Source organism: Mustela nivalis (assembly GCF_964662115.1).
Source record: "Mustela nivalis genome assembly, chromosome: 8".
Lineage (NCBI taxonomy): Eukaryota > Metazoa > Chordata > Mammalia > Carnivora > Mustelidae > Mustela > Mustela nivalis.
In genome coordinates this window covers 117,314,119-117,455,070 of record NC_139027.1, presented here as the reverse complement: position 1 = coordinate 117,455,070, position 140,952 = coordinate 117,314,119, and the positions used below count along the sequence as shown (strand labels likewise).

Sequence of the window (140,952 nt, the reverse complement as noted above, 5' to 3'; positions counted from 1 at the left end):
TTTGAGTAGGGACAAAGCTCAGAAGTGCAAGGCATCCTGGGAGAAAGATGGCAATAATCCCGCCACCTGCAGCACAATTCAGATATCCTAGGCCTACTTCTCATTGGCTCCTGGATGACCTAACCCAGGAAGAGGAATGATCTGGGGAAGAGGGTATTCGGGCCAAAGAGAATATACAGAGGGCCACTGGGACATTGGCTCATCTTAAAGAATAGGGGTTGGAAGCAGGGGGAGCCTCTTGATTAAATCCTCTCCAACTCTACTATGTTCCATCCCTAAAGATACTCAATACCTGACCAGTAATCTAACATAACTGCACTAACAAGGAGCTCCTGGCCACTCCAACCAGGGCAAGGTCTCAGCAAGCTTTTCCCTCCCTTAGCCAATATCTACCTCCCTGGGGACATCAAGGGGAGTCTACTCTCTCCCAGGGAAACCAACAGGCCCAACTTCATCAGTGCCACCAACACCCTATTTCCCTCGAAGACAGAGCTCCAGCTCGTACGGCTTCATAATGCCTCCCTTCCCCCTCCCTCCTCCTGCCCCTACAAAGCTCTCCAGACATGGGGTCACATGCTCTTAACTTTGCAATGCCTTCTGCTTGTGTTTCCCTATCTCCTCAGTCCCCAGACAAGGCAGAGTGGAAAGGTTTCCAATTTCATTCTGGAGGACCAAAGAGGAGGTTATTGGCCCAGAGGTCCCCAGGGAAGGGGTGACTTGCAGGACCCGGCTCCTCTGGTTCCCAGCCAGGACCATACAGTCCCCTCCCCAAATGCCTGGTGGAAACATTCTGTGGACATCTCTTCCCCTGTGCCCCACAGGGAAGCAGGAAGGATAGAGACACCAGCATTACCCGGACAGGGGAAACTTAACTGTTGCTATGAGGTTAGCAGCCTGGGAACCACAAGGCCTGTGGCTTCTGGAGAAAGAATACGTTCTCAATAATCCAGAGGTTGCTTTGGCTTGGAGCTGTTTCAGAAGAGTATGTGTCCTGGCTTCTGAGCTAGGTGAAATAAGAGAAAGTTGGGGGTACCTGTGGGTGCACACACACACAGGTGCATGCACAAGTATGTGTCCTGCACACGTGTGGGTGTGTGCATGTACCTAGGGAGGCATTTTGAAGAGCATCCCAGAGAAGGTAAAGCTTATTCTCAAGGAAGGGAGCAATAACGGTGGGATCTCAGACAGCAGATGTTTTCAGCCTGAAGACTCAGGATGCCTGGTGTCAGTGAGCAGAGGTGAAGACGGATTACTGTTTCAAAGGCCCAGGCCTGGGCATTCAAGTTTCTTGAGTAAGAGATAATCAGGCTGGTGAATCTCACAGGCTCCTAGGTAGCCAGTAAATGTCCCCCAAGACTAGTTGGAACCCATCTCCAATAAGGCTGGGGAAGAACAGTCTTGTTCCATCAGAGGAGAAAGCCCTTTACCTCTCCCACATAAAGCAGTACCAAGGGCCTGAGAGAGGAAGGCAAATGGGTTTCGAAGCTCCAACTTCAGGCCCCAGGGACAAACTGTCCCTCCTTCCAGCCACAGGATATTCTGCCCTAAAGGGAGTTCCAGGGAGTGAGGTAGGGCCTGTGGGTCTCTGGGGCCCTGCCCAGGGCCTGGCTGCCACACAGCAGGTGGAGGAAACATGGGTTTCATTCATTCATTCATTCATTCATTCATTCATTCAACACTGAGCATCCACCAGGTGTCTGGCACTGTTCTAGCCCTGGGCCCTCATTCTGCTTGCAATCCAGTGGGGGAGCTGGTGGGTTAGAGAAACAAGAAGCATAAAACACAGCTGGCGGAGTGGTGATTAGTGCTCTAAAGAAAAATAAAGCAGGGAATGAAAAGAGAGAATGAGGTTGAGTTGGGAGGGAGGGTGCTATTTTAATTAGGCAGTCAGCAGAGGACTCATTGAAAAAGGTAATATTTGAATAAAGCCCCTGAGGAGGTGAGCAAGTGGGCCTTGCACCTATCAAGGGGAAATGCCTCCCTGGTAGCATGTGTAAAGGCCCTGAGGTGGGAGTGTGCCTGGCAGGGCTGAGGAACAGCAAGGAAACAAGTGTGGCTGGGCTGAGCAAGAAGGCAAGGGGTGAGAAATAAGGTCAGAGAGCCACAGGGACCGGATCGTGTAGGGTTTCATGGGCCGCCGTGGGATATGGACCCACATCTAGGGGGACCTGAATATATGCAATTTAAGGGACCATCCTTTTAAAAGATCAAAATTACAAATAAAATTTGGACTCAGGGTGCCTGGGGCAAGTGAGAGGCCTGAACAGTACATCCACCTCTGGTCAGCGGGAGAATTTTGGCCTTTGCCCAGAGTTTGCCCTGCAAACATGCCACAGGAGGGTTTTGAGTAGAGGAGGGACCTGACCCAATTAAATCTGTCTGGCTGCAGAGCAAAGATGAACTGGGCCCAGAGCATGGACAGGAGCGAAATTAGAATAGTGATGTGCAGCGTGGAGCCGGTAATTGTGGCTGATGGGTGGTCAGGGGGCAGATTCCTAATGTAGAACCAAGCAGATGTGCTCCTGGGTAGGAAGGAGATGTAGGAGAAAAGGCAGATTTTAGGCCTAATACAGTTATCCCAAACTGAAGAGGGAAAGGAGTGACCTTAGTGACTGGACCTAATAAATCTCCCACTTCATAAAGTGGGATAAAGAACACAACACTCCGAGAGGTGGAGTAGCTTGCCCAAGGTCACACAGCCAGGAAATGGCAGAGCCTGGATTAAAGCCAGGTTTACCAACTCAAGCAGATATCTAGCACAGGAAACAAGTTTGGGGGGGGGGGGGACCCCAGTAGCATGTCAGGTAGGAGAGGCAGTTCCTGCAAGCAAAGCACGTTCCAGTGACCAGAGGGTCCCCTGAGACGTCACACCTACCCCCCAGAAAACCTAAAAAAGTTCTCGGCACCCTGTGCTGTGCTCTTCCCTGATTCTTTCCTAAACCTACTTCTGCCCCACTGACTGGGAGAGCTCAGCTGCAGTCTTGAGGAAATGTTTTTGGCATCTCTCAAGTTTTCTTAATTTACTGACAAGGTAATGACTGCCTCGATCCATTATACACATTTTCTAAAGGAGGTTCTGCATTAGGATGCAAAGCAGGCTTCTCTGACTTGGAGAGAACCTGAGATTCCCGGGATTCCATCTTCCAACACACTTAGCCTCTAAATACAATTCACTGCCTTTAAACTGGTAGGCACTAATGGTCCCAGATGCATCCACTCAACAGGTTTGAGTGAAACAAGCCCTCCCCCCCCTCCCCCGCGCCCCCTGCTGCCGCCATGGTAATCCACATGGCTTGGACCGACCAGTATTTGTATTATCATCACTGTAGGGACTGGAAAGGCCTCAGCCCATCATTTGGAATGTTCAGCTCAAACTGTAGTTTACCTAGAACGGCTCCTGCCGCTTTGTTGCTTGTACTCCTCCCCTGTAGTGCGGGTGGGGGAAGCAACACAACAGGGAAGCCCTGACTTGGGCATCTTCTACCCACTTGAGGCTTTGTTCTTTTCAAACCACAGCCCTTCAGCGCCAGGAAGGGAACCCGGCAGGCCACACTGAAGAGCCCTTGTCCCCTCCAGGCCTCCCCCAACCCTCTGCTCCTGGCAAAACCCGCCAGCAGGAGCAGATATCTGATCTGTCCTAGAAGCTGTGATGTTACATTGCCCAGATGTTCAGCTCACCAGAGTGAAGGCTCAGGTTACAGCTAATCGGGGCTACTCTAGCCCACAGACCCCATTCCCACCCCGACTCTCCCACTCCCAAGAGACAGTCAGGATCCAGGACTCACACGGCCAATAGAGACGGAGTATGACCTGTGTGGGGTCAGGGGACTCACAGAAATGACCGCTTCAGAGTCTTCGCACCAGGGGGGCCTAGAAGGCATGTACTCTCGAAGCCCCCTAGGGTCGTTCACATGGGGCAATGCCTCCTCCAGTCCTCAAGCACCTTGAGCTCCGCCCCCCATGGCCCACTTCTTTCCTGGTCAGTAGTTTAAAGAGTCTGGACAGAGCCTGCAAACATGCCACAGGAAAAACGGGACACACAGTGGTCATTGGGAGCTTCTAAGCCACCAGAACATGCCTGATTTCTCCTACATACACTGGGACTCACTTTACTGCTAAAGGGGAGTATCGGGAGGTTACAAATTTGGCATTAAAAAAAATTTTTTTTTTTCTGCTACCAGAATAAGGTGAGGCATGGAGACATAATATTGAGAAGGCGAGGCATGGAGACATAATATTAAGAAGGGGGAGATCCTGGAAGCCCACATCATGTCCACGGAAATACAACAAAGCCCTCCTATCGGGGGGGTTGGTGAAAACTATGCACTTGACCTTGCTAGACGTGTGCTAAGATCTGGTCACTGTAGGTAATTCAATCCCAAGATCCAAATCAGGCTGTAGCCAATTTTGGACTTGAACCCTGCCTAACCAGGGGACTTAAGAGGCTCCCCGGCAGGATCATGTGAGCTGCTGCATGTGTGACAGTGGTGGTCACTGGAGCCAGACCAGAAAATGGCACAAAGAATGGTGAGTGGCTGCTGAACACCCTCTTTCCTGTAGAGGCGGCCAGAGGCAGAGATCTACTGGGCTCCCATTCCTTGGGCAGAACTGGAGGGGCCCTGGGGATCATTAAGCCCAGCCCTCTCACTTCACAGGTGGGGGATTGAGACCTGGAGAGAGGACGGTCACCTCAGTACTGATTTCTCCTCTCGTCGGTAAGCCACCTCCCAAGAGACAGGGCTAAAAGGGGGTCCCTCCAAGGTCACCCAACAACCCACACATGGCTGATGAGGACCACAGAGATTCCGAAATTCCCCAAGGCATGGGGAACAGGAGGGGCAGCCTTTCAGATGGCTCTCAATCCTTGGAAACGCCAAGAAACCTCATCCTCCATGGGCAGTGGTTTCCAAACTTTTGTATTTTTAGCAGCAGAAGCCATCCTCCAAATAATGCAAAACCTCAAGCTGCCAACAGATGGGGGGGCGCTCTCCCACCTGCCACCTGGATCTGGCCCCAGGACTCCCCCTCCAGCACCCAAGGCCCCTCCTGCAGGGCCCTCTGTGGAGCTAAGTCTGCAACCCCAGGCTCTCAGGGGGCCTTGCAGCCCTGAAGCCAAAGCAGCCAGATAGGGTGGGCTCTTACTTAAGAGCCCTGGAGGGTGTGGCTGGTTTCTGAGACCTGGACAACCTCATTCTCCACCAGCGCCTGGCCCCCTTCCCCATTGAGCTGTCTCATGCGCAGGTTAATGGAGCCATAGGTCTTCCGGGAGCCCCTGCCAGGGACGAAGGTGGGCCGGCGGTACAGCTCCCCCTTGCACAGGGAGACCATCAGCAGCACTGACAAAAGCATGCCGCCCACAGTGAGCAGCCCCAGGCCCGCGATGATGCACTTGTCTAGGTGGGAGCCCAAGCGGGCATAGTACATCTCTAGTCGTTCCATCTCCCGCGCCGTCACTGTGTCAGGGTTGACGCGGGCCTCACGGGGGATGGCGTACGCTGTCACCACCAGGAGGATCCCACTCACCAGAAAAACCAGAGCAGAAACAAAGCCGTAATCCACTGGGCGGCTCACAGGCTCCAGACCCGGCCCCTCTTCAGAACGCAGGGATAGATCGTCCCGCTGGGATCGCTGGGATCGGGGCCGTGAGGAGCCCCCCGCTGGGGGACTGGGGGATCTACCCAGTCTGGTGTCCCTTGGGTTCTGGAAATGGGTCTCGTGCTCCTCTGAGGAAAAGCAGATGTTCTCCACACCCTCCCTGGACGCAGCCGCTGGGCCCAGAGGAGCTGGTCTCCTTGGGATCTGGGGGCCATTACTCAGTGTCTTCAGTTCCAGACCGGGGGGAGATGCCATTGGGAAGGTGGGCCCCCACTCATCCCTTGGCCCTTGGCAGCTAGAAGAGAAGAGAGAAAGGCAAATTTAACAAACCTCTACCAGGAGCCTGCTGGCGCCGGGCCTCAGGCTCGGCTGGGAGCGATGTGAGGATGGCCGGGCACAGTTCCCACCTGCGAAAGCTTGCCAGACAGACGTGGAGATGGGGACTCAGACAATGACAGAGTCATCCAATCCAGGCCAGGACCCTGCTTCATCACTGGCTGGCACATGGCTTTCGACAATCTACTTACCCTCTCTGGCCTCAGTTTCCCGGACTATTAAGTGATAGTAACACTACTCCTTCCTACTTAATGGGACCAGCGTAGCAATTGACATCATCCATTCAAAGGACTCAGAACAGTAGGTGCTCAGTAAGCTATCATTCACACAGTGAGTCTCAGGTTCAAAGCCCAGCTTCACCATTCCAACTTGGGCAAGTGATGTGACCCCTCCAGACTCAATGTTCTCATCTGTTAAATGGGAATAAGTGAAATGCCTCCCTCCTAGGGTTGATGTGGGGAGTTCATAAAATAATGTAAGGCCCCAGCCAGTTCAATTAATGAAACAAGTGTGACTACGGGTGAGGAGAGGGGCAGAGATGAGGACGATGGTATGCGGACAAAGAGAAGAAAGCCAAGGAAGTTTCTAGAAGTTGATCGCATTTGAACTGGACCTCAGAGGATGAGTGGAAATCCCCCAGCTCGGGGGCGTGGTGAAGGCATTCTAAAGAGGGGTGCCTCAGAGGGCAGCTGGCACCAGCCCTCAAAGGACTCTGGAGGCCAGACCAAGGAGCCAGGGAGTTGAGGTGTGGGCAGAGAGTGCTGATATCTGCCTAGTTTTCAGGAAGCTCTCTCTGGCTCCTTCCTACGTGGAAGACAGGACAGGAGAAGGGCGGAGATCAGGAGTCCTGGAAGGAATCTGCTGTGGTCAGGGGCGGCATGGGTGGTGGCCAAGAAGGTGAAGAGGAAGGAGCCCATTTGAGAGCCATAACTGAGGTCAAAGCCCAATGCCTTTATGGATGTAGAAGCTGGCAGGGGCCTGGATGGGGATCAAAGAAGGGAGCTGAGGGGGAGGGTAGGAGGGGGCAGTGTCCGCTCAAAGAGGAGACACCCCACCCAAGGATCCGAACACACACCCACACACACAGACAGCACATGTCCATTCCTGTCAGAGAATGCCAGCTTCAGCCAACGGACCATATTTGGCTGGCAGAAGTTTTGCTTTTTTGTTGTTTCTGGTCTGTTCACTTGTTTTTGAAGTGGTTGCCAATATATAAAAAGCAAAAGATTTTACATTTTAAACTTTGGATTCCTGGCTTCTCTCGTAAAATGGAAGACTCTGGCCCACGTAGGCTCTCATTCCCTCACAGCCGCCCTCCACTGGAGTGGACGGCCAGTGCTGCCCCAGCTCCCAGCTCCCACCTCAGGCCCCTTCCCCACCTTAGCCTTCCCTGCACACACCGACATCCTGGGGGCAGGACACGCCCAGGGCCCCAGGCACACAGACCCAAGTCCCAGTGCCCTACATACAAAGACCCCCAGGTACAGAGCAGCTCACATGCCATGGTATGTCTATACACACATACACACAAGTCAAGACATTTCTCTGCATTTCCAAACCTGACTACTATCCTGTGCCCTGTGGTTCTGTGTGTGTGCGTGCATGCGTGTGTGTGTGAGTGAGAGAGAGAATATGAGCAAATGAAGTGCAAATGAACGGAACGAATGAATGAATGAAACTCATGGAACCTCAGTGCAAGAAGGCACGTTTTTCAATCCTTCTGATCTTGCTTCCAACGTGGACTTTGCAGCAGACACCTCCTCTTAGCACACACCGGGCCTTTCATGTGAGTACAAAGCCTGTTTCCACTTACAACCCATTCCTAGCACCACGGCCCTCTTGCCTGAGTTCCAATTTAATAAACGTTTACTGAGCGCCCGCCTGACAGTAGGCACTTCAGCTCAGAGTCTCTCCTGTAACCTTTACCAGCCCCACGAGCAGGAATTACTACCTCCACTTTACAAACCGGAGCAAGCTCCCCTGGCATGCCCCCGGGGGTCAGAAGATGAACATGGTTTCCCTAAGAACTGTTCTTACAAACCTGCAGACCTGCATTCTCTGCACCCGTGGCATCATTCCTCCCTCACTGGCTCTTCCAGCCCCCACCCGTAGACTCTACTTGGTCCCACTGTTTAAGGCCACAGAGAGCAGCTTGAGGGCAGGGATGTGTCTGAATCCTGTCCAGGTCCCAGCCCCCTGGCTTGGAACACAGCCAGCCCTCAGGAATGGCTTGGCAAGTGGCCCCAGGGAAGACAATCCCTCCCCCTCCCCAGGGAAGCAGGGTATCTACTCAGAGCCAGGCTCTGCCCAGGCTGTCCCCACTTTCCAGTAAACGGAGAGGAGAGGTATGGTGTGGTGTGGTGTGGTGTGCTGGCTGGCCTTTTTTTTTTTTCCCCAGTCTTAGCACCAAAATCATTTTCCTGAGTGCCACCACAAACAGGGAGGGGCTGTGACCATTCCTGTCCACTAGGTGTCCAGATGTGCCCCCCTCCACCCAGATATTCAGCACCCATGCTAATACCTCCATATCCCAAGGAAACTAAGGGCACCCACATTCTGGGAGCAGGGCTTTCAGCTAGCAGGAATCCGAAACTTTTTCTCAGGATGCCAGAGGTAGGAAAAGGGCAGAGAAAAAAAAAAAAAAAAAAAGGCTCCCTGTCACCCGGAGTTGTGATGTCTCCCACAGAGATTCAGAGATCCCAACCAGTCCCCACCAGTCATACATGGGAATGCCCAATTACCACCCCCCCATACACACACAAGCAGAAACTGACAAAGATGCTGGTGTCCACTGCTCACCGCACACCCCTCCTTCCGCCAACAGTACCAGTACCACTCCAATCACTCCAATTTCATCTGCAGCCCAACAGAACCGAAAGACACACCCCGGATCCACATTCACACCCCCCAAAGACCTTTTCTACAGGCAACACCCAGAGACTTGGGAAGCCACGCAGTGCAACCCACAGATCCGCAGACCACACTGGGACTCACACCCAGGGAAGGGGTAGAGCTTGTTACGCACACACAGTTAACTACCCCCCCCCAGAGGGCACCCACCGAGCCCCTCCGGGAGCCCAGCACCCCACCCCCTCACCGCACACGCACTAACACGCGGGGAGACAGACGCACAGCGGCCGTGGGTGAAGCTTCACAAAACCCAATCGATACACACACGCACGAGTTGTACACAAAGCCTCGGGGCGCTCACATACGCACACGCAGGTCCACGCTGTTATACCCAAAGTTCCACGCTGAAAACCCCCGCACCCCGGCTGCCAGCCGCACCACGCGCCCGCCTGCCCGCAGCTCACACCCCCTGCTCCTGCCCTTGACCACAAACGCGGCGGGGTTGTGCCAGGCCGGACTGGGCCGGGCGGCGCCAGTAGCAGAGCGGCCAGGCGGCCCGGGGAGGCCCGGCTCCTCGGGGACCGGCGTGCGCCCGGGTCCCCTCGCTGCGTGTCCTTCGGCCGGGCCGCGAGGTCAGGCTAGCTCTCCCCTGCCGGCCATCCACGCCTGGGGCCCTCGGCCTCCTGCTGGCCCCCGCCGTTCCCGGTCCGCGTGCGTACCTGTGCCGGGCCTCCCTCCCCGTCTCCGCGCGCGGGAGACGCGGGCACCAGCGGCCCGCGGGCCAGGGCAGGGGCGAGTCCTCCCCGGGCGCCCGCCCGCCTCCCAGCACTGGCGCCCGCCCGCCGGTGTCTCCGCTGCGTCGCAGCCCGGGCGCGCGCGGGCCCGGCCGCCACTGCCTCATCCTCCCCGGCTCCCGCCCCCTCCCCGACCCGGTCCGACCCGGCCCGGAGCCGCCACCAAGGCGCACGTACCTGCTCGCGCCGCGCGGGGCTTTACGGCGGCGGCCGCTGGGGGCTCCGGGGAAGGAGGGGCAGGGGCGGGGGCCCGGGAGCTCCGAGCGCCGCCGATCGAGCTCCGCCCGCGGCGGGCGAGGGCGCCGGGAGAGTTAGCGCGGGGAGGGACCGGGAGGCGGGTAGCAGGCTGGGTGTCGGGCCCGCGGGGGATCGGGCTCCAGCCCCTCCCTGTCCCCCGAGGGCTTATCTATTTCGCCCGCGCCCAGGCTCTGGGAATTGAAGCTCTGAGCCCGCGGGGCCGGGTGCAGGGGCGGGGCGCGGGGGTGGGTGCTGAGGGAGACCCCTCCCCCGCCGTCTGCCTCCCCACCCCCCCAGCAACCTGGTTAAGCCGCCCCCGCCGTGCAAAGTCGCGACGCTCCCTCCGCCCCGACCCGCTCCTACGCGCACAGCCCCCAGGTGAGACCTGGGTCCTCTCCCAGGTCCTGAGGTCGGGACAGTCTTCCCAGGCGCGTGCGGCTCCGTGGCTCAACGGCGCCACCTGAAGGCTGAAAGGAAGCTTCTGACGAACCCCCCCTCCCTTTCCTTGCTCTTTGTGGGACAGTGAGGTGCACAGTCCAAGGTGGGCGCTCTCTTGGGGAACTGCCCATGGCTACACACACCGTAGCCCTCCAGGGCCTAGCTGCAGTGCCTTCTCCCCTGGGAAGCCGACTTCAGGGGAGTCGGCTGCGCCGGTCCTTTGACTGCACTATCGCTCTGATCTCTGAAAGTTATTTTCTCTGCGGGTCAGCCTCCCTCATCCGACTGGCCACTCCTGGAGCACAGGGCCCCTGTCTGGTCCCCTAGAACCTGTATGCGTGGATGAAAGGTGGGTAGGCGCTAGCTATTTCTTTCCTCTACAGGGCCTAGATTAAGGCGGCATGAAGAGAGGGGCCCAGAGCATGAAAGTGAAGGTGACACTCCGCCTCTGAAGGCCCAGGACAAGCCCCGAGGGAAGTTCGGTCCGGAGATCATGGAGTTTCCACGAACACTTGGAGGCCAGCTCACCTGCATGTCCTCAGCGAGGTCATCTCACCTCTGTGAGCCTCGGGGCTCACCTCTGTCAGTGGGATCATGAAAATGCAGGCTTGGGGGGCTTTCAGAAGATCAGACGGGTTCGGACACCTGGAAGGAAAGGCAGAAGAGGATGTCCTGTCCTGACTCCTTAGCAACCTCATGGGAGAGCCTGACACGTCCTGCTCCGAAGGCCTGTGCGGTCCCTGCCAAGCAGGATGCCAGAGGCCTTCCTGGAGACTGAGGGCCTGCGCCTTTGAGGCCGGGGTGGTGGAGACCTGAGAGGGACCTCAGGAATGGGGAGGCTTCAGTCTCTCCCGGCCTTCGGAGGTCTGGCCTCCTGTTCCGGACTCTGCGGGGAAGCTAGGTGTGGGGCCGGACTCCCGCGTGTCTCCCAGCACTGCCACAACCCTGGGTGGTCTCATCTGTGAAATGGACGGAGTAAGGACTCTGCTGATTGGTTGAGACCTCAGCGTAAAGCGCTCCCAGGCCCCTCCCACAGTCATGCGCAGTCCTGCCTCAGAGCTTTTGTCTTTGCTGTTGCCTGTTCCCAGAACATTCTACGGCCTGATAGCCCCAGAGCTTGCTCCCCGACTCCCTTCAAGTCCTTGGTCGGATGCCCCCGTCTCAGAGACGACCTCTCAGACCATCCTTTTAAAACCAGCACTGCCCCAGCATCCCTTACTCCTTAAGTCTGAATTTTTCTCCATAGCATTGATCAACGCCTGCCAAGAGCTTATTTGTTTGTTTTTTGTCACCTCCGCTAAAAAGTAAGTACCGGAGGCAGAAGCTTTGCCTGTTTCCCGCTCTCCTGTATCCTGCAGACTCGAAAAGAGGCCAACTCATAGAAGGTCCCTGATAAATACTTATTAAATGAGGAATGAAGCAAGTGAGCCCATATTTACTTAGAGTGCCTGTTATATACTGGTTAACTAAGGAAACTTCAGCCGTACCCTCAAGAAGCTCATATTCTACTGGGAGAAAAGGGCAAGAAAATGTAACACCTCTTCCGTCGTAAATGTCATAAAGCAAAAGCAGGCAGTGCTGTGCCAAGCCTGGGGCAGGGTGCCGACCTAGTCCCAGAGATGGGGATGGATCCCCTGCAGAAGCAAGGATTGGGCTGAGGTCCAAAGGATGAAGAGGACCAGCTAGATAAAGAGGGCAGGGAAAAGAGGCCTGCCTAGCAGAGGGTCTGGCATGCGCAAAGGCCCTGAGAGAGAAGTAGGATGGTGTGAGGCTTGGCAGAGGTGGTTGCCAAGGAGAAACATGGAAGGAGATGAGGCTGGACTGTCGTCGGCAAGCCAGGTGGTTGCAGAACTCCTAGGCCACGGAGTTTGTTCTTACCCACAGAGCAGTGGGAACCACTGATGCCGGTGAGTAAAGGGTTAACAAAACCTCTTCTGCTTTTGCAGGAGAATTTGACCTTTGGTTAACTATCTAGCTCTGTTTCCTTGGAAACAGATAAACATATGTCCACTATGTTACTAGGCAACATTGCTATGATAAAAATGACCCCTGAGGAAGAGGCTGGAATGAGCCATGTGGTAATTGATTCGAACTGGAGACGTCAGGGGTGCTTGGATGGTTCAGATGGTTAAGTGGGTAAGTGTCTGACTTCAGCTCAGGTCTAGATCTCAGGGTCCAGGGATCTAGCCCTCCGCTGGGCTCCCTGCTCAGCAAGGAGTCTGCTTGTCCCTCTCCCTCCCCTTCGGCTCCTCCCCCTTGCTTGCACTCTCTCTTTCTCTCTCAGAAATAAATAAATAAATAAATAAATAAACAACAACAACAACAACTGGAGCTATCAGTATGAACTCATCTTTAGCTTAATTTAGCTGCAGAAGATTACATACAGAAATATTCATGGCTTATGTGTGTGCACACAGGTTAGTTAGTATACACATGTACATTTCCTTCCTCTGTCAGCTCAGAGAGCCTAGACAATGATACTACATTGCAGAGAGCACACGTGGTGCCCAAACTTGGTTTCTAATACCATCCACCAACACAAGGAACCAGGAAGAAACGGGCTGATTGTGGGACTGGAGCAGGACATATAGGAGATGAGTGTGGACCAAGTTAGAGTGTAGGAAGTGAGGCGGTCCTTCAGTACACACACAACACACACACATACACACACAATGATGGGGGTGTTTCAGAGGGCATTGGGAGGGCATTGAGAGCATTCCAAAGCTGGACAATTTTGATCAAATAAATAATAATGGATTGTAGCCTAAAGTATGACAAATGAAAAAGAAGGGGGAGAAAAGATAAATCTTCCACACAGAATTCCAAATATGTAGGTACTCCATTCCCAAGGAGGGGGAACATAACTCCCCAGTTCTTAAGGGTGGGCTGAGCATAGTGCCCTTCAGGGAGGACACTGTGAGGAGGCGGTAACTTTATAAGAGAGATACGTGACAAACCTGCCTACCTCAGCCACGTGATCAAGGTCAACATCAACAGTCAGTTTATGTTGATAGTATGTACCCTTGATGTGCTATCCTGAGAATGGCACTTTACCTCTGAGGTCTTCCTCCCAAAACACACAACCTCCAGCCTAATTATGAGATAAACATGAGACAGATCCCAATTGAGGGACATTATGCAAAATGCCTGACCAGTTCTCAGGATGGTCAAGGTCATCAAAAAGAGGGCAAGTCTGAAAAACTGTCACAGCCAAGAGGAGCCTGAAGGGACGTGACAACTAAATGTAGCGTGGTATCCCCAGTGGGATCCTGGACAGAAAAAGGACATTAGGTAAATACTAAGGAACTCTGAGTAAGTGTGGACTTTAGCTAATAATAATGCATCCATTTTGGTTCATTAATTGTAACAAATGTCCTGTACCAACCTAAGATGTTAATAATAGGGGAAACTGGGTCTAGGGGAACCCTGTACTACCTTCCCAATTTTTTCTTTAAATCTAAAATTGTTCTATATAATTTTTTTTAAAACAAGGATCAAGAGATTGGTAACTACATTTTGACTGGAACGAACAGTAAATACCTGGTGGAAAATCCTACTTTGGGCTTCCTGATCAGACATGGTGACTCATGTAACTAGGCAGGTCCACCAGCACCCGCTGATGGGATCTCATTTCCTTGTACCCGTGCTTTACTGTGCTGGCAGGCAGGAAGGAACCCCAATGAGAGAAACTCCTGTTGCTAGCATTCATTGAGTGCTCTGCTAGCAAGCTAAGGTTCCTGTCCTATAACCTTCAGAGTAGGTCAACACCAAGTGTGGCTTATGGTCATCTTTTGAGTGTATATGGTTGAACCCGAGGAGACCCCCTCATGCACACTGCAGTAGGTGATACACAGGGGGATGATATGATCAGATTTCCATTTTGCAAACATTCTCTCTTTGGCTGCTCCCAGGTGCAAAGGGGAAAAGAGCAAAAACAGAGACCCTTGGGGAGGTTATTGTGGTTATGTTGGCGTGCCACAAGTCTTCAATCAGTTTCCTGCTTGTGTATCTATCTGGTGATGTCTGAGTGTGTGTGTGTGTGTGTGTGTGTGTGTGTGAGAGAGAGAGAGAGAGAGAGAGAGAGCGTGAGCGCACACTTTTCTAGAATATTAGAGCATCACTTAATCTAGAGTTTTTCAAAGAGTAATGATGCATAACGTGATTTTAGGTGTTACATAGGTACCGAGAGGCCTGGGTCACTGGGGACGGTAACAGTCTCCCACCCTCTAGAGTATGTCTATATCTGTACCTATACATGTACCCCTATATGTATATATCTATTCATTTTAATGGCTAGGTATGTATTTTAATGTGTTTTAGAAAAATATATAACTAGCCCGTGAAACCAGAGATATTATGGATACTATTGCTAAGAGTGAGAGAGAAAAAAATACGAATGTCTATAAAATTGGGGCAACATAATCTGCTGGTTTCCTCTAATATTTACACTCCCTTTCTCCTACTGGGGTGGAACCCTTGATCAGTACCTGGCACAGTGCCCTTTAAATAAGGATCCCATTTCCCAGCCTCCCTTGCAGTTAGATGTGACGAAGTGTAATGGTAAGCCCTTAGACTGTCAGAGGAGGTGGTGTGCAGGCAAAATATATTGAGTGTTCTTAAAGGAAGGGGACATGATTTCCTTCTTCTTTTGTTGTTCCAGCTGCCAGGATGCAGACCTGATGGCTGGAACTTGTGTAGCCATCTTGGTCTATGAGATGGAAGCATGTAAGGATGGAAGAGCAACAAAATTGAAGGAATCTGGATCCCAGATGACCAATGCGACTACCAGCTTAGGATAATTTCCCATACTTTTATTTGTGAGAGAAATAAACTCCTATGTTCTATAAACTACTATTACTTGGGATTTTCTGTTATTCAGAGGATCTATTCCAATCTAACACGGTCAGTTTAAAGACAAATATAAGTAAATCAAAGTAGAAGTGGGTAGGCAAAAACTGAGAAAGTAGTACAAGAGTGGCTGAAGTTTGAAAAATACAGATCCAGTCAGCCCCCCTGTGTTCCAAGTGAGAAAAATCAGGAAACAGTGTGTCCAGGAGGGTGATAAGAAAGAATAACCCAGGTAAGATTGAGGTTTTGCTGCATGAAGGAGAAGAAAAGAAGAGTGTTTCTGGGAGAGGTAATAACCCTTAAACAGAGGTGAAGTGATAGTAGCGAATTACTTGTGTGTTTATTTGACAAACATTTATATAAACCTCCCCATATGCCAGACACTCTTCTTTTTTTAAAAAAGATTCTATTTATGTATATTTATCTATTTATTTATGAGAGAGCAAGAGCAAGTGAGTGCACATGCAGGGGGAGCAGCAGGCAGAGGGAGAAGCAGGCTCCCCGCCAAGCAAGAAGCCCAATGCAGGACCCGATCCCAGGACCCTGGGATCATAACCTGAGCCGAAGGAAGATGCTCAACCAACTAAACCACCCAGGCATCCCACCAAACACTATCCTAAGTGCTTTACAAATATTAGCCCACTTAATCACCTTAACAACCTTATCATACAGGTGCTATTCTCCTCATTTTAAGCTGAGGCAACTGGGCACAGAGAAGTTAATTACTTGCTCACAATCAATATACCACAGACCTCAGACTCAAATCCAAACCTCAGGAATGCCTGGGTGGCTCAGTTGGTTAAGTGTCCAACTCTTGGTTTTGGCTCAGGTCATGATCTCAGGGTCATGATCTTAAGGTCTTGAGATTAAGTTCTGTGTCAGGCTCAAGGCTCAGCACAGAATCTGCTTGAGATTCTCTTCTCTCTCCCTGCCTACCCTTCTTGCCCCTCCACTCCCACTCTGGAACGAGCGTGCACTCTCCTCTCACACATACATACATACATACATACATACATTCATTCATTCATTCATTCTTTATTTCTTTAAAAAAAAAATCCAAACCTCAACTTGGTGCCCATAACCACTATGCTAGGTCCCATCATAATTTTCAAAGCACATGTAAAACTTCCAAGTTGTTGACATTATTCCCTTTTTTTTTTTTTTTTTTGCATTTGGAAAATTTGAGTGCCAAAGAGAAAAGAGATTGATCTCTGGCCATACTGAAGGTCAGTAGAAGTGTAAGCAGAACCAAGCGCTCTGACTTCCAGGTTGATTCAGGGATGTCAGACCTAAAGTTCCAGTGCTGATTGGCCACATGCCTAGTTGTCCCCTACCCCATTCACTTTCATCTGTCTCTGGGCATCCTGCTGAGTGCTGGTGGTATCTATCTATCTATCTATCTATGGTCCCATCCTGCCCAGCTCATCTGGTTTTCCTGGTGCTCTGATGCTCTTATGGAGTGCCTCTGATATCCCAATAACGGGGCATGGTTCGGGGATTAGAGGAAATGAATTGGTGGCCATGCATTCCTGGAGGGAGTGTCCACACCCCCGCCCCCATGCACACACATCTTCAACCAGCTCAGCCTCCATTTCCTTCCTCTCCACACAGTCTGTCAGAAGCTCCCAGCTTTGGAGAATGAAAAACCTGGATGCTGTGATTTCTCCCTAACCTGGAGAGAGAAAGAAGGGGAATCAAGACTTACGTCCCCAGGCTTTGCAAAAGCAAGCACTTCTCCCTGGCAACTCCATGAGGACAGGGTCCTTGTCTCCTCTTATCCCCGTCCCTTCTTCCCAGGCCAGCCCAGGGTCAGTGCTCTGGAGGCATGGGGTTCCCTGGATTTAAAGCACTCCCTGGGAGATGGTGGGTGCAGGAAGAAAGGAGGAGGCTTGCTGGAGCATCTCCTGTGTGCTCCCTGTCCCCGTGTTGTACTTCACAGGGCTTGTCTCCCCTGCATCAATGACAGCTTCGTCACTTGGAGCTCATCCACTAGGGGAGGAAACAGGAGCTCGGATCAGGCAGGCATCTCACCTCAGAGTCACACCCAAGGTCAGCTGGGTCCAGGATATTCTTCCCACTGCCCCTTTCTGCTTCACTAGAGTCTCCACCGCCTCACTGGGGGCAGGGGCTATGCTCATCATGTCCTAGGATGTAGGACTGTGTACTGGATACTGGCCGTGGGACAGTGTGCGTAGGACACCTGCATACCATGGGGCTAGTGTGCTGTATAAAGGACACTCACACACAGCACAGATGGGCTCAGAAAGAGGTGCCCGGGACTCCTGTGTATGGTGCACATGAGGAGAAGGACGTGTTGTAGGTTCGGTTCCCCCCCGAGAAGTAGACATGAGACAAGAATGTGAGGGCAAGTGGCTTTTCTGGAAGGTGGACCCGGAAAGCACAGTAGAGAAGTGGGAAAATGAGACTGAGAAGGGAAGGCCTCCCATACACTGCCAGTACATCAGTGGGCATGTGACTGCTACGGGCACCTGGGCCCCATCCTGAAGGATTCCTGAGAGCCGAGGGAAGGGAGGTATTCACCCATAGACCCCTGTTTGTCATTGGTGAGGGATGCTCCTGTGCCCCCAGCCTGTCCTTTGCATGGGTTGAGCATGTTTCCTAAGTAGAGAGTCAGATGTGCTTTGCAGGAGGAGGCCTGGATGTATATGGCGAAGGTAGGTGTTGAGGGGCTATGGATAGGGGAGGGACATTGGCTCAGGACCTACAGGTACAGACATAGATACAGGGCAGGGGAGCAGACAAGTGATTGGATTACTGGCCTTGTAGGTCTGGGCTGAAGTGGGGGCTGCTGGAAGGGATAAGTAGCCATAGGAAGAGAGGTGGTGTTGGGCTCCCCACGCTGGCTGGACTCCATCCTTAGCCCCCACCCCCCACCCCTGTTGGTGTGTTAGCATGTGCTTTCTTGGTGGGAGACTGGGAGGGCTCAAGGCTCTCAGAATGCAGAGACATCTCTCTGCCCACCTTCCATCTTGTTCATATTTTGAGAAGTGGGGGTGAGGGCAAAAGGTGCCCAGGGTACAAGGAGGGATATCACCAAAGGCTGAGTAGGACCCTAGACTAGGAGTCAGACATGGAGGCAAAATGAGATAACATCTCTGACCCCACTTGCCCCATCCATGTGCCTCAGGGCAGGTCACCTACCATTCTTGCCTCTTGGGTGAGCATCACAGACATCCTGTCCCTGCTATGGACTTTACAGAACTGCTGTGAGGAACAGATCAGGTCATGAACAAGAAAACATGTGAAAGAAAATAAAATATATGGGGAAGGGGGTGGATTATGGAAAGGGCCTGAGCAGGGGAAATCAAGGAGCCCAGCTTCTGCAGCTGGCTCTGCTGCTATTTTTTTAGGAGCTGGAACCCTGTAGTAAAGACCCATAACAATAGTGTTTTCAAAAAACAACTTATTTCTCCTTCATGTTAATGTATACTTGGCATGTAGCTTCACCAATCTCAGGAGACCCAGGTTCCTTCTATCTTGTTGTTCTGCCTTCTTACCACTTATGTTCCAAGATGGCTGCCCCACCTCCAGCCCTTCAGTCTACGTTCCAGTCAACAGAAGGAGGACAAGAGGAGGGGGCAGGAAGCCTCCTCCTTCCTTTTAAAGGCACAAACCAGAAATTGCACACCTCACTTCCATTCATATCCCATTGGCCAGGAATTGCATGGCCACACCTACTTGCGAGGGAGCCTGCAAATGTAGTCTTTTGCCATGTGTGAAAGGGAGAAGGGATATTGAGGGACACCTGCAATTTTTACTATAGTTGCTGACTTGTGGGGGCAATTTACATGTCCAGTGGAGCCATAGTTTCCTTGTTTGCAAATTCATTCATAACATAATACAATATAATATTGTTTTGTGTATTATTTTATATGTATCATATAATATATTTTGGCATATATATTATATAATATGATCTATTATGTATATTATATATTATATATCATGTGTATTATGTATCAAATATCTATTGTATATTATATAATATATAATCAATTACATAATATATATCAATTATATATTATATTGCATATATGTGTCATGCTTGTAGTGTGAAGAATGATTTTTGAACCACTTGATCGCTAATGGATCCTCTCACTAGCTGGACCACTGACCCCAGAGGTCTGGTGTGAGGTCTGTCTTGCTCACCACTAGGTACCTGCAGCATCCAGGGCAAAGTCTAGGACACGGAAGCCGTATTATTAGCAGCCCATGGATGATGAATGGGTGGCCATTCTGGCTTTTGTATTTGGTGAGGACATTTCTCCTCACTCAAGGGTTTAAGTTTTTCCCTTTATAGGCCTCCTGGATCCAGCACCCTTTGTCCCTGTGTGTCAACCCTTGCTGAGCCTGCGAAGTAAACTGTGCTGTGAGCCAGGATCTTGAAAGTGGGATTAAAAATAAATGAAAGTGCATCAAAACAAGTTAACCACAAGAAATGGCTTTCCAGGGTAATTGGGCATCCGTGCTAGAGGCGAAGGACAGAGTGTCAGACTCTAACTGCCAAATGGTCTTATCAACACCACTACTGTGTCAGGCAGAGAACCCACTGGGCCCGGCTTAAGACCTTCCATGACCCTCCACTCCTGGGAGACATGGAGCAAGACTGTCCCCATCAGGGACAGGTCAGGGAGAACAGGTTCGAGTTCCAGCCCTGCTGCTCACCTGCTGGGTGGATCCTAGGAAAATCCACAATGTTTTGAGCCTCAGTCCCCTCAAAGGTTAATAGTAGAAGCTACCTATTATCAACTATCAAGCATGGAAAACAAGGGTACCTACCTCACAGCACCCTTAGCATCTCCATAATTTTTTCACAGCGTGCCAAGCTCAAAGAAATACCAGAGGCTTGTTTATTAAGCAGCTAGGTTCAAACAACTTAATTAATAGTAGTTCGGCCAGTAACTGGCAGATGTCATTGTATCTCCCTCAGAACTGTAAAATATCTTGCGGTGTCTCTGTGAGTTTTCTGCAGTGTCTCAGGGTGCTGGGGCACATGGTTTGGGAACTGCAGCCATACGGTTTTGAGGACAAAACAGAGTTATGCATGTCAGGGGCTTAGCCTGATGCCTGGTCTAGAGTAGATCAAAGAATGCTGGTGGTCCTAAATCATCCTTCAACTGTCATTCTGAAATGACCATCTCTCTTGTTCTTTCTCTGTCTCCCAGCAATGCCATAGCAATTTTTTTCTGCCTCGGGCTCCTGCCATCTCCTCATTTCTGCTTGCCACCTTCCCCCGGGTCCCTCCATGCCCAGGGCCCCTCCTCACCTACCTTCCTTCCTGGTCTAGAATTGGGGCTCCCACTTCTCCACTCCTCCCTGACTCCACATGCTTGGCAGGATCTCTTTGCAGGTGGAGTGTGGGTCCCTGCCCTTTCACTTTGGGCTGCGCCATGTGATTCTCTGTCCAGTGGTGCACACCAAAGCGACAGTGTGGCATCTTGAGTCTAGACCTTAAGTGTTGCATGATTCCACCTGCTCTCTTATCCTTTGTCACTGCCAAGAGAAAAGCATGCTCAGTGATTCCAGGGGGAGCAGGGGCCCACAGAGAAGGCTCAGAGCTGCTGATCTGCAGACCATCTCAGTCAAGCGCAAAAAGAAGTACTTGCTGTTTGAAGGTATGGAGTTTTGGAGAGCTTTGTCACACAGTGTTCTGTGACAGTCTGACCTCCTCATCTGTTGGCAAATTCCCCTTCTCTGAGAGGAGATCTGATTGAGTCATTTGGTCACCACCCAGGACACAGGTCCTTTCACACTGTTTCATACCCACAAACTGTCCTGTCAGATGGTTGCCTCAGGCTGGGACACCACCTCTGACCCAGACAATTGTCCTATAATTACAGGATCATGTGACACACAGCCTGGTGACTTGACTGCAAGGAATGGTTTCTGGCCCCTCTGGTTAGGAGGCATATGCAGGTGGCAGATGAGAGTTTCTTGGACCCTCTCTGATTCTAAAGAGTGACCCTGGAACCAGGAGAAATTGCACACAAAATTTTCTCTGCATGTGGCAGAATCCGTCCCTGGCTGTAAACCCCCCAGGGGCTCAAGAAATGTGACATTTCTTACAACTCAGTTTGGTAACTATTTTGAGTCTCATCCTACCTAAGATGGAAAGGATGAGGCCCAAGTTCACATAGAAAGGTTGGTAGAGCTGGAGTTAGATCCCAGGTGTCCTGGCTTCCTGTAGGGACCCCTTTTCCTGCTTGGTGGATCACAGACTTGCCAAGAGCCCCAGCTCCCATCTCCAAGCTGGTGGCTGTGCCTCCTCATTCCACTGAGTGCTTGCTGGGGAGAATTCTGTACAGCACTTTCCTCCCACCGAGTACTAGTCTGCCTCCCTAGGTCCTGTACCCACTGCCCTAGCTCTGGGACTACTCTAAAGGTATGCTCTTTTTTTCTTTAATTTATAAACATTTGTTTTCATTTTTACTTCTGTGAATTCTGTTTAGTTCTTTTTTGAATCTGCCTTTTTAGTAAACTTTTCTCTTCTGTTTTTTAATTCTTTCTTTTATGAACTAAATTCTTTCCAAAGCACTTTGTTGTTATCTTCATCTGAAGTTGTTGGGAAAAGAGGGGCCTAACCCTGCTGTTGATGGTGTCTGCTGACTCTCACTTACGGTACATGATTCCCTTGTAATTCTGAATTCTGAATGCCTCTGTAGACGAGCTTTGTCTCTGGACCACTTGTGCAGCCTAGGTTGAGGGCAGGTCCCTCCAAAATGGGTTGAGTTGGTTTTACTGGTCCCCTCAGCTCTCTGTCTGGGATTACCGTGTTAATTCTTAGTTTGGGGTTCCTAGCTCATGTAGATAGAATAAATTATCTTAAACCCTATGTGGGAATAGATCCTATTTATTTCCATCATAATATTAATTTGATTATTGTTTGTTTGTTTCCATCCACTCCAATGTCCTCCAGGAAAGCGGGACCTGTGTCTCTCTGATTTGGGGCCATATCCGTGCCTAGAGCAGAACTTGGCACCTAATAGATACTGTATAACGGTTTATTGAAAGAGACAACTCAAATAATACCCGCTTCATAGTATGTTATGAAGAATAAATGGTGTGTCCGTTGGCCTGTGTTTGCCCAATTAAAAATGAGGTTTTATTGTCTCACAAAACAGGCAGATGCTCTTGATTCTGTGACTCAGTTGTTCTAATGTCTCTGCAGGGTTTTTTTGGCCCTTGTCTTGGGGTTGCAAGATGATTACTGTAGCTCCAGGCATCATGTTCACATTCCAGGCTGAGGGAAGGAGAAGGAAATTAGAGTATAGGAAGAGCTTCATTGACGTTTTTCCTTTTCTCAGGAAGGTGGGTTTCCCTGAAGTCTAACAACTAATTTCTGCTTTGTTCTCCTTGTCTAGAAATGGGTCGCAAGGACACCCCAGAAATTAGGGGACCTGGAAAGTGACTCTATGGTGAGGTGAGGAAGGAGGGAGGGGATTAGGGACACAGATGCGGTATCTGCCCCAAATGGGGTCCCGTATAGGTAAAGCACTGGAAGAAAACTAAGTCTTCAGAAAGGGACACCTATTCTTATAATTGTTAATTCACCATTAACATTTATATTATTACTATATTAATTTTATTATTAATATACTAATCTTATTATTAATATTATCATTGAAAGCTTTGCAATCACTATGATCCTGTTGGCAGCAGACTTTGGACTCTGGAGCCGCTGGGCACTGAGGTGCCCATACCCCAATGGTCTCCCTCCCTCTCTCCTTATTCTGTTCAAAGCACTGAAGCCCTTTAAAAAAAAAAAAAAACAAAAAAAAACACATTTTTCCACCGTAAGCCACATCCTGCTCTCGTTAACTCCATCCTCAGTGACTTAGCCAGACCCCGCTCCCTCCCGGAAGCAGGTAGGAGGCCGTATAAATCAAAGGTCCCTTGGGCCCATCAGCAGGTCAACGTCAACAGTTCCTCCAAGGACACTGAGATGAAAACAGAAGAGCCAACCGCAAGTCTTGGGCAGACCCTGGAGTGGCTGAGAAAGGAGTTGGTAAGGCTTTGCATTTCTTTTTACCTGATCGCTCCACCCCGTATCTTCCCAGGTTCCTTGGGACCCTCCCTTTTCGGACGCCCCGGCTGGGGCAGAGGCTGCAGCGAGGGTGTAGGTCCTGCGGCCCCCACCCTGCCACCCCGGGGATACCAGCCATAAGGCGCACAATGGCCGTCTCGGGGGCTGGGATAAGTAGGTCGTGGCCTACATAGGAGGCGGCTCTGGGTGCAGTAGCAGCCAGACTGGCCTTGGAATCACACCACGTCCTGGGAGTGCGCCCAGCTCTGCTGCTGTGTGGCCTCTGCCAGTGACCTTACCTCTGTGAGCCTCAGTTTCCTTACCATACAATGGGGATGACAGCAGGACCAACACTGCAGACATTATTTTACTAGTATGGGAAGGAGGCAGGTGTAATTCACTTCGTGTTCGCTTGGGTATCACCACCATTGCCCAGGACGACATGGAGCACACCCACTGTCCTAGCCCAGACCCTCTAGAAAGCAGATGCCCACACAAGGATTGGGGTACTAATGATTTATTTGGAGGGGCAGCCCAGATGGTGAGAGGGGAGGAAACAGGGAGTGACAGCAAAAGGTGGTGCCATGTGAGGCCACGTACCATGCCACTAAGCAGGCCACCACTTTGCAAGGGGCCTCGAGAGACCCGGCGCTCTTTCAGCAGCTGGTTTTCCTGGCCACAGGCTTCTCTGCAGGGATGGAAGGGGAGCTTCACCCTGGGGAGAGGGAAGAAGAGGAACTCTGCCTGCCCAGATCACTCCTGTCTTCTGTTCCCTGTGGTAGAGACCCACCCCATAGGCCTTAACTTTCCTGAATTTCTGGGTTATGTTACTTGGTCCCTTGGGGACTGCTCAAGAAGCCTAGCCTTAAGCCCCTCTTTGTACCATTTTCTCCAAGTCCAAAAATAGAGGGATGCCCCCCAAAGTGCATGGGGATAGCAGCCAAAAGAGAAAGAAGTGGTTCAGGGAACCTCAAAAAACACCCAGGGTTTGGATCCCAATAGGCCAGCCTCTCAGTCAGGGGAGAGACCCATGGGATTATCCAAAGACAACCTTTCTCGGTTGCCAGGTGACCCAGCTGGGACCCAGTCCTATCCTCACCCTAGTGGGTAGGGCTGACCCAGTAGGGCTTCTCATGGGACCAGGGGACTCCCGCAGCAGGAGGGACAGCTTCTCACAGTCCACAGGGATCCAGAGGCTGGACAGGGGTGTCCCTCATGCTCCCCTAAACAATGGGCTCCCACGCTGAGTCTGCTTGGTGCCTGAACCCAAAGGGCCAATATCCACCTGATAAGGTCTCTCTCTCTCTCACCACATGAAGAGGGAAAACAAGGCAGGGCTGGGGGAAGCCCACATAGGGCATAGGCTCCCAGGCTCAAGCACCTCCCTCCACATGATGCCAAGAGATGGGAGTCTTGAGTTTCCACTTATGGATGCCAGCTTGGACACTGCCCAGAAGAGCCCGTTTTATCCTCGATCACATGGGGTTTACTTGACTCCATAAGGGCACCTAAGCCCAGCCAAGAGGCTCCATTTGAATAACAGGGAAGGATCAATATTGGGCAGTGACTTTATGCAGGAGAAGGGACAAATCGGTAACACTGAACTACCATGGACCAAAATCCGATGTTCTCCCCTCCCTTATAAGATGGGGATCATGGAAGCCCAAAGACCTGGTGGGATCTAAAAGAGGGGAGAGAACTGCCACCATCTTGTGACAAGACAAACCAGTCTGATGGACTCAGTGGCACTCATTCAGAGGCAGGAAAGAACTTTCAGTACAGAACTTGAGCAAACTGAGCCAGAGCTCTCTCGCCCCGTGAGATGGGACACCGTGCCTCCTGGGGAAGCCAGTTTGCTCAGGGTTCACGGCCTTCAACTCCAAGGGCATGGAGTCTCCCACGTCCCTTACCACTGCTTCCCCGCTGGGTGCATTCTCACGAGCCTAGACCCAGAGCTGGCATTAAAGGTTGAAAGATAAAAATGTGTGGGAGGAAAACCCTAGAAGTGAGAAAACACAGACTTAATGTTTTCCCAAGAATTTGGGAAGGGGTGGCCCTGCTACCACACTCATTGCAGCCTGGGGAGCCCCCAGCATTCTCGGGAGGTGGTTCTCCCTCCTTCCATCTACTCTGTTGGATGGCCAGCTTCTGCTGGCGTGTAGGAAATGGCCTTTATCTTCACACCTGTGAAGTAATTAGTTTGTCATGAAAATAAAACGCTATTCTAGTGGGAAAATAATGTTAATAATTACCTCTGGAAAAACAGGCAGACAGAAGGGACACTGTTCCCAGAGGAGCCCCTGAGAAGCAGACTGAGTTGCTGGAGGGAGTGGGATGAGGTGGGGGAAACTTCCTCACAGGCCCTTTTGTAGCTTCTCAATATTGGATCATGTGTGAGAATTACTTAGTTGGAAAAAAAAAAAAAAAGATTTAACATCATATGATGTGAGTTATATCGACCAGTGTGGACAGAAGGACACATTTTTAGTGTTTACTTAATGCACTTAAAAAGAACAATGGTAAACTCTTTATGATAGAAAACTGCTGGATTCTCCTATCTGCTTCTGCATGCCATCAGATACCACAATACACATCATGTAGCTTCTGGAAAATTCCACTGAGGGCTCGTAAAAGTATAAAAGGGCAGAGAATATCTTAGTATTGTAATGAAAGTCGTTTTGACCTCCCTGGACCCCTAAATCTTTCTGGGATCCAAGGGTTCCCTGGGCCTTATGTTGAGGCTCACATAACATATTAACATACATTAATAATTTACAAAGGGCTCCTGCCTGCCAGTAGGGTGCACTCCACTTTATTTTAATATGAAGTCACTTTCACCTTATTCCTATAAAGCGATTTGTTTGTTGCAGTGAGAACTAAAGCATACAGTGAGGGTGTAAATAAGAATAACATTTGATGATGATGATGATGCTGAAAATGATCACAGGGCTTGTAGTTGAGCATCTCATATTTTAAAGATTTATTTATTTGAGAGAGAGTGTGTGAGTATGGGGGCAGAGGGAGAGGGAAGGAGAGAGAGAATCTCAAGCAGACTGCATGCTGAGCACAGAGCAGGATACAGGGCTCAATCCCATGACCCTAAGATCATGACCTGAACCCAAATCAAGAGTCTGAGTCCCAGCATACTGAGCCACCCAGGCGCCTGGAGCATCTCATATTTTAAAGCATAGACTGGCTCATTCAGTCCTCCTAAGAGCCTTGAAAGGTAAGTAGTTTGCTTTCCACTTTGCAGATAAAGAAACTGAGGCTTGGGTGGACACGCCTTCTGTGAGGCTGTGGGTCTGTCTCCAATGAGACAGTGATGGGAATAAGCTTTCTGGGAAACGCCCAGCCCCCTCCCGCTGATTCTCTCTCCTAGGCCGAGATGCAAGTTCAAGACCAGAGACTCCTGCTCACACTGAGGCATCTTCACAGTGTCCTGGAGGAGCTGCGCACTGAGAGTGCCCACTGGGAGGACTCCAGGTCCAGTGGAGGGACGTCCCCCGTCAGAGCTCGAGCAGGCTCTGAAGCCAGGGGTCATCCTCCCATCTCCACCAAGAGGCTCTCCCAGCTCCTCCAAGGGGTGGAGAGCAGACGAAACTCCCTCCCTTAACTGGCCGGGCCTGACCCCCCGGCTTGAACCTTCCCACCACTTGTCCAAACTTCGTGATGTTGCTGGGGGAGAGCACTGCAGTGGGAGTCAGGGAGCCAGGGCTCTGGGTTCTTCTCTGCGGTAATCCACGGTGTATTCCTAAACCTGTCACTCAACTCTTCTGTTGCTCCTCCGGGTTTTTGGTGAGGCACAAATAAGGTATCAGATGTTGACTTGCTTCTCAAACACTGCCCTCTGGCCAGCACCGGGACAGCGATCCCCTCAAGGTGATCATTAGAACAAAGAAAGAACGCAGTGTGTGCCCAGGATGTTTCCTGTTACTATGGTGAAAAACAGACCCCCGCCCCATTAGAGTGACTCCGCAATTGTTTTCTGTCTTCCCAGGAGGCCTCCCCTTTCCTCTGTCTGAAAGCCACAGACCCCATTACCAATCTGGCCCTACAGATGGGCATGTGACCAGGCCTGGCCAATAATAACTCGCGATCACCCTAACAACATGATTGGCCCAACCGGGGACCATGCGACTCAACAGAGCCAATCACAGCCCTTCTCTGGGATCCTTCTCTGGGATCCTGCTCTGTATGTTCTTGCCACTGGAGTTGCAAGGGCCACACGCACTTGCCGGGTGAAGAAGACCTGAGCGCAGTAGCAAGGAAAGAGAGGTGGAGGGAGGGCCGTGGAGAGCTGGGCAGAGAAGAAGGTGCTGGTTTCAGGCCCTAGTTCTGTGAGTTACTTCTGTATTCTTTCCAGTGACAGAAACCAGTATGTCCCACGACCGCCGTCCTCCGCCACACACACATTAGGTTTTGCTTAAGCCGACTTGAGAGGGGTTTCCCTCCTGTGCAACTGAAAGAATCGGGAGGAACACAATCCGGATGTTCAAAGATGCAAAGAGAAATGCTGAAGAAAAGGGCATTTTGCTCACTCAGGATTGACAGCAACAACTCTGCGACCGCAGACCCAGTCTGTTCTCAGTTGTGTGAGATGCTAGCCTCATCACTTTGACAGACTCTATCTGCCTAAGAGAGACTTTAAGTAAGACAGCCGAAAATTTAAAAAGCCTCATGTTAAGATGGTCCAGTTATTGGTAGGACTTTTGTTTTTGGAAAATCCACTTGCACGTTGTTAGAATATCATTTTTATGGCTTTGAAAAATTAAACCCATTGTATACAGGGGCAAAGAGGGGGGAAGAGTGTTATATGTACAATGTTTATAGTCAGATTAACCTGGGATTTTAATACAATATTTGATAATATAAAAAATATTTGTCCATCAATAGCTGAGTGGATAGACAGAATATGGTATATACATGAAATGGAATGCCGGTTGTTGAAAAGGAAGGAAATTCTGACATGTGCTACAACATGAGTGACCCTTGAAGACATGATGCTAAGTGCCAGGAGCCAGTCACAGAAGGACATTGTACGATTCCATTTATATGAGGCACCTGGAGTAGTCAAATCCATAGAAACAGAGAGTAGAAGCATGGTGGCCAGGAGCTCAGGGAGGGGACAATGGGGGGAGTTGGTGTCTAAAGGTAACATTGACCTTATGCTACGTTTTATCACAGCTAAAAATAAATACTTAAAAAAAAATACCTGTTCTGTGATGCTGGGACTGGGACCCCAAAAACCACATTTCTGTGTTAACCAGCTGCTCTGGGTTAGACTTTGTGAGTCTTTGCCAACAAGTAGGGTGAGGCTAGAGGGACACCGCAGGGCTAGAGCAGAGAGAAAGAACTTGCTTTTTCATCTCAGTTCTTGGCTGCTGCTGTGGGCCCCAGGTCCTGGGAGCACCAGCCAGGAGGGCTTCTTCTCACAGCAGCTCTTCCCTTCTCAAGGTTCTAGATCCCAGCCCCGAAGGGCCCTTCTTCCAAAGCCAGAGACACCAGCTCCAGATGGTCTGAGCCTCCATCCTTAAAGCCTGGTTTTTGCTACATCTGGACCTTCTCGGGTGGGCGAGACATGAGCCCCAATTGAGGAGAGTGCCCTTCTCAGATATCTGAAGTTTACTTCCCACGGCTCCTCCACTGTTTCTAAGTGTTAATAATTTCAGTTGCTTTTCTTTTTATCCTCAGCCCTGGCGCTACCTTCATTCTATCTTCGAGTTCTTTTTATAACCCTTCAGTCACCTAGTTAACAACTTTATACCTAGTTAGGATTTTTTTTAAATTTTTATTTTATTTTATTTTATTTTATTTTATTTTATTTTATTTTATTTTATTGAGAGTGAGCGCACATATGAGCAAGAGCGGAGCTGTGTGTGGTGGGGTTGGGGGGAATGCAGACAATCTCAAGCAGACCCCTCTGAGTGTGGAGCTCGACACAGGGCTCAATCTCATCACCTTGAGATTGTGACCTGAGCCAAAACCAAGAGTTGGATGCTTAACCGACTGAGCCACCTAGGCACCCCAACAATTCTTTACGTTAAATTTTCTCCCTTAAATAACTGAAGTGGCTTCTGTCTCCTGCCTGTTTCTGACTGACACAGCTCTGGATAGTCCTACCAGTGTTGTTGGAATCACTAATGTCTATGTCCCTTGGTGCACAGGAACACGAGTTTCTCTAGGGCATGTAACGGAGGGTTGAACTGGAGGTAGTTGAATGCTTAAGTTTACAAGAAACCTGTTGTCCAGAGTGGGACACTCCCACTCTCAAAAGCAGTGTCTCAGAGTCCCTGTTGCTCCACATTCTCACCAACACTTGGCGTTATCAATCTTCATTGTTGCCAAGAGAGTGGGTGTAAAATGGTATCACAGTGTGATCTTAACGTGAATGCTTCTGATTATAAACGTGGTTGTCACCCTGAATTCTCATTCCAGCTCCACCATTTATTTACCTTATTTTTGTTAAGATTTTATTGATTTATTTTTGAGAGAGAGCAACAGAGAGTGAGCACAAGCAGGGGGAGTGGCAGGCAGAGGAAGAGGCTCCCCATTGAGCAAGGAGTCCCATTAAAGACTTGATCCCAGAACCCCAAGATCATGACCTGAGCAAAAGGCAGACGCTTCACTGATTGAGCCACCAAGGCATCCCGATTTATTTTTTTCAATTAGTCCCTCAAACTCTCTGAGCCTCAGTTATCTCATTTGGGGGGGGGGGCTAATATCTGCCTCCTGAGATGATTGTACAAATTAAATGAAAAATGCATAGAAATCACTTGACCCAGCACTTGGCATTGGAAAGGCTAATAAATGGTAACTTGTCGTTACTGTTGTGAAATTATGTACTGATTTGCGAAACTGTGACTATTACAGACAGACAAGCTTGTTAGCAGCCATCGTGGAGTGAGATATCTGCCCGGCCATGTAAAGCAAAGGATACTGGTCTGCCATGCCCAAGCCCAATGTCAGCTACCAGCACCCACCACCCCTCCCAGCTTCCCACAGCTGGGCCCCCAGACCAAAAGCCCCTGCCAAGTGTCCCTCTACCAATCTAGGAAGATAGACCTGGGACCCCTGAGCCTGTCTCCTCTGCTAGGGTATTTGTTGTTCTCCAAGAACCCATATCTGGAACCAAGGTTCAGCTCCTGATGCTCAGTCAGAGCAAACTCAGCCCAAGCTTAGTGGGGCATGGAGGCTTGGAGTGGAAGTGGCACCTTCAGCATGGGTTCTTAGAGGGCTGGGCTGGAAATCATGTATGTTCAGAACAGACCAAGCAGAGGGAGCTTGGGACCATGGTTTCAGAAAGGGAAATCCAGTATTTTCTCTGCTAAAGCAGCAGAACAAGACTATACACCCAAGCCTCACATCCAAGAGTGAGGAGGGGATGGGACAGAGATGTGAAAAAAAAAAAAAAAAAAAAAGACAAGGTTGGAAGCTAAAAAATGAGGAGCAAAAGGAAGAACCATTCAGGATGTGATAGCCAGGGCAGGTTAGGACAGACGGCTCAGGACTTCCACCATGACTGATGAGAAATGATCAGAGGCTCACATTTTGTGTAGTGCCAGCTTCCAGTCCTGGGCTTGGTGTGACACCATGCAGGGCCCTGTGTTCTCGTGGGCCACAGACTGTCCCCAAGCTTAAAACAATGACAATCATTTTACTATTGCAAAAAACCCGTCCTTATTATAGTAGATCATATTGCCCACATTTCTGGAGATTGGCGGGGCTTGGCTGGTGGCCCTTGCCGCAGGTCCCCCAGGTGGATACAGTCAGATGGTGGCTGTCCCTTATTCGTGTGCCTGGCAGTGGCTACTGGCTGTTGCCGGGGACCTCACATGCGGCTGCCAGCTGGAACATCTACATGGGCCGCCTCCACGTGGCCTCACAGAGTGGTGGCTGGTGCCAGGAGCAAGCATCCAAGCAGTCAGGAGGTAGCTCTATGGCCTTTATGACACAGCTTCAGAAGTCACACCGTGTGTCACCACTCTGCATTCCTTGCAGAAGTCAGACACTAAGACTAGCTCATATTCAAGAGGAAGAGAATTCAACTCCGCCTCTTGAGTGGAGGGCATAAAGAGTTGGCAGTCATGATTTAAAACCAGCACACCAGAAGGGCCAGAGATCTTTCTAGAGGAGCATGGACTGCAAGGACCAGGCACTGAGGCGGGGCTTGCGGTAAAGACAGGCAGCATGATAGGAGAGGGAGAACGTCCTTACCGTCCAGGAGCAAAAACTCTTGGCAGTGGAGGATATACCTGGGTCTACAAGAGTTCACTCTGTTGTCCCCAGTTTTCCAGTGCCACAACGTGGTACTGACAGGTGGGCTCAGCTCTGCTGCTATGATAGACCCTGGCATCTCAGTGTCCACTTCTTGCTCACACCACGTGTGCAGGCAGGTTGGGGAATGTGCTCTGGCTCAGGGACCCAGCCACCATCCAGGATGTCAAGGGATGTCACAGCAGGTGAGATACACCTGGAGAGTCAGTCACTGGCTCTTTGACGCATCAGCCAAGAAGGGATAGATGTCCCTTCTGCCCACAGCCCAGTGGCTAGACTTGGTCATGTGGTCTGTCCCAGCAAAAGGCTGGGACTGGTAGGGAGTGGATGGGGATCGCCCCCTCGCCCCTCCACCCCAGACACACGTCCATTCTCTCTCCACAGATCAGCTGTCCACCCTGTCAGAGCCAGTCCTCATTGGTCTCTCATCAGAAGCTCCTTGGGCACGGGTTCGAAATGCTGACACCTGGGTGCCGTCCTGGCCTGCTGAGTCTGAGCTGCTGAGTGGGGGCCTGGGGACGGAGTCTGCATGCCCCTACCTGCTGCTCCACCACCCAGCGCAAGTCTGAGAACCAAGGCTATATCCTGGTTCTACCTTGTGCCTTCCGCTTCCCGTGACTATGCCTCCTGGGATTTACTTTCTGGTCTTCCTTCTGCATCATTTCAGTCTCCACTGTGACGGCAAAAAGATTTGCCCTCCTGCTACATCTCTACATCAAAGTCCTTACAGAGGGAATCTGATGGATCTGCTCAAATTTTGACACCTGGACATATTGTAGTTTGTTAGTGTAGGGTAGGTTTATTCTTCCCTACCCACCTTTCTCATTCATCATCTGTACACAGTGATATGATGTAGGGATTAAGAGTGAGGGCTTTGATACCAGGCTGCCTGGCTTTGAATCCCAGGTCTGCTACTTACTAGGTCTGTGACTTTAAGCAAATCACTTTTCTTGCCTCAGTTTACTCCTCGATCAAGTGGGGATAATAACATTTACCTGATGGGATACTGAGCAAATGAAATGCATTAACATGACCTTGGCACATAAATTTCAGCTATTATAATTAATAACAGCTACCATTTGGAGCAGCCGGGTGGCTCCATCAGTTAAGCGTCCAACTCTTCATTTCAGCTCAGGTCATGATCTCTGGGTCGTGAGATTAAGCCCCACCCCAAGCTCTGTGCTGGGCATCAAGCCTGCTTGAGATTTCTCTCTCTCCCTAGGCCTCTCTCCCTGCCCCATGTACACACACACTCTCTTTCATAATTAAATAAACCTTAAAAAAAATAACAGCTACCATTTTTAAATGAGTCTGGAGCCTGGAGCCTCACTGCTTCTGTTCAAATCCCAGTCACTAATTATGTGCCCTTGGTCAAGTTGTTAGACTCTCTGTACCTCAGTTTCACCATCTGTAGAATGGGAATAATAGTATTTCCTACTTCCTGAGGTTGTAGTGAGGAACAAATGAGTTGATAAAATCGAACTTTTACCATGGTGCCTGCCATCTAATAAGGGCTGTGTACATGCCACGTAAGCTACTCATTTCCATTGGTATTCACTCCCCCTAATACTGAAATACTATAAAGATCTTATTGCACTCAACCCACTTGATGGCTTGGCAAGAGTGATATTACATCTCCATTTTATGGATGAAGGAACTGAGGTTTAGTGGAGCTAAATTGACCAGGACAACACAATGAGTCAAGGTCAGCATGTCTAGGCGGATGTATCTCTTGCCCGAGCAGAGCTTTTATGCATGGGGTGACGGGCTCTTCTGATCAACAGTTGAGGGAGGGCTGCCCTAGGAGAGAGGAGACAGAAACATCAGGCTCAGGTACTCCATCTTCCTGCCCCTGGACAAGAGGGACTGTGTGTGGGAGGGGAACTCAGACACCTAGGACAACCCCTGTGGAATCACCATGGTTAGGAAGCTGACCCAGAATCTGGTGTCCTCAGCCAGGTACCTGCTCTGTGTCCCCGGCATCTCTTGAGCCCCAGATCTTAGGTGGAGTCCTGCCCTTCCCCTGCCTGTCCTGCCTCAGACCCGCAGGCCCCAGTGCTGCTCCTGTGTCACTGAGCCCTTCAGGGTCAGTGGGCCAGAATCAAGGTGTCAACCAGACCTCTATTCCCTCCAGACACCCTAGAAAAGAGTGTGTTCCTGGCCTCTCTTAGCTTCTGCTGGCCACCAGCCCTCCTGATGACCTGCTTGAAGCCACATCACTCCCATCTCTGCTCTGTCTTCCCGTGGTCCTCTCCTCTGTGTGAGAACTCTCCCTCTGCCTTCCTCTGACAGGAGGATATATGAGTGCCTCTAGAGCCCACCAGAATAATCCAGGATAATCTTATCTCAAGATCCTTAACTCTATCACATCTCTGAAGACATATATCTCCCACCCCCCGCTTCTTTTATCCATGTAAAGTAACATTCACAAATGCCAGGGATGAAGGTGTGAGCGTCACTTTTCAGCTACCACTGTAGGTGATCAACGAAAGTGAATTTCCCTCCTATCCCTTCTGGAAATCATGTTCTGGCCAATATGTAGGGCTAAGAAGAACTCTGTATGGCTGGGGAGTGCCTTGGGCCCTGTCAGAAGGAGGACACATGCTTACTATCTACTATGCACCGACACCAAAACATATCACCTGGCTAGGGACCGCATATTAATATTCCCATTTGACAGAGGAGAAAACGGAGGCTCTGTGAGATAATGGAAAATATTTATTGATCTGTGCCCCTGGTTCCTGGTAGAGAGCTTCTCAGCCCCTTGTAATCTCTTAAGGGATAAGAGCTCTAGGAGCATCTCTTATTCCAATATTTGTCTTTGACCCCATCCCTGACACAGAGCATCTAAAATCCCTTGTAAATTCGAATGTGATAAGAGCACTAGAGGCATCTTTGGCTCTAATGAGGCGACTCTGGTCGGCTCCTGGGTGACTGGCTCCTGGATGGGGGCCAGTCACCAAAAAGACAAAGCCATGAATACAAAGCTTGGAATTTTCAGTGCCCCACTCCCATCCTCCAGAGGGGACGGGGACTGGAAATGGAGCTTATAATTGATAGTGCCTATGTAAGGAAGCCTCCATGAAATCCCAATATTAGGGGGTTGAGGGAACTTCGAGATCGGTGAACACATCCATGCACCAGAGTGTGACATACTCCGGTGCCACAGGAACAGAAGCTTCTGTGCTGGGGACCCTCCCAGACCTCATCCTATGTATCTCTTCCTCTGGCTCATCATCTGCATCCTTTAATTAGCTGGTAAAGGTAAGTGAGCATTTCCTGACTTCTGTGAGCCATTCTTTGAAATTAACTGAACCAAGGAGGGGATCATGAGATTCTCCAAACTGTAGCCAAACCAGACACAAGTTCTAAGGATATCTGAAATGGGGAGGAGAAGTCTGTGGGTCTGAGCCCTTCAGCGGTGGGATATCCAGGTAGATAGTGTCAAAACTGAGTTAAATTCTAGGGCATCCAACTGGTATCACAGAGAATCGCTGGGAGCTGGAGGGAGATGGGTGGGCGGAGAACCACAGCTTTCGTGACCATAAATGCCAGAAGTGTTCTATGTATAAATAAAGGAGAAACATATAGGAGGTGTGGAGAACTGAGGTTTCCCCCACTCAGGAGGAAAATATCAGGTTTTTCTACCAAGGACCAAAGAGCAATAACCAAGGAAGCAAATGCAGGACAGTCGAGAGCAAATTAAACCAGCGGTTCAAAGTTTGATTTTTGACACGTTTTGCACTCCTTCCCAGACCCGCAGACTGGGGTAACTACTCTGTGCACGGGCGCCACCTGGTGTCCATACAGAGTAATTCCTCCAGAACCTGCCTGTTCTGGGGTGTAGGACTGGTTTCTTCAATACTTGCTTTCCTGGTGTGGGACATCTTACTGGTAGCACCACGGAGGATGAAGTTTTCTGGTCCTCGAGCTCTGGGTTTGAATTTCAGCTCTGCCACGGACTGAGTGACCATGGGCAAGTAATCTCTCCTCTGATCCCCCATTTAACCTTAACTCTAAAATGAAAATGACACCTCTCCAAGCTGTGGAGAGGATCTTGAGAAAGTGCTTTGTAAACTGGGAATAATTGGAGGCAATGGAAATAAGCGTTATCTGCAGTTGAATAGGACTGGATTCAGTTTTTAAAATTTGAATTGTGCACTTGCTGTAAGCCAGGCAATATTCTGGATGTGGGAATGTAGTAATGAATCAAACAGACAAAATGTACATTTTCACGTACCTAACATTCTAGCATTCCAGTTTCTGAGTCATTCATTCATCTACAGATATTTTTCTGATATTACTATGTGTAAGGCACTTTTCTAAGCGGTGGGCGCAGAGGGAATCCAATATGGCCAAGGACAGGAAGCAAGGGGAAGCATGTTGAACAGGGACAGGACCAGGTTTTGTGGAGGCCTGAAGCTTTTAAAATCTAGGGTATTCTTTTCTTAAAGAAACAGAATACAAGTCCTAAATACAGAACTAGGCTAGAAAGGGAATATTTAAAAGAAGAAATAACAAATTACAGCTTATAAAATTGACCACTATCACAAACATCATACATTTTAGAGACATTGAATATTATTTTTAATAATCAGCTCCATCGTATAGTTCTATAATAATTTTTCTCTGCATTTTTTGCTGTGTATTCTTTGATTATTTAGTCATAAAACAATGATTTTGTTGTCTTTCTAGAAAAGGAAGATAATTAGGCCTTTACGAGATTAAATTTTTTGTGGCTAGTTTAAGCAATTTTCTTTAAGTTGTAAAGCTTAATGCCATGTAAAGTTTTCAGAATATTGTCAAATTTGGGAAAACTTCTAAATTTCTTTTATGTCTGAGCTGTGAGTCTTATGCACAGTAGGGACCATTGGTAAGTACTCTTGAGTTGACACCACCTTGACCAGATGGTCAGAATCAACCCCCAAAAGATGAACTTTTTATCCTGTCAGTATTTCATGTCAAATAAGGGAGAAATTTTATTTTATTTTTTTAAAAATTTTATTTATTTCACAGAGAGAGAAAGCACAAGTAGGCAGAGCAGCAGGCGGAGAGAAAGGGGGGAAGTAGTCTCCCCGCAGAGCAGAGAGCCCCGATGCGGGACTCGATCCCAGGACCCTGAGATCATGACCCAAGCCAAAGGCAGAGGCTTAACCCACTGAGCCACCCAGGTGCCCCACGAGGGAGAAATTTTAATCTTTTCCCAATGAATTTTCTAATTCACTCCTTTAAATTAACTAGACTATTAATAATCCAGGTCTATGTTTTACTTTGATTTGAAATGTACCCATTCCTCTTAACGAATCATTACTTTTGCTATGATCTGCAGGCCATTTTATCAGTAAGCACCAGACATTGCTAGGGCAGAAGCGCTAAGAAAGACATGACACAGTGCGATGAGGTCATGAAACATCTGACTTCCCACACAGATGTACTAACTGTTTGTAATCCTGCCACAAGTTTGCCGCATGGCCTTATAAACCCAGGAGTCCTATATTTCTAGTTTGTGCAATTCCTATTAGAAAGGAGGAAAAAACATATAGTGCATTTTTAATTGCCTATACTGCCTGCCCAGTATATTTCTGACGGGCAAGGACGTCTGCTTTAACTAGGCTTTGCTCAGAACCAAATCCTCTGCTTATAGTTTAATATGTCTGATGACTGTGAGCATTATTCATAGACTAGCTTCTGGCTCTGTATGTTTCAAATCTTATTTTCCACCCACGATGTACTTACTCTTGATGCTGGGCCCCAAATATGACGTATGGCTTGCACCTTTGTGTCACAGTACGGGATGAGTCAACAGTGGCCAGTAGGAGTACTCCTGGAAGATTTCCCACACTGAGATGGATGGCAGTGACCTTACTATAGAGGAAAACAACTGTGAACCATATAAATGGATCCCTCTTGTCTTGGTCTTTTGGGGCTGCTGCTATAAGACTACCACTGACACTTCTAGAGGCTGGGAAGTCCAAGATTCGGGTGCTAACACATTCCACGTCTGGTGAGACCCTGCTTCCTGGTTCGCAGACACCTCTTCTCTTTGTGTCCCCACTTAGTGGAAGGGGTGAAAGAACTTGGCAGGGTCTCTTTTATAAGGACACTAATCTCATTCATGAGGACTCCACCCTCATGGCTTCATCACCTCCCAAAGCCCCACCACCTAATACCATCACATCCGGGGTTAGGAATTCAGCATATGAATTTTGGGGGGACGCAACCATTCAGTCCAAAACATCTATGAGCCAAAATTAAATGTATGCCTAACTCAACTCTGCCTTAGCTGTGTGAAAATTAATAACAGGGAACCTCACTAAAATGGAGTGGGGAATTTTTGGCAGGGGAAGCTCTCACACCCCACTACTCAAGTCAGTTACAGTCCCAGCAGGAAGAGCCAGACTTGACCTTGGACATGGATACTACTCTACTCTTCCAGGTGGAGGAAGAGACATATTCCTTATCCCTCCAGTGACAGCTCAGCCAATAAAAAGCCACCATATCTCAAACTCCCAGTTTAGGTCATAACAGCCTTTCCAACTTACCCCCTTTCTCCTTAAAAAAGCATGCCCCTCAGTTGTTCCCAGGACATGCCTACAGTTCTTCCGCTGCTTATTCATTCTTTGGCGGGTAAAATAACTGGCTGTTTATATTTTTAAGGTTAACAGCTACATCCATCAGGTACCCTACTGCTACCGCTACCAAGGTGCTGGGATGGGTGGAAAGCTGGTGGTGGAAGGAGACATCAACCTTAAAAGGATTGCAGTTAAATATCTTACTTCTGCAATGTTTACAAAAACATACACCCAGATGAACACATTGCTATGTTTTATCCAGGGCCCTAGAGGGACCCATGCAAGCACAAGGGCCCTAAACCTGAAAATTGACTATTGTCAAGATAAAACCACCTGCATGAAATGGAGAGAGAATAATAAGGGGAAAACTATGCAGGACCCTGCAGTTTTTAGGAGGGAGTTTGGATTTTATTCTAAGAGCAGCAGGAAAGCATAGAGGGCTTTAAGGGAGGAAGACAGGGTATAATGTGATTTGATTTATATTGTTCAAAGCCTGCTCTGGCTTCAGTGTGGACAGTGGGCTTAAGGGAGGCAAGTAACATGAGGGACACTGCTGAGGAGGCTGGGGGACCTTCTCCAGGAGGGAGTGGCTTAGATGAGGGTGGGCTGGGTAGAGGTGGTGAGAAGTGGTAGTGTGAAGGTGAGGGGTGGGCTTGCTGATGGACTGACATTAAGTAGAGGTGAGGTGGGCACCAAGGTTGTCTCCCAGATATTCTTTTGAATGGTTGCTGTGACACCACCGAGGTAGGAAAATGGGAGCTAGACTTGAGTTAGAATCCTGTCTCTACCATTCCCAGCTCTGTGATCCAGGACAGGTCACATCTCGTCTTTGGGTCATCTCCTTATTGCAGAATGGGGAAAACTAGCAGCTACCTTGTGAGGTTGAAGAGTACTGAAAACCACAGGGGCGCCTGGGTGGCTCAGTTGGGTGGGGGGTCTGCCTTCGGCTCAGGTCATGATCCCAGGACACTGGGATCGAGCCCTGCAACAGGCTCCCTGTTCCTAATGAAGAGTCTGCTTCTCCTTCTGACACTCCCCCTGTTTCTGCTCTCTCTTTCTCTCTGTCAAATAAATAAATCAAATTTTTAAAAAAATAGGGGCACCCTGGTGGCTCAGGTTATGATCTACAGGTCCTGGGATCAATCCCTGCATTGGGCTCCCTGCTCAGTAGGGATCCTGCTTCCTTGTCTCCCTCTGCCTTTCTTTCTGCTTGTACTCGCTCTGTCTCTCTCTCAAATAAATAAATAAATAAATAAAATCTTTAAAAAAATAAAATAAAAAGGAAAACCCAGGCCCCAAATTATATCACTTAGGCTGAGTGCCTAAATTGGGACTAAATGAGCCAAGTGCAGTTTCAACCTCTCCAGGAAATGTAGTCTTAACTGGTCAGTCAGGAATTTTCTGATGGGTACACTTGAGGCTGCCTCAGGAACCCTCTCCATCCCACCACAAAAGATGAGTTAATCTGCAGTAAGATCCCTTGCCCTTGCCTCTAAGTGAAAGCAATCTTGCCTGAAACAAACCTTGTCTTTTACTGACTCTCATGCCGCACTGCTCTTCCATAAAAACCTACTTTGTACTTTTCCTACTTCCTATATGGGGTGCTGCCTGATTCATGAATCGTTTAATAAAGCCAATTAGACTTTTTTTTTTTTTTTAGTGTACTTGGTTGCATAAGTGTTATTTAACATGAGTAAATGAGACAATCTATCAGGAGGAGCCTGGGACGTTATCAATAACCTATATATTGGATGCCCTTGTTTTTCCAGGGTTTATTAGTATTTACTATGAATCTCAAGGGAGGAAACCAGCCTTGGATCCTTATTCTGTGGAATGATTTTTATTAGGTTCTAGGAATTGTCTTTGGCTATTGAAAGCTGTGATGTTCCCAGGCAGGAAAATAAATGTTGTCCCTAAAGGGTGGGTCAATGTGATTGATTTTTTTAATAATGACAGTAATAATAGCTGATGTTTCTTGAGCATTTATTATTGCCGGGTTCTTGACATGCTTCGTCTCATTTATCTTTGACAATACCTACGGCGCAGGTACTTTTACTAGCATCACTTCCACTTCACAGATGAGAAAACCTGAGGTTTAAGTGATTAAATAATTTCTCCAGGGACCTCTCAGTGGAAGAGAGCAGGGTCCATCCTAGGGATCCAGAGCCCAGGCGTGGTCACACCGCCTTTCACAATTGTTCTGTAGGGCCCGCCCCCTCGAGCTCGCGTCATCCCTTCTTTAATTTAGCGCCCCGCCCCGCCCCCGCCGCCCCGCTTAAGGGGATCCCAGGTTAGAGCTCTGACAGCTCAAACACCACGAAGGAGACTCCCAGCCAGCTCCCCGCCCTGCCCTACTGCCCCGCCCCTCTCTCCGCCCCATATCTGCCACCCCGCCCCGCCCCTCGCCCTCCCATCCCTGGTCAAGTGCCCCGCCCCGTCCCTTGCAGTCCCGCCCCGTCCCTTGCAGTCCCGCCCCGTCCCTTGCAGCCCCGCCCATCGCACAGCCGCGCAGCCCTGACGCCTGGCAGCGCTGGGAGCGAGGCGCTTCTGACTCGACGCCCGGACCCCGGCGACTCGTCCTCCAGCCCCTGCTCGGGCACGCCTCTCCTCACACCCGGCGCCGAAAGTAGGGCGCAGCCTGAGGGACTGGGCGGGAGCCGGGGACTGAAGGCGAGCTAAGTGATGGGGGCGGCGGCCACCCACATCCCCACACGCGCCCCGCCAGCTCCTCAGAGGCGCGAGACCGGCGGACCGCGCTTGAGGGAGGATCGCAGCCGCCCTCAGCTGGAGGCTCAGAGCTCAGCCTCTCAGGCTGGAGGCGCGACCCGCCGCTCCTAGCCCTTGCAGAGAGGAACGGGCGCCTGTGGGCACCTCTCTGGCCTCAGTTTCCCTCTCTGAACAGGCGGCCTTGAAGTCTGAGGAGTCGTTTGTGGAGGAAGCCCTTGGCGTCCTTGCCCTTGGCGCTCGCTGTCTTTCCCTCACAGCCGCGGACCCCCCCTCCCCCACCCCGCCTCCTGCGCCTTGCCTCTTCGTCGCCCCTCACCCAGTTTTGCCCCCCTGAAGGAACCCTCCCGCTCTCCCCACGCCTCTGCCCCAGAGCGGCCCGCCCGCTTGGCTGTGCGCCCCTCGCTCCCCCTCGCCGGCGGCCTCCCTCTTCCTCCTCCTCCCTCCCCCAAACCCCCTCCTTGCCCGGGACCCTCTCCCAGCAGCGGCCCCTCCTTGGCTCCCGGTTCCCCGATTCTCGTCAGCTCCGCTTTGCTCGAAGGCAGTCCAATCTAGAAACACCCCGAGGGCTGTGCGGGGTGACGGGTGTTGGGGGCGGGGCGGGGAGGGTGGACATTCTCGGGACATTCTGTGTCTCCGGAAAATTAAATCATAGGGTTGTTTTTCCTTAAAATACATCAATAACCGTATACCTGGGAGTAATTTTGTGAGATAAATTGGAATTTATTGTAAGATACCAAACACAGAACGGAAAAGAAGAAAGTGGAACCAGGGCAGGCGCAGGCCATAATCATTAAAATCGCCTGCTCGCTCTCTGGGGAATGTGGTTTGGTAGATTGCCCAAGTTTTAATTTCAGGCACAGTGATTTGATTTTTGAGGTGGAAATGGGTATTGATCTAAGTTCACCTAAATTTTGAATTCTCTGACTGATTTTGTTTTTGTGTTCATTTGGCTTTTCTCTTTTGATCAGAACTTTAAGTAGAAAAGAAGCAAAAAAGCTTTTATGGTGGCAGCTGAAAATTGCTTATCTGTGAGCAATAACCTGATTCTTCTCTAGAAGTCAAAGTATTATAATATCCCTTTGCTTAAAGTGGGGCCTTATAATATACTTGAGGATAGTACAGTGGGTAGAAATGCGCATAAATTGTTTTTGTTCTGACTTAAGGTTTTTTTTTTTTTTTTTTTTTTCACCATTCTTGTTTGGGAACATTTAAATTTGATTCTTGTTTCCTTTCTTGCTTTGTGATTCTCTTCCTGTAGTTTCTTGTTTTCTTCATTTTTCCAGTTTATAATCCTCTAGAGTTCCATTATTTTAACTTCAAAGGTTAATACATTGTTGAATAAACCAGAGCATCTTGCAGAAAACAAAGAAATTCAAACCTGGTTATAAGTCAAGGATCCAACATTTCTCAAATTCCTAAGTTTTAGAAAAGATGTGATATGTGTTCACTTTTCTTAGTTTTGTCCACCTTTTCCTGTTGCTTTTTTCCCTATTTCCATCGATTTTTCCCAAGCGTTCTCCTCTTTTTATTTGACTATATTAAAAAGAAAACTCAAATCCTTTGCAGGATAAATCACAGTAGGATGTAAAAAACAAAGTAGGATGTAAGAAGCCATAAAAGATCAGAATACATTTAAACCGGGTGTGGTTCACAATCCAACAGAGCTCTTGTTAGTTTCTAATTTCACATTTTAAATAACAGTTTCTTTTTAAAAAAAAATATGAATTTGAATTATGCCTTGAATTGCAAGATAATCTGTTATTTTATAGAATTAATAAGTGTTTTTGCTATAAAGTAGCAAATGTTTTTGTAATCAACATTTAAATATCTTTTAATGTTCCTTCTAGTTTGTTAAATACAGCTAAGGAATAGAGGCAACATGTTCTACACACATGTGCTTATGAGTAAGCGAGGGCCATTGGCCAAAATCTGGCTTGCTGCTCACTGGGAGAAGAAACTCACAAAGGCTCATGTATTTGAATGTAATCTAGAGATAACCATTGAAAAAATTCTTTCACCTAAGGTATGTTATTGGTTAAAATTATAGATTAAAATTATAAACAAAATTTATTTATAAATAAAATTAAAATTATAAAACTTCCAAGGAAATTTACTTCTGAAATGGTCTTCATTCTTTTAATTCGTATAACATTTATTACCTGAGCTTAAACATACGTCAGTTTCTGTTGGTAAATACTATTTCATATGTTTATCATGAACAGATTGGACCCTGAAGTAGAGAGGTCATGTTTTATACATGTTTTGCAATCCTTCCTTATATCCTTAACAAAATACCATGTAAGTCATAGGAACCAAGTAAGTACTACTTAGAAAAATAGTGAACAGATGAATACACAGAATAGAAAAAAAATTGAGTATAACTCAAAATATATATGAAAATACTTCATTATTAAGACACTATAATAAGATATTACAATTTGCATTAAAGTATTGTTTTTGTATGTTTTTAGGTTAAGTTTTTCTGCTTCAAAGATGGATGAATGATAATTAGAAAACCTTCCATGTATCAGGCACTGGGCTAGGCTTTATGTTCATTAGATTATTTAATCTTCACAGTAACTCTATGAAATGGGCTTCGTTTAGCCTCAGTGAAGTGTGGTAGTTAAGGGGATGAACTTTTGAGTTAGTCAAATTTAAGTTTAATTCCTACTCCATTAGTAGTTGTGTTGCTTTGGACATGCTACTTAACATTTCTGAGTCTGTTTTTTTTTCCTTTGGTAAAAAGAGGGTGTTGTTAAAATTAAATAATATATGAAGAGCTCTTAAGAAAATGCCTGGCACAAAATAAATGTATAATAAGTTGTGGCCATTATTAATAAACTGAAGTTCAAGAAGTTTGAATGACAACCTCAGTAACTGAGCTAAGACTTGAACTCGAGTCTGCCTGACTGCAGAGTTTATATTATTCCCATGAAACCAATAATAACACATTTCACTTAAATGGTACCTAAGATTATCTTCATTGAGTAAGAACAAAAGTTCACCATTTTACAAGATGAAGTAAAAGTAATTCACTTTAAATAAGAATAAGTAAAATTTCTCCTTTTTAAAGAGAAGAAATTCTATGATTTTGTAATTTTCAAATAGGGTTTATGAGTCTAGTTCTTAACATTCTAATACTTTAAAAATTATTGAAAGGTGAAAATTGCACTTCGAACTTCAGGACACCTTCTTTTGGGAGTTGTGCGAATCTATAATAGGAAGGCAAAATATCTTTTGGCAGATTGCAGTGAAGCATTGCTTAAAATGAAGATGACATTTCGCCCAGGTATACTTGCAATGTTGATTTGTCTCACTTTCTTGGTTCCCCTTGGCATTTTTATTTGGGGTGGGCTATTTTAATTGGTGGTGCTCTATAATTCCAGGGTGTATAATGAATATAAACTTTCTTTTCAATGATTCTAAGTTTCCATGGTTAAGGACAAATTATATTCTTTCCCTTGCTCTTTTCCTGTATTTTCAGGTAAAGGTTATACTTTCAAAAACTTGTAATTTTCCTGCATATTTACATAAAAAATATATGTAAAGCTACCACAATTATGTAAGAAATTCTGAGATCAGTTTTAACGGGTTGCTTAGTTTGCTGTATCTGTTTCTGCCTCTGTGAGATGAAGTGTAATTGACAAAAGCCAGATATTATAATTGTCATTATTTTCAGAATTCTTAGGACTCTAAGCAGCATGCTATTATGAAATATTATAGAAAATCTCTAGACATTCAAAAGTCTTAGAGGTTTACATGCATCATAAATATAATGCCTTTAAACTTAAAGACATTCATCATTTCTATCTCATATTATGGTTATTTAGGTACAGGCCTTGCCTCTTACACTAGTTTGCAAGCTCCTTGAAGGTCACATCTCTGTCATGTTAATTTTCTGAATCTCTTATAGTACTTGTTTCAGTGCCTTGAACATACTATTCCCTCAATTAATATTTGTTGAATTGGGGCTGACAGGGTTTTTATTTCTTTATTTAAAATATTTGTAGAATCTCTACATAAGTTTATACTCAATCAAATATGGTTCATTTGTTTATTATTTCATTTATATAATCCACAGGTATTTATTGATCCCATATTTTGTGCCAAACACTATTTTAGGTTCTGGGATGCAAGGGCAAACAAGGCAAACAAGGTGCCTTTCAGTTTGGTGAGGAAATCAAATAATGAAAAAGTTTTTTAAAATTATCACAATAATTATAGATTGCAATTGCACTATGCAGGAATGTAAGTAGAGTATTACAACAAAAAATAACAGAAAACTTTACTTGAGTTAGGCTGATTGGGGAAAGCCTTTCAGAGAAGATTGAATTTAAGGTCAAACTTCAAGAATGAGAAGAAGTACCCTGCCATGTTAAAAAGTCCCTGAGGGAATAGCATTCTCGGGCAGAGGGAACTGGGAGAGCAAAGGTCTGGAGGAACAAAAAGGCCAGTATGGTTGGAGTCTAGTGAATGAGGAAAAGATGATGCTGGTAGATTTGTAGGGATTAGATTAGAAATTTGGATTTTATTTAAATGCACTGGGGAAGTCACTAAATCATTTTAAGCACAAGAGTGAACTGATCTGATTGCTTTTTAAATATTTTTAATATCACTCTGGCTGTTCATAGAGAATGGACTAAAGAAGGTCAGGAGTTGGGATTTTCTACTTATATAACATTATTGCTCATTGAATGTAGTTTTTGATTCTTTTCAGGACTGGTTGACCTTCCAAAAGAGAATTTTGAAGCTGCTTACAATGCTATTACACTGCCGGAAGAATTTCATGATTTTGACACCCAGAATCTGAAGTAAATTTTTAAAATTTATTTTCCTTCAATTTGATTTTCTTGATATTTTGTTGTTTTCACCTTCATATTTCATGAACACAAGTGAAATCTAGGTAACAACTGAAACACATGCAGTTGACATAACTTAAATTCGGTGTGAAATTTTGAAACACAGTGCCAAAAATATATCATTATATTTGCTGAAAGTAGTTCACACTATTGACAGTATGTTCATCCACTCATTCAGTAAATATTTATTGGGTGCCTTCCATATGCCAGGCACTGATCTAAGCACAAAGGAGATAGCAGTAAACAATAGTTCCTGTCTGCAAGAATCTTACATTTTAGGCAAACAATAAACAGATAAGTACACAATATGCCAGGAAATGATCAGCAATATGAGAAGAAATAGAAAATAAAGTAAATAAATGAGGATGGTCAGGAAAGGCTTTTTTTTCTTTTCTTTCTTTTCTTTTTTTTTTTTTTTTTAAGGGTTAGACCTGAAACCTGAAGGAGGTGTAAGAACAAATCATTCAGTAACTTGGGGAAGAAGGTTCCAGGTAGAGCAAGTGGGAAGGCCCTAAGGCAGAACACATTGGACATTTTCAGGGAACAGCAGGGAAACAAGTGAGACCGGAGTGCTATAAATGAGCATTTGAGTGGTAGGAGATGAGGTCAGAGAGGTAGCAGAGGGTGCAAATGATGTAGGGTGTTGTAAGCTGCATTAAAGACTTTTATTTTACTCTGATAGGAAAAATAGGAGGGTTTTGAATAGGAGAGTGACTGGATCTGACTTGATTTCAACATGCTTCCTCAGACTACTTACTGTAAGGGGGAAAGGGAGGAAGCAAAGAGCCTATGAGAAGATTATTTCAGTAAAAAGTCCAGATGATCTCTCCAACCCAACACCTAGCCTGGGTCCCCTCCCCTTAGGGGCTGCAAGGGGAACTCCACCCCAGCTCTTACCAGGAACTGCTGGGGGAAAGCCCAGAGCTGAGAGGGTCTCCCTGCCCACACCAGACCATATCCCCACCCTCCACTGATCTGAAAGTGAAAGCCCAGGGGACATGGGGTGAAGGAGGGCATTGGTGGTTGAAAAGAGTTAGTGCCTTGGGTGGGGGATCCCAGAACTCATGACTGGGATGGACAGGAAGGGGACATGACAGCCCTGCCCTGTTTGTGGGAGCCTGAGGGCCTAATTGAGGACATGTGTCCCCACCAGCAGCCCACAGATGTGGGATCAGGATGCCTGGCCTCTGTGTCCTTGAAGAAAACTTCCTGTGGCCTTTGTCTTGTTCTTCCTTAATAAATGGTACTACCCCAGCCAAAAAAAAAAAAAAAAACACAACGAAAAACCAAGTCCAAGGGAGAAATGACAGTGTCCATGATCACTTCACTCTCAGTCTTCATGTTATCAAGGTGGTGACAGTCAAATTATGAATATATTTTGAAGACAAAGCCAACAGGATTTCCTGAAAAATTGGATATGGCTTTAAGGGAAAGAGAGATCATATGATTTGGGCACGAGAATGGAGTTAACCACCTAATGAAATGAGGATAACTAGGGAATGGCAGGTTTAAGAGGGGCAGGGTAAAGGCTAACTTAGGCTTTAGACATAAATTTTGAGATGATTGTTGCACACCCAAGGACAGTAGGCAGGTAGTTAAATATCTGGGTCTGAAATTCAGGAAAGAGGTCTAGATTGGGATATATAAATTTGGAAATTGTGAACATATTGTTGGAACTTCATCCGTGAGTCATAAAAGACCCACAGGGAATGTGTGTAATTTTTTAAAAAGAGAGAGATCTGAGAACAGAGCGTTGGGTCAGTCCTAGTAGCTAATAGTCTGATGAGGAAGAACTATTAAAGGAGATGGAAAAAGAGCAGCCAGTGAGATACAGAAAAAATCAGAAGTAAGTAGGTCGAGAGAGACTGTTCCATGAGGAAGTGAACATCTGTTTCAAATGCGGTTGGTTAGGATAAGTAAGATAAGGACTGAGAATCGACTCCTGGATTTGGCAACCTGGAGATCATTTGTATATATGCATGTATAATAAACTAGTGTTTGTAAATAATACTATTGAGAAAATAAAAGTGGTTTTATGATAAAACCTGTTTTTTGTTTTAGGAGTTTGGGGTTTTTTCAGGATATTGCAAAGTCCTTGGGTTCTATTCCCATGTTTTTGTCAATCTTCTGTTTCTCCATAGTGCTATTGATGTTTCAGAACACTTTGCTCAGAACCAAAGCAGACCAGAGGAAATCACACTTAGAGAAGATTATGGTAATGACCTACTTTTTCAAGCTGGAAGCTTTGGTGAGAATATTTGAGAAATTAAAATCATAAGCTTTAACCACTTGTACTTGCAGTTTTGTACCGAAACAATGTCAATAGAAAGAGCTATCCTTACACCATTAGGAATATCTTTAGAATGAATCTCTTGTTATGTAAACACAACTCTCAGTAAGTTTGCCTTTACCTTTGTCAATGCCAGGACTCAGTCTTAGGCTGTAAACTTCCCTTCTTACTGAACAATCATTTTTGAATACTAAATATATGTAGGCGCTATTATAGGCACAGGCACTGCAAAGTTTGCAGAGGCATTTCCTGAAGGAGCTCCCGGGTGGGTTAGAGATATGCAAATAAGCATTTGCTGTGGTAACATATACATAAGGTTTTACATGTGTGCTGCATATAGCATGACTTCAAAATATAATTCCTCCAGTATATGATGATATCAATTCTTAAAAAAAAACAAACAGATTTTAACATGGCTTGGGACTAAGGAGGAAATACCAGATGCCAAATACATACTCATGATTGTGAAACAGAAGATGTTGAGTGTATTCTAGAATTGAGGCCATATAGTATTTGTTCTTTTTATGGCACTTACCTCTGTCTTATACCATGATATTATGTATATCCTGTGTTAATCTGAAAACCCCAAGATGATAAGATCTGTGTCATATTCATCTTTGACTCACTTATAGTACCTGAAGCTCTGAGCATAGATAGATAGCCTAAATCTGTGTTTGGTGGGGATGGGTGGTCAAGGCAGTAATGCTTGAGCTACATCTCTAACCTCTGCTTCTTATCCTAACTCTCCCTCCATAACTCTTGCGACCCATAGCTGTGTTCTTAAATGATTTGGTGCAGGACAAGTTTTATAATTTTTGTTAATTTTTGGTCTATCATGGAATGATATTTTTTTTATTAATTTTTTATTTTTTATAAACATATATTTTTATCCCCAGGGGTACAGGTCTGTGAATCACCAGGTTTACACACTTCACAGCACTCAACAAAGCACATACCCTCCCCAATGTCCATAATCCCACCCCCTTCTCCCAAACCCCTCCCCCCAGCAACCCTCAGTTTGTATTGTGAGATTAAGAGTCACTTATGGTTTGTCTCCCTCCCAATCCCATCTTGTTTCATTTATTCTTCTCCTACCCACTTAAGCCCCCATGTTGCATCACCACTTCCTCATATCAGGGAGATCATATGATAGTTGTCTTTCTCTGCTTGACTTATTTCGCTAATGGATCTTTTACTATCTGTAACCCCAAGACTTAGAATGTAATACATTGGCAAAAAGCTAATCATATTTCCTACTGCCCAAGACACTCTTTACACATTTCCCTGTAAATACTCTGGAAAACAGCATGGAGGTTCCTCAAAATGTTGAAAATAGAACTGCCCTATGACCCAGCAATTGCACTATTGGGTATTTACCCTAAAGATACAAACGTAGTGATCCAAAGGGGCACGTGCACCCGAATGTTTATAGCAGCAATGTCCACAATAGCCAAACTATGGAAAGAACCTAGATGTCCATCAACAGATGAATGGATCAAGAAGATGTGGTATATATACACAATGGAATACTATGCAGCCATCAAAAGAAATGAAATCTTGCCATTTGCGACAATATGGATGGAACTAGAGCGTATCAAAAATTGAAGCATATATTTTTATTTTTAAACTTTTAATTTTTCTAGTAATCAATTTTTAAATATTTTATAAAAATATCATTCCATGGAAAACATGGAATGATATTTTTATAAAATATTTAAAAATAAAAATATATGCTTCAATTTTTGTTATTAAATTCAACATATACAAAACTACTCTGTAAAATTGCTCTAAGATGTTCTAAACTTTACCTTTAATTTGTGTATTTACTCTATCATGGACGAGGACCAACTCACAAACCATACTTTGAGGTGCATGGATCTTTTACTATCTGTAACCCCAAGACTTAGAATGTAATACATTGGCAAAAAGCTAATCATATTTCCTACTGCCCAAGACACTCTTTACACATTTCCCTGTAAATGCTACTACTCTTCTTTAGGACTGAAACTTTAGGATCACCTTTTTTCTTCAAGATTTTATTTATTTGAGAGAGAGAGATAGAGAGCTGGGGGATAGAGAACTGGATAGAGAGAGTGGGAGGGAGAGGGAGGAGGAAAGAATCTCAGACAGACATGTCTGAGAAGAATGTCAGACAGACATGAAGACAACCCTGAGATCATGACCAAAACCAAAAGTCAGATGTTTAACTGAAGGAGCCACCCAGATACCCCACTAGGATCACTTTTAACTACACTTTCTGTAAGCTTCATACCAGTGTTGATTTACAACAATAAAAAATTGGAAATGCCTCTTAGGTCTTCTTTCTATTTCCCTAGTCACCCTAGTTTACCAGTAATGGGATACTTGCATGGCTCAGATGATGAAGTATCCAACTCTTGATCTCAGCTCAGGTTGATCTCAGGTTGTGAGTTCAAGTCCCACATTGGGTTCCATGCTAGGTGTGGAGTCTACTTTAAAAAAAATGTATATATACACATATATATACGTGTGTGTGTGTATATATATTACTTAGAATGTATTACATTACATACACACACGTGTGTGTGTGTGTGTGTTTATATATATATATATATATATATATATATATATATATATATATCATAAATACTAAAGGCCTGGAGTGCTATAATACCCTCCTACATATCTCCCAGTCTCTTCCCACATTTTATATATCTCTGCAAAAACAATTGTCCTTAAATTGATTTTTTTTAAATATCACATTCCTCTACTTAAGTATCTTGGATTCCTATGACTTACTTTAGACACCCCTGCCTATCCTCAAGGCCCTCCACAAGTATATCATCTTCTTTGTTTTATCAACTTTGTTTTACTCTCACTACAGTTTTTGCTCTAAATGTCTTACCAGTCAACAAATACAATTTAACTGTTCTCAGTCTGTGTCTCCCACAATTCAAAAAAGGGGAAGAACATGTTCTTAGTATACCAATAGATCCAAGTTTGAATCAGCTTTCTCTCTTGCCCTGCTGTGTGATATTAGGCAAATCATTTAGCTTCTTTGAGTCTGACTACCCTTTTTGTAAACTGAGATACTGCTAACAACATCAGAGAGTTACTTCCCTTATTCTCTCCTTCAGCTCTTTTCACCAATAAATGATTTTTCTCTCTTCCAAAAACTAGCTCAAACCTAATGTTTTCTGAGAAATGTTTAATATTAATCCATACTATTCTGAACTACAATATAAGATTAAAAGCAATGATTATTTTTAAAAAAATTTTTTTAGTAATCTTAGTATTGTGATGCTCAATGCTCAGAATACAATGTCTGTTGATAAATTTTATTATCTTATTGATCAAAGCTGGCTTTTCTTTTGGGAACTTTCAAGCTGCTTCTGGAAGATGTGAACATATTTTAGGTTTTTTGGGTGGGGGAAGGTTGTTTGTTTTTTTAAGTCAGTCTTCTATTGAACAAATCTTTAATCCAGTGCAATGAAGGCTCCCTTTTTCAAGTTTTCCTTTCCAGGAGATGTGCGCCTATAGAGAAATCTTAATATAAATGATTCTTCATTATTTTCTTTACTAATACTAACATGGTTGTTAAAGAGAGGGAAGAGAAGACCAGCTCTGTCTGACCACTGGTTTCAGACTCCTGGACCTAGAGATTCAAACCCAAGAAAGGGAAAGAATATACATGTGCTGACAGCCGATCTGGAAGCAAGTCAGGGAGTTCACTTTAACTGCTGCTGTCAGTGTCTTAGGAGTTGCTCTCATAAGTTGCCATTTTGCAATATATTTTACCAGTGAAATTCTAACACTGATACTGTCACTGTCTCTGCTAGGTTCAGATCCTGGCTTTGTCATTTATTGGGGTATGACTGTGTGCAAATTATAAAACCTTTCTATGGACGTGTTTCCTTGTCTGTACAATAAGGATTATAATAGTATTTTCTGTTACATAATATAATGCGCATAATAAGCACTCAGTTAATGTTAGCTGACTGTGTTTTTTCTTTTTAAGTGCTGTATGTCCAACACCTAGCAGATTGCTTAATACCCAGTCATTCAATAGGTATTTATTGAATGAATGTTAGAAGCCCATTCTTTAATATTTTATCTACTTTTCCATTCCGGAGAAGACAGACATGCCTCTTATTTTCCAAACTTCCATTATGGATAAACAACACAAGAAACTGAAATAATATGATATAATGCTTGATCAAGCAGACATGACCTTTCTAATGCAGAAGACATTATTCCACTACCAATAATAACCCTCTGGGAAATTATTAAATTGAATTACAACTAAAAACCCTATCCTAATGTTTTTTCGGAAGAAATGCTAGACTAAAAATCCAGTCTCCACTGATTAACTGAGTGACATTAGTTGAACAATTCAAATACGTTTTTAAGCTCTTATTGTTCTTATCTGTAAAATGGGAGGGGCTATACAAGAAGATATCTGAATTTCCATCTAACCCTAAAACTTTATGTTTCTATGGCCAACTCAGTATTAATGATATATATTCATTTAGGGGAAGAATCTGAAATTCTCAGAAGACATAGCTTCTTTGATGACAACATATTGCTGAATTCCAGTGGTCCTCTAGTTGAACATAGTTCTGGAAGCCTTGCTGGAGAAAAGTCTCTATTCTATGACAGTGGAGATGGATTTGGAGATGAAGGGGCTGCAGGAGAGATGATTGGTATGCTGTCTGATTATATAGAAATCAAATATTTATTTCAATAATACTAGAATGTGTTAATCTGTTTATTAGATCAAACTAAAATTTCAGGTATGTCCCTGTGTCATATAAATCAATATATTTTTTACACAAGTTTTTAAAAATCTATGGTGTATTTAAACATTTAGGCTAGGTCTAAGTGAATAGCCATCTATTTAAACACATTTTTCATTTAGGTTATAAAATACTATTTGTTTTTATTTTTACAAATTCTTAATTTTTAAAGGGGAAGGAGTAGATTTAATATAATCCTCACAAAATATATTAGATCATATATTAGAAAACATTATTTTCCTTAACAGAAATTGTGAAACAGCTAAAGGATCTGTCTGACATTTTATATTATAATTGTATATTTATATCATGATGTTTTTATAAAATAATCATAGAAATAGGGTAGACAAAAACTGGGAAATCTAAATACACATGTTCTAAAGATATTGATGGTTAAGTAACAAATCTTTTTAAAATTCTCTAGTTTGCTTTAAAAGGCTGGTTATAGCAAACTTTCTGAAATTTTAAAATTATGAAAATACATGGTTTTACCTTAAATCTCTACTAAAGAATTTTGAAGGCTTTTACTTCTTGATTTGAAATCTAAAGATGGTTATGTAATAAGGTTACTATCTTGGTATTAGTTTAGTAAATATCTCCTGAAATTAAACATCTACTTAATAAAGGAAAGGAAATGATAAATATATAATTTAACATTATCCTGTTTGAAATACAAGAGTCTGTGTAACCATTCAAATCTACTTAAGTAGGGTTGTACCTTATCATTCTTGTATACAATAGTGTCAGTAAATGTTTAGTGAACAAATGACAGATTCAACTCTGTATGACAAAAGTATTTATTGTTTTTCAAGACAATCTACTGCAAGATGATCAGAATATCCTGTTAGAAGACATGCATTTGAGCAGAGAAATTTCTCTGCCTCCTGAGCCTTCTGATACTATAGTGGGTATGATGAAATTATCCTTTCTGTAGAAAGTGAACAGATACTAATATTCAGATTAAGCCCTATAACTGCACAGTTTAAGTAGCAATATAGTATAATGAAACATAGTAAAGAATGTTATCCCTCAAACTCTCCTCAGAGTCTGACCCTGGACAATATGAAATAGGAAACTAGGTTCCGAGAAAGTTACAGTGAAAGTATTTAGCCAGAATTGGGTTTATTTGGTATGAGAGCACATTTAAACACTGCCCCAGACCACGTAATCTCTGTGTCTCTTCAACTCCATTAAGTACATGATTCTAAAAACCAGATTTGGTTCCAGTTAACAATATAAGTATTCAATTATCATTATCTTTTGCTTTTATTCTCATATAAGCATCTAAGTTATAACATAACCATTATTTTTTTAACAATTCCTTTTATGGTGGAATTATTAGTGGAACCAGATAATCCAGAGTATATATGTCTACCTGAAAATGGAAAAATGGATGACACATTATCAAATGAAGAACAAGGATTTACCCTTGACCCAATTGATGCTTCAGGTCAGACTAAATCATGTTTTTGTTTTTTGTTTTTAAAATTTTTTTTAAAGATTTATTTATCTGAGGGGGAGGGGCAGAAGGAGAGGGAGAGGAGAATCCACAACTAGACTCCCCACTGAGTGTGGAGCCCAACACAGGGCTCGTTTTCATGACCCTGAGATCATGACCTGAGCAAAAATCAAGAGAGTTGGCTGTTTAACTGACTAAGCCACCCAGGCTTAGTTTTTATTTTTGATACACTATTATATTATTTACTGTGAGATAATCTGTGAAATATTATTGGAAGGAGTGAAACCAGTAATAACATTTGCAATATGATAGGGAAAGGGTATGGAGGAAATTTGAGGTGATCCTTTCATTATAGTCAATTGTGGTCAAGCCATATAACCAGTGTGGAAAACAGGAAAATCTAAAACTGAGTTCAATGCCAGTAGTTACTGAACCATTACTTTCTGTTGGGCACAGAAATGAAGAAGACATAGTACTGCTTTTAAGAAGCTTACAATCTGATTGAGAAGATAGATAAACATGCAAATAAATGGAAAATAAGACAAAATAAAAGGATCAAAAGAGAAGCCTATGAGCTCTAAAATTTAACCTCATGCATGTTTTAAGGAATAAAAGATAAATATGAATTGAATATAACTTGACCTTATAAGGACATCATAGTTTCAAGTAGTATAATTGATATGAATTTCAGTTATAAATTCAGGCATGCAAGGGATAAAGGATTCAAGCTTTTTTCTCTACTTTATACAACTCTGAGTTTTTATCTCCCTGGGTTGGTAAAAATTTCAATCTGTACATTTCCCCTATGTGGCCTAAGCTATGTAGTATCAAAATGTGGGAGAGGGGTGTGACAGGTAGAAAGGAAACTTTGGTCATCAGTCAAAACAGTTTGTGGTACCCACTGTCCCAGCCTATGTAACCTCTGGGGTCATCACACAGCAGCCCTTCTGGGATCTCGCCACATTCCCAGGATTTTACTAAGGCACATTAGCAGGCAGGTTACTGTTCCATTTGGCTCCATCTGATCTCAGATCTTCTTCCTTTCTGGGAAATCTCATCTTCCCTTTTTGCATCTTTACTAAGGAAAAGCTTGACTCCTGCTTTCTAACTGGTAAAATTATCTAAAAGGAGTGCAATCCCATGGACCTAGCTACTGACTTGGAATTTCTGTATGAATTTCAATGGAGGAGGGAAAAATATACTGGACAGATACAAATTAATGTTTCAAAATATCCTCTTATATAGATATTTTAGGGAACTTCAAGATTGAGCTACTTCCCTGATTATATCCTCTGCTCTGCATTTCCTCATTTGTCTGCCTGCTAGGTCAACAGAGTCCCTCCTAAGCACTTTGAACAAACACTTTACAAAATGCATCCACTGTTGGCTGCTCACATATTCTAGCTGTGCAAAAACCTTGTGAAGCATAATTTATTAGAAGAGAGAAAGGGATTTTCTTCCCATGGCAACTCTGTAGGTTCCATTGTGGTAGACGTTTCTTAGATATGCAGCGCCTAGAATATCACTTTACAAAGCTGTACAACCAATCACATTTGTGCCTTTTTCTTATATTTAGACATTGCTGAGAAGAGAAAAGGCAAAAAGAGAAAATTGCTCATAGATCCAATCAAGGAGATCAGTAGCAAAATTATGCATAAACAGCTTACTTCCTTTACGGACACACTCATGGTTTTGGAACTTGCACCTCCTACCCAAAGACTGATGATGTGGAAGAAGAAGGGAGGAGTGGACACACTTCTGTCAACTGCTGCCCAGGATTTGACTCATGCTGCACTGAAAATGGTAACAGTTTGCATCTTTTTATGTAGGTACAGTGTTTGGTTATAAATAAGTAAATCCGTATTTACATTCATGTATACAACAGAATATAAACTTACAAAAAATACCTCCTTTTGAGTTCATTTGCTTGATGTGTGTGTGCATGAATTGTAGTTTTCACTTTTTGGCACATGTGCTTGTATTTTATTGAATCGTTTTACTTGTAGAAAAACAAGAAATAAAAATGTATATTTTTACAGTTGTTTACAAAATGCTTTCTGTCCTCTGGCTTTAAACTTGGAAGAAAATTGATACAGAAGGAATCAGTAAGGGAAGAAGTGGAAAGCAAAAACATAATAGGTGAGACATCCTAACTGTTGGTGTTGAGGGGAATGTTGTAGAAACAAAAATGTCATTTTTGCATTTCAAGTGAAAATGGGATCCAGTTCCATATTCCCAAGAATAAATGCTGTCTCTAGAAGAGTATTTCAGCTTAAAGAAATTGTTACATCAGCATTGCCTACAGGTTAATTTTCATTCAACAAACTACATTAAAAAGATGAGGTATATATATTATGCGGATTCTTCGTAATCTCTCTCCTCCTCCCTACCTCCTTAATCTCACTCCTCCCTATCTCCCTATTCCTAATCTCACTCCTCCCTATCTCCCCCATCCCTAATCCTAAACCTTCAACAGATAAAACTATTTTATCTAGGAGGATAATGTTTCACTTTAAGACAAGGAACATGATAAGTCACCTAGTGATAAGAATAGCATTTAAAGAATACAATTAACCTGAGACATAGACACTTCCATCCACTTAGAGGATACATGGAGTATTAAAAGTTACTGATTGTTATTGTGACAATTATAAAGGAATAATAAAACCAGTTTTGGCAGTGAGCGAATCTCTGCTTCCTGATCACTTGTCCTGAAGACATTAAAATCTACTGAACCAGGCACCTGGGTGGCTCAGTGGGTTAAGCCTCTGCCTTCAGCTCAGGTCATGATCTGAGGGTCCAGGGATCGAACCCCCGCATCGGGCTCTCTGCTCAGCAGGGAGCCTGCTTCCCCCTCTTTCTCTGCCTGCCTCTCTGCCTACTTGTGATCTCTGTCTGTCAAATAAATACATAAAATCTTTTTTAAAAAATCTACTGAACCATACACCAAGATGGACTTGAACTCTCCATGTTATCTTGTGAATGCATGTGTTGAAGTGAGTGTGGAGGAGACAGTTGGTGGAGGATGGGGAGTGGAGGTGATGAGAACCAGACAAGGGGGAAGAGAAGATAAATATGTGATACTTGGGAAACTATAAGAAAGTTTGTACATCCTTTGCTTAAATTCTCAGATTCCAAGTTTTCTGTCAGAAGATTTCTTTTGTAACAACCATACTCCAATTTAAGTTTGAAAGATATTTTGGTGAAATCTTCTTTACTTCCTTAATAATTCAGAGACCTCTGTGATGAAAGAACTAAATTCCCACCAAGACTTAAATCAATCCAAAATGTGGAAGGATGTGATTGATGGATCTAACTGTAGCTCTCATGAGGATATCAATAAAAATACTAGTTCTGAGGTAAGTTAATCAAAGAAAATTATAAAAATATTATTTTTCTGACACAGAGTGAAGGAACCTTGAAACTCTGATAAGTCTTCTTGCATTATAGTTTATATTCCGTATTATCTTATTCTGTAATTTGTTTAGTAAGTGGCAGTACTATGTAAAGCATGATTTTCACCTACAGAACAGTATTTTCTAGAAGTTTCGGATAGTAAATTACAAGATAAGTAGTTTCATACTGAAGCATTTTGCATGATACATCAAATGAGTGAGTGTACTTGAATCCAGTTATATCCCAAGAATCCTACTGGGCCCCACATTCAATATATCATGGAATTTTTTAGGACTCTTGAAAGTACACCTGTGGTTTTTTCCTGATCATAAATTCACTCTTCTCATGTCTAAGACATAGTCTTAGAACTATATTTATCTTGGTCTTGAATCCAAAAGACTATCTAAAAATCCATGACCAAGCAAAATTTTTTAAAAAAATTTTTTGAAGAAATAATTTCTATTCAAAAAACATAGTCCTTTAAAAGCATCATTGGATGGGGCGCCTGGGTGGCTCAGTGGGTTAAAGCCTCTGCCTTTGGTTCAGGTCATGATCCCGGGATCCTGGGATTGAGCCCTGCATCAGGTTCTCTGATCAGGAGGGAACCTGCTTCCCCCTCTCTCTCTGCCTGTCTCTCTGCCTACTTGTGATCTCTGTCTGTCAAATAAATAAATAAATAAATCCTTAAAAAAAAAAGGCATCATTGGAAACAGTGTGCTTTAAAATATATTCCCCATTGTCACCTTAATGGTTATACAAATGTAAATATTATAACTAAACCATATAAAAATAAACTAGTGCTCCTCTGGCTTGTTCCTTCATCACTGTATTTTGATAGCCACTCAGGGAATTCAAAGTCAATCCACACTGGAACTGAATGGCCTTGGAAGGAAAAACAATTTCATAATGCATTAAAACAATGTATTTTACTGAATATTTGATAGTATACTAGATACTGAGATATTGGGTTGCCAGTACTACTGTCTTCCTTATTTTGGGCTCAAGCATTTCTTAGAATGCATCTACTGAAACTTATGATCAGGCAAGCTTGTTTAGTTCACAGTTTTTTAATACATTAACAAAATAGATTTTCCCAAGTGCTTGAAGTAAAGAGATTGATACATGAGTTCTCTTGACCCTCTTAACTGTTTAACTCTATACTTAAATGCTTTAATTTTCAATTCCATTCTTATGGTGCTTCCAAAAATGGTGAACAGATATGAAATATAATCAGGAATGGGAAATATTGACAAGACAGAAAAATAGTGATTCTGATTCATCACTTTCAATTCTTCCTAAACCATTTTTTATGTAAAATAACTACAAAATGGAGAGTACCTAAAATATAGAATATTCATAGAAATTAGAAGAGAAAAGTCTCCACAAACATGTAGATTAAAGAATAAAATGCAACTCCTTACATTCACTAAAAATTTTAAGAGATAAAGTGAAAAATCAAATACCCTTTGTTGTAGTAGGTTCCTAACTTGAAGACTGTTAAAGATGAAAAAGGGGCCCATGACTTCTATAACAATGAAAAAAGGATATGATAAGGAATGGAGGATTTCTGGCTTTCTTTTTTTCCTTCTTCCTTTATGCCTTTGCTCCCCTTCCAGAAGACACTGTTTTTCTTCCCTTTTGCCAGTGACAGCTCCAGCTGTGGTGGCAACAATCTTGCCATGGCCCTAGGTAGGGATATTAATATCCCTTCCTCCATTTTCAGCCCTCTGTTTATAGTTCTTCCTCCACCACCTGGTATTGGCATGAGGATAGGGGTAGGAGCTGGAGCTAGACAAAATGCTTCAAAGGAAAATGGTCTCAGCCACACAGCTATGAAGGTGTTTGATATGAGGTCAGCAGTGGTGAAGGAAGTAGGAGTGGAAAGGATGGGCAGCAAAGAGGGCAAGGATGTGCCAATTCTTCATTTGTGGAGGCATACGGAAAACAGGGCAGCCTATCTGGGATATTTCAGAAATAATATTTTGTGAGTGCAGGTAGTATTTTAAATCAGTTTTAGAAATGAGCCTTCATGTGATTAAAGCATTTAACAAAATAAAATTGTTCCTGCGATTACTACTACTGTGATGACTTACCTATTTTTCCCTAATTTGCTTTAGCAGGATATTGTTGAAATGGTATCTTTAGCTGCTGAGGAATCCTCTTTAATGAATGCCATCTTAGCACAAGAAAATGAGACTTGTACAGTGGCGTTGGTAAATATATGCATAGTCTTGAGAATGTTCTTACAAACTTTGTTCCTGGGGTGCTTGGGTGGCTCAGACAGTTAAGTGTCTGCTTTCAGCTAAGGTCATAATCCCAGGGTCCTGGATGGAGCCCTGCAGTGGGCTCCCTGCTTAGCAGGAAACCTGCTTCTCCCTCTTCTTCTGCCTGCTGCTCCCCTTGCTTGTGCACACACTCTCTGTCTAATGAATAAATAAAATCAAAAACAAAAAACTTTGTTCCTAAATAGTTACCACCTTACTTACCTAAAAATTGGTTTTAGAGCTGTCATGTTACTTTCTAGAATTATTAAATTAGTGATCTCAACAAAAAGGTATATAAGTAGTTTGATAAGACATACTCAGAATTGCTTTGACCTTTTTTCTTTCTTTAACTTATTTTGAAATTTCAAATAATTTTAAAGAAAATTGTGAAATTTTTATGTTATCAAAAGTAGTCATAGGTTAAAAATATTGTGAATCACTGTTTTAATGTATAACATCTTTAAAGAAGCAGAGCTATAATAGAGGTACATCCTAGGGTGTTTGAAATTTTACTTTATTTATAAATTAAAAAAAAAAGAAACAAAAACAAAACACGACATTTTTCCCCCAAAACATTATGTGGCTCAAGGCCTATATCAGACCACTAAAAAGAAAGTGGTCCTGCTGAAGGGCCACAATTTAATAGCAAAGCCAGAAGTAATATCTGACTCACCTGCCTCCATACATATCATGTTCTTATTTCTCCAGTCTTTGTACCACAGTGCTGCAGGCATTTTTAGGATTGTAATGAATTTTAGCTAAAGTTTCTTATCGAATAATATCAAAATAGCTATTAATGCCAGATGGTAAGTTTGTTCTTAAATAAATAATCTTTATACTGAGTTCCAAGACTACTAGATTGCTTTTTCAAATGTGAAAAATAGACTGGATTCTGTAGATAATCTAAGACAGAACAGATACCTGAACACCTTAGAGCCAGAAGTGGGGTGATTCATTTTCGCCTTTCTCTTTGCTCCAGTAGACACAGGTTGTTTTCCTACATGGCCAAGCAAACCACAACTCAGTACAAGTTCAGCTGCTTTAATAATCCACTGGGCTTTCCACACAATGGATTCAGCAGTAGGGTGTCCGAATAGATCAAGTAGACAGGCTTCAACAAAGCGCATAGACTATTTTTTCTGAGCATTTTCCTGCTTAGTTTAGTTGTGCAGTTATAGTTGAAGCTGTGGTCTCATGGATCTTGAACAAAGACTTGGGCCATTGCTTTTTTATATTTGAAAAACAGCATTTGTATACTTAACAATATAATAAGTACCAGTAATTGGGTGAACTGATTTATCCCAGGGCAGACCAGAAAGGAATAAGAGTAAATTGTAGCTGAGGGGATTTGGAAAACTCTTCAGAATAAAGTGACCATACTTTCGGGTCATTCCCTTTGGAATGTTAAAACGAATGCTATACAGGCAGGACCAGGAAGCCAGTATAACTGGTAGGAATGAGGACTCCGCAGTCAGTCCCCTTAGCTTCAAGAATATGCTGGAACTCTCTGAAATCATTTTGGAGTCTGTGAAATTGAAAACAGACAGGAAGTGTCTGGGCTCCAAAGGTACACGTGAAGTGACACTTGACAGTGTACCTGTGATAAGGATGATGGCAGGGTCAGAGCTAGCCTCAGAAAAATTATAAACTAGGTCAGTTCTGTGCCACCTTCCCCCCCGCCACACACAACCTCCCACCCCCTGCACTTTGTAGACTTGCTCTTTTGTCAGATTCATCAGCACCTTTCCTATGCCCAGTTCTGTTCTTAGCTCATAAAGTGTTAGTTGATAAGAACTTAGAATGAGTTCCTGTGAAGGGTTTTCAGCTTGAAGATTTTTAAATATTGAGAGTCTCTGAAGATGGCTAAATTTTAAAGACTGAAAAGAATGAACCTATTCAGAGAATATGACAGGAAGTGTGTTGATCTTTTTTGGATAAGTTACCCTTGAAGTCAAAAAGGTTCTAATCCAATTGTACACAGATGGCTAAACATCATGTATTAATTAGAGCTTCTATATCACCAGCTAAGTTCAGATAAAGGCCTTTACAAGGCAGTTTTTCTATAGATTTATGTTTATTCCTGTCAACTCAGTTCAAATTGACTAGAGCTGGGATAGTCCTAACCAAAAGTCACTGCTTATTTTACTTTTGAGAGTAAAGACATAATGCGTTTGGATGCATTTCTAATAAAGACTGCAGAATCTCCTCTTCTGGAGACCCTCATTGCCTAGGTAACATTGATATAATCCTGCAAAGGATCGATATATATTTTTATGTTTCCTAGTCTCTCTATTATCAGACTGTAAGTTCTTTTTTTAGCAGGTCCCAGTGTTATAGTTGGGGTTCTTGTAGCAGCTAACACTATGCTTGGCAAATAGTAAACATTTAGTAAGATTTGTTTAAATGAAATATTTTATCAATCATTCAAACAGGAATCATCAGAGAATGAATATAATACTGAGACAGAGAGATGGAGTCGAAGAATTCTTCAGATCTTAAATAGTTTGAGGGTAAGATGGTAGGGTTTGTCAATCCTACTTTTGTTTTTAAAAATAAAATGCTGACATCAATCTTCTAGATGTTAATAAAAATGAAATAGTCTTCGTTATTTTTTTGTTGAGACCAAATTCCACTAGAATGAAATCAGTTTGAGCAGTATACCCAGGGCTCACTGTAGGAGTTTGCTTTCAGTGCCTGCATATTCTAATCAACTTCTTACCTATACTCATGCTCCTAGAAATCCAGTGTATGTCCCATTCTTGTGGTTAGTAGGCTATCAACTAATTCTCTATATGGAATTAAGTTTATAACAGTTTAAGAATAAAGCAGATTATTTTGAAATTTAACTTATATTTTGGGACACCTGGGTGGCTCAGTCGGTTAAGTATCTGACTTGATTTTGGCTCAGGTCATGATCTTAGGGGCATGAGATGGAGCCCTGAGTCAGGTTCTGTGTTGGGCATGGAGCCTGCTTGAAATTCTCTCTCTCCATCTACCCCTCCCACCTCCTTCCCTGCTCTCACTCTCAAAAATAATTTACATATTTTTATCAATATAATACATGTATATAATTTTTGAAGTTCAGTAGTTCTATGCTATAAGGCTAATAAGGAAACACAGGAATTTTTTGTTTTATCTTCCTTATTCCTAAGTCCTTCTCACCAAAGGCAACTATATTAAGCTGTTTCTTTTAGTATTTATATCTATACTTCTAATTTCATGTTCTTACTATTTTATCTGTTGACTTCTTTCAATATAGAAAGAAAATTTAGTTTAGTTATATAGCTTTCTCACCACAGTCTGTTTTTAGCACAGTATTCAGTGTCTACAGTGTTACAATTGTAATAGTTATGATGTAGGTTTAATTTTGACAAAGAGCCAAAGTATCAATGGTTTCAAAAGGTAAAGTATAATCTGGTATAGTCCCTACTCTCAAAAGGTTGTCAGAGACCCAGGTTACCTTTATCTCATTTTCTTTATTCTCAGAATTAAAAAATGGCTAAGTACCTACCACATCTGCATTCTGGTCAGCAGCAAAATTTCCTTTAAAGGTACAACCAGAAATTGTGTGTATCACTTTTCACATTTCATTGCCCAGAACTTAGTCACCTTGCCACATCTAGCTGGGAAATGTGGTCCTTATCTGGCAATCTTGGGCCCAGCTAATTTTTCTATTGCTATGAAAGAAGACAAGAATGAATATTAAGGGACAATCAGTAGTCACTGCTACAAAGACTGTGTAAAAATTAGTGTAATTACATTTCTTCTGAACTTCATAGTGGGTTTTTTGGAGTTAATCATTGCCTCATTTTTCCCATTTGCTTAGTGTCTATATAATCATCCTTAATTCTTTTCCCAAACTCTCTGACAATATAATGAAACCTCTTTTAGTATGCTCAAATATGTCAATTGATTGACCAGTTCCAGTATGTTTTATTGAAGATATTCCTCCCAGAATTCATCATCTTCTTATTCTCATTGGACTAGCTGCTCTCTAGGTCTTTTCCATTGTTTTTGTCTTGGGACATTCCTTTATCATAACATGGGAATTCCTTTGTCTTTTTCCCATATTAGTTTCTCTATTTCTCAATGCTTTGATCTTCCTTTACTGAATTTTTTGGTAGTTAACATCTTTTCATAATTTTCTGAGATAAGGAGTACATAGGAGAGAGACACCTTATGTACAAGTCTGAAAATTTATTTATTTTACCTTTAACTTGATTAGGTGTCTCTGAACAGAGTTTGAAAATAATATCTTTCAGATGTTGAAGGCTTTGTAACATATCTAGGTTTCTTGTGTTGTTCCTGAAAATTTAGATGCTGCTTGGTTGGCAATCCTTTGTAGGTGACCTTTATTTTCTGTCTGGAAACTTCTAAGTCTTTTCTTTGCACCTACTGGTGTGAAATTTCATGATGATGTGTTTTGATATGGGTCTTTTTTCATTTATTGTGCTGAGCAGGTAATGGGTTCTTTATTCTGGAAGCTCATGTCCTTGAATTTTAGGAAATTTTATAGTATTTCTTAGATTTCCTCCTTGCTGTTCATCTATTCTATCTTTCTGGATTGCCTACAGGTCAGATGTTGGATCCCCTGAATTCCCCCTTAATTTTTAAAAAAATCTTTTATTTCTTATATTAATTCCCTTTGTCTTTTTTTTTCTACTCTCTAGAAAATGTCTTCAACTTTATCTTCCAGTTTTTATTGAATTATATTTCTACTTTCACCTCTTTTGTTTTCCAAAGTTTTTTCTTAGTTATTAATTATTCTTTTAGTATTTAGCATTCTAATCTTCTCATTTATTTATTTATTTTTAATAGCTTTGTTGAAGTATTCTTAACATACAATAAACCACACCTATTTAAATTATACAGTAGATAAGTTTCAATATCATGTATATACCTGTGAAACCATCACTACAATCAAAAGAGCGAACATATGTATCTACAACCTCCCCAAATTTTCCTTGTGCTTCTTGATAATCCTTTGTCCCGTCTCTCCCACTGGTCCCCCTCCCTCCTCCTCATCATGTTTTATGGATACAGAGTCTTCTCTTTCATTGGTTATAGTTTTCTTCTGGTCCCTACATTGTCTCTGTTTGCTTTGTGATTCTCTTAAATGTTAGTAATGCTCTTGAATGTTAGAAATTAAGCTCAAATGTCTGGTAGACCTTTGATTATCTGTTCTTATTTGAAAGTGAGACAGCAAAGGGATGTCTAGGTGGCAAAGTTGGTTGAGCACCCAACTTTCAGTTTGGGCTGAGGTCATGACCTCAGTGTTGTGAGATCAATCCCTACCTCTGCTTTGTGCTCAGTGAGAAGTTTGCTTGAGATTCTCTCTCCCTCTCTCTCTCTGCCTTCCCTGCTTGTGCTTTCTCTCTAAAATAAATAAATAAACATATTTTTAAAAAGAGCAGACAGCAGATATCAGATTGGAAGTTATATAAGCAAGGGTGACACTTGTAGACTTGTGGTCTTAACAGTGAGATAATTGGGCTGTGCCTCCCCCCGCCACACACACATTTGCATACATACAGGTGCCATTATCTGTCGTTTCCCTAATCCCCTGGCACCCATGGTCAGTTTTCCCAGCTAAATCTTCAAATCTACTGCCTAGGGAATGAAAAGCATGATGCCAGTGATTCAGGACCCAAGACGGGGAAGGGGAAACCTTGACTGTCTCATTGTTTAGCTTGTAGAATTTCACTTAACTCCCAGCTTGTGGTATGACAATTCTCCACTATCCACATTGCTTGGTGTCCCAACTCTGGAGCCTCAGTCATTAGAATCTCTGGAAAGGCAACTTCCTGCCTCATGGCAGGGTATTGGAGTTGTGATCTCCTGGTTCAGTGAACTGGTAGAGTGCACCTGAGGGTCTGACTGCTCCCAAGAAGACTTCTGAGGAATTCTTATCTCTATCTTCCAACATACTGTTGCCTGCAATTCCTGAGCTTTTCCAAGGTTCTATAGCTCACACTAACTAGCTTTCTGCTGGTTTTCCTTCCTGCTGGTACTTAGATTTTAACTTTCTCTATTCTACTAAGTCAGTCAGTCTTGCACTTTGTCTTTATCCCCTTCCTTTGTCATCTTGTCTTCTTTAACCTTCATTTTAGAGGGCTTTCTGGAGGGAACAGAAAAATAAGCATGAGTGCTCAGTCTTGCATATTGGGGTGTTTTTCAAAAAGATTCTTGAAATTGAAAAGCGTGTCCCTCTTCTCTTCCAGGGGAAAAAGCCAGTCAATCCACATCTTGTCTCCTCAAGAGGGAATAAGTGAATGTTTGGCATATGCCACCTCTGAAAGGCTGCTGATACTGTCCTTTTCTTGTCCTTTTGTTTAGATAAAGTATGATAAAGTATTTAATTTATTAGTTTGTTAAGTGTTGTGGACTAGCAAAAAAACCTGTATATTGTATTTCTAAAAATACTTCACAGCTATCAAAGGCATATGAAGCTCAAGCCATACTGGCTAGTATTCATCACAGTATTTCTCACCAAAAAAACTATACTGTACTATAGACAGTCCTGTACTATACTGTTCCATTCTAGAACTCTGACTCCAGGTACTAGTCTTCATAAAAGGTGTTGTCTTTATCCATAATTACTTTACTGTATCTCAGTTTTTTCTAGTAGGTTCATAGGTGCCCTGTGGTGAATCCAACATCTTTTTAATCTGTGCCAGGAAACTGGGAGATATTTATATAGTTATATTCCTCTGCCACTAAGATATAAATATAATTTTACATTTATCACCATAGTTGTTTATAGTGACCCCCATCTCCTAGTACCTTTAAAGAGAAGAAGCCTGATAGGGCTGATAATTTTCATTGTATTTGAAGCCTCCCAAAGTCCTGTGGCTTGTTTTCTGCCTGCGAGTCTAAACTCTAACTTCACTTTTCACAAAGCCACTTATGTTAACATCAAATTTTTAAAAGGCCTAACATTTGTATAACACATCAGAAATTTGTATAACACTTTAAGAGTTCTTTTCATACATTTTCTCAATGAACCAAGCTTATACTCAATGACCAATAATGTTTTCTAAGTTTACTAGTGAGTCTTTTGCATTTTTTCCATTTTAGGACTTTATACTTACTTATCAAAAATATTAATATTTTATTCATTATGCATCCACAGCCTGCTGTACTTTTAATGATGTTGCTTGTCTTTTCTTTCTTCTTTTCTAATTATTTTCCCAGGAATCCAACAAGATGGGAATGCAGTACTTTAGTCTGATGAAACTCTGCAGAAATAGTGACCGAAAACAAGCTGCTGCCAAATTTTATAGCTTTCTTGTCCTAAAAAAACAGCAGGCTATTGAGCTGAGCCAGAGTACTCCCTATGCAGATATTATAGCTACAGTGGGACCAATGTTCCATAAAATGTGAAGGAAATCCAGAACATGCAGATTTATGTAATCATTGGAATTTCTGTGTAGATCATTCAGTTTAATGCAGAAGCTGTCTGGAAGTAGCTTATAGTCTGATCCATTTCATATACAGGCTGACTCCTATTTCCCCTTTGTAAATTCAGAATCATCATAGCCAAAATTGGAAACCTCTGTGCTTACAGAAATATTTAATTGTAGCTGAGTAATATTTTTAACTAAGCTAACTTGAATTTATAGTATTTACCATTTCCCTGACTTGAATGTTGCATTTAGAATACATTTTTAAAATACTATGTGCCTTCAAGAAACATTTAAGGATAGGATATTTTTTTAAAGCCATTTTACATTGGATCATTTACATAAATTGTATAGGAGGAATTAATAATTAATACTCCCTTACTTCCCTGCAGACGATAATTTATTTGATTCTAATGCAGACCATCCTTGATTTGACCTAACACTGTGGTTTTTAATCTAATGTCTTAATTTAAAGGTTCTAAAATTCATCTTTGTTTTAAATTATCTGAGTGTATTTTAGTCTATTTATAGGTTATTTAGCATTTTTATTTATTATTTAATGATTATTATAACTACCATTCATGTATCAACAAAACTAAATCTTCTTCTTACATTAAAAAATTAGCGGACACTAATTCAGCATGTTGTCTAAAACTACAATTCAAGTAAAGGTCATTAAAATAAATGTTCTTTTACTTGGTGTTTACTGAGCATTTTTTACTTTAAAACCATTGTTTTTCTTTTTTTCTTAGTTGAAGTTTCAGTTAGGAAATTTTCATATAATGCTCTGTGAACCCCATAGTATACTACAAAGTAAAACCAATAGTATTCTCTTCAATCCCCTTGTAAATCTGGAATTATGCTGCAAATGGAATTCTAAATGTCCTCTTTGAACATATTAATTATATAAGATTGAAATGTCAAAATTGTCTTTTTTAAAATGTCTTTTATTTTTTGAAAGATACATGATTTACAGTCACCCCAAAAAAGTCTTTTTTTTTTTTAATTAACATACAGGAAAACTGACTTTTTCATTTTGACACACAGTTCTGTGAATTTTAACCCATGTCTAGATTCCTGTGACCACCACTACATTTGGGATACCAACAGTAATATGACCCAAAAACTCCCTTGTGCTATCATTTTATAATCATTCCCTTCCCCATCCTAAGTCCTGGCAACTACTCTTCTACATGACTATAGTTTTGTCTTTTTAAGAATGTCATATATGTGGAATCAAATAATATGTAACCTTTTTGAGACTGGCTTCTTTCACTCAGTATGCCTTTGAGATTTGTCCACTTGGCTGCACTTACCAGTGGTTTGATACTATTAATTGCTGAATAGTATTCTGTTGTCTGGATATACCACAGTTTATTTATTCATTTACCCTCTGGAGGACACTTGAAGCTGTACCCAGTTTTAGACAATTATAAATGGAGCTGCTAAATACACTCGTGCACAGTTTCTCTAGGGCAAATATCTAGGAGTGGGATTACTGGCTCAAATGGTAAGTGCATGTTTAACTCTATAAAGAAATTATCGGTTCATTTTCCAGAGTAGAAGTACCTTTTTGCACTCACATTAGAAGTATGAGAGTTACAACTGACCTTTTGTTACTTTTTATTTTGAGATAATTATAGGATTCCATGGCATTGTAAAAAATAACACAGAAAGATTCTGTATACCCTTTACCCAGTTCCCCCAGTGGTGACATTTTGCATAATTATAGTACAATATCATGGGAAATTGACCTTGATACGGTCTATTCACCTTATTCATATTTCACCAGTTTTATATGCACTCATTTGTATGTGTTTAGTTCTATGCAATTTTACTACATATGTAGCTCATGTGACCACCACCACAGTCAAAAGACAGAAGAGCTTCATTATGAGGATCCTTTGTCATACCTTTTTGAAGCCAGAACTGCTTCCCTCTGTACCCTTCTCCCTAGTTCCTGACAACCATGAATCTGTTTTCCATCTCTACAATTTTGTCATTCATGCAATTGACTTTTGCAGATTAATTTGTATTCTGTGACCTTGCTAAACTTAAAAATTAGTTCCAGGAGGGTTTTTTGGTTTCTGTGTTTTTTCGTTTTTGTTTTTGTTTGGTAGATTCCTTGGGATTTTCTATATAGATAATCATGTTGTCTACAAAGAAGGACAGTTTTATTTCTTCCTTGTCAGTCTGTTCCCAATGTGAGAAGGAAAACATTCACCTTCACCATTCTGTATGATATTAGCTATAATGGTTTGGGGAGAGGGATAATTTTTGTCAGGTTGAGGATATTCCTTTTATTTTTAGTTTGCTGAGAGTTGGGTATGTGTGTGTGTGTGTGTGTGTGTGTGTGTGTGTGTGTGTGTGTGAATGGATGTTAATTTTGCCAAACACTTTCTGAATTGATTGTTTCATGAGTTTTTTCTTTACACTGAATATGGTGGATTTCACCAATTGATTTTTGAATATTTTAATCAGTTTAGCATATCCAGGATAAACTCTACTTGGCTAAGATGCATTTCCAGGATAAACTCTACTTGATCTCCAGATTCAGTTTGCTAATTTATTTTAACAGATTTATTGAGACATAATTTACTTACCTTAAAATTCACCCCCTTTAAAGTGATCACTTCATGTTTTTAGTATATTCACATTGTTATGCAACTATTCCCATAATCTAATTTTAGACTGTTTCATCGCTCAAAAAGAAACCCCATACTTAGTACAATCACTCCTCACTCCCTCTTTCCCCACAGCTCCAGGCAACTGCTAATGCACCTTTTGACTCTCACAGAGTATATGTCTTGTGTCTGATTGTTTTCAAGGTTTATCCACGTTGTAGAATGTACCTGTACTTCATTCTGTTTAGTGGCTAAATTATTACTCCATTATATGGATATACATTCTGTTTATCCATTCACCAGTTGGTAGACATGTGGTTGTTCCCACTTTTTTACTATTATGAACAATGTGGCTGTGAACACGAGTATTTAAGTTTTTGTATATTCATGTTTTCATCTTGCTTGGATTTATACCTAGGAGTGGAATTGCGGGGTCATATGATAACTCCATGTTTAACTTTTTGAGGAACTGTCAAGCTGTCTTTCAAAGTAGATGTGCCATTTTACCTTTCTGTCAGCAATGTATCAGAGTTCCAATTTGTCAGTGCTTATTATTGTTCCTTTTAAAAATTATAGCTATCTTAGTGAATGTGAAATATCTCATAGTTTTGATTTGCATTTTCCCAATAACTAAAGATGTTGAACATATTTTCATATGGATTTGGTGTTTTGTTTTTGTTTAGGATTTTTGCCTATATACTCATGAAGGATATTAGTTCATAAGGGTATTTGTCTTTTCTTACTTATTTTCTTCTGGTTTTGGTGTCAGGATAATACTGGCTTCATAAAATAACTTGGAAAGGGTTTCCTCCTCTTATTTTTCTGGAAGAGACTACAGAGAATTTGTTTTATTTCTTATTTAAATGTTTGGTAGAATTCACACATGAAACAATCTGGATCTGAGAATTTATATTTGGGAAGGTCTTAAACTACGAATTCCATTTTTTAAAATAGCTGTAGGCCTATTCAGTTATCTTTTTCATTTTGAGTGACTTTTGGTAGTTTTCGAGGAATTGTTCCATTTCATCTAAATTAGTGATTATGTGTGTAGAGTTGTTTGGAGTATTCCCTTATTATCCTTTTAATGTCTGCAAGGTCGATGGTAATAATACCTCTTTCATTCCAGATATTGTTAATCTGTGTCTTCTTTTTCTTTTCAGTCATACTAGAGACTTATTAAATTTATTGGTCTTTTCAAAGAACCAGCTTTTGGTTTCATTGATTTCCTCACTTTTTTTCTTTTTTCAGTTTCATTAATTTTTGCTCTGATATTTAATATTTCTTTCCTTTGGCCTGTTTTGAGTTTGTTTTGCTAAAATGGAAGTTTACTTGATTTGAGACCTTTCTTCTTTTCTAATTCAAACTCTTAATGTTATGTATTTCTCTTCAAGTACTGCTTCAGCTGCATTGCCCATATGTTGATATGTTGTATTTTCATTTTTGTTCAGTTCAAAATATTTTCTAATTTCTTTCTTTTTTTTAAAGATTTTATTTATTTATTTGACAGAGAGAGAGCACAAGTAGACAGAGAGACAGGCAGAGAGAGAGAGAGAGAGGAAATCAGGCTCTCCACTCAGCAGAGAGCCCGATGCGGGACTCGATCCCAGGACCCTGAGATCATGACCTGAGCCAAAGGCAGCGGCTTAACCCACTGAGCCACCCAGGCGCCCCATTTCTTTTTTTTTTTTTAAAGATTTTACTTATTTATTAAAAAAAAACATTTTACTTATTTATTAGAGAGAGACAAAAAGAACATGACTCAGGGGAGAGGCAGAGAGAGGGAGAAGCAGACTCCTCACTGAGGAGGGAACCTGATGCAGGGCTTGATGCCAGGACCCCCAGAATCAGAACCTGAGCCAAAGGCAGGTACTAAACCAACTGAGCTACTCAGGCATGCCTATCTTCTGATTTCTTTTGAGACTTCCTTTTTGACCTGTAGATTATTTAGAAGGATATTATTTAATTTTCAAGGGAGATTTTCCTGTTATCTTTCTGTAATTCATTTCTAGTTTAAATCATGGTCAAAGAACATACTTTAAATGAGTTAGATTCTTTTAAATTTGTTAAGGTTTGTTTTTGTTTTATGACCCAGTATTGGCAGATGTTCTATGGCACTTGAAAAGCATATATTCTGCAGTTGTTAGGTGAAGTGTTCTGTCAGTGTCGATTGGACCTAGTTGATTGACAGTGCTCTTCATTTCTCCTTATCCTTGCTTGTTTTCTGTCTACTCATTCTACTGATTACTGAGAAAAGAGAATTCATCTCTAAAGCTGTAATTGTGAATCTGTATTTCTCCTTTTAGTTCTGATGGCTTTTGCCTCATGTATTTTGAAGCTCTTTTATTAGGTGCATACACATTTACAATTATATCTTCCTGGTAAGTGACCCTTTTATTTTTGTATAATGATTCTCTTTAACCATGGTAATTTTCTTTGCTCCGAAGTCTACTTTTTCTCATCTTAAACCACTCCAGCTTTCATGATTGCATGGTATGTGTTTTTCTATGTCTTACTTTTAAACTACCTATATCATTATATTTAAAGTTAGTTTTTATAGACAGCATCTATTTAAGTCATTTTTTATCCATTCTGATTATCTCTTTTTAATTGATGTATCTAAACCATTTAGTTTGGGGGCGCCTGGGTGACTCAGTCATTAAGTATCTGCCTTTGGTTCAGGTCATGATTGCAGGGTCCTGGGATCAAGCACTGCATTGGGCTCCCTCCTTAGCAGAAGGCTTGCTTCTCCCTCTCCCACTCCCCCAGCTTGTGTTCCCTCTCTTGCTGTGTCTCTCTCTGTCAAATAAAATCTTTAAAAAAAAATAAACCATTTATTTTTAATATAAATATTGGTATGTTTGGACATCGATCTGCCTTTTAATATGTGTTTACTATTTGTTCTCCCCATTTTTTGTTTCTCTGTTCCCCCTTTCTTGCCTTATTTTAAAATATTTGAACATATTTTTAGAATTCCATTTAATTTACCTGTTTTTTTTTAACTATATCTTTTGTTATAGGTATTTTTAAGGATCCCTGAGAATTACAGTATATACACTTAACTTTTCACACCCTACTTAGAATCAGTATTTTACCACTTTAACTGGAATCTAGAAACCTTACATCATAAAAGTTTCCTTTACACTTCCTCCTTTATATTGTAATTGTCTTATCTATATATATTGAAACCCCATCAGACTGTGTTATGATTTCTGCTTTCAACTGTCAAACTTACTTCAAAGAATTCAAGAAACGAAAAAGTTTCTTAAATTTACCCAGATATTTACCATTTTTATTGTTCTTTCCTTCCTTTTATTTCATGTTTCCTTATATCATCTCCCTTCTGTCTGAAGAATTTTCTTCAGCAGTTCCTTCAGAGCAGGTCTGCTGACAATGAATTCTTTTAGTTTTTCTTTATCTGAGAATATCTTTATATACCTTTATTCCTGAAGGATAATTTTGCTGCATATGGAATCCTGGTTGTCTGATCTTTTCTTTCAGTGATTTAAAAATTTTGTTCCATTTTTTCTTGCCATCTATGGTTTTGGTCGAGAAATCCAGTTATTCAAATCACTCTTCCTGTTTAATTAATGCATACTTTTTCTCTGATTGCTTTCAAGATTTTTTTCTTAAGTTTTCACTAGTAACTGAAAATTATTATCATTTTTAAATTATTATTATTTGGTTCCTTTCTTTGGGGTTCATCAGAAAGCTGGAGTGTGGATATTTATTTACTCTTCTCTTTTGTTGGCTTCTTCCCACACTTGCACCTGCATCTGGAGCCAAATGATGGGAAGACATAAGGAGACAAAAAATCAGAGGCTCACCCTCTCTCAGGACCACAGTTACTCTGATTGGAGAAGTCTCTCCTTCTCTCAGAGTTTGAGACATGTGGGTCCCTGTTGTCCTAGCCACCACTGCAGGATCACCTGGGGGCTGGGTCATGAGACAATGGAGAAAAGTTTAAAGAAGGAAAATTATTTCCCCCCACTCACACTGAACAGAAGAGGGTCTCCTTTTCCTGAACTTCAGGTCAGAACTAGAGAGCTGCTTTGGGAGCTTTCTCTGTGTTGATTCTCCAAGTCCAGATTTGGGTTGCCTTGAGACTAGGCCAGGAGATTCCAGAGGAAACAAAAATGGTAAGTTTGCTAGTCACTAAGCCAGAAAATTCTGGCCTTCTTCCCCAATTTGCCTGCTAGTATTTTCTCTTCAGACTCCTCATATAGCTGCTATTTGTTCAGGTTTTACTGCTGCATTCAGTTTATTCTGTTTATCCAGGGTAGGAATCAAAATTGCTTTTGAAATAAAGCAAATTTGAGTATCTCATAATTAGTATAAAACAAAACTACTAATTTTTTTAAAGATTTTATTTATTTATTTCAGAGAGAGAGCTTGAGTGTGCACTCATGAGTGGCAGGGAGGGACAGAGGGAGAAGCAGACTATCTGCAGGGGAGAGGGCGGCTGATCCCAGAAGCTTGAGATCATGAACTGAGCCAAAGGCAGCCACTTAACAAACTGAGGTACCCCCAAATTACTAACTTCTTTAGAATAATTTGATTTATGCTTAAAATCCACATTTGTTGTAATTTACATTTTAACTAAATACTGGTTCTCTTCATCACATGCCTTATAATGCTGAGGAGAGAATTCTTTACTAGCTAACACCATCACAGATGGAAGTAATATGGGTGCAGGTGCTCTCTTGATTGGGGGAAGTTGTTTGTGGAGATTTCTGGGAAATGTAGTCTTCTAAATACCAAGCCTAATTAATTAATTAATTAATTAAACCAAATCCAAAAACTCATGGGGACAGACAAAATTTATTTTAGTGAGGATCTTAGAAATTATCTCCTGATAAGAAAACAAATTGTATGGTTTCCTTTGGTTTTGCTTCGAGTGCAAAGAAGTCACACAATTTAAGTGGGCCTTATGGCAGATAGAACATATTATTGATTAACTTGCTAATACAGCATTAGGTTGTTTTTGCTTTTGTTTTTTGACAGCAGACCTTATTTCACATGGCTTTTTCAGCTACAATTTCCTATTCCTGCTACAATTGCCCTGCCATGTTATTCCACAAGGCATACTGTAATGATGGCCATCTGAAAGGAAAATTCAACTTAATAGACTAGAAGAAAGAATATAATCAACACCAAAAAAATTTATAGACATAAGTTTCAGAATTATAGGCATTGTTACAGAGTGGTAGATTATCACAAATTCCAGCCACAGAAAAAGATTTAACTTTGACAAATAACAGTAAATTTAAAGTAAAAATTTCCCCCCTGTACTTTATAAATACTGTTCTCGCCGGGCCAGTACTGCAGAATCATGATACAAAGAGGGCAAAATCACTTTACAAATTCTCTCTCAGCTTAGGTGGAAGGCAGAGGGTAACAAGTTCGTCCCAAGAGTAGACAGACTTGACCTAAGAGTCTTAGGAGACAAGGATGGCATCTGGCCTAGTTTGTATGGAAGACTGGGCCTGGCACAAGGTGTGCTTGCTCTCTCATTCACTTAGTATTTACTGAGCGCCTGGTAAGTGTCAAGTACTACTCTAGGCACTGCGAGGATAGCAAGGGAAAGTACAAAGTTCCTTCCCTCATAGAACGTACATTCTAGTAAAGGTGACAATGACAGACAAATAGTATTTACACAACATGTCAGCTGGAAATACAAAAAAACTAGGGCAAAAGGAGTAAGTAGGGGAGGAGGAAATTACTATGTTATGTAGGGTGGTCAGGGAAGGCCTCCCTGAGACAGTGACATTGGAGCCGAGATCTGGAAAAGCAAGGCATGGTTTTGCGGCAAGGAATGACTAACCTGGAAGGTGCTTCAGAAGAGCCCCTTTCTGCTGCTCCCCACTTCTTACACACGGAGCAGATAAGAAACAAGTTCAGAGAGCTAGTTAACTTACCTAAGGTTGCATGGCTCGAAGTGGAAGGGCTAGGGAGAGAAGCCACTTTTCTGGGCTCTTTGGTCCCCTTATCTCCCCTGCATTAGCAGATGGAAGACAGAGGGAAAAGGTGTATAATGAACACTTAATCCAGGTTATGATGATCTCTCTGTGTTTTCAAAGATTAACCATCTCAATACTTCAAAGACAAACATTTTCATTTTCAGATATTTAAGATTCTTGCCTTCATTTTCCTTAGTAGTCCAAATGCTGTTCACATTTAATAAGTGACCCCGGTACTCAGAAGCGAAAAGTGTTCCTCACGGAATTCAGATGACATAACTATTTAACATAAAACGTCAGCGTGCCAGGAAGTGAGATTGGTATCATCGACCCAGGTTTCAGATGAGAAAGCTGAGGCCCAGGGAGGTGAAGGGACTGGCCCGGGATCCCACCACCTGTCCATGGACACTGCGCTTTCCTCAGTGCCCCACTGCCCAGCTCTGAGCACAGGGTGGCGTGTAGGTGCGAGAGGACCCCACCCCATGCGTGCTCGCGCCCAGGCTCCCACGCCCTCTGGAGCAAGATGCCAACTATCTCTTTAAGAAGGAAAGTGAAGACGGGCCGCTTACGCAGCTACCATCGAGCCGCCCACTGGCTGGTCCCTTCCATCCACCTCACCCTCCCTTTCCCTCCCTCCCGGCAGCCCCAGCCCTGGCGAGCCGCCTCCAGCAGGGGCTCCGGAGAGCAGGTCGGCGGCCTGGGCAGGGCAGCCGAAGCCATGGAAGCCTCCGCAGGTGATGACAGGGACCCCGGGGACCTCCGGGCCCACCGCCCAGCTGCGCCCACTGCAGCGGCGAGTGCCGAGAGCGGGTGGGGGGAGGGGAGGAGCGGGCCGCGCCGGGAAGCAGACGGGACCAAGCGCCCGGCAGGCAAGCAACCTGCCCCCAGGCTTCTTGGCTGCTGCGGCCCAGCTGGCAGCTGCGGGGGGCTCGGCCGCCCGGTGTCCCCGCCCGCGTTCACCCGCCCCTGTCTGTGTGTTTTCCCCCGCCGCCGCAGGTTGCTGAACCGGGCCAGACAGCCGCAGCCGCGACTGCAGAGGCGCTGCGCCAAGCGGGGCCGGAGCGGTGCGAGCCGGCGGGCTGCGGAACGCCAGCGGACTCAGGTGAGGAGGCCGAAGCCGCGCCGAGAGGGGACCCTGCGCTGCACCCGGCCGGCGGGCGGGGGCCGCTGGGGACTGCCCGCTGCGGTAGAATCCCTCAGAGGGCACCGGCCGAGGAGGGGTTAACCGTGACTCATTCCTACCCTCCCTTCATTCCCCCCCACCCCCAAACCGTGAAAATCACTAATTACTGGATGCTGATTACTGCGGGGAAGATGCCCAAGGTGGGCGATTAGGAGAGGTTTGGGGACCACCCTGTTCCTAAATGTCTTCCTCGTATGGCGTTTAGCAAATATTTAAGCCCCTTTCCCTTTTTGAGGTAAAGCAAGGGTACCTAGGGGTGGAAGAAGGATGGAAGAAGGGTGGAACCCCCCCCTCCCAACCCAAGGTCAAGTGCCAGTGACTGCTTCTTTACCACATTCCCCCCTGCGAAGGGGCAGGGCTCTGCAGTAGATCTGGAAAACATACCCATGACCCCTACAGAGGGAGGTCTGAGCCCCAGTCTCCAGGAGCTCCTGCAGGATAGGATGCTTTCTCCCTCCGCTCCTCAGCAGAACACCTACTAGCCTGGGAAGCCCCATGTTCCCTTCCTCAACCCTGCAGACTGAGGAGAGGCCTGGTCACAAGGCTGCCTGTTTCCTCTGCCCATCTGGAGGTGTGGGATGGACTGGAGGAACTCCTCGGGGGGAAAAGGTGGTCTCTGCAGGCACGGTGGTGTAAAGGAGGTGCCAGAGAGTGGGGTTTGAGTCCCTTAGGCTGCTAGTAGGCCCCCAGTAGCCATCTTAAAATCCTTTAGGCGTGGGTGTCTGTCTGTTCATCTGTTAAATGCAGGAGTTGGATTCAATGGTCTGTATAGTTATGACATGTCATTCAAGTAGCTCTTACATGTCAGGGGGACCCCTCGAAAGCAACCCAGAATTTAAGTCTGGGCTTATGAAATAATTGGGGTTTCCTCAGTTGGCCTTTTTCAACTCTGGACTTCTCTAGTGAAACATGACCTTGTGAGCCTCGTGAAACAGGAGGCACTAGGCAGTCCTAGAGTGGCATCCCTACTCCATTGCTGGGGTGACCTTCGTGGGGTTGCTTTCCATCCCCAAGCTTCAATTTCCTCATCTGTAAATCTGGGAAGAGGCAGCCCTCAGAGGGCTGAGTGATGATTAAATGAGAAATGTCAGGAAGCACCTAAAACAGTGCCTGTGCCTGGCACATAGTAGGTGTTCAAGGGTCACAGGACTTGAGAGACAGACTCGGGGAAGACAAGAGGGGCGGCTGCTTTTAGCCTCTTCTCCCTGCCCCCCACCCCACAGATCTCTTCCACGGCCCTGTGGATGGCATCCCTGCCAGGGGATAATGAATGCTGGAGTATGTTGGGCTGAGGGCCTAGGAAGCATCCAGGAGATACCAACATTTCCACTGCAAGGGCTGTGACATCATTCTAGCAAATGATGGTCCCAAGGAGGCATATACAGCCCAGCACTGGGTTTGGGAAATCTTGGCATCCGAGGGCAAAGTCCCTAAGGGAAGAGAAACATCAGAATCTTGTGTGTTGGCAGGGGTCAGGGACTGGGGCCTCCTGATCCCATAGGGAGCCCGCTGTTGCTCCCTTGCCCTCCCTGGAATCTCTCACTAGAATCTCCCTGAGACTGGCAGTTGAGTGTTTGGTGTCTGTATTTCCTATTCTTTATCTTCCCTCCTGCTGTCCTTCCAGCCCAGCACTCACCCTTTCTTGCTCCAATGTATTCCACAGATACACTCTGCCTCTTGACAGCATGATAGAGAAGCCTCCCCATAGGCTGGGGCAGGGCATATTGCTGCTGCATCATTTGGGCCAAATGAAGTTGTGTCCCCACCTGCCCTAAATCCCCATTAGATTGTGAGTGCCTCCTGACGGATGCCCTGTCTTCTTCCTATCTATGTCTCCAACCTCTAGCCCCTGGCTAGGCACAAAGTAGGTGCTCAGTATATGTTGAATGAGTTTGAGGAAGTTATGTCCCTAAGCCCACTAGGTTAGGGAGAAACTGCAGGAATAGGTTGTAGGAAAAGCACTCTTAAGCCCAGGGCACTGTGCAGGTTGCTAGTGGCCATTAATCACTAGTACTAATAGTGTCGTTAGTGTTAATGCCAGTAGCCAGTGGTTGGTTCATCTTCTCCCCGAGGCAGGCTGGAAGGGGCTCAGTGAGTCTGGGAGAGGGGTGACGTTGGCAAACAGATGGTGCCTGCTGGTTTAAGAGAGTGTGAAGGGAAGAGGGTTGGGAAGAACGTGATTCCAGCCCGTCGCTGTGCTTGTGGGTATTGGGAGGGGGGCAGATGAAGAGAATCAAGTGGGCCAAAGTGCACACACAGTAGAAAATCCGGAGACCTAGGCCCCAGGTCCCACTCCACCCCTGCCTCAGTGTGTGACCTTGGGCCAGTCAGGACCTCTGGGTCCTGATGACAAGTCCAGATGACAGGACTGGACGACTTGATCCTTAAAGCCCCTTCTGATCTGATGTTTTGTCATGTGCATTTTGTTAAATGAAAATGGGACAAGTATTATTACTCTTAGTATCATCTGTGGACTATCAGGCCATGACTTACCTTGGGTGGTCCTTGTCACACATTATACCTGTTTGGAAGTTGGGGAGCCCGAGGCTGAGAGAGACTTACTCGGCTGTGGCGGTACAGATAGGAAGGACAGCATGTTACATGACACCAGTCTGTCTGACCAGGAAGCGCATGCTTTTCCAAAGGTTTCACTCCCCAACCCCATGCAGACTTTGTTGTCATCGCCGTGAATTGTGTGTGCTCTTGTGCACGTGCCTTGGGGTTTGGAGAAGGGAAAGCAGTGAAGGGATCGTGACCGGAGATCAGGTGCTTCCCCAAAGTGATGACTTCAGGGAACTTGCTGGGTTGAAGAGTGTGTATGTCAGGGTGGGAAGCCTTCCTTTCACCATGAGCCCTGCTTTGCTGGTGGGTGGTGGGTGCCCTTTCACTGCTGGGCCTGAACAATAGTCACGAGAGACGCACAGTGTAAGTGCTCCCAATGGGTTGTGCTCTGTTTAATTTATTTCTACGACAATCCCGGTATGACTTTGACCCATTTCACCAGAGACAAAGCCAGGGTGGAGAGAGGAAGAGCCCCGCCCAGAGTCAACAGCTGATGAGCTGGGGGCATACCATACTGGGAGTCAGAGTGGTGGTCTCTAGTCTGGTCCCTGGTGTTAACTGAGTAACTTTGTGTAAGCCGGTCTCCCTCTGAAAGCTGGCATTTCCATCCTGCAGATGGACAGAGACCTAACTGCCACCTTGTCCCAGAAAAGGGGTGGGGGTTCCTTGTCTACGCTGGTCAGCATTTGCTTATTATTTCTTAGCCAGACCCTGGGCTAAGTGCTTGGGATACAGGAAAGTAAGAGGTGACCCCTCGAGGGGCGCCTGGGTGGCTCAGTGGGTTAAAACCTCTGCCTTCAGTTCAGGTCATGATCCCAGGGTTCTGGGATCGAGCCCCACATCGGGCTCTCTGCTCGGCAGGGAGTCTGCTTCCCCCTCTCTCTCTGCCTGCCTCTCTGTCTACTTGTGATCTCTATCAAAAAATAAAAATAAAATCTAAAAAAAAAAAAAAAAAAAAAGAGGTAACCCCTCGCTTCAAGAAACTGATACCTGAGCAGGAGACAAACATCTAAACATGCAGGTCTGATAAACCATCTAGGAGCCGTGATGCATACTGATTAAGGTGTGTAATGGCAGGTCAAAGAGGGGTGAAGACCTTTCTTATTCCGAGGGCCAGGAGGGCTCAAAAGACATGGTACCATTGTCACGTCCTTGTTTTCAGAGTTGAGTTTATGAATCAGCATCATCCTCGTTATCCACCCAGCTTAGGACATTTCCAGACTGTTCTAAAGATTTGTTGGCTTTTGACTCCAGCCACACAAAAAGTGGCCATGGAGTCTGAGGGACCATTCAAGCTCACCCTGGCACAGCTCTAGTGGAATAATCCATTTGTCCCAGGAGTCCGAGAACCTTTCCTGTCTTTAGAGGCTTCTGGAGGCAAGGCTCTCGAAATTCCTCTTGGCAAGCCTGTCTAGTGCTAGATTGCTAAACCAGTAGGCTCGGGGACTTCTTCATCTCTCTTCCCAGTGTGCCACCTGTCTGGAGTACCTGACACCTGGAGAGGTGAAGGCATTTACCCAAAATTACGCAGCAAGGCTGGAATCTTAACTCTGGCCTAATTGGGATTGTATTCCTGAGCCATATGGGGTCTTTCTGCATCCAGGTCACCAGGGGCTGGAGGGCCATTTCTTCACTGGATGGGCAGCTCATGCTGAGGGAAGGCTTGATGCCAGTGATACGGAGCTGGAGCAGAGGGCCTACAGAGAAGAGGAGGCCCATGTCCCTCAGGCTGCTCTGCCCACCCAAATGGACACATACTCATGCAGGATTTGTTTCATGCTCAGCAGTGTCCTCTGAACCAAGGTGCTGAGCCAACCAGAAGGGAGTGTCTGGGAAGCAGCCTAGGGAAGTGGAAAGAGCCAGCACCCAGGCATCAGGAGCCGTAGGTCCTCATCTCCGCTCTACTCTGCCCTCAACTCCCTGGATGACCTGGCCTTGGCTTTTTCACACCCACAAACCAACAGGCAGAGGCGGAGGTGTCTGAGGGTCCTTCAAGTGCTGACTGGCCAGCTCTTTCTTCTGTTCTATAAGCTCTTCAGGGGAACGAGTGTAGGTAGGATACAGGTAACCGTAACTAGAGGAGGAATGAGAGAAATATAACAAGAGGCACGAGCAAAGGCTCTGTGGGTTTGCTGGAGGGAGGGGGCTTGGGGAAGGCTCGCTTCAAAAGCCACCACTTCAAAGGCAGGGTGAGGTGAAGATAGAGATGGTTTAGGACTGGTGGGTTGTTGAGGGTTTTTTGTAGTTGTTGTTTTTTTAGGTTTTTTTTTTGAACCAGGAGAAAGAGGAAAAGCGTGCTGTCATTCTGGAACTGGAAGGCTATACAGGAGAGCAGTGCTTCTCAGACTTAGATTTCAAAGATCAGTACATTTGGGAATCTGGCCTAGCTTTGCCAACTTTGTATTTTGCCAGATGGACATTCAAATGACACTTAAACAGATTTCTGTTTACTACCATTGCCGTACAGTGAGAGAAAGAGCATTTTAACACCTCTACCCCCAAAGCAAGAAGACTATATAATATCAGTTAGAAAAAAAAAAAAAAAGGTACTCCAAATTAAATGCATTTTGCTTCATTAAAAACTCTGCTGTCCACATTTTGCTCTGTGCATCACAGACGTCTTCTTGTGTTCAGGAGTCACGCTGCTCTCTTTCCTATTCTGTGAAATGGGGACATGAGGCTGTCTACCTCCCAAGGTCATCAGGAGGTCTAGATGCCATCTAGATGCCAGAATAAAACATGGAGAGCAAGGAACCTCAAGTTCCGTTGTCTTGACAGAGGCAGAACGGGGCTCCAGGCTGGTCAAGGACTGTCGCCCCCTGCCAAGCACTTGCTGGCAAGAGCTGGCCTCCTCCATCTCTCTCGCCATGCCAGTGTACTGGTCCTGTGTTCTGAGGATCCTCTGACTTACAAGAACAGGGATGTTTGTGACATCTTTTGTTTCTAAAATGTGGCCAACCAGGCAACATTTGTCTATTAAAATGTGTCTGTGGCCGGCCCTCCATGGGCATCCTCCCGTGTGAATTCTAGATACAAGCCCCTAGGGCTCCATAGTTGCCCAGCGAGAGTGAGGGCAGGGAAAGGTGATGAGGTTGGAACCGCAGACCTGGGCCAGGATGCCTGGCATCCACAAGGCTGAATGACTCTGGTACTTTGTGAGATCTCCTTCTTCTGGGCCCACGGCTTCCAAGGGTCTCCCTGTGCCCTTCCCAGCAACACTGTCAGGATTGTGTCTCCCAGGACTGAGGCCTCCAGACACCTCGTTGCCCCTCTTGAGGCTGGTGCTGGCCAGGCCTCCCTGCCACAGGGGCTCTGGAAGCTGGGTCGGCATCTTCCAAAGAGGGGGTTTGGCTGGCGGCTTGTGAGGCCTGGCACAGAAGCCACCCTTGAGAGACAGGCGTGAGGAGCTTGGTGCGGGAGATGGGGGGCAGGTCCCGTTCTTTGGAAGCCACGGTGGCCCTGCTGCCGAGGTCTGCTGCTGTCTGCTTGGATCGTGCTGAGGGCCGGCCCACGAGTGCCCTCTGCATGTACAGCCCAGCCACGTGGCCAGCACAGAGAGAAAGCTGGCCTTTGCTGGGGTGCAAAGCCTAGAGCAGAGAAGGACCTCAGATGGGGTGAAGGGAACCTGGCTAGTGTGTCTGAAGCATGCGGCTCAGGGTCGAGGCCAAATTCTGGGGCAGCCGCACCATGGCTGGCAGAAGGAACTTCATCTCCGAAGCCCCAGGGCCCAGCTCGAGCCACACACACATGGGGGGTGGGGCGGGAGTCCTGGAAAAGTTATGAGCAAATGATAAGTAACTGGGTGTCCCTTTTGGCCAGAATCCTGGGTTGAGAGACCCTTAGAGGCCACATGGCAGTTTTGTACTCAGTGTCTGTATGTGTGCGTCTGGGCGCACGCGTGCGTGTGTGCCTGGCTTCCTGAGAAACACTACTCTTTGCTGGGGTTGCTTCTCCTTCTCTTTCCCCCACCCCTTCCCCTCTTTCTCCTTCTCCCAGCTTTATGGAAATGTAGTCAACAGGCAACAAGCTGCCCATATTTAAAGTGTATGGTTTGGTAAGCTTTGACACGGTGTGGATCGTCACCACAGTTAAGATAATGAACAAACCCATCATCTCCGAAAGTTTCCTCTTGCCCCTTTGTGTAAGTCCTCCCTCTCACACCTCCCCCATCCCCAGACAGCCACTGATGTGCTCTCTATTGCTGGCCATGACTGTGCATTTCCTAGAATTTTATATAAAATGGAATCCTGCAGTGTGTGCGTTTTTGGTTGTTTTTTGGGGGGTCTGGCTTCTTTCACTTAGCATAATTATTTTGGGATTCATGCGATTTTCAATATATTCCTTTTTATTGCTGAGTAGTATTCCATTGTGTGGATGAAGAAAAAACAGTTTATCCTTTCCGTTGCTGATGGATGGACAGTTGGGTCTCTTCCCAGTTTTTTTCTATCACAAATGCAGCTGCTGTGTGCGAGTGTGTATGTCTTTGTGTAGATAATACTTTCCCGTCCTCTTGGGCAAAACCTCCCAAGGATCTCCAGAATGGCCGTACCATTCTATAATCTCATCTTCAGACCCGCCGCCTCGCCAGCCCTCAGTGTGGTCCGTCTTCTCCCTGTTAACCATTCCGATAGGTGTGCAGTGGGATCTCTTTATGGCTTTAATTGGCATTTTCCTAATGACACATGCTGTTAAACATCTTCGTGTGCTTATTTGCCATCCATATAGCTTCTTTGAAATTTCAGTTCTAACATTTTGCCCACTTTTAATATTTAATCATTTGGTTGTTTGTCTTCTTCTTACTGAGCCGTGAGACTTCTTTATACATTCTGGATGCAAGTTCTTTGTCAAATATGTGTCTGTTGCCCTAGCAGGCCCAGTGGGAGTTACAGATTCAATGTGCACATGTGGGTGAGAGAGAAAGAGACAGAGACAGAGAGAAAGTTTCTGAGGGAGACTGGCTTCCTAAGGGACTCCTGCTTCTGGATTCATATCTTCTCTGCCACATGCAGAATCCAGAAGGACAGCTCCTAGAGTTCTTAAAGGTCACACATCACAACAGCTTCTGGGTCCCTGAGATCCCATGGGGTGGGGCATCAGAGTCCACACAGACCTCTGATCTCGAGAGGAAGGGGTACCTTGTGCCTTTTGTTCCTTGACCCTAGTCAAGTCAGGGAACTTTCCTGAGCCACCCTCACCTGGTCTGTAAGGTGGGCACAGCTCACCTTATGAGTGACAGGCCTGGAGCTCTCTATCTAGTCGTCCAGCTCCAAGGACATGGAATATGTGTGGGCGTGACCTATGGCCACCAAGCAGCCTTTGGGAGGCAGAGGAGGGAGAGCTGTGTATCCACTAAGGAAGGTCTGCTGGCTCCGCCCTGGGCCGAGTCTAGGGCTGTGCTGGCTGGAACAGCCCTGGGCAGCCTTTCCTGCTTTGCTCTGGGCTGGGCCGTGTCTTCTTGAAGGCCTCATCACCTCTTCTGCCAGGGCCTCCCACCACTAGCCATGAGCACGCCTGCTGCTTACACCAGATGCCTGTGTGTGTGTGTGTGTGCGCGCGTGCGCGCTCATGCACAGGCTTAGAAACCCTCAGAAGGTGGAAGACTGTGGTCCGCAGGCGAGCCTGTGTGCAAACAGCCTACCTTCTGTGGTGTAAGAAGTGCTCTGCAGGGAGCGTGACCAAGGGGCTCCCCAAGAGCAGGGGGGATCTCCAGCTTCTGTGAAGCTACACGCAGGCATCCCTGCTCGAGATGAGCCTGGAAGATGAGGAGGATGAGGAGAGCTTGGAAGGGCTTTCTGGGCAGAGGGCACTGCATCGGCAAAAGTATGAGTTCACAGGGTGGGCTCAGATGTGATGAGAAGCAGGCTGGCGAGGAAGGCAGTTGCCAACTTAGCACAGTGGTAAGTTGCCAACTTACCCACTCCATTGGGTAGAAAGTGTTTTCTCTATTTTACAGATGGGGAGACTGAGGTACCAAGAGGTCAAGGGAGCTGTGCCCTGAGGCTCATGAGTCAGTCATTGGCAGAGCTGAGGGTCCCAGCTGCTGACACTGTGTCAGGCTATGTCCCAGGAGAGGTGGCCCCTCTCTGGGCTGCTTTCCCAGTACACGGTGAGCTTGTGGGGTTCTTAGGACTCCCGGATCATTCTGTTAGGTTGCCTGACTTCTGTCAGCAGGTGTCTGCTAGGCCTTGAATCAGAACCCACCATGTCCCTGACTCCTAGGGAAATCCGAGCCGCGGGAAGTATGAGGCCCACTCCTCTTCGGGTCTTTGTGGGCTAAGAGACCTGTGGTCACGTTCTCGAGCCCAGGCTGGGTGCTGCGGCTCACTGGTACTGCCGAGGCTGCTCTGCGGGCTTTTGTGGGTCAGTTGTGCAGTCGCCACCCCTGACCCACACTAGGGTCCTGTGACCAGAGGGAGAGTGAACACTGGGCAAGTGGTGAGTAGTGTCTGCCCGCCTCCCCTGCCAAACCTACCCAGACACCTGGGCTCCACCACGTTTCTCCCCGTGCCCTCATTCCCCACTGTCCCTCTCTTCTGTGCCCTCAGGAGCCTTCATCCTCAGTTTCTCGGGAAGTCATCTTTGCTGCTCTCATTCCCTCTCCTCTGCTCCCCTTTAGGGTCTCCTGGTGCCCCTCCCCCTCCCTCTCCAGCCCGTCCCCAGCACAGCTGGGACAGCATCAGCTTTTATAAGATGAACCCAACCTTGTCATTCCTCTGCCCAGAACTCCTAGGCTCCAAAGGCCCTCCGCCTGTGCCCAGCCTCCCCCTCCACTCCCCTGTGCCGCTGCCCCTGAGCTGTCCTCCTTCTCTGTCTCCTGCTGGCCCCACCCCCGCCCCCCTCACCGGCATCTGGAATGCAGCTCTGCACCCATCCTTCAGAGCCCCCGCTCACTGCTCACAGGTCCCTCTCCTGAGTTCTGCAAAGGGACTCGCCCCCTCCCTCCAGTCATAGCCCCTCACTGGCAGGAACTGTGAAGTGGGAGTCCTGGGCCATTAGGGAGCACTCAGCACACAGCAGAGGCTGGGTGAACGTGGACTGAAGCCACCCGACACAGCTGCCACATGGGGAAGAAGCGCTGTCGTCAGCAGAGAGGAGAGGCTCCGGGGGACTGATTTCAGTCCTGCTTGGAGCCAGGCCGCTCCTGAACTTGTTGCCTCCTGAAGTTTCCCCCTTGCCCCATGTGGGTGAAGATACTTGGCCCAAAGTTGAAGAAACCCTGAAAGATCATCGCAGATAATTCCTGTGGGAGCTTGAACTTCTTGCCTTTTAAGAGGCAGAGCTGAGCGCCAGTGGTTTCGTCAAGTAGGAAACACAGCTGATGTGCATGTGCGACGAGGGAGAGAATCATCTGGTCACTCAGGCCTTTCGGAAAGCAGTTTGGCAGCATACTTGGTGAGGCTGTAAACCCACCCCCGGGGATCTATCCTGAGGAAGTAGGTCTGCATAGAGGAAAACAATTATGCACAAAGGTCTGTATGGTAGCATTGGGTTTTTTTTGGCTAGTGACAAAGTCTAAACAGTCAACAAGGGAGGTCGTTAACTTAGCCACGATGGGCCCATGAAATGGAAAACTGCGCAGCCCATAAAATACCTTATATAGGGGCGCCTGGCTGGCTCAGTCGGTGGAATGTGTGGCTCTTGATCTCAGGGTTGTAAGTTCAAGCCCCACGTTGGGTATGGAGGTTACTTTAAAAAAAAATCTTTAGGAAAAATATTTTTTATAAAGAACATGCCATGACATAGGCAATTCTTAAACCACGTTAAATTTTTAAAAGCTATAAAGGTGCATATATACCATGCTTATAACGACGTAAAAATAATTTCCCACCTCCCCTCAAAACCATGTTTTTCTGTGCTTAGAAAAAAACTGGAGGAAATGGCAATGAAATTAAACAGGAGTTTATCTTTGAGTAGCAAAACTGGAAGGTTTTTTTTTTTAATTGTGCTACTTTTATAACTATAATAAATACCTTCACAAATATAACTATATTTAACCTTTTAAAATTATCCAGCGGGAGCTAAGGGAGTCCCTTTCAATTCCATGAACTTCTTGGAATGAATCATTCACTTGTCTCCAGGTCCTTGGTTTATAAAATAAGAGAAAGAAACTAGTGTTCACTGGGCCGTTACCTAATTAAATTCTGCCAACGGATATCCCATTTTTCAGATGAGGAAGGTAAAGCTCACAGTGGATTCTCTGCTAAGAACTAGGTTTTGCCCCAGGACTAAGCCCCTGCTGGGTATGCCAGCACCCCCTACCCTCCCTTATGATTCTGAAGATCTTTGCCTTCGAGGTGGGGGCGGGGAGGTGGGGAATGGGACAGGACAAGTGAGAGGGACACCTGAGAGCACTGTGTCAACAAAGCCTGTGCAGGAGTTTATTTTACAGGGTGGGGAAGGTCAGCTGGCCAGCAGGTGGGGAGAAGCGCCTTCTCCTGACAGCAGGCAGAGCAGGTGTTCTCTGCTTTTTAACTCTCTGGCCCCAGCAGCCTCTAGCTGAACGAAATCTCCCCCTCAGTCCACGTTCCCATTCTTCGGGTTCCCAGCCTCCTTGTGCCTCTCAGCGCCCGGGATGCAAAGCTTCAGGCCTAGGGTTCGAGTCCTGGCTCCACCACTGATTGACCTGGGGCCTTGGACACACCCCCCACCCCCCACTTACCTATAAAGAGAGATTGGACTAGACCAGAGGTTCCAAAGTCCAATGCCAGGCAGCTAGCACAAGCAAAACAACCCAGGTGTGAGAGCAAGAGCACAGATAAGAACACTAGCCAAAAAGAACCGCCTCCCAGCCTCAGTGGGTCAGAGCCATGCAGGAATGCAGACAAGAGAGACAAGCCAGAAATCTAGATTTTTAAAAAATACAAAATGTCTCAATTTATTAATGTCAACTCAGATGAAAACGCATACATATGCAGGCCGAGGGAAAGCGGTCTACAGGCATGATGATATGGCCTGTTGGGCTACCCATCTCCGGCACCTTCTGGCTTTGGCTCTCTGGTTCCTGGACTCCTAGTCTACCAACGGAGAGGGGGCTAGGCAGAAGGAGGCCCACCCCTGTCAGAGGAGGAAGGCCAGTCTGCTAGGAAGAGGTGGACCTAAGGGGCTCTCCTGGGCCCTAGGCTGATACATGGGCTTTAAAAGGCTCGGCCCTGCTGCCTGCCTGAAACTGCCCCTGCTGTGGCTTGTGGGCTGGGTACAGAACTTGGCAGTTGTCCTACACAGCCTGGCTTCATCATCGTGACCATGATGAACCTCACATGCCCACAAGGAAGTTGGCCCTGTACGTGACCATGATGCCCTTGGAGGGGACCTGGCAGGGGCTAACGGGAATGTTGGGTACCTGGAGCTGAGCATACTCAGAGTGGGAGTACGTGTGCACACTGTGTGTACACACAGCTGGGCCCGGGTGTGCCGACCTGTGTCTTGGAGAGCTGGACTTAGTGTAGTCCATCCTTGTTCTTTGCTCTGGTATGTTCTGCGAAGCCGCTGCAGACCTGGAGCTAGTGACCACGGAACCCCCACTGCAGAGGAAGAACACAGGGCTGGCGAGCCTCTGCTCACACCGTTTCCGTCGACGGATCCATACATTGCCTTGTTTTAGGGTGTTTCTGTCTAAAGACAACTCTTTAATATAAACTGTTGATGTCATCCACGTGGAACTCATACAGACAGCTCGGTAATTTCTACTGAACGATGTCACCTGACATACGGATTTTCACTGGAAGGCACATCACAGCTTCTCGTATGTGGAAACGCTAGCCCCCGAGCTATGCTGCGGGTCGTTTTATGCGGCAAACTCACCAACAAAAAGCACAAAAATGTAAAAAAAACAACAACAACAACAAAAAAAGTGGCACCAATTAAGGCTGTAAAAAGGACCTGTTTGCAGTATTAGAAGTGAAGCAAGGTCACTCCCATCCCATCTGGGAACGTACACATCAGGAGCTCACATTCTTCACCCGACGTGTGCGTCCCCCAGAACCTCAGGTATTGGTCTGGGGGATACAGATAATTTTTACCGAGTAGGTGAATTCGCAAATACAGAATCTGCAGATAATGAGGCTCCCTTAGAATCGTGTATCCTTCATCCTTCTCTGGGGGCTGCCACCAGGATTAGGAGTTGTTGGCACAACTAATTGGGCTTTCTGGTGCGGAGATGTAATTTGGAGGGGGAGCTGCACTGGTCCTGGGCACCTCCCTCCCAGCACTGCCACCTCATACCTATCAGTGGGTCCCCTGAGTCTGAGCTTCCTTGGTGGTAAAATGGAGAGGACACTCCCTAAGCTGTAGGGGGATGTAAGTGTGAATTGTGAGCATAAATGTGGAGCCCCCAGGACTCCCCGGAGGGCCTGGCTGGGTGCTGAGTGACGGCTTTCATCCTTTCCCCTCAGGTGTGGTTATTAAGGGTTTTGCCCTCCAGTCCCTGCTACATCCTGACGATTCAGGTAACTTCCGGCTCATGGTCGAGCAGGAAAGACAAGCCCCCTTTGTACACCACGTGTACAAAGAAATATAATATAATATAATATAATATAATATAATATAATACAATATAATACAATATAATAATATTAACCCAGGGCCATGGAGCTTCCCCCCCACCCCGTTCTGATTTGCTAAGAAGCCTGCACATACTTGGATGATGACATCAACCCACTTATTCAGCAACTATTTATTGAGGGCCTCCGATGTTCCAGGCGCTGAGAATTATATAAAGAACAAAATGCATAGACTTCCTTACCTTCCTGGAGCTTATATTCTGGGAATAAAGTAACATAGAACTCTCTGTCGCTAAGAACTATGGAAAAAATGCATGAGCAGAAAGAAGTGCTGGGGAGGAAGGATTGTATTTTATTCGAACAAAGTGATCGAGGCAGGTTCACTAAGAAGGTGGCCTTGGAGTAAAGACCCGCAGGGGGAGAGAGAATACACAGGCAGAGATTGGGGAGAAACTTCCAGGCAGAGAGAACAGCCTGTGCAAAGGCCCTGAGAAGGAGTGTGGCTGGGGCAGCGTGCATGAGGGGAGCAGGAGGTGAAGGTCAGAGGGAGGAGGGGGAAGACTGCAGGGCTCAGCATGAGCCAGAGTGAGGACTTTGGCTTCTATTCCAACATGGGCCACTAGGAAAGGTTTTGGGCAGGGGAGCGGCAGGACCAGAGTCATACTACAAAAGGCCCTCTGGTACTGATGGGTGCATCCCCCAGAGGGAGCTGCTGGCTTGGGCCAGAGAGAGAGCAGGGAGGCCTCACATCCAGAGCAGGAGCTCATATTTTGGACATGTTCATTATTAAGACCGTTCATTATTAGATCAAAGCGGCGATGTCCTGAAATTCTGCAGTTTGGTAGACAAGGGTTGGTTTGTGACTTTTTTTTTCTTTATGCACTGGACTAAGTGTCTACAAATGATTCTGTGGTCAGGGACCCCTGAGATACTAGCTATTATAATATTTCAGATTAGATTCTGGACTGGGGTGAAGATGTAATGTGTCTGAATAACACCAGAATTAAGACTAGATCCAGGCTGGTAAATAATGACTCCTGTTTGTGGAATGCTGTGTACGCTGGGCTCCTGCTAGCCATGTCGTGGCCCTCTCACTGACCATGCGCAACAACTGGAAGTAGCCCCATTTTACTAAAGAAACTGAGGCTCAGAGAAGTTAAGTCCTACTGTCCCAGAGATGGTGATGGAGTTTGGAATTCAAATCCAGCTTTATTGGAGGCCAAAGTCATGGTTCCTGCCTTTTAGACTAAGCCTCTTAACCTTTAACCATTCAAAGGACTTTCAAAGTCGAACAGATGGTCACAGAATCTCCCTTTTAAGCATTTTTTTTTTTAAAGATTTTATTTCTTTGACAGAGAGAAACACAGCAAGAGAGGGAACACAAGCAGGGGAAGTGGGAGAAGGAGAAGCAGGCTTCCTGCCAAGCAGGGAGCCCGATGCAGGGCTCGAACTGAGGACCCTGGGATCATGACCTGAGCCAAAGGCAGAAGCTTTACCCACTGAGCCACCCAGGTACCCCCTTTTAAGGCATTTTTAACTGCTTGTTTTCAGAAAATGAAGGGGTGGGGCAGCTCCTCCAGAGAGGGAAGACTCATTGAGAGAAGTGTTTATAATTACCCACCCTCCGTTAGCAAGTGTGAGCCATACCCGGCCCCTCCCAAAGGCCCCCCACCTGAGCGACCATGAAAGAATTGGGCCTGACATGAGCAATGCCCACTGGAAATCAGCCAGACAGGGATCATCTGCTGAGGATGGCAGGGAAGCTAGCTGCTGGAAAGGAAAGGGGGCCTGGGAGGAGAGAGGATGCATGCTAACATGGCGGGGTGTGGCTCCTGGGCTCAAACAGGACCAGTTGGGCCAGACTAGTGTCCCCCTCCTTGGGCCAATAGGACTAGTGTCCCCCTGCGCAGCCCCCAGGAGCTTCACGGAGATGGATGAGACTTGGCTCCCAGCAGGAGCGGCACGCCCAGGATGGCTGGTGGGGTGGGAATCAGCTGGCCCACCTTGGTCTCGTGTCCCCTCTCCCACAGGTCACACTGTGGCCTTGGACAAATCTGTGGTTTTCTGCTTAGGAAAGAGTGGCAGTTGGACTAAATTGTGAAGCAATGCTGGGGAGAGTGAGAGAGGGAGGGAGGGAGAGCCAGAGACAGCTGGGGTTGATGTGGTTCCCAGGAAGATGGACACCGTGTGATCTCAAAGCGGGAGGGGCTGTCCATGGAAAGGGGCTGTGATCCCAAGCAGAGGAGATGACAGGCCCACATTCCTTCGGTCCTGTGTCCCATATGTGTTTATGTGTCCTTCAGCCTCCCATCAGTGGAGCACCGTGACACACAGGGTGCCCCGGGTAGGCTCTGAGGGCTTGTCCCTCCTTGAACTTGCAGGTTTCCCAATGGGCAGTCCTTCCCCACTGCAAATCCCATGCAGAGGTGTCTCTTGTAGTATTCATTTCAAGATCTTTATGTCTCCTGAAGAACTGGTCTGCTTCTTGCTCTTCTTTAACCATGAGAACGAGAAGACTGGGCATAATTTCTTGTTTTGCATTGGTGGCCAGGAAGCTCAGAGCTGCTTCTGAACCTCGTCCACAGTGCGTTGTCATCAGGCTATGTCACTCCCTTCTGCCCTCCCCGGTTTTGGTGTTTGTTTTACCATGTGCTATTGTGAGCTGCCCTGAACTGAGTGGGACGTACGTGGTCTTACCTCTTACCCTTCCATGACTTCTTTATGCAGAAAGCTACCCTTCATTCTTATTTTCTAGAACTTCTGCCTGGATTCAAATGAGGGCAAGGGCTGGGGGTTCTCTCGCTGCACAATGATAGGTCGTGACAAAGTCTACCCCGGATCCCTCCCATTCTGGACTTCTGAGAGCAAGTTCACCCTGTTGGTACTTGGGGGTAAATGTGGGAGTGGGGAGGGGGCCAGGCGAAGACCTGGGCCAGCAGGACAGTCCCTAGACATGGAGGCTTCGCCATCTTCCCCTTCCTCTGGCGCTTTAGAGCTGGAGTTTCGGGAGGTGGGGTTGGGGAGAGGAGCCAGGCTCAGGCTTGACAGCTCTATCAGCCAGGAAGCCCAGAAGAGCATATGCTACAGCCAAGGTCGCTGAGGGCCTCCATCTGCCAGAGTCACTTGCCAAGTGGCCACCAAGTTAGGCCAGCACCAGAGCCCCTTGGCTCCCCTACCCCCCCACCCCGTGCGTGTCTGCAGACAGGCAGCCCTTGAGCAGCTGGGGGGTCGGGGACAGAAACTGGTGTGCCCCTGCTGCCTCCTGCCCACATGGGAGCCCACCCCAGGGTGGCTGGCCTGGGAGAGGGCGCCAGGAATTCCAGAGTCGCTCCTGAGGTGGTGGTAGAACAAAGACTGTCTGAAGAGGGGAAAAGAGAGATCTCCCTTTGGGAGGCTGTAGTAGGAAAAGCCAGAAAAGCTCCATCCCCCCATGGCCTAGGATGTCCCCAGCCCTCCATCTGTCTGTCCATCCACTCCCTGGGCTGGGTCCTAGACAGAAGGGTGGGGTCAGAAGGGTGACTCCCACCAAATGCACCATGGCTGAGATTCAAGGTCACCAAGAGGGACCAGACAAGGTGGCCGGAAGTAGCTGAGGGCCCCTCAGTGGAGGAGGGCTCATTCAGCAGCCTGGCAAAGGGGCAGGCTGTCAGGGCTGCTGGGAGGGAAGAAAGGTGGTCTTCACATGAGGGCTTCTCCTTTACCCACAGTCAGGGTTCTGGGGGGTGCCAGGAGAGACACTGGTTACGGGGAGAGGCACATGAGAAATTTCTTTTTTAATGCTGTTCCTTCCTCTGCTTACCTCCTGTTCTGGTGGTGTCCAAGCTTGCAGAAGCACCTCACACTCCCTCTCCTCCACAGGGTCTCAGAGTCTTCTGGGAAAGCATATTTCTCCTCTCTTGTGCAGCATAATTATATGTGTCCTAGTTGCGTTGTATTATGAGACCTTCTGATGCGGTAGAAATGCAGGTGCCGACGGCCTATAAATCCAAGGTGTGACCTTGGACAGTCTTGCTACCTCTGAGGCTTCGGGTTTCCCACACGTCAGACAGACTGGTGTCCACCCGGCCTCCCTGCATGGGGGACAAGCAAGAATCAGATGGGCTGGTGGCGGCACTAAACTTCCAAAGGGCTGGACTCTGCCTCCTGTCTCCTCTGGGCTGACCCAGAGTCAGGAGCTCCAGGAAAGGGCCCGGGGCCAGCCCACTGATGTCAGGCAAAGGGCCGTGGGCTGCTTCTAGTTCCCACCCCATGGCATCTGGCTGAGTCACTGTATGCGAGTTCCCCTTTTTTTGGACCAGGCCTGTCTGTTCATTTAACATATATACACACATAATGTAGGTTTAAAAAATGTGTTTTTTTATTGTGATAAAAATTCATACACCATAAAATCCACCCTTTTAAAATGTACGGTTCAGACAATAAAATATTACTCAGACATCAAAAAAGAGAAATCTTGCCATTTGCAATGACCTGGATAGAACTAGAGGATATTATGCGAAGTGAAATAAGTCAATCAGAGAAAGACGATGATCGTATGATCTCACTCATTTGTGGAATCGAAGAAACCAAACAGAGGATCATAGTGGAAGGGAGGGAAAAGTAAAATAACATGATAGCAGAGAGGGAGACAAACCATAAGAGACTCTTAACTCTAGGGAGCAAACCGGGGGTTGCTGGAGGGGAGATCGGTAGGGGGATGGGGTAACTGGGTGACCGGCATTAAGGCGGGCAGGTGACGTAATGAGCACAAGGTATTATAAGCAACTGATGAATCACTAGATTCTCTGAAACTAATACACTATATGTTAATTAATTGAATATAAATTAATTTGAAAAGGAACACCTCCAAAAAATGTACAATTCAGGGGGGTTTTATATATTCACAGAGTTGTGATCCGTCACTACGATCTAGTTCCAGGACATTTTCATCTTCCCCAAAAGAGCCTCCCACTATCTGTCAGGCCCTCTTTCTCCTTCTCCCAGCCCTTGGCAACCACTGATTCACTTCGGGTCTCCGCGGATTTGCCTGCTAGGGACATTTCATATCCATGGTTTCAGACAATGTGTGGCCTGTTGTGTCTGGCTTGTTTCATTTGGCATATTTCACAGCTCACCCATGTTGTGGCAGGTGTCCGTCCTGCCATTCGCCGTATGTACCATGTTCAGTTCATCCAGTCACTGGACACTGGCGGACTCCTGGGTTGGTTTCCTCCTTTCGGTCACTGTGAATAGTGCTGCTATTCCTAAACCAGTTGGTGTGTGAGTTCCTGTTTTCTGTTCTTCGGGGCATCTACCTACCAGGGAAATTGTTAGGTTCTGTGGTAACTCTACAGTTAATGTTTTGGGGAAATGCCCCCCCCACACCAATTTTCCCACGGCTGCCCTGCATTCCCACCAGCAGGGCACAAGAGCTCTAGCTTCTCCCCTCCCGCCCCCATGCTGGTTATAGTCCTTCTTTTCGGTGATAGCATCCATCCTTCTAGACGTGAACTGGCTCCCTGTGGAAAATACACAGTACGTAGATTTTAAACTGTGAAACATTGTTAGCTAGAGCAGCAGTCTGCAGACCTTGCACGTGTAGAGCAGATGCTGGGAGTGGGGGGAATTGCTGCAGGTGAAGCAGGGAAGGAGGCCTGAGCCCACCCCACACACCCCAGAGGCAAATTCTCCCGATGGTTTGCAAACCACGGGGCTTGATGCATGCCAAGGTCTGTAATCCAAGTCTAATCCCTGAAGGACACTGTGGAGTGGCCATCGCAGCCCTCAGCGCCGTCCCTCTGGCCTTCGGTAGTGGCCAGGTCGTGGGTCTGTCTGTCCAGCTGCCATGCTGGGGTGGCCACAGTGAGAAGGAGCCCAGAGGCTCCCATCTCCAGGTCCAGTGCCAAGAGCAGCTGGCGCAGGGCACAGGCAGCGAGCTGGGGAAATGCCACCGCTGCCCACTTCCCAAGTTCAGGGAGAAAGGTCCTCAGTTTCTCTGAGGGTGTGGACAACCGCAGGGGCTGGTGAGGTCCTCGGCCGTGGAGAGCCCTGGTATACACTAATCCTCCGAGGCAGACACAGAGCATGGCTGCTGGCACAGACCCGGGCCAGACTTCCACCTCCTGCTTCTCCTGGCTTTGGCATTCGAGGAGCACCAGGCGCTCTGCTGTTTGACGGGAGGAATGTTCCGCCTTCTCGTGTTGTCTTGGCAGAGAGAGGACCCCTCCCAAGTTCTGTTCTGTCGATTGCAAGGCTCTGCTTTCCGCAGCTGTCAGAGGCTTGAGTCATGAGACACAGGCTGTTCTGTTCCCTTGGATTTCAGGATAGCTTTCTTCTTCTATTGATGGCTGAGTCTTTGCAAAAAAAAAAAAAAAAAAAAATCATTTCTAGTATGTACAGGGACTTTCAATTAGCTAGAATACGAGATTAATGCAAGTGCCTGGTTTCTCGTCCATGACATTGAGTAAAAGGCCAATGTCTCTTTGAAGAGTGCAGCTTTCTCAGGTTGCAGGGGTGGAAGCTGAAACCCAGGAGCCTTAGTAATGGAAAGAGAAAAAAGCATTCATTGAAAGTCCATCATTTCCTTAACAGCCCAGAATCAGAGAAGGCTGGACCCAGAAGTGTCCTAGAGACCATCTAATCCAACTCTTGGCCTCCCAGATGTGCCTGCTTAAACCACTGTGTTACTAAGAGTTGTGTGTTGATTGTGTTTGTTTTTATGAACTCCCCAGAGGGCGCTGTTCCCTGAGATTCCCCCCAGGGCATGCATGCTGAGTGACCGTGAGTGAGGGCAGAAGTCCAGGGGCGAGGACAGCGAGGCACAGCCTTGCAGAAAGCACGTGATGTGTGCATGAGCACAGGGCAGGGAGCAGGCTGCAGGCTGGACTGACAGCCTGGGCAGAGCTGCAGGAGAGACTGATGGATACTTCCCAGAGGGTCGCTGAGAACACAGGGCAGGGGTATAGAGAAGCGGGCCTTAAATGCCAGAATGAAGAGTAGTGCCCAATTTTTACACAATCGGGGCCCCTGATGCACTTCAAGATTCCATGGCCTTATCTCTGTTGCTTCTGCTGCCGCCCTGACCATGGCTCTTCTCACTTCTCACCTGGGAGGGCTCGATAACCCACCTGGTCTCCCTGCCTATGTTCTGCCCAGCCACATTCCATAAAGGCCCCCACCTCAGGGACCTTCTAAACTTCAAGTCCGATCACATCCCTCCCCCTTCCAAGGCCCTTCCTTGGCTTCCTGTTGCCCACGATCCTGGCTTAGGTGGCTCTGTGTGGCCTGGCACTGCCTCATCCTGCAGCCCCACCCTCACTGTGCCTCTGACCTCACCAGGCGCCCTGGTTTCCTCGGCTGCCATGCCATTGAACAACTCACTGCCTCTGCCCAGCCTTCTCCTTCCCTTCCATTTGCTTTCTCTGACTGACGAACTCATATTCATCCCTCAAGACCCAGTGTAAATTTCTTTTTGGAGACGCTTTCTCTGACCCTTGAGAGGCCACGTAATGCCTTGACTGTGTTTCTGTGTTGAAGCTGACATTGTGATGCAACGATCAACTTCCAAGATGCGGGCGAGTCCCACTTTTGAGTGTGTACAGTGCTGGGCCAAGCCCCAGCTACAGTAGGCCACGAGGTGCCTTCTGTCACAGATGAGGAAGCTGAGATGCAGAGAAGGGGTATGACTTGCCCAAGGCAGGCACCTAGGGGACGGAGCTGGGATTTGAGCCCAGATCTGTTTGGCTCTATTTCTGCATCCTTTTGTCTCCTGTTCCCTGGATCCCGCTGTGTCCCTTGGACCCCCACTGTAGGCCTTTGGGGACCTGCTGGGTGGGTGTTGTCATGGTGCAGGCAGGATGGGGAAGTGGAGGAGGTTGGAGGGAAGGCCTGCCTTTACTCTGGTGTTGAAAGGATGAAAGAGACTCTCAACTCAGCCCCCGCAGTGAGGGGTTCCCTCGCACCTTCCCTTCCGAGCAGCCGGCTCTGGCTGCCTGGGCGCAGGGCTGGGGGACTCTGGGAGCAGGCAGGCGGCACGGGCGACACATGCACCATGGCAACCTGCCTCCTCTCTGGGGCCCGGAAGGGGAGGAGGGAGGACTGGAGAAAGCACACCACCTTCTGAGTAGGATCCTGGAGAGGCGGCTCCCTTTGGGCCTGGGTGGCTTCTGCCCTCCCACAAGGGAGCCCGCCTACAAGGTCCCATCTCAGCAGGGGAAATGCCACTTCCGCCTCTGTCCCAGAGGAATGGCCGGCTCTGGGCTCCCCAGAGACCACTGGGTCCATCCAGGTACAAACGCTGTCCCCTTCCCAGCACCCCTGGCCAGGGAGGAAAGAAGAGGGAGCGCAAGAGGAGGGAGGTGAGGTAGGAGCAGGGACAGCTGAGACAAAGCCCTCATTGTACTGAGGCCAACTCAGCTCCAAAGCAAACCAGGCATGTGGCCTGCCTCCCTGGACAGAGGCCTGGGCCTCCACCTGGAGTTTCTGAGCTCCGTAGCAACCCTGGCCCAAGCTGGCTTGGAAGAGTGAGGCCTGTCCTCCGACCCGAGTCTTGCCTTTGCCAGGAAGTCCTCCTGAAGGCACTGCCCCCTCAGTGCATCATCCCAAAATCAAGAAGGGAAGGGGTGAGGCTCCAGGGAAGCCAGGCTGCCCGGGATTAGAAGCCAGGGTCTGTCTGGCCATGCAGGTGAGCCATGTCGGGCCCAAATCTGATAACACATCACCCCTCTGGCCCCGTAGGCTGTGCCTTGATGGTCTTCCTGACAAGTGTGGGGAGCACTAAGGTCCCATGGTTCCTTCTCGGGGGGCTGGCCCGACGGTGCCAGGAGGCCTTGTCCACGTGACCAGGGCACGATGGGTGGGACACCTCCCTGAGCTGGGACGAGCAGCTCAGGTCACAGGCCTGCGCCGGGCACCCGACACCTCTGGGTAGACAATGCTGCCTGTGTCTGGGCCCTCCAGGGGAACAGGCTCCGTTCTGTGTCACAGCCAGGAAACAGGCCACCTGAGCGGTGTCTTTGTCCCCTTAGGAGGCAGCCCCGCCACGGGACAGGCCGAACGGACTCCCCAGAGGCCCTGATGTGAGAAGGGGTGATGCCCGGCCAGGGGACTCCGGAGTCTGACTCCGGCTCAGTCTGAGCCTCTGCAGCTGGTGCCGGCCTGCCCCCTGTTGGCTCTGCCCCACGCTGGGAGTGTGAGCGGGGTGCATCCCTCCCTCTTGGAGGCTCAGCTTCCTCATCTGTACGGGGACTAATCACAGCGCTTCCTCATAGGGTTTTTGGGAGGAGCCCATGGCGCACTGTACGTAATGAGCTTGGCCTGGGGTCTGCGCGCAGTGGGGCTCGGTGAACGCTTCTCTCCAGCATGGGGGAAGGTCGGGGCACGGTGTCCTTGGCCATGTATCCAGTAACCCAGGCTCCTGTCCTTAGTCCCTGCTCTGAGCATGGAAGGAGGGAACAGGGCTGTCTGGAGCCAGCACAGGACTTGGGGTGGCCCAGAGTCCAGGTCCCTCCACCTCGGGCTCCCGGAGCTCTGCGATGACGCCCAGTGCAGGACTCCTTCCTACAATAGCCAGCGCCCAAGAGGGGGCTTCCCACTTCCTTAAACCCCTGTAGGGCTGCCCTTGGGGCCTAAGCCTTTGCCCACTTGTCAAGAGAGCCAAGGATGGGTCTCTGCAGGCCTGGTTGCTTCCTACTTGTTCCTGCCCACCAAGAACCAGCCCCCTGCCCCCAGGAGGGCTTCTGTAACCATTTGCCCTCTTCCTCATCTGCTTCGAGCTTGTGCTCTATCCTGACGCATGCCAGTGAGCATGCATGTTTGCATGGAGGGGTACAGCATGCCCATGTGCCCCACACATGTGGGGGGGGTGGGCAGTTGCACGTCCCACTGCATGGGCAGGCCCCAAGCATGCTCCCGGAGATGTGTGCAGCCTGTCTCGGAATGGCAGGGATGTGGTACCTTTTCACATTCGTGTGTGTCCATATGTCTTTCTACACGTGTGCCGGTCTGTTGGTCTGTCTTGTCTCCCCTATAGACAGGAAGCCCTAAGCCACACGCCAGCGGGCACTCTGGGAAGGTGACGTCGAGACTAGCCCAGCCTAACTTGGGGTTCCTGGTCCTGCTCCAGGAGTGCTCCGGCCTTCAGCCCCCGCCGAGGAGGGAGGATTGTCCAGCACGGGGTGGGGTCCGAGTCAGGGATCGGGTGGCCTGGCTGGTAGCGTTGAGGACGCAGTGCTGCGCTGGTGGTCAGGTGGCCCTGCCCCGATGCCCGTGTGACCTTGGGCAAGGCCTTCAAGCTTGCTGTCCACGCTCAGTCATCTGGAGAACTCAGGGTTGGATCTATGATTTCTGGCTGCTCCCGAAGCCCTGACGACCGAGACTTTCAGTCAGGGCGCAGGAGTGTGGTAACATCGCTGGTGAAGGCCGCCGTGGCTAGCGCCTGGCCCACCAGGCCCTCACTCAGTCCTGGGGTGTCCTGCTGAAGGGTAAGAGGAGGAGCCATGCCAGGCAGCGGCCCCAGCGAGAGGATGACGTGGCCTGGTCCGGCCCTCCCCGCGGCACCCCCAACGCGCCCTCTCTCCTCAGCCCCGGGGACACCGCCTCCCCCGCCCCTCACCCGGACCCGCAGCCTCATGGCCATGTCCCTGCCGGGCAGTAGACGGGCCTCTGCTGGATCCCGCAGGTGAGTTTCCCCTTGGCTTTGGAGGGTGGGAGGAGGGAGGGTCTCTGCCTACCCCCCACTGCCACCAGCTTACAGTATGTCGCTGAGCAAGTCATCTCCCCAGTTTTCCCAGCCTTAGAGCAGGCTTGCTAACACTCACCTCCCCCAGGAGCTGTTGAAGGGCTCAAGTGACACAATAGGTATAAAGTTCTCTGACGTGTGCAACCCCTGGGTCCCTCCACCTCAGTATTGCTGTTGAGCTTCCCAGTGACCAGAGGGGCCTCGTGCTGTCCTCCACCCTGTCCCGCTTGGCCTTCCTTTTGGCCTGTGTGTGCCCCTCGTCCAGTCCCTACCCCTGCATGGCCCATGAACCCCTGCAGGGCTCTCCCTGGGGCTCAGGGGACCCTGGAAGTTGAGAACCCCTAGCGAGGGCAATTGGGACCCCACTTTTGGCCCTGCCCAGCCTCCATTACTGTCCTGGGGAGTCAGGAGGAGCGGCCTCCACCTGGTTTTCCATCTTGATTTGCGCTGTCTGTTCTGTCACCCATGTCTGTGCGTCCCCCTCTCTCCTGTGCTTCTCTCCCTCCCCGGCCTGTGACCCCGCAGCGGGGGCCCTTTGGGCCGCAGCGGCCTGGCGGTGTTTGCCCAGTGCCCGCAGCTGCCCGCCAGCCAGAACGAGCACCTGCCTCTTCTTCCTGCCTCCAGGCGCACCTCTCCCCCCGTGAGCGTGCGGGACGCCTACGGCACCTCCTCTCTCAGCAGCAGCAGCAACTCAGGCTCCTACAAGGGCAGCGACAGTAGCCCCACGCCCAGGTAAGCCCCCTTGCCCTCATGCCTGGCCAGCTGTGCCCCTGCACATGTGCCCCATGTGGCTGGGCAGGCACTGGCTGACTCCAGCATTCACAGGCCTCCAGCAGCTCTTTTCCCCAGAGTCTCATTTCCTGCCCGAGAAAAAGAAGGGGAACTACCGTCTGTATGCTTTGGGACTCCCTGTCCTGAAGACTGGGGCTTACACGAGCCAGGGGTGATGTTCCCAGAACCAGGGCCCAGCAGCAGGCAGCTCCCTAAAGTGTCGGGGACCCCATCCCATCTTCCTGCTTCACCATCCTTGGGGTACAGCTTTTGTCCTCACCCTCACCAGAGGCTCCTACACCCCTAGGCATCAGATCAGCATCGGGGCCAGGAAGGAAGAAGGTAGAAAGTTCATGTTTTCTGAAAGTTCATGTTTTGGATAGTATCCACACCTTGTCGGCTGGCACTGGGGGATGGCACTGGCTGTGGTTGCCGGCCAGGTGGCATGGGGGCCACCAGCATTGTCCCTGGCACCCTACCTCTGTGCATAGAATTGGGGTGCTCCTGGGGGAAAGGCAAGAATGGAGAGGGGCAGGCCACTCGGGTGGGGGCCACCTGCATGGCAGCAGGGATGCAGCTGGCTTGGGAGGCTGAGTGTAGTAGGATGTGGCATAGGCTATGTTGTGCACTCAGGAATGGCAGAATGGGGGCGCCTGGGTGGCTCAGTGGGTTAAGCCGCTGTCTTTGGCTCGGGTCATGATCTCAGGGTCCTGGGATTGGGTCCCGAAGCGTGCTCTCTGCTCAGCAGGGAGTCTGCTTCCCTCTCTCTCTCTCTGCCTGCCTCTCTGCCTACTTGTGATCTCTGTCTGTCAAATAAACAAATAAAATCTTTAAAAAAAAAAAAAAAAAAAAAAAAAGGAATGGCAGAATGGAACCAGAAAAGCAGGCTGGGGAGGCAGGTAAAGTAATGCTAAGCGTTCCATCCTGATCCCCCAGCGGAGCCCGGAGCTCAGGGAGCGCAGACTGGGCGTTCACATTTCCTGTCCCTGAACGTGCATTCCCTTACCTCTCAAGTGGGGCTAACATCCCGCAGTCTTCGTTGCATCAATGTCTGCAGGTGGCCCATAAAGGGGAGCAGCCACCATGAGGATTTGGGTCCCACGTGGTGGGAATTGAGACTCAGATTGCGCCGAGGCAGCCATTCTCAGAGTTTTCCACCTTGATGCATGTAATGGGTGATGCACGTGTGCAGGACCCATGCCCCAGCCTCCTGGCCAGGACCCCACCCCAAGCACAAGGAGCGTGAACGCAATGATGTGCTCACGTTTTGGATAGTATCCAGTTGGCAACTTGAACACTTTCTCATTAGCAGCAGATTTTTGCAGTGCCCGTCGTAACTGCAGTGCACGGGGATGATCCCAGCCCTGAGGCTGTGCACCGCCCCATGGGAGGGTCTTCTTGCCCATGTGGACAGTGGTGGCTATGGGCGAGCAGGGGGACCTTGGCTGTGGCCTCAGTGCACACAGGCACCCTGAGGTGGGAACAGCGGACACCTACGGGTTACAGTATCCTCTTCTTCTCCGTTATTTATTTATTTATTTATTTATTTTTTAAAGTTCAATTTCTCTTTCCAATATGATAAGATTTTATTTATTTATTTGACAGAGAGCACAAGGAGACAGAGGCTGGCAGAGAGAGAGAGGAGGAAGCAGGCTCCCTGCTGAGCAGAGAGCCGGATGTGGGGCTGGATCCCAGGACCCTGGGATCATGCCCTGAGCCAAAGGCAGAGGCTTTAACCCACAGAGCCATCCAGTCACCCCCTTCTTGGTTATTTATATATATTTTCTGCAAAGATAGAGCTAATGACTAAAAATGTATGAGCCTGAAATACTATATTAGAAAAAAACACTTGGCAAATGGGAAGAGTGAAAAGTGCTTCTTCTCCAATTCTCAACTGTCCTAGTTTAACTCGTGTGCCCGGGGTCTGGGCAGGAGCCCCTTCCCATTCATCGCCGCTCTGCGCCCTCTAGCCCAAGTCCTGGCACTGTGCCCCGCAGAGGGGACGTCCCCAGCTCCAACCCATGACACGTGCCCCTTGTCATGCCAAAAACAGACCGGCATGTGATAGGACTTGAGTCATACCCAGGGAGGACAAGGTGAGTCAGCAGGAGAGAATCGTTCCCGTTTCTCTGTACCTCTAGCCACGTGTTCTCGCTAGTGGCGGACAGTCTGCGCTACTTTTTCTCAGTAAACGTTAGATGGCTCCCCCAGAACCTTCCAAACTGCTTCTGGTGTGGCCGCTTCAGCAAACCTGGGCCCATCTTCTTCTGTGGATGTCACTGCCCCTCCCTAAACCTGGTGTCCCTGCCCCCTGAAGGAGCAGCGTGGGATGGCCGCGGGACTCTGCCAGGCTGCCTGACAGCCTGCACCGGGCTGTTAGCCACGGTCCAAGGAGGTTTCCCAGAGCAAGCAGCAGGCCAGAGGCTGTGGGTGGAGGCAGCTGGGCCACGGGTTGTTGGGACTGGGTGCTATCCTTCATGGGCACAAGGTCTGGCCTTCCCTCCTCCTCCACTGGGTGGGAATTCCTCCACTTTGCAGTGCTGAGGCCAGGGAGTGCTGAACACACACACACACACACACACACGTCTGTGCCACCCAGGCTGGGCGGCCTGTGCCCCTGGCTTGCTACCACCTCAGGGCACAGCTGTGAGCAAGTAGCTAGCTGCCCAGAACGTGGGTGTTCACACATGTGGAAGGAGGTGGGGGGTGGAAAGCATCTGCATGTGTGTGACCCCATGTGTGGCTGCTGAGTTAGTCCCTGTGAGTGTCCCTGAGGGTGGCCGCAGGGTGGTGGGAGGCACGGGTGTGCAAACACAGAGGTGGGTGTGCAGGCATGCGTGGACCGGGGTCATCGTACTCAGCTATGCACACCGAGTACATGCATGTGCATAGTTGTGCAAGCCCATGTGTACATGAGGACAGCAAGGAGGGCACCAGGGCATGGGTTTGGAGATGGTTGTGCTTGCTCCTAGTCCCCCCTCGGGGTCCTGCAGGCCCAGCGGTGAAGGCTCTCAGCTCTGGGGGTGCGTCCTTCTACCCTGGGGTGAGTCCTTACCACCCCCACACAGGCCCTGGGAGAATTACGTGGGGGGGGGTGCACCCCTGCCAGCCTCTGGCCCCCACCTCGTTCTCTGGGTTCAGAGACCACACACTGGAGTTCTGGGATTACCCCGTAGGACTGAGATGGCAGCATCAGCAGAGCACCCCACATGGTGCCAGGCCATGCACCTGCTCCGTCCTGTGTCCTCACCCCTGACTAGGAGAGCCCCGGGCTCTCTTTTGGGGTCTTCATTCAGAAGAGCTTTAACAAATCCTACCTTCAGAAGACCTGCGTGTTCTCACAGCCACACGGGCCACTGGGGGAGACCTAGCCCGGAGCTATCTGGTGGTCATGGGACCAGGACAGTGAGGGCATCCTCCCCCCTCTCCGCTGACACGCGTCCCCTTGCAGGCGCTCCATGAAGTACATGCTGTGCAGCGACAACCATGGTGTCAAGCCGCCCACCCCGGAGCAGTACCTGACACCCCTGCAGCAGAAGGAGGTGTGCATCCGGCACCTGAAGGCACGGCTGAAGGACACCCAGGACCGGCTGCAGGACCGGTGAGCCGTTGGCCAGGGGCAGCCCTGGAGACACGCTGCCCTCACCACATGGAGAGGGCGCAGGGCCCCAGGGCACTTCTGGGAGGAAGGAGTGGCTGAGGGTTTTCCAGCACCCGCCTGCCCTTTCCCTTCCAGCAAAGCCCTGTAGGAGCCCCTTTCTGGAGCCCCCAGCCATCCCCCTCCTCCCCTCGGCTGCTCTCCCGGCCAGCTTCCTGGTCCTCCCCACACCCATGGAGGTGCTCTCCCAATCTAAGCCTGGCAGCCCCTTTGGGCCACTTCTTAGTCCCTGGCTCCTTTCCACCTGGGGAGCAGGGAGCGCAGGGCATATTCCTGGCTTACCTTCTCTGCCAGGGAGAAACAGCCCTTGGGCCCCCTTGGCTTCTGCTCAGGGGGTCACCGGGGGCTCTGGACCCACCCGTTCAGGCCCCGGAGTTCTTTCTGGCTCATCTGCTTACGGAGGATAGGAGATCATGAGAAACCTTTCTCGCGCTCCTACTCAGCCCAGGGGTCCCCGGGAGCCCCCATGGTGCCCTCTGAGCTCAATCTCCAGACCTGAGGGCCAATCCGGACCCTCTCGGCTGCTACCGTCCTGGGCCACCGGCTTCACTGGCTTCACCTTTACCATTGCAGCTTCAGCGCCGCCCTCTGACTCTCCGTCATCTTCATCATCCCCTCTGGACGGTGTCTGTTTGAACACACAGCTGACTCTGGGCCACACCAGGATCTGGGGGCAGGGCAGGCCAACATAACCATGGCTTCTTCCCTCTTTTCTCTTTTTGTAAAACTGCTGTTTTAGGGACATGTCATTCACGTCCGGAACAGGCCCCCTCTCTCAGGTGTACCATTCAGCGATGTTTAGTGTAGGCTCAGAATCGTGCAACCCTCACTGGGATCCAGTCCCAGAACATTCTCATCACCCCGCGCTGTTCCTGGTTAGCAGTCATGGCCCAGGCCACTGGTAGCCTCTCGTCCCTCTGTCTTTATGGATTCATCTGTTCTGGACATCGCATATAAAGGAGTGAGTGCATCTTCCATGACCAGAGCTCTGCCTGAGAGCTGATGCGGTTTGGATCTGCTGTGGTTTTGTATTACAGGAACTTACAGGTGGCATTCTGTGGCCTCCTTCTCTGTCGAGTTGGGATTTCTATTTTTATTTCCCATCGTCTTCTCGGTGGTGGCCTGGGTCTGCCTGGCCGCTTGCACTCCTCTGCTCAGGAAGCAGACAACCCATCTCCTGGCTTCCTTTCTAGGGTTGGCCCAGCGGCTTGGGCAGCCCATCTGCCCTGTGTGGTTTGGGCACGATGCCCTGGCGTGGACATGCCTCCACCTCAAATCCCTGGCCACTCTCTGCCTGTTAGTCCTGCGGGGACCTGTGGCAGCCCTTTGCCGCACACGCTACCCATGTTCACTTTGATACCCATCCCTGCAGTAACCCTGCCTTCTCTGTAAAGAAGCATCTATGCCCTGTGCTTTTGTTTGCTGTGTTCCCACTTCCTGAGATGGCCTTGCCCCCGTCTTGCTTCCTTGGCAAACTCATCCTTCAAGGCTTAGTTCAAATGCAATGTCCTGGACAGGGTACGGATGGCAGAGCTCCCTGGCTGGGGTCCCACCAGCTCCAAGGAGAGAGGGGAAGGGCCCCACCCCACTGAGCATGCCCCATCCCTTCCCTCAAGCTCGCTTTCCCTCCTGGCACTCGGCGTTAGTGTAGTGGGTTTCCCTACAATGAACTCCAATAAGGGTCTCCCATGTCTGGTGGTCCGTCTGCCATTTCCACTCTGAGCAGCTCTGGTTCACTGGCTGCCATCACAGGTCTGTGTCCTGCTGGGCGCTCCCGTCCGCCCCTTTCCAGATAATTCCATTGCTGACCTTTCTGGCCACCGCAGCGCCTCAGCCCAGACCCCTCGACATAGCACAGCACACGCTTCCTGGTCTCATTTCCTGATCTGACTCTCCTGACTCTGCTAAGCGCATGGTGCTTAATCGGGCGTGGTCCCTCTGCTGGGCTCATCACCCTCAGAGTGATGGTCACACCCTCTGTGGATTGCATTCCCGTGAACGTGGGACACATGGGCCATATTGGTGCAGGGGTGGATGTGTCCCCCCGCCCCCCAACCCTGCAGGATCTGCCGGCTCGGGAGTGGCTTTACTCTACCCTCACGGCCTTCACTGTATCCTGCCCTGTCTCGTGCTGCCTTTTCCACCAAACTTGAACAGGAAGGGCTTCTAACTCGCCTCCCTCCCCTGCACCCCACATTCAGCTGTGACTTGGGGTGCCTTGTCTGGTTTGCCAGCTGCTGGCCTCTTCTCTCAGGAGTGGCCTCTGCCTTCTTGTCCATCTTTCTGGCCCATCCCCCTCACAGTAGACACAAAGCAGAGATGACCAGTATGGATAAAAGCCACCTGTGGTCACCGTTTTCCTCTGTCGCACCCACCACGTTTCGTCCCCGGAACTGAGGGGAGGTATGAGGCCGGGCCCCCCACCCCCGCACACACACACACAGTGGCAGTAAGTTCTATCAGTAAAGCAGGGCAGCCTGCTGCATCTCCCCCAGGGGGCGAGGGGGGTGACTCTGGTCAGGACCCCCCGTGGATAGTCCTCACTACTGGCTTTCATAGGAGGCCATGTCCCTTCCCACGGAGGAGAAATTTTTTGTTTCGTTCTTACTGTCTTATGTTAAGATTTTTTAAATGGGTGTGTTTGGTTTCTATAGCAGTAGGCATCTGTTTATATGCTGGGCATCTTTCTTGTCTAATCTCTCCTGTAGGTAATGGATTTAAGTGGGGGCAGTCATCTGCATTTTGGCCTCCAGGGCTGGGGATGCAGAGGGGCCTGGACATTCCTTCCTCCCCACCCCGACCCCGGGTGGCCCTTGGCCACCTCCCACCCCTCTGGAGCGAGAAGGAGGCACTGAGTCAGGCCTTCTGTGTCTAACTCTGGGCCGGGAGGCACAGGCCCTCTGTCCTTGGTGACAGCTCTTTCCTGCTTGTCCTTGGCGGCAGTGACAGGCCAGGCAGTGAGCATGTGTGTCCTCTCCGCTCCCAGGGACACGGAGATTGATGACCTGAAGACGCAGCTGTCGCGCATGCAGGAGGACTGGATCGAGGAGGAGTGCCACCGTGTGGAGGCGCAGCTGGCCCTGAAGGAGGCGCGCAAGGAGATCAAGCAGCTCAAGCAGGTCATCGACACCGTCAAGAACAACCTGATCGACAAGGACAAGGGGCTGCAGAAGTACTTCGTGGACATCAACATTCAGAACAAGAAGCTGGAGACGCTGCTGCACAGCATGGAAGTGGCCCAGAACGGCACGGCCAAGGACGACGGCGCTGGGGAGTCGGCCGGCGGGTCCCCCGCCCGCTCCCTCACCCGCAGCTCCACCTACACCAAGCTGAGTGACCCTGCTGTCTGCGGTGACCGGCCCCCCGGCGACCACCCTGGGGCCTCTGCAGAGGATGGGGCTGACAGCGGCTTCGCGGGGACCGAGGACACACTGAGCCGGACGGACGCGCTGGAGGCCAGCAGCCTGCTGTCATCCGGGGTGGACTGCGGCCCCGAGGAGGGCTCGTTGCACAGCAGCTTCGGCCTGGGCCCCCGCTTCCCCGCCAGCAACACCTACGAGAAGCTTCTGTGTGGCCTGGAGGCCGGCGTGCAGGTCAGCTGCATGCAGGAGCGCGCCATCCAGACGGACTTCGTGCAGTACCAGCCAGACCTGGACGCCATCCTGGAGAAAGTGACCCAGGCCCAGGTCTGCGGAGCAGTCCCTGAATCAGGGGACAGGGGCCCAGAGCTGGAGCCCCAACCCCCAGGGCCCAAAGACTGCAACTCTGCCGTGGTGGTGACGGTGGGGGACGAGCTAGAGGCCCCGGAGCCCATCACCCGGGGGCCGAGCCCACACCGGCCCGGTGCCAACCCCAGCCCAGGCCCATCGGTGAGTGTGGCATGCCCCGTGGAAGAGGAGGAGGAGGCGGCTGCTGAGAAGGAACCCAAGAGCTACTGGAGCCGCCACTACATCGTGGATCTGCTGGCCGTGGTAGTACCGGCCGTGCCCACGGTGGCCTGGCTGTGCCGCTCCCAGCGCCGCCAGGGCCAGCCCATTTACAACATCAGCTCCCTGCTGCGGGGCTGCTGCACTGTGGCCTTGCACTCCATCCGCAGGATCAGCTGCCGCTCGCTGGGCCAGCAGGGTCCAAGCCAGGCGGCCGGCAGCTCCCAGCTGTGAGCGTGTGCGGCCCTGGCCAGCGGCTCTGACGGCCTGACCAACGATCGTAGGGGTGCCGCTCTCCTCCTGCTCACGCCCCGGGGGCCTCAGCTGCTTGATTTAGTTTTGGGTAGGGGATGTGAACAGTGTCAGGGCTGGGAGTCAGGGTTGGGGGAAGGCACCCCAAACTGTGATAGGAGACAAGGGAAGAAAGACCAAAGGCAGAGAGGCACACGGAAGGGACACGTTGCAGAGAGAGGAGGTGGGGAGGTCCCCCAACCCAGCCCTTCCACCTGGACCTTCACACAGGGCCGCCCGCCCCTGCCCAGAAGTCTCCGGGGTGTCGATGTGGGGAGGCTGGGCCTGAGGTGCCCAGGGGAGCCTCCCCACCCCCACCCCGGGTCCCATCCCATTGCTGCCCATCCAAGCCTCCTCCCCAGCCACCCCCTGCCCTCAGTCCAGCCTTCTGGGCCAGTATTACCTCCTTCTGTGGAGGCAGCTGCTGCCCAGAGTACACGCTACCTGCCCAGGACTCTCAGCAGGGTCTGCAACCCCTGGGCCCCAGCTGCAGTTCTAGCATCTTCCAGCTGCTCCCCGCTCTGGGATTCGGAAGTGTAGTCGGGCCACAGGCATGGGCCGGTGGAAAGACGGTGATGGGCAAGAGGTGGCAGAGCGCAGTGTGGCTTCTGTGTCTGTCTGTCCGAGCCCTTCCCCAGGCTCTGTTTCCCTCTCCATGCTCCTGGCTGTGTCAGATCGTTCTTCCTGTGAGAGCTGAGCCAGACAGGCTAGTGCTGGGGCTGGAGCCTCTGCCGGCCCGAGAGGAGGAGGCAGGGGCTGGCAGTTCAGGGGCACTCCTCCAGCCTTCTGAGACAAGGTCCTACAGTCTGGCAGGTGGGCTGGACTCGGCAATCCTCCGCTGGTTTGAGAAGCCAGAGGCCATGATGGCCCCTGAAGCTCAACCTGAGTTTCACTGGGGGCCTCAGGCCCAGCTTACACTTTGCACTATGTTCACTTTGGGGCTTGGCTCTCATGCGCCCCAGCATCTCCACTGAGGGGCTGCTTGCATTCTAGTGAGGGCTCCTAAACTTAGACCTAGCTGCCTCTGGAGAAAAGCCAGCATGATGGACGGCAGGACGGGATATGGAAGCCATGATGTCTGTCCAGGCCAAAGCAGGGCACCCGGGTCATCTCCCAGGCAAGGACGGAGCAGGGCAGGCCGGAGCCCTGCGGCCTCCCTGCTCACAGCCTGAGGCCACTTGGCCTGGGAAGCTTCACTGTCCCCCCTCCTTCCCTGTCCCCCAGCAAAGCTGCTGACCTTTTGGGTCCCCCAGCAAAGCTGCTGACCTTTTGGGTCCCCCAGCAAAGCTGCTGACCTTTTACCACCACTATTATTTGACAAAGTGAACCCGCTCCTTCTCCCCTGTGGGGCCTATACCCGTCTGGTGGCCCCTCCCACTCTTCAGAGATTAGGCCCCACGTGGGGGGCGGGGGGCGCTGGCGGGACCCTGTATCTTACTCATTCCTCTGGCCCTGAGACCACTCTGGTTCTCTGCCAAGGTTGCTCACCCGTCTCCGCTGCTCCCACAGCCACCGCCTGAGTTGGGGGCTCTGCCTTTCTTCTCTGCACCCTCCAATCAAAGGGGGGGCCCTGCATGCACTGGGAGTGGGCAGCCAGCTCAGCCATGGGGCCGGCAGCCCCCTCTGCCACACGCTTTGTGCCTCCAAAGCCTCCTTCCCCTGGCTGGGGCCTCAGACCTCCTGTCCTTTGCAGAGCACCACCACCCCAGCCGAAGCGCACCTGAAGTCCTGGGGCCTGGCTGGGGCTGCCCCACAGACGCTGGGGTTGTGCCATGGAGGGGCCGTGGACACACCCAATCTAAAGCCAAGCCGGGCCTGGCCGTGGACCCTGCCTCTCGTGCTGTGCACTCACGGAGCTGCGTAGCATCTCCTTAGAAATAGTCCAAGCTTTGCCGAGAAAATAAATGTCTGACTATATTTGACAACATGAAATCTATATATTTTTCACACTGGAATTCAGTCAAGCCACATAGCCCCTCTGCTCCTGTCTGTGTCTTGCTCTCTGTGGCCTTCCTGTCGTGTCTCGTGTTTCAGTGGTCGGGGCCGTAGTCCACTGGGTCCCACCGGAGGTCCCAGTGAAGGGCCGCGCCAGAAGTGAGTGGCGCCGCCGCTCAGGGTTGCGGAGCCCTCGCCCACAACGTCAAGGCTCTTCTCTCTTGGGGCCCTCAACGGGCATTTCTTTCTCGTGTCAGTGGAGGCAGTGGCTCTGCACCCAGCCCCAGGATGGACCCCGAGAGCATGCCGGCTGGCGGCCCTGGTCCAGCCCTCCATGTGCCCATGCGTGTGCTCAGTGTCTGCATCTATGCAAAGGGGGCAGGGCGGCGCCCGAGGCTCAGAGCAAACGGGGAAGCACAGTGGCCTGCTGGCTCGGGCTCCCGGCCCCAGCACCGCGCGGCACTGAGTGTGGGGCAGGAGTGCAAGGCCAAGGCCGGGGGACTGCCCCCCTCCAGTGCTCCTCCTCCAAAGCTCCCCTTTTTCCTTCTTGCTTCATATCTCCTCCTGCTGAGCTCTGGCCTTGCCCTCCTGCCCTCGGCTCCTGGAGCAGAAATCTTCGGGGGGCGGGGGGCCTCCCTCCACCGTCTGGCCTTGGGCTGGGGCTGATTCCCTCCCACAGGACATTTCCCCAGGAAGCACCTGCTGAACTGCTGGTCCCTTGGAGCCCAGGGGGCCGGAAGTGGCTTCTGCTCAGTCATAGGGCCTGGGTCTGGGCCTTCCTGCTGCTCCTCTGGCTCTGGGCTCAGGCAGGAATCAAAGCATGGGCTAGGACTCTGCACACAGAGCTGGCCTCCTGCGGAGTTTATTCTGAGCATCTCCCAAGGGGAGAACTTAGCTTTTCACTGACCAGGCTTCCCAGGCACTGTTAGCAATGGGGCGTCTGACAGCGCCTGGGGAGGAGCAGCCCCGCCGATGTTCTGGGGCCTACCAGAGGCCTGAGCCCGGGGAACTCCTGACCCCCTTCTCTAGCCCAGGGGGACAGTACCAACAAGTCACAGCACACTCCCCCATTCAGCCATCCCCTCGATGGAGAAGTCGGGGGGTATGGGAAAGGGGGAGGTGGCGAGGGTCTTCATTTTGTCTCCTTTGTCCTGTTCAGACAGAGTTGTACCTGCAGCAGACAGCTCTGAATTAAAGCATGAAAACACAGCAAGCCCCTTGGCCTGTTTTCTTTACACGGTGTTTCCCTGCCCGCACCCCCGAGGAGGGATGCAAGGGGCTCAAACCATCCCGACCAAGTTGGGAGGCACAGTGGACACACAGGGAAGGGCTGAGGGGAAAGAGCTCCCTTCTGAGGTGGAGGGAACCAGAGAGCCGCGTGCTGGCTCAGCACCGCCGTGTGCCTATCGCAGCATGGGACGGTCACTCCCGTCCTGGGTCCCACAAAGGATCTAGGATCTAGAAGGTCCTCCCCTGTACCCCCCCAACCCCCCGGCAAGGGTCAGCCTTGCTGGGCCTTCCAGTGCACCGCAGGCCCTCCTGCACCCCTGAAGTGGGCCTCCTGTCCACCCCACAGATGTGGAAGGAGGCCAACATGGCTCCCCCTCTCCAGTCACTGCCACCTCAGGACTGGCCAAATCTCTGCTCTCAGAGACCACTTTTCACCTCTGCTTAGAAGAAAACCAGGCCTGGCATGTCATGGGACCAAGGATTCTGGAATTTTCAATTACTTGTGAAGAGGGCTTGTATTTAAAATCCCATCTATTCAAAAGCAGTGGTACTATGTACAGTTTGTGACACACAGCAAGCCAAGAGGAAAAAAAAAAAAGTAACAAAGAATGAAGTTGTGTTCTCTCAAAATGTGAAACTGTTTTGCTGGTAGAGGCAGCAAAAATCTTACAAGGGACCCAGTGGCAACTTTAACAAGCGTTTGGCCAGCCTGCCTACGTGCCCCGCATTTCAACCGGCACAGGGAGTCACTGCCTATGGGACCTTGTGCAGCTCCCAGCCGGAGGCCCTGAGGGGGCCTGTGCCTCAGTGGCTGCCCACCCGGAAGGTGCCCCCTCAGGACAGCCCTGGCGTGGCAGCCGGCCTCCCCCGGCATCTAGGACTCGCCCTTTCCTGCAGGAGGGTGGGAGGCTAGGACGGCTGAGCTTCTCTCTCCTGGCTTCAGACGGCGGGGATCGAGTGGTCCATGGTGTGGTGCAGCAGGGTGGGGGACAACCTAGATACAGCAACAGGGACAGTCGCCAAAACCGGCAGGAGGTGCCCCTCCTCCCAGCCAGCCAGGGCATCCCCCACAGGGCCTTCATTTCCATTTCTAAGACACTTAGGGCTCACACTGGGAGCCATAGCCACCAGGAAGGGAGGACACTGAGCCCAGTGTGCGCTCTCCTGGCTTTGTTGGGGGGAGGTGGGGGGGGGGTGAGGGGGAAAGCAGGAGGGGGACAGCCTTACTTTTTGACCATGTGCTCGTAGATCACGGTGGGGATGACGGTCAAGGTGACAACATTCCCGGCCATGGCCAGAATCTCTGTGACCTCTTTGTCCTGGAGAGGAGGTGAGTGACCAGTCACCCTGCAGCCAGGGGTGACTCTGAGGCCCCTCTGCAGTGCAGGGGGGTGACCCTGAGGCCCCTCTGCAGTGGGGGGGGGGCAGGAGGGGGGTCAGCAAGGCCCTAGCTAAAGGACCCTGCTGCCATCAGGTGAGGGTCCCAGGCAAACACCAGGCGAAGACTTGTTTGAGCAAGAATGTAAGGCCCCGGACCAGGTCTCTGGGGTAAAGATGAGTACGCTCCCCACCCCCAAAGGCCAGTGTGTGGGAGTCAGTCACACACAGGCTCTGATCCCAAAGCACAAGAAAATTACCCTTCCGTGGGGGCCGTCAGGTGCATGACCCAGCCACTGGGCTCCTGTTGGCCGGCCAGCCGAGCAGACCCTTCACGGGCCTTCATCTTATACCTTGTTGCCCAGTAACACAAGGAAGGTCTGTGGATGCCATTCAGACCATGGAGAGAACAAGAAAGGACAAAGCTCTAAAAGTGGGCCAAGTGGACCAAACTCTGAAGCATGGCCACAGAAGAGCTTCCAGCCCTTCCTCAGAGACAGAGCGACTGATCACAGACATCTAACTTGGTCACGCGCTCAGCCATTGTGGGATGAGAGGCGAGGATGTGCTAGTGGGACTAGTGACAGCCACAGGGTGGAAACGGATCTGCTTTCAGGAGACAAAACCATTTCAAAAAGCACAGCTACATGGAGCCATCCAGGAAAGGGAGAACCCGAGTCTTCAGAGCCTCTGAGCACCATGGTTTGCCAGGGTAACTGGCAAGTTCCTCACGAAGCCGCGAGCCTTTAGGGAGGAAGGGTCTGCCACACATGGTAGTGGAGACTGTCCAGCACAGGAAGCAGAGATGGGACAGGAATGGCTTGGTGACGGCCCTTGAGAGGGTGGGGTACTGGCTTAGATCCATGCCACCTGCAGAGCGGGAGGCCACTGCCCAGGCCGCTTCAGCCAGGGGAGACCCACAGTTCGGAAGGCAGGAGGGGACAGCATCCTCCCTCTCCGTCACAGCCGCGATGGAGGACCACTCACGGTCTGGGTGGCAGCAAGTCAGCAAGTCAGCAGACTTGTTCACTTGTTCAGGAACAAAAAGCCACATGACTCAGCATCCCCGGTCCCTGAAGGTGCCCACCCCTCGGGCAGCATCCACTAGACCCTGGACCCCTTGCTCCTTCTTGCTTTTTAAAGATAAAACTCACCACACACACACCCCCTCCAAAGATGAACAGAGGCCAGAAGTGTGTTTCTGAGCAGCAATTTTCCCAAATCTTCTTATTACGGGGAATGTGAGCCAGTATCACGGGAGAGGGAGGAGGGAGGAAGGAGGTATCTGCGCAGCCAGCAGCCCCTTCCCCAGGCGCCCCGTCCTAGCAGCACTCCCCCTCACCCCCACCCCACCGCTCCTCTGACCCCACAGATCCTCTGGCTGCCAGGCAATAGCTTGTATTTACTGAGCACTTCCCATGGGCTTGGCCCTGTGCTCAGAGCTCTACCTCCCTCATCTCAGAGAACCCTCTCAGCAACTGGAGGAGGAGGGCCTAGGGCTTAGAGAGGGACAGCAGCCCGCCGCAGGCACGAACCTGCCCTCCGTGCAGCCAGCTCTCAGCCCCTGCAGCTCCCGCCAGCCTACCTTCAGCCCGACGACGTTCTGCCCGTTCACCTCACACACGGCGTGGTTGGTGAGGAGCCCGTTGTGGGCCGCAGAACTCCCTTTGACCACAGAGACCACCTTTCCCTTCTTGAGGACAAAGCCAATGTGGCCCACGCTGTCCTTGTGCATGGTGACCGTCCGCTGGAAGGGCCTGGTGGGGAGAGACAGTGAGCTGGGCCAGGACGTGGCTGGAGGCAGAGAGGGAGGCTGGGGGCCTGGCTACCCACCTGTCCCGAACGACCATGATGATTTTCTCGGCCGACGCCCTCTTCAGCACCCGGTGGGCTCTATCCGTGCTCCACCCGGCACAGTCACGCCCGTCAACCTGCAGGATCTGATCCCCGAAGCGCAGCCCCACAAGAGACGCAGGGCTGTGGGCCTTCACCAGCTGCACAAAGAGCCCCTGGAGGAGGAAGGACCCTGACGTCAGCTGCGCAGCCCACTCTGAACCCAGGTCCCTCCTGCCGCTGTTCTCCTGATGGTCTAGGAGCTACAGCTCTGTGCAGACAGGACAGGGGTTACCCCATTTGCCTGGGGAGGAAACGCTCCAGGCCACATAGCCAGGGAGCAGCTGAGTCAGGCTCTCAACACTAGCTGGCGGCTACATCCCCAGCCCCTGGACTGCCTAGCTTCTTATGATGGCATTAGCACCCCTGGCTTCCCCTGTCTACAGACAGCTGCCTGGAACCCAGAACCCTCTGGAGCAGTAGGAACCCAGAGGGGGTAGGTGGAGGGTCCCTGCTGCTAAAACCCAGCACCAGCCCTGAGGCCTTGGGGGACAGAGGTGGAGAGGAGGAAACTGAGCCCAAGGTTTGGTAGGCCTCAGCTCCCCTGCCTGCTCTGCACCTTCCTTACTGTGGACAAGGCCCACTTTACCCCCTCCCAGACTGTGGTGGATGCGTGGGGGGGATGCCCCCACCTCTCCTGCCCAGCCCCCAGCCTTACCTGGTCAATGGCCTTCAGCCGCAGCCCTGTCTTGCCATGCTCGTCCTTGCACAGGTGGATCTCACGTACCCCAGGCTTGATCTCCGCACGCCGTGTGCCAAGGCTGTTCCCAGATAGTGGTGCCACCAGCTGGCCTGGTGAGGGGCCAGAGCTCACTGTCTGCAGACAACAGGGTGGGGTCAGGTGGCCTCTGGGGCCTCATCAGGATGGAAAAAGAAGAATGTAGTCCCTGGGCCCTATCCCATCCCCAAACTAACCTCTTCTCTGCAGGGGCTGCTAGGGGACATGGCTCCATGAAGCCACTAGGGGGCATCAAAGTCTGTGCCCCTGAAAATCGGCAGGAAAATGAGGACAGAGGATGGGTATACAGAAAAGGGACCCTCATTTTGCAAGGCACACTGGGATCAGGAGAAGACCATTTTAAAATCCAACTAAAAATACAACAAAAATTTTCAGCAAACGAGGAGCAATCGGGGGAAAAAGGACTTGATTTTTGCCTTGAAAAAAAAATGTTAGCAAGAAGTATAAAAATAATGCTTTCCCCCGGACTAAAGCCCAGAACAAGTCAGGATATCACTCTCACCACTACTATTAAATACAGTACTGGAATAACTAGCCAGAGCAATATGGCATGAAAAGGAAATAAAAGGCGTACGGATTGGAAAAGAAATATTTGCAGATGATGTGATAATTCCGAGGAATCTATAAACTCCTAAAACTAATAAGCGAGTTCAGCAAGGTCACAGGACACAAGATCAACACACAAAAACCAACTACACTTTTTATACATGAACAGCATGCACATGGAAACTGAAATTAAAAGTACACTACCAACTATAATCACTCAAAAATAAAAAATAGAAGTAAGTCTAAAAACCCATATGTAGGAATTGTATACTGAAAACAAAAACCAAAAAATGACTGATAAAAGATATCAAAGAAGATCTAAATAAATGAAAAGGTATTTTCTATTCATGGATTAGAAAAACATAGGGAAGCCCTCAATTGTCCTCAAACTGATATAAAGATTAAAGGTAGGGGTGCCTGGGTGGCTCCATGGGTTAAGCCTCTGCCTTCAGCTCAGGTCATGATCTCAGGGTCCTGGGATGGAGCCCCACGTCAGGCTCCCTGCTCAGCAGGGAACCTGCTTTCCCCTCTCCCTCTGCCTGCCTCTCTGCCACTTGTGATCGCTGTCTGTCAAATAAATAAATAAAATCTTCAAAAAATAATAAAAAATAAAATAAAATAAAAGATTAAATGTAATTTCTATCAAAATCTTCACAAGATTTTTGCAGATGTAGGAAAGGTTAATCTAAACTTTATATGAAAAGACAAAGAAACTAGACTAACTAAAGCTATTTTTTGACAAAAGAATAAAGCAGGAGGAATCATTCCACCAAATTTAAAGACTTATTATTTAGCTACAGTTTAGTAACAGTGGCGAGACAGACACATGGATCAATGGAATAGGACAAAGACTCCAAAAGTAGCCTCACAAAAGTAGGGCCAACTGCTTTTTAATAGAAGTGCCAGAGCAGTTCGATGGAAAAGAAATAGTCTTTTTGACTAAGGGCATGGGAGCAGTTGAACATCCACAGATAAAAATATGAAACTTGACCTAAGCTTCACCCTATACAAAAATTAACTCAAACTTCATCACAAATTTTTTTTCAAATTTTATTTATTTACTTGACAGAGCAAGAGAGAGAGCAGAAGCAGGGGGAGCAGCAGGCAGAAGGAGAAGCAAGTTCCCCACTGAGCAGGGAGCCCAATGCGGGACTCAATCCCAGAACCCTGGGATCACGACCTGAGCCAAAGGCAGATGCTTAACTGAGCCACCCAGGTGCCCCTCATCATAAATGTACATGTAAAACCTGGGGTGCCTGCATGGCTCAGTCAGTTAAACATGTGACTCAGTTTTGACTCCGGTCATGATCTCAGGGTCCTGGAATCAAGACTTGCAATGGGGTTGGCTGGAGATTCTCTCCCTCTCCCTCTGTTCTCCCCCTGCTTGCTCTGTCTCTCTCTAAAACAAATAAAATCTTTCAAAAAATGTAAAACATAGAACTATAATGGTTTTAGATGAAGATAAGGGAGAAAATCTTCAGTATCTGGTGCTTGGTGTAAATGTCTTTAGACAGGACAGCAAAGCCCCATCCACAAAAGAAAAAGATCCATGAATTGAACCTCATCACAACTAAAAATTTTGCTCACACTTGGGAGAAAATTTTTACAAGCAACCTATCTAAGGACTCTAGAATAAAGAACTCTAAAAACTTGATTTAAGGGGCTCTGGGTGGCTCAGTCATTAAGCATCTGCCTTCAGCTCAGGTTATGATCCCAGGGTCCTGGGATCAAGTCCCGCATCAGGCTCCCTGCTCAACGGGAAGCCTGCTTCTCCTTCTCTAGTTCCCCCTGCTTGTATTCCCTCTCTCTGTCATAAATAAATAAAATCTTAAAAAAAAAAAAACTTGACTTAAAAAAAAATATCCATTGAGAAGATGAACAAAATGTATGAAGAGCATTTTACTGAGGAGAATTTACAGCTGGCAAATAGCACATGACAAGACACTGAGCATCACCAGCCACTGGGGAAATGCAGACTCAGCCCGTGAAGACACGTCACTCCACACCCATCACAATGGCAAACATTAAAGAGAAGCTGGCAAGGATGGGGAGGAACTGGAGCTGCAGGTGTCGCCGGCAGGAAAATAACATGGTAGAGCCACTCTTAAAAGAGTTTGCCAGTATCTTTTTAAAATTCAAAATATGCATTTCTCTTACAACCTAGCAACTGCACTCTTGGACATTTATCCCGGAGAAATGAAAACTTACGTCTGTACAAAAAAACTGTACACAAATACCCATAATAACTCAGTTTGTAATAGCCCCAAACTGGAAACAACTAAAATGACCCTCAATGGGTTAAACAGAACTCTGCACATCCATACCATGGACTATTAATAACACAATGGGATGAGCCAGGGGAGGGGGCGGGAGGTGGGGAGAACAGGTGAGGGGGACTAAGCACACACGTGCCTCGACGAGCTCCGGGTGATGTATGCAAGTGCGGATCACTGCCCTGTACTGAACTAACATAACACTGTAGTTAACTATACTGCAATTAAAATAAAATGAAACAAAAATAAACAAATAACAAATAAATATAGAAAATGGGATGAGCTACTAATATAGTGAACAACCTGGAAAAAATTCAAGGGCATTATGCTGAGTGGAGAAAGCCCATCTGAAAACACTATATGATCCCAGGAAGGTAACATTCGGAAACACAAGAGTGGAGGCAGAAGACAGGCTAGTGGTGGCCAGGGGGTTAGGGAAGGTGAGGGGAAGAAGGTGCACATGATCACGAGGGACCAGCCAGAGGGAGACCTCTGTGGTGACGAAATTATCCGTGCCTTGGTTGCACTGGTACCTATGTGGGTCTATGTCTGCAGGTGACAAAGTGACACAGAACTACAGACACTCACTGGACCAATGCAAAATGCCCGCTTTCCTTATCCTACAGTTACGCCACCACTTCCCCATTAGCCCTGGGAAAGCTGGGTGAGGGCAGTCTTCTGCACTCTTCTCTGTACTATCTTTGTGACTTCCCATGAATCTGATTATTTAAAAATAAAAAGTTAAGCATAACATTTTTAATTATAAAAATGAATTCATCTGTCATGTTTTTATCAATATTTAGGTGAAAGGCACTCACGTCCTCATTATTGGAACAAGGAAGGATTCGGTCAAAGGCTTCCGAGTGAGGTATATACCACATGACTTTCTTGGCTTCTTGTCTGTATTTCACAGCATGACTATGGTGGGGGGGATCACTGTGGAGCAGCACTCCAGGGCCCCACACGTCCCTATCCTGGTTGACTTTCTCCTGTGAGCCCCTCATTGGCCCACGGCTGAGGCAGTTCTCACTTCATAAGACCATTGGTGGCTGGGTTCTGCCACCAATGTCCCACGTGGGGACAGGATGGCCAACCAGCCCACTGACCAACGGCCCAAGGAGATGCTGGAGGCAGGGGGTTTGAGTGGGGATGGGGGCTCTAAACAAACATCTTTTCAGGAGGGAACATTTCTTTCACTCCCCTGAGCTCTGGAGAGCTGGAGTCAAGCAAGCACAGTCATTTCACCCGGCGATCAGAGCTGGGTGGCAAGTTGCTCCCTGCCTCAGCTCTGCCGTCCATGCAACAGTTGTCAAGGCATGGGCAGCTCCTTCATTTGAAGTCTCCAAGCTTAGGTTGGGTTTAACGCCTTCCCTTTGCATCCAGCTGCCTAAAGCCAGAGGCCAAAGAGCAGGCAGGGGTCCTCTGTGCCCAAGTCTGCAGGAAACCCCAGCCCTTTTAATGATGGCTCAAAATGAAAAGTGTCGGGCGCCTGGGTGGCTCAGTGGGTTAAGCCGCTGCCTTCGGCTCAGGTCATGATCTCAGGGTCCTGGGATCGAGTCCCGCATCGGGCTCTCTGCTCAGCAGGGAGCCTGCTTCCTCCTCTCTCTCTCTGCCTGCCTCTCTGCCTACTTGTGATCTCTCTCTGTCAAATAAATAAATAAATAAATAATCTTTAAAAAAAAAAAAAATGAAAAGTGCCATCAAGAAACAGCCCAGACATGCTGGGGAAGAGGAGAGTCCAGTCTGTTCATATGGCAACACCAAGAGGGAGGGAGAGTTGGCACATTCTGTGCCCACATTAGGCAAGAGACAAATACCTACGGTAGCACCTTCTGGAATCTGAAGCAGGTTCTGCTGGACTTCTTGGCTGGAGAGGGAAAGACCCATGTAATTTTCCAATTCTGCCAGGCTTGGGTACAAAACTGACAGGAAGGGAATGGAAGGGAGAGGAAAGGTGTTATTCAGGGGTGTGACCTTGGCCACACCTGCCTGGCTCCCATGTGCTCACTCATCTGTATCAGGAAACAGGGCCTGGGGGTGTTGTTTACTCCTGAGAATGCAAGGGAACCCTTGGTGGTGACGGGGGTTCTCTCTTCAGAAGGGCTGAGGGGCAGGGTTCTCCCCAGAAGCAGCCTGGGACACAGAATCCCTCCTGTGCCGCTGTGGTGTTCAACGCCACAGACTATTTGGCACCAGGGAGACATCTGACACCAAGCCCAGGGCCGGTGCTGGGGTCATGAGGCCCTGGCTCCTAGGAAATCCAGGGGCTGGGGGGCTGCAGGGGCTGTAGGAGGCCGGTGTCTGACCCCAGGGCGGCTCCCAGGAGACTGCATGGCAAGGAGGGGAAGAGTGGGTCTGAGGTCAAGTTAGCTGCCACAGGACCTGAATCCAGACTGCCACCAGCAACTCGAGGGACCACAAACATCTTTGGTTTCCTCACTTGGCCTCAGAAGGTAGCTCCAAAGGGGACTTAGTGCTCTTACTCAGCCACAGTTTTCTCAGGCTCCCTCTCAAAGTGTTCTGCTGAGGGTAAAATGTTCAGGAAGCCCACAGCACAGGGGCAGGCAAGAGACTGCTTGGAAGTAGCCACAAGAGGTCACTGTCGGTCAGGAGCACCCCACCCCCGCTGGCTCACTCACCTGAAGACTGGGAGACTGGCAGTGCAGGCATCCTGGATGCAGCTCTGGCCTGGGCCTGGGGAGAGGTGGGAAGCGCTGGTCATCTGTGTCCAGGACCCCCAGAACTCTTGGAGCCCGGGGCTCCCTGAGGCTGGGAGTCAGGGCCTTAGTTATGCTGGCAGCCTAAGGTGGGGTATCCATGAAACTTGGGGGTGTAAATGTGGTCTCTGTACATGTCCACGTTTCTGGGGAAGGTTCTCCCCATAGCCTACAACCCACCAAATGTCATGACCCACTTACTACCTGAGGCAGCCAGAGCACTGAGGCCTACCTCCCAGTGAAATTCTCGATCAAAAAGTCCCAAATTCTCAAAACCCACACAGGTGGATGGAAGGAAGAAGGAGCTTCTGGGGATGAGCAGGCCAAAAGCCATCCCCATCGGACTTACTCTGGAAGCCTGTCTACAGTGGAGTCTACCTGAACTGGGATGGAGGAAGCGCTAGGAAGCACAAAAGGCCTGTCTGCAGCTGTTTGGGCTTCTCCATTCCTGCTCTAACTCCACTGCCTTAGCCTCTGGACGTCTGTCCACCAGCAGGTCCTGCAGAAGTGACCTGCATGGCCAGGGACCCAGCACCCAGCACCTTCCAAGACAAGCCTCCCTTACCTATCCTGGGGCAATCACAAAGTCCCCACGAGGGGACCTAGGCTCACACATGCCTAGTGGCTTACCTGAATAGCTTGGTCCATCTTCAGGTCCTCCAGAGATGGGTACAGGGTGGACATGGCGCCTCCTTGGAACACCTACAGGGCACAGAGGGTGAGGAGCGGTGAGGGGTGGGAGGAAGTGCGGATGTCTGCCTCCCCCCACCATGTGTGCCACTCAGGATTCTCGGGATGAGAAATAAATCAGGAAGGTATCTTCTGCATTTTGGAGATGGGGGAGTGGAGTTTGAACCCAAGTCTGATTTATCCCCAAGCCCACCCTTGCAAAATTCCATCCCATCTGTTCAGCTGATTCTGGGCTTTAGACCATGGACCCAGGGGACCACCCAGGACATGCTGGCTGGGAGGAGCAGGGCTAGGGATCAAGTCCTTCCCTGCCATGTTTCAAAGGCCAGATGGAGGGATGCCTGGGTGGCTCAGCTGATTAAGTATCTGCCTTTGGCTCAGATCATGATCCCAGGGTCCTGGGACTGAGTCCCTCATCAGGCTCCCTGCTCAGCCATGAGGGGTGGGGGGAGGGGTGCTGCTTCTCCCTCTGCCTGCTGCTCCCCGTACTTGTGCTCTCTCTCAAATAAGTAAAGTCCTTAAAAAAAATTTTTTTTCGAAGTTCAAACAGGCTTAAAAGTTCTGGTCACTCAAGACCCAAATCCAGCAGGTTCATAGTGAGCACCTGCTGCATACCTCGCCTTTGTTAGGGGTGTGTCCAGCATCAGCCCCCAACTACACAGAAGTCAGTCCGGTGTTAAGTAGGTGGGGTCTTCATTACAACAGAGAGGCAGCAGGACATTTAGAACCCCTCCCCCAGCTCCCACACCCCTGCTCACTTCTGGGTATTTGAGCTCCTACTGTATACCGCCCATTTCTAGCCTTGATCTTAGCCTAGGCTTCCCCTCTTCTTGCAAAGCTCTGATCTTGTCAAATTCCTTGTCTTAGGTTTTGCATGTAGTCCACTAATTTGAAAGTATGAAGTATTCTGCAAGGTCAAATAAAACCTGTCTGCATCTGGCCTGTGAGCCACCAGTTCCAATCTCTGGAGGAATCAGAAGTCTGTGCAGGCCACCTTAGGGAAAGTGAGCTAGACACCGAGAGCAGAGGGGAGCCCCTGGGGACTCTAAGGGTGGGTGAGACATTGCAGGCTCCTGCAGAAGGGCTTACTGGCTGCCATCTGGAGAACGAGAGGAGGCAAGACCCTTTGGAGGATGTTGTAGTGCCTGGGGAGGGGTGGGAAGATGATGGAGGTCTGCATACAGCGTGGCAGCTAGGGGTGAGATGTGAGTGAGGAGGAACTTGATAGCAAGTTAGAAGGAATGGTGTACATGGGTAGAGGGGTGGTATCAAGGCAGCAGGTGCAGAGGAAAGAGAAGGAACAATGATGGATAAGGATGACCTTAGCCCCTGTGGGCCACTCAGGGGGGATACCCAGAGGATCTGGACCAGAGCAGGGCTGGAGTCCCATCTCCCCTGGTGCAGTCCGGTCAGTTCCCTGTGGCCACCCTAGGGACCCCTTTCTTGTGTACACCTGCTCTGATGTCTTTCCACCTTCCCAGGATGGAAACAAGGACCAGAGGTCCCAAATGCATTTCATTCACCTCTCAGTCTTGTTTTTTTGGGTTTTCCCAAATTTGAATTAGTGCCAGTATTTTAAAGCCTGCTAATAAAAAAAAATTCTTCACTTCTAACTTGTATTGAAAAAAAAAAAAGTCAAATTATTTGGCAGTGCAAGAGCAGGAATCATGCACAGCGACAACCCAGTCCAGGCTGAGCTGCAGCCAGTCTCTTAGATGGGGCTGCCTGTGCTTTCCTGGTTCCCAAAGTACCTGGCCAGAAATTTACATCACCTGCTTGGCTCCCGGAAGCAGGCAGCTCCAGATCCTTGTCCTAGTCTGGTCTTTACTGCAGAAATGATCACCTCAAGAGGGCAGAGGTTGTCCCAGAGGGAGAGGGAGACTGGCTCTGACTTCCTTTAGACCAGCAGGGAGAGTAAACCTCTTTCTTTGCCTCCGAATTTCCCCACTGTGCACACATTCTGGGAGAATTTGTTACGAGGATGATGTATGAGGAGTATATGTGAAAATGAGAGGTCAGCTCTGCCCCGCTTTTTCTACCACTGAAGCAGCACAGCAGTTGTATTTTTAGTGGCTACCCTCTAGGAGAACAAAACCAGAGATCCACTTCCTAGAAATCACTCCCAGGCCAGGACCACACAACACTTTCTCTGTATCTGGGATCTTCACCACCTTCACCTTCTGTGAGTCTCCACTCAGTTTCGGGCTCTGGGCAGCATTAGGAAATAGGCATTCCCCTGCCTTTTAACATTTATGATTTAGTGGGGAATGGCTCCCAGTTAACAAATATGCTTAGTGCCTCGTTCAATCATCCATCTGTGCACTCACGTCATTTGAGTATCTACTGTGCACCAAGGACTAGTCACCTGGGTCATCTGCTTCTGGCACACCACCCCTCCCTGTGGGGTACTCTTTGAAGGTTTAGCTCAAATGCTATTTCTTGGGTTGCCTTTTTCAGGCTGTGGGACGCCCCCCTGCTAGTTGGTCGGGTCTTCTTGTGTTCCTAACCCTGACTTGTGCTTTCTACTGTCGAGCTATTTATCATATCACATTATTGACATCTGGGTATTTTGTCATACCAGATCCCTCACCTCACAGGGGCAGGCAGGGGCTGTGTCACCACATTCTACGCCTCCTCACAATGGCAAACATGCATGGTGACAAAAAAGTTATTTGAGTAAAACAGTAATTTTCCAAGAACAGACTAGAAATTTCTGTGGGCATTTTTGGGTATCACGAGACTGAGGGGACATCAGTAACATTTAGGAAAGAGCAAACAGAGATCTGGACTTCCTGGAACGTGCAGAGCAGTCACTGCAACAAACTATCCTCCCAAACCTTTATGTGGGCATAAAGCCTGCTTGTACCGTTTCATATACAACTACAGTACTTCCTAGTTTTAATATGCCGTATGTTATCCAGACATGCAAATACCAGGTTAACCAAGGGAGGTTATGCTTTGTTTTGTTCGCCATTTTGGGAAATCAGTGTCAACACTTCTCACCAGAATACGCCCACGTGTGCCTGACTGTCATATTAATTCCACACCTGTACACAAACACTTATCCTTTGACTGGAGACGTCAAATACAAACTGTGGCAGAGTTCAGTTGAATGCTGTCTTCTCTTAAATCCAAACATACTCCTTTTGAGTTAGGTACAAACACGATCTGGTATAATCCTGTTTCGGCTTTTGCAAAGTTAAGAGCGTGTCCTCCTACTATAAATTACTTTCATTGCTCGTGTTCATAATAACGATTCGGCATCAGGCTGGTTCACCCACCGGGAACCACCATTCAGGACAAACCCGCTTTCTCCCTGCCAGCCTCAATCTTCTCGCTTTACGCAAGCAGGCACCAAGTCCATGCATGGGGAGCTAAGGAAAGCCCCACGAGTCGCTAGAGCCTGTTCTTCACCCCAGGCCTCAGTTTCCAAATCCGTCGCACTGCTGAAACTCTCCAAACTTCTCCCACTCTGACACACCCTCAGCTCCTAAACCGGGCGGAAGCGACGTCTACCAGTTGCTCGGGGCTACGACGCCTGCGCAGAGTCCCCACTGGGGCGCTAGGACGCGCAGCGGCATCTAGAACGCATGCGTCCTACCCACCCAGGCCAGCGCGCCGCTACGGGTGGCTCCCAGGTTGCCCCGCGGCAGCGGGATGAAAAATGGCGACTTCCTCGCCCGCTGGGTTGGTTACTGGATTGCTAGAATCCCCCCGGCCTCTCGCGTTCTCCAGGTGGCCGTGGCTGGCGCCGGCACCCACACACACACAAAAAAGGGTCAGGTAAAGCAGCAGAGTAAGGGATGGGAAGGATCGATCGGGCCCCTTGTCCCCTCTTTACCCGACTGGAGGCCGCGCGCAGCTTTAAAGGAGCGAGTGTCCCCCCACGTCCCTGACTACAGAGGACCATTTACGGCTTCCAGAGGAGGGAGGGTGCAGGTGATCCGTTCCCTGATGGCTGATAAGATTCAGTTTCTAAGGCAGCTGTGGGAGGAAAGGAGAGCATAGACATGTCTGCTCTTCCCGCAGCCTGTTGCTGGAATAGAAGCCCCCTCACCCGCTAAGGCTTAAGCGCTTTCAGTTCCCGAGTAATTTCCCGCCCGTTGGGACATCACTGACCCTCCCACCAGGTATTTTTGCTTGGCCCCGACTTCTGACCAGGTGCTTAGCTGCAAGTGCCCCGCCCCCACTCTACGCAGGTTCACCCCGGGATCCCACCCAGAGTAGCTGAGTGATTGAGCCCTGCCACCCAGAGTAGGGGTTTTGTGCTTGGCCAGGCAGATCACTTCCCACATTAGAATCAGACCCACTGCTCTTATAAGGAATTCAGGCAGTTTGGCTTAGGGGGTGCAGGCTAAAGCAAAAGGCAACAAAAGGCTTAGGCAACCAGAAAAGGCTTTTGTAGGAGGGAAGGAGGAGGGTTCAAGGGAGTGGGTGCGGAATGTGCTACTGCAGGGATAGGGAGGCCCAGACCCAAGGGTCCAGCTGCCCTCCAGATCTTTACTACCTCCCAGGTTATTCAAACTGAGCTCATTTTTTTCCTAGCATTGCTGCCCCTCTTCATCTGTCCTACCAAGTCCACCTCCTGGTCTGAGCCAGAAATCTGGGAGTTAACCTCAGCTCCTGCTCTTGAAGCCCTACGGAGCTCTTGTTCTCAGGATAAATCTCTAAAACTTCAACTTGGCATTCATATGCCCATGACCTGACTCCTACTACCATCTGGAGTCACACCTCCTCACTTTTCCACACTTCATCCTGCATTTCATTCATTCCAGCCTGCCTGCTGACACTAGAACTCACACTCCTAGTTCATGCCTCCCTGCCTTTTCAGGTTCCTGTCCCTCTGTCTTGAATGCCATTCACGCCTTCTCCTTCCCCTTTGTTCATCTGGTGAACTCCTGTTCCTTCAGTTCTAAGCTTTCCCCCCAAATCCCCACACCCCCACACACGGAATTAATCAAACCTCCCTTCTCTAGACCCCAGAACCGCATATTCACCTATTCATCATTCATTCTGCTAATGTTTACTAAGCACCTCTGTGAGCAAGGTCTTCTACATTCTCTGGGATTGGATTTCCTCTGTGCTGTTTTTGTTTGCCTGTTTCCCTCCCCAGTACTGAGTCCAGTGTCTGGCACACGGCAGGAGTCCAGTTACTCTTTCTTAAAGGAATGGGAAAGCAAGACACAGAGGGAAGAGAAAGCCCCCAAAAAAGTCCTTTGAAGAGAAACTCTGGGCCTAGAAAGGAGGGGGGAAAAAACCCGCTGCTCTAATGAGGTGGATTAAAAGGCTTTTTCCTACAGTCTGACAATGAAAGAGTTCCTCAGCTCAGTGCTGGCTTCCTGCAATTAATTGGCTCCTGTGAAAGGAAAGTAACCCATCTCTCTCAAAGGAATTTTCCTTTCCCTGCACTTTACAGAATTTCCAACTCTGAACTTCTGTATTTTTTGATAACAGCAGTAATACCACCCACAACAATCCAGCAGTCGGGTCCTCGGAGATCAGCAGGGCTGAAAAGGGTCGTCCGCTCCCACCTTTGGGTTTTGGAATGAGAACACTCTCTTGGAACACCTTGTTCTAAATAGCTGAAACTATGGGACTCCTACTTGTTCCTGTGGACAACTCATCCATCCTTCAGAAGACAGTGTGTGGGGGAGGGAAGCGTGGGTTAGAGTGTCAGAGGAACAGCTCCTGGAAGGCCAGATTAGCCCAGGGATGTGGTGAGTTAGAAAGGAAGAGGCTGTTGCTAGGCAACCAGCATGTACCCCCCCCCTCCTCCTCAGGGCTGTACTGCCTGCTGGAGGAAAGCTGTGAACATCTTCGGGGGATGCAGATGCTCCCCAGTACAGGGCCCTAAGAGGCAAAGCAGGAGCAAGACCTGGGAGGCAGGCAGGACTGGGTTCAGGCTGCTGCCTCTAATTTGTGAGAGCAAGCATGGACGAGTCCCTTGGGGTGTCATATCTCCCTTTGTGAGAGTACTTGTATCACAGTTATCGTGAAGATTTAAAGATCCTTAAAAAGAGAGAAGATAAATACAGAAGGCACTTAGCACAGTATCAAGCACATAAAGGGTGTGCAGTCATCGTTAGCTGTTCATTCAGGACATTTACTGAACACCTAAGTCCCTGTGCTGTTCTAGGTACTGAGGCAGTGAGCAAGAGGAAAATCCGTCTTTGAGGGTTTCTTTCTAGCTGGACAGGGAAGTGTGTCACACTTGTCACAAGTCACAGAGAGAAAGATAAAGCAAGATGGAGGGTAGGGTGTCCAGATGTCCGCAAGGGCCTCACTGTGGGTGGGGAGTGACAAGGGACTTATGTAAAAGCCTAGAGGGGTAGGGCAGAGCATCAAAGCTGAGGGCATGGCCACTGCGGTGGCCCTGAGTTGGGGGTCCCTCTTGTTCAGAGACCATCTGGCTGGTGAGACTGGAGTCTTGTTCAGAGGGGGGGCCAGTGGTGAGGAAGTAGGAGAGGATGGGAGTGGGCCAGGTCTCCAGGGGGCTGTGGCCAGCATTTGGCATTTACTCTGCTGAGAGGGGAGCCCCTGGAGAACATTGAGCCACAGAGTGACCTGTTCCAACTTACATTTTAACAGGGCCACTTTGGCTAATATTGGAAGAACAGACCAGCAGGGCAAGGGTGGACACAGGGAGCCCCAGGGAGTATTGATGGTGGTGTGAGAATTGTTATTAGTTTGGAAATCAAGGCTGTAAAACAAAGAAAAACTCTAAAAACAAACAGTTGTTTCCGTCAGTTCCAACTGCCCTGTGCAACGACCCAGTGCGTCTCCCCCGCGCACAGCTGCCTCGTCTGAAGCACCATTTCCTGAGGCCCCGTGGTGTGCGGAGCACAGACTGTCCCCCTTACTTCCATTAGTTTGTCCAGTGCCCCTGAATGTGTGGGGATGTGTCCAGTGTCCACACAAGGAAACCATTCCGAGTGAGGCCAAGCCACTGGCCCCATTCCCCAGCAGATTTCTTCTCGCCTACTTAGGGTAGTGGGTAGAAACCGTTGCAGGTGGAGACATAAGTAACAGAAATTGAGGAATATACTCTCCGCTCCCTGTGGAAGTCCACTCTGCCTGGCCTTCCAAAGGCCCCCCCCCTTCGATAAGCAGGATGTGGGCCGCATGTCTCGAGCCCTATCACAGGAGGTCCCAAGGAGCCTGCAGCCCCCATAATATCTGGATAAAGATCACTCAGCCCTCAAACCTGACCCAGGGCAGGCATCAAGAGAAGGAGACCTCTGTCCACACTGTTCCCCCAGAGGGAGGCACCTTGAAAGAAAACTGCCTGGGAGCCTCCAGAGGGATCAGGACCAGCCAATGGGCGTAAGAACAAACCTCACAGACCTCAGTCGTAGTCAGTACGGGCCCCAGCTCTTACCTGCCACCTGGGTGCTGCCTGGCGTCCTTTGTCAGCCACTGCCAAGAGTCTGTTCCCCTCCCTGGGAGCGGGTGCCCTTGTCCCAGCCAGGTTCCTGCTCTGGGAAGGGTGGTGCCCGCCCCCCAGTCAGCTGACTAACCCGGATGGACCTAGGTAAAGGCCCTGTGCGTGTATAAACAAAGCAAGTCACCGGGCCCAGAGGAGGGTTCGGGCCTTAGTCAAGATGTGGAGGTGGGGGTAGGGGCCCGCTGCCACTGGTGGGAGGGGTAGGAACCAAGACTTCTTGACCTTGAGGAAGTCCGATTTGGATTGGACATCAGTCCCGCTGAACGTGAGGACAGTTTGAGGGGGCATCCAGGGCCTTAAAAAAATGGCCATAACTTGTGACCCAGCATTCCCCCATTTTTTTAATATGGAATGCCTTACGAATTCACATGTCATCTTTGTGCAGCGGCATTCTCCTGGTAATTTATTCCAGTAAACAAGTAGGCATTGAGGTCCTGGAACCCATCACCGTGTTGCTTATAATAAGGAAATCTAGAAAGCACAAGCCCCAAGTCACTGGGGTCTGGCTAAACAAATCCTTATTTGTGGAAGATCACAAAGCTATTTGTGTCATTTAAGGAAAAACCGTGAGGAAAGGTTCCCAAGACGGTGAGCAAGATACTGAAAAGTCAGTATTGTGATTCTGCTCTTCTGTTTGGTTTTCATCTCTTGAAAAGTGGATATGTGTTGCAACCAGTTTGGGAGGATGTATACTGAAGTGTTGGAAGTCTGGGGGCACCTGGTGGCTTAGTCAGCTAAGTGTCCAACTTGCTTTCTGCCCAGGTTGTCATCTCAGGGTCATAGATCGAGCCCCCACGTTGGTTTCCACGCCTGGCATGGAGCCTCCTTAAGATTCTCCCTCTGCCTTGCCCTGCCTCAAAAAAATAAAATAAAATAAAATGCTGAAATTTTGGATGTGTGTTCCAAGGTAGTGGGGGGCGAGTTGGGTTGGGTTTGAAGTTAGTTTTTGCTTTTAGTGCTTATAATTTTTTCTAAGGGGGGAGCAAATTAAGCTTGTTTTTAAAAGGAGTTTAGATTGGTTTTCTCCAGGAAGAGGAATAAGGGGCTGTGTTCTGGGTCAGGAGAAGATTTGGTTATAGTACACTTTTTGATACGTCTTAAATTTTGAAGAATTTGAATGTATTACCTACCTCCCCAAATAAATAAAAGTAAACAAAAAAGGGAGAAGAATTTAGTTTAGGTCCTGGTGAGCTTGGTTGGACAGGGGTGTCTGTCCCTCTTGGTGCCTGGGGAGGAACTGGGGACCTGTGTGCTGGGCAGTCCCTGTGGAGTGACACAGGGCACCGACACAGGATACCCACCCAGGGCGGGGTGAGTATCGGGACTGCTCACCGGCCAGGCAGGTCCGAGTCACAATCCCCGTGACAAGCCTGGGCAGAGTTGCACCAGCCCGGGGCATCCCAGCCTGTGTGGGGGCCCAGCTGGTGTGCAGCACCACAGAGGAGACACCGCCAGCCTCCCAGGAGCTTACAGCCAGGAATCCTACCCAGAAAAGCTCACAGGAACAACAGCAAGGAAGGCAGTGGCCACTAATCATGCTTTAAAGCCCTCATCTCAACGTCCCATAGCCTCTCTGCTAAGTAGGCGAGAGAGGCAAAGGACTGCTCAAGTTACACAGCTGGAAAGTGGCTCCCAGGCCATGTTTTCTCCTCGGTGAGACAAATGCCACTGGAAATTGAGGCATAGATACACCTGAGGGCTGAGCCATATGGGCCCGAAGGAGGAGGTAAGCCATGGGTGATGGACCCATCTTAGGCCAAGTCTTCAAGGCCCAAGAAAACTAGAAAATAATGATGCCAGTGGAATCACACGAGTCCCCCCACCCCCAATACACAATCTGCACACACTTCAGTTTACTCCAGTCATGGTCTGAAAGGGCCTTGGAGAGGAGATGGAGAAGGAAGCGGACCCAGAAGGGTGAGGGACTTGCCTGTGGTCACATGGTAGGTGAGCCCAGAGCCGGGGCTCAAACTGGGCCCCAAACCACGCCCCCCCCCACACACAGGCAGGGGTTTCTTTCCACTCTGTGGTGTTCCAGCACGTCCCGTCTCTCACTCTTACCCTGCTTCCCGACCACCCAGGTGGAGCTTTGTGGGCATGCCCCTGCTCATAGTCTTCAGGGGCTCCCTTTGGAAGGGTCAGGACTAAGCTCTGTCCCCATCACTGCCTTTTCAGTCCGAGTCTCCACCCTTACCTCACGCCCGCATCACCTTTCCATCCCCGTGCCTGCCTGTTACTTCTGGAATGCCTCCCTTGTCCCCACCAGACCCCTGAGCTCCTTTTCCAGGAAGGCCCCCCGTCATCCCCATCCATCTGGCCTCCCCAGCCTCTGACCTCCAGATTGGACTGTCCTGCGTGGGTCAGGCTGCCAATTAGACCTGAAGCTCCATGAGGACAGGGCCTAGTTATGAGATCAACAGCAGCTGTTTTCAAAATAAAAACTGAAACTTATGCTTCAACTGGGTTATGTATCTGCTGCATTCCATATTCGTATGAACAACCTTCAGAAGTCTTAAGACACCGATGTCCACTAGGCCGTGCACACACACAAACTCCCTAGGAGCACTCTGGGGGCGCTGTGTGATCAGCCACTACCACCCTTGCTACTGAGCCCACAGGTGGTCCAGGTCCTCTCACAGTAATGTCACCGACGTCTACTGCCACCTGGATTTGGCCCTTGGGGGGACACCTCTGTGCCATCTGGAATGGGAATTCCCTGAGGTTAAGATCTTGGCTGTGGGGTCCTTGTCGCTAGGGCCTAGCACCATGGCTGGCCCACACTAGGCTCTCTTAAGTGTTTGCTGAATGAATGAATGCCCTCCTGGCACACTGATCAGTTACGAAAGCACAGGCTCACTCTTATTTAAAAGGTGGGCTGCTTGGGGCACCCAAGATGGATAAGCATCTGCCTTCTGCTCAGATCACAGGGCCCTGGGTTCAAGACCTATGTGGGGCTCCCTGCTCAGTGGGGAGCCTGCTTCTCCCTCTCCCACTTCCCCCACTTGTGTGCTCTCTAAGTAAATAAAATCTTAAAAAAGAAAGAAAGATGGGCCCCTCTGGGGCTTCAGATCCGAGGCCCAGTTCTGTGACATAGCACCCGTTGTCCACCTCTCTGAGCTTCCATTTCCACATCTACAGTGGGAGTCGTGGTACCAGCTTTGCAGGCTGGTCCTGCGGGTGAGTGGAATGAAGCATGGGCAGAGCCTGAGATGCCACTCACACGCAACAAATGCCAGTTTCTGACTTCCTCGTGCGGTCAGTCTGGCTGCAAGTTATAGAAACACAAGTCATCTGGTTCAAGTGGAAACACAAGCACTCTTTCTGGAAGAAGGGGGGACAGTTGCCAGGCAGAGAGAAGCACCAGCTGTGTGCTCAGACTCAGCGTGGACCCCAGGGCCATGGCTGCACTGGTACTGTCACTGTGTGAGGACAGCGGGCTATTCAAGTGTCCTCTGCGTGCTGCGCATGGGACATAACCCAATCTCATAGTCTTCCCAGCGGGCCCTAGGTTTAGAGCATGGAGCACCTTGCCCAAGGCCACACAGTCTGAGTGGTAAGGCCAGGCCTTGGCCACGAACTGAATAAAGCTGCCTGGGCTCAGAGTCATTCCCATCCCTGAGCAGCTGAGTCAGAGACCTTCCAGGTGGTGGCCCCAGCCCTTGTGAGTCACAGGTCTGGGGGTCTGAAGCCCCGCACTCCCTCCCACTCCCCACTTAGTCCCACCCAATACTTGAGCCCCATTTCTGGAAGCATAGCCCCTGCCTGTGGCCCCAGCCTCTAAGTCCCTCACTGTACCCCACCGTGATAACTTGAAGGGGCACAGCTTCTTGTATGGTTGTGGAATCCTGGCCTGCTGCCCTCAAATCCCTACCCAGGCCATGTGGACTCCTACAAGTGATTTTCCCTCTCTGGGCCTCAGTTTCCCACCTGAGCTGGGGGGAGAATAATCTCACTTCACCTTTATTAGCACAGACAAAAGTACTTGCAATAATGCCTGGCTTCCCAGGAAGGGCTAACTAAATTTGGACTTAGAATATCCACGTTATTGGATTACTGCCTTATCCAAGTGTGAAGAAATGTATCCACTACTGTTGTAATGAGGTCAAAGATCAAACATTCAGAAATTAGCTGCATTCTTTCTGGAACATAAATCCAGATTGGACTGTCCCTGACATGGTTATTGTAGAAGCTTCTAGTGAGAGTGAAGCTAATGTCAGGGACCACACACCCCACCACTATGTTGGCCCAACCTCCTGGGCCCTCACCACCTCCATTCTGCTCCCCACTGGATCCTGTATTTTTCTGAGAGCAGTGGCCCCAACCATCTTCAACACACACCTCTAGTGGGCATGCCTTTTAAAAATATAGATCAAAGGGTCACCCGTTTGGCTCAGTCGGTGGAGGGGCAACTCTTAATCTTGGGGTCATTAGAGTCCCATGTTGGGTATAAAGATTACTTTAAAAAAATAAAATATTAGGGGCATCTGGGTGGCTCAGTGGGTTGGATCTCTGCCTTTGGCTCAGGTCATGATCTCAAGGTCCTGGGATCTCTGCTCAGCGGGAGCCTGCCTCTCCCCCTACTTGTGATCTCTCTCTCTGTGTCAAATAAATAAATAAAATCTTTTAAAAAATGAAAAATAAAATATTTTAAAAATACAGATCCCAGGACCCCTCAGCCTTGGTACATCTGACTTTAGGAGTGGGGTCCGGGGATCTGCATCTCTCATGCATCTCAGGCGATTCTGACATAAACCGCAAGAGCATGACTGCTTTGTTCCTTCTTCCCGACCCAGTTTCTTCTTAATCCAATGCCAACAACGTGCTGGGTATGGGGCACGCAGACTGGCACTTCCCATCCCTGATCTCCTTGAAACGCCAAAACATCAAAAAACAACTGCTGGAGTGTTGTAATAGAAAAGGAAACTGAGGCACAGAGGGATGGTTGTGGGCCCGAGGTCATGCAGTAAGTCCTAGGACAGGGATTTGAACCCAGAACCTGCTTGCTTTCCCCTTGCAAATGTGTCCTACCCTAAATGTACCGCCCTACTTCTGGGCCTGGGTCTCATTCTGTAATTTCCTGGCAAAAGCAGGTCGATCACTCCAGCCAGGCTTCTTGGCCAAAGGCACAGAAAAAGCAATTAACCCACAAGCAACTTGGAGTAGGGGAAGGTCAGCAGTTCCGAGAACAGCCTGAAAGGGAGGATCAGCATTTGGGGCTGGGGAGGGGGTCAGCTGGGGCTTGTGGTTGCGGTCAACAGAAACTAGCTGCGGGTTATGGAAGCAGGAAAGGAACTCACTGAACACCCAGGGGAGCCAAAGGGCTCTATGAGTCAGAGAACCCAGCTGGGAGTACTCCTGGCTTCAACCCCTGCATGGGACCCCAACATGGCAGCCTGTGCTGCTGACACCCAGACTTGGTCAGTCCCTGAAGACTTCTGTCCCTGATGACTCCCGACAAATGGGTCTGGGCACCCCCGTCTCCTTGGGTCACAGGTTCCTTCAGAGGTCTGTGCAGAGGGGTGTGCCTGGGACAGCCTCACTGCAAAGCATGCTGGTACATTGGGGCTCCTCTATTGGGAGCATCATTAGGTGAGAGGGGGTTCACCTGACATGGGAAAGGGGTTTGAACACAGGGCAGGCAATTAAAATGGCCGAGGTCCACGCAGACCAGGGGCGGGGAAGCCCCCTGAGTTCTTGAGGGCACAGCATTAAGTGCTTCACAGCCTTCAGCTTCAATTCTTATCTACACCTGACAAATGAGAAAGCTCAGCTCCTGTGAGTGGGGGGCTGTGCTATGGAACCCAAGTCCATCAGACCCGTGAAGCAGGGCTCGCAATCGCCAGGACCTATGTCATTGCTTTGTGCTTCCAGTAACTGAGACTAGCGCACAAAGCCAGACTGCAAGTTGGCCTGTCCCCTGCCTCCGCAGGCCTCCTTGCTCAGAGGAGGATACTCCCTCGGTGCCGGTCCGGCTCACAGTAAAGCCAGGGGGTCTCTCCCCACTGGGCTTCTCTCCCTCTCCGCCCCACATCCTGGACGCCCTTTCGAAGGCTTCATGGAAAGCCAGGTGGGAAAACCCTCCCTCTAATTACATTTGCCTGGCAGAGAGGTAGCCCTGGAGAAGGCTGGAGAGTGGGGGTACATGGGTTCGGGTGGGACTAGGGCAGAATGAAGGTGAAGGAGGTTCTAGAATGTATGTCCAGAGCCCCACTTCCCCACTTGTCTAGTTGCTCCCCTTCATGGCTGGAGAAAATGTCCCCAGTCCCTTCAACCTACCCAGAGACACCGTTTTTCAGGGTCCCTGCCGTGTACTTGATACAGCAAGGTTTCTCTGGCTGGGCACAAAAGCACATGAGACTCATGGCACATCCTCATGTGGAGTCCATTTATTATAGGCTATTGGATGAGGCATTTATTATATGCGACATCTTCCCACTGCACACTCCCTACACCACCCGAGATGGTTGTCGGTGCTGCAGACATGATGGCTACCATCCAGGCAGCAGGAAAGAGCACAAACCCTATCTCCCGCTGAGTCAGCCTCCTACAGGAAGCCCAGCTACTTAGGTGACAAGGATTTTGTTGTACAGCCACACAGCTGCATGGGGATCTGGGAAATGCCGTCTGTTGGCTGGGCATGCTGCCAGGTAATATTGGGGTTCTGTTAGGAAGGAACCAGAGGAATGTAGAGATTGGGCGGGCAGCAAGCACTCTTAGTTGCTCAGATCAAATGGGCTAAGTTCCAACAAAAGGCCAAACCTAGCATCACCTGGGACTCTACTTGTCCCAAGGTACCCCATATAGTTGGCTTGGGCTTTTGGTATTCTAGATCAGGAGCCAGACCTCCCCTATCAGACCCGTGAGCCCCAGGAAGCAATATTCCTCTCTTTAATCATCCCCGGGCCAGCTATCAGGCAACTAGAGGCCACCCACAGAGCCCAGAGCCCACAGGAATCATTCAAACTAGCCAGTCCTAAACTCACCCTGCCCTGTCTTGCCTTTCCATGGAAACTCCAGTAAGGACCGTGCCCCAAGCACCGCCCCCATTGTCTGCCTCCTAACTACCCCAGTGTTCTTCCATGAGGAAAGGGTCTCTGGGTCCCTTGAGTACAAGAAACTCTCCTCTGGGCTTCTGGCTGGCTCCATCAGTAGACCATGCCATCTTGACATCAGGCGGTGACTTCGAGCCCCACCCTGGGTGTGCAGAGGACTGCAACCATCGCTCCCGTGTGGCCCCACCAGACTGAGCATCTCAGGAAAGAGCACGAACAGGTCTTCAGAGACAGAACGCCCTCCACGCCATCTCTCCTTTCCAGCCCGGTTTTGCTTTCTGGAGGCACATGTGTGCTAGTCAAGGGAGGCTTGGTCACACCGGGACAACAAACGACCCCAATCCTGGCAGCTCCTGACATGAAGTCCTTTCTCCTGTGCGTGGCATGCCGTGCAGGGCTGGAGGGCTCTCCATTGCTTCTCAGTCCGGGACCCAGAGCCACGGAGCAGCCTCCCTCTCATGGCAGAGGGAGAGGGTCTCTACTTGGTAATAGAGTTCCAGCCAGAGGTGATGATGTCACTTCTAACACTTCCTTGGCCATGGCTGGTCACGACCCCACACAATCTGAAAGGGACAGAGAAGTGTTATCCTGCCACATGCCTAGAGGGCAGACCATGGCATAGAATATGGAGACCGACGTGAACAAGGACCTCAGGTCTGTGGTGGGGTCGGCATCCAGGCAGCTGTGATCCCCTGAGCACGGGCAGGGGGAGCAGTGGTGACCTGGGGTGCTGCCCTCAGCCCAGCTGGACCTATGTAGGGCAAAAGCTGTTGGAGAGAAGGAAAGATGGACATCCCAGAGCCTGGGGCTGTGAGGCCAGACACCCCACCACCACCACCTTCCAACCCCAGCCAGGAGGCTCTGATTCCACTTCTGTGAAATCAGGAGATCATTTCCCAGCCGGCAGAATTTTCATGAAGATTATGTGGGGAAACATGCCTTTATACTCCCAGCAGCTTTCCCTGGAAGGCAAAACTTTCTGGTGGAAGACCCCTTGCCCTATTAAGCCCTTCAGTGAATTTGAGCGGGGAAATTTGAGTGCAGGATCTTGCTGAGAGCAGCTTGGGGAGGCAGCTGTGCGGGGGGCAGTGCTTACAAATACACAGTATATTGCTAAGATTTCTTTGGGAGTGACTTTATTTGGGATGGCTTTGAAGGGGTTGTTGGAGATTATGGGGGTATCCAAGTCTCCTCTCCCCCGCTCCCATCGAAACTGGGAACAGATCAATTATTGTGTGCAACAGAGAAGATTTGGGGGGGTTCCTGTGGCGGTCCACAAGCCTAGGGACAAAAAGAAAGGGGTGCAAGGGGAAGGCAGTGCAGCCGACAGACAGGTGGAATGACCACCAGAGGAAGCCCTGAGACTGGGAAGGTAGCAGGAAAGTACTCTAAGAATAGGGCTAGGTTTTGTCAGCCCCAATTCCTTTCCACTTCTTCAATCTTGAGTAAGACAGGAGCCTCATTCCTGCACCAGGAACACTCAAAGCCAACATGCGGCCAGAGAGGCCTCTCTCAGAGGGACAATGCTGAGGCTGAATTTCCTCCTTGGGAGACTCAAATAGCCAGCTCCGGTGGCATACTTCCCCCTTGGAGCAGAGAAATGGGGTGGAGGGTGGCAGAAAGACAAGAAGCCTCCGAGACCAGGCGTTATCTGCAGAATCTACACAGGGCATAACAGTTTTGCAGATAAGATAAACTGAGCCCAGGGGAGCAAACAACTTCCACCGTACCCCAGCCAGCCTATGGTGCAGCCAGAGTCAGGGGCCACGCCTGCCTTCCCTGCCTTTGGAGAAGGGAGGCTGGGGCTCAGAGGAGGAAGGCCTTGGTTAAGGTCACACAGCAATCTGGCAGCAGAACTGGGATGCAGGGATTCTAGATCCTGGCTCCGGGGTCTGCCAGCCCGGGAAAGCTGCCCAGCCCTTTCACCCACTTTTTGCCTTATGCTGGGGAAAGGTTGAGCCACGTAGCAGAGGCGGCATGATCTGAGACATCCACCCAGCCTCAGACACCAGGGGATGCATTCGTCCCCCTTGGACCCTGGCGGCAAGCAGCATTCTGAAAGCCCACCCGAGCAAGACAGGAACTGAGGACATAAGTCCTCGAGGTGGGGAGCTCTTTCTGGTGCGCGCCTGATCTCACCTAACCCACACGGGGCCCTAGGGTTCTGTGTTGCCAGAGAGGACACTGGGCCGAGTAGGACTGGGGTCCCAGGACTCGCCGACCAGTGCTCGCGTCCCGGGGAGGGTGGGGGTGGCTCTTGGAGGGAGGGGCCTGGCTGAGCGCCCAGAACAGTGGGGGAGGGCGCGCGCCGCCCGGATGCCCTCCCCGTCTGGGGCCGGAGCTGCTCCCGCAGGTTCCCAGGCGGGCCAGAGCAGGAAGGAGCAACAATGGGCAGTGGGCAGCAGCCGGGAGCCGGGTTCCGGAGGCAGGGTGCGGCCCTCCCGGCCACCAGCACTGTGCGAACGAGGCCCCTGCGCGGGGGACCAACGAGATTAACTGCTGCCACTGTTTGGGCCCTTGCTGTCTGCCGGGACTTGTCTCACCTCCTTCCATGGCTTATCTCCTGGGATCCTCACCTCACCCTATTATTTAGCCCTATTTTACAGATGAAGCCATGGAGGCACAGAGTTTAAGTAAAAAGCCCAAGGTTAAGGGAACGTGAAAGCGAGACTTGATCCTATGCAATCTGGCTCCAGATCCTAAGCTCTTAAGAGCTGTTACACACACACACACACACACACACACACACATGCACGCGCGCGCTGTATATACTCTCTCGTATTTTTTCCTTTTCAATTATATCATTGACAGCTTTCTTCGTCATAAGTACAGCCCACGGTTACCACGGTTATCCTAGTCCTGACCTGCTGGGAAGATTTTGTCACTGCGCCCAGACCCACCCCGTCATCCCCAGCGGCTGAAGGGCCCTGCCATTGCGTTCAGGTGGGCATCCTCTAATAAAAATTGAGGATGACAATGGGGTGGACCGATGGGTGCTTAAACCCCTCCTCATCTCGATCACAGGCCCTTCTCCCAACCAAATCGCACCTTTTAGATAAAATGTGCTTATGCAAACGAAGCTTAACGACAGACCCCTCCTGCATCCAATCAGATTGCGGCACCCAGGCCCCGCCCACAGAGAAGTTCCGAGACACCCGGCTAATAGGTCGATGCTCTAGGTTTCCTGCTTTGAACACAAGATGTGGAGACACTGCACGTTTCTTAGAATCGGGTCCCGTGAAGATTTGGAGCCCAGGGCCACGGAAAACCGTGGACGGGTCCAGCCTGGCTGGGCGGTGGTGGTTCCAGAATTTCCAGAAAGGATGGGGCAGCTGGAGCCGATAGAGGGACGAACCTGAGGCTGCGCTTACTCCCTCTTATGTAAGATCGAGGCCTTAGATGGGTACCATCGACGACTGGGAATGCCTATGGGAATCTAGGGCACTTCTCACCTGTCTCCCTTCCATCTGAGACAGACTGGGAGACCCCACTGCAGGGCGGGCGAGGGAGCACATGTAGGGAGACTTGTCAAAGACTCTCCTCCAAGGCTGCTGGCAGAAAGTCCCAGGAGAAGTGGAGGGGCTTCCCAATCAAGAGTAAGGAACCAGCTGGAGGTTCCCTTCCAGAGCCCACTTTGGCCCTCACAGGCCAGTTGGGAGCACCGGATGGAGAACCAAGATACGGGAGATTTGTATTTTGGTTTCATT

At 48.4% G+C, this 140,952-nt stretch overlaps 5 protein-coding genes and 1 long non-coding RNA gene across 20 annotated transcripts; 4 read left to right on the top strand and 2 right to left on the bottom strand.

Moving 5' to 3' along the window:
- Positions 1 to 4,082: 4,082 nt before the first annotated feature.
- On the bottom strand, positions 4,083 to 10,895 carry TMEM74B (transmembrane protein 74B). Of its 4 annotated transcripts, none has more exons than XM_082745880.1 (2): positions 10,779 to 10,895; positions 4,083 to 5,890 (listed from the first exon to the last, which is right to left on the bottom strand). In XM_082745880.1, exons 1-2 carry the CDS (start codon positions 10,844 to 10,846, stop codon positions 5,143 to 5,145), a joined length of 816 nt encoding a protein of 271 aa, XP_082602006.1. In that variant the 5' UTR covers positions 10,847 to 10,895; the 3' UTR covers positions 4,083 to 5,142. The 4 variants fall into 4 exon arrangements, with proteins under 4 accessions (XP_082602006.1, XP_082602009.1, XP_082602008.1 ...); XM_082745883.1 differs by lacking the exon at positions 10,779 to 10,895 and adding an exon at positions 10,198 to 10,268; XM_082745882.1 differs by lacking the exon at positions 10,779 to 10,895 and adding an exon at positions 9,753 to 10,162.
- Positions 10,896 to 22,896: 12,001 nt separating this feature from the next.
- On the top strand, positions 22,897 to 28,885 carry LOC309871060 (uncharacterized protein C20orf202). The gene is made up of 2 exons (XM_082743756.1): positions 22,897 to 23,124; positions 26,522 to 28,885. Exons 1-2 carry the CDS (start codon positions 23,062 to 23,064, stop codon positions 26,753 to 26,755), a joined length of 297 nt encoding a protein of 98 aa, XP_082599882.1. The 5' UTR covers positions 22,897 to 23,061; the 3' UTR covers positions 26,756 to 28,885.
- An 11,664-nt stretch (positions 28,886 to 40,549) lies between these two features.
- On the top strand, positions 40,550 to 67,280 carry RAD21L1 (RAD21 cohesin complex component like 1). Its single transcript, XM_082743043.1, has 14 exons — positions 40,550 to 40,614; positions 42,563 to 42,738; positions 43,875 to 44,004; positions 45,433 to 45,526; positions 47,716 to 47,822; positions 52,376 to 52,546; positions 53,452 to 53,547; positions 53,982 to 54,089; positions 55,675 to 55,901; positions 56,138 to 56,237; positions 57,333 to 57,457; positions 59,612 to 59,707; positions 62,191 to 62,268; positions 66,953 to 67,280. The coding sequence occupies exons 2-14, from the start codon at positions 42,595 to 42,597 to the stop codon at positions 67,139 to 67,141; spliced, it is 1,665 nt and encodes a 554-aa protein (XP_082599169.1). The 5' UTR covers positions 40,550 to 40,614; positions 42,563 to 42,594; the 3' UTR covers positions 67,142 to 67,280.
- Positions 67,281 to 76,329: 9,049 nt separating this feature from the next.
- SNPH (syntaphilin) lies at positions 76,330 to 112,493 on the top strand. 9 transcript variants are annotated; one of them, XM_082744613.1, is made up of 6 exons: positions 76,330 to 76,476; positions 76,739 to 76,844; positions 100,547 to 100,643; positions 101,328 to 101,435; positions 104,926 to 105,075; positions 108,119 to 112,493. In XM_082744613.1, exons 3-6 carry the CDS (start codon positions 100,594 to 100,596, stop codon positions 109,290 to 109,292), a joined length of 1,482 nt encoding a protein of 493 aa, XP_082600739.1. In that variant the 5' UTR covers positions 76,330 to 76,476; positions 76,739 to 76,844; positions 100,547 to 100,593; the 3' UTR covers positions 109,293 to 112,493. The 9 variants fall into 9 exon arrangements, with proteins under 9 accessions (XP_082600739.1, XP_082600736.1, XP_082600735.1 ...); XM_082744610.1 differs by having other exon boundaries at positions 76,365 to 76,476; positions 101,229 to 101,435; XM_082744609.1 differs by having other exon boundaries at positions 76,422 to 76,476; positions 99,996 to 100,643.
- Positions 111,263 to 130,756, bottom strand: SDCBP2 (syndecan binding protein 2). 4 transcript variants are annotated; one of them, XM_082744615.1, is made up of 9 exons: positions 130,128 to 130,756; positions 122,690 to 122,761; positions 121,982 to 122,036; positions 121,164 to 121,264; positions 116,443 to 116,601; positions 115,725 to 115,900; positions 115,477 to 115,648; positions 113,742 to 113,833; positions 111,263 to 113,508 (listed from the first exon to the last, which is right to left on the bottom strand). In XM_082744615.1, exons 2-9 carry the CDS (start codon positions 122,741 to 122,743, stop codon positions 113,454 to 113,456), a joined length of 864 nt encoding a protein of 287 aa, XP_082600741.1. In that variant the 5' UTR covers positions 122,744 to 122,761; positions 130,128 to 130,756; the 3' UTR covers positions 111,263 to 113,453. The 4 variants fall into 4 exon arrangements, with proteins under 4 accessions (XP_082600741.1, XP_082600740.1, XP_082600742.1 ...); XM_082744614.1 differs by lacking the exon at positions 130,128 to 130,756 and adding an exon at positions 126,591 to 130,085; XM_082744616.1 differs by lacking the exon at positions 130,128 to 130,756 and adding an exon at positions 125,797 to 125,870.
- Positions 126,313 to 131,080, top strand: LOC309871516. The gene is made up of 2 exons (XR_014315317.1): positions 126,313 to 126,532; positions 130,752 to 131,080. It is a non-coding gene; the product is annotated as an uncharacterized lncRNA (long non-coding RNA).
- Positions 131,081 to 140,952: the final 9,872 nt, after the last annotated feature.

Coding starts and splice junctions, on each gene's coding strand:
- RAD21L1 (XM_082743043.1), top strand. CDS start 42,595: ATGTTCTACACACATGTGCTTATGAGTAAGCGAGGGCCATTGGCCAAA. Junction 47,823..52,375: donor TTTTCAAGCTGGAAGCTTTG/GTGAGAATATTT, acceptor ATATTCATTTAG/GGGAAGAATCTGAAATTCTC. Junction 55,902..56,137: donor CTCATGCTGCACTGAAAATG/GTAACAGTTTGC, acceptor ATATTTTTACAG/TTGTTTACAAAATGCTTTCT.
- SNPH (XM_082744606.1), top strand. CDS start 100,462: ATGCCAGGCAGCGGCCCCAGCGAGAGGATGACGTGGCCTGGTCCGGCC. Junction 100,644..101,228: donor GCCTCTGCTGGATCCCGCAG/GTGAGTTTCCCC, acceptor GTGACCCCGCAG/CGGGGGCCCTTTGGGCCGCA. Junction 101,436..104,925: donor GACAGTAGCCCCACGCCCAG/GTAAGCCCCCTT, acceptor GTCCCCTTGCAG/GCGCTCCATGAAGTACATGC.
- LOC309871060 (XM_082743756.1), top strand. CDS start 23,062: ATGAAAACAGAAGAGCCAACCGCAAGTCTTGGGCAGACCCTGGAGTGG. Junction 23,125..26,521: donor AGTGGCTGAGAAAGGAGTTG/GTAAGGCTTTGC, acceptor TCTCTCTCCTAG/GCCGAGATGCAAGTTCAAGA.
- SDCBP2 (XM_082744614.1), bottom strand. CDS start 126,659: ATGGTCCTCTGTAGTCAGGGACGTGGGGGGACACTCGCTCCTTTAAAG. Junction 122,037..122,689: donor AGATGGACCAAGCTATTCAG/GTAAGCCACTAG, acceptor ACCTCTCCCCAG/GCCCAGGCCAGAGCTGCATC. Junction 115,649..115,724: donor ATCATGGTCGTTCGGGACAG/GTGGGTAGCCAG, acceptor TCTCCCCACCAG/GCCCTTCCAGCGGACGGTCA.
- TMEM74B (XM_082745880.1), bottom strand. CDS start 10,846: ATGATCCCACTGACAGAGGTGAGCCCCGAGGCTCACAGAGGTGAGATG. Junction 5,891..10,778: donor ACCTCGCTGAGGACATGCAG/GTGAGCTGGCCT, acceptor CTTCTCTTCTAG/CTGCCAAGGGCCAAGGGATG.